Genomic DNA, 144,179 nt, shown 5'->3' on the forward strand with positions numbered 1-144,179 from the left:
ACGCCTGGACACTTCCCTTGTTGAGAGCCATTCCTGGCACAAGGTAACAATGCGGAAGCGATCGAACCGCGGTACTGACCGTCTGGGCATTGTTGAACTACAGACAACATGAGCCGTGTACCTCCTTCCTGGTGGAATGACTGGAACTGCTCGGGTGTTGGACCTCCTACGTCTAATAGGCGCTGCTCATGCATGGTTGTTTACATCTTTTGGCAGGTTTACTGACATCTCTGAACAGTCTAAGGACTGTGTCTATGAGACAACACCCACAGTCAACGTCTATCTTCAGGAGTTCTGGGAACTGGGGTGATGCAAAACGTTTTGTGATGTGTGTATATTAGATCCAGGTACCACATGTCCAATCTGAGCTAAATAGTATAATAAAGTGAATGCTTCTTGCGAATACAAATATTAATTAGTACAAAAGTCAGAAGTACTTGTTAACTATTTCAGCGGTAGTAACTTCCAGTAATTAAATTGGCAAAAGAACTCCTTGTCCAAGTTAATAGCGCTCCGCCATTAGTAATCATTTACCTATAATGACGTATTAATACTCCCCGCTGTTTAGCTCACGTCAAATCACTGGTACATTACTTGCTAATATGCGCCACTGTCTTTTACCTTAGCAGCAAAATGGAATTTCAGTATCGAGTAAAGTCAGTCCCAATATCTCATGTTGTTTATAAACCATACTGGTATTTGGTATAACTTTGCCTAATTAAGCTGGCGACCGTTTACTTCTAAGTAATTGCAGTTTACATTTTATTACCAATAGAACCTTGGTTAAATCCCAGTTTGTCTTGCTACTGCTGCCCTTCAGGAGAAATCTTTAGAGAAACAAAAATAATCCGATACCTTTCCATTACAATCACTGTCAAGTAAGTGTCCTTTCACACTATCCGTGTAACGCTAATTTAGCAGTATCGGTAGTGTTATACAGATCACGCAGCCTTGTATACTTCCAAAGTATTCAAAGTTAAAACCATCTCTGGAACGGCAGTAGTCTCGAAAGCCACAGCAACATTTGATAATGCTAAGAATTAAGTTCAGCTTGGTATGTCTGTGAAATTCTCCAGTTCTTCGTTAGAATTCCAAACGCCCACTCCACTTATCTCTGGGCACGGTATTTGAATATCCGTTTCTTGTAGGAGAGGTGAATTAAAGTGTGAGGTCTCATGACAAAATGAGACAGAGATAGTGCTTCATGCCCCAATAAAATCAAGAGCATAGAAGGTTGCAGTTCCTGGCAGAGGTTGTCTTTTTGTTCGGCTTGCTTGGTCATTCTCTAGCATTCCGTACTGGTTAGAGTTTTCGAATAAAGTGCTATCAGATTCTCCATCATGAAATAAAACTTCCATATAGTGCATCTGCAATCACGAACAGATCTACAGCTGAAGAACTGAGAACCACTGAAATCTCTTTTTAACTCTTTTCAAGTGCTTGTCATCTGAGGCAAGATGGAATTGCGGCAGATGCACCGCAAGGGTTTCTTGAGCTAAGTCACCACCGCAAGGGCTTCGTGAGCTAACCAGTGAGTGAGTCCACAACCTCCTGTTGCGTTTCTTAATGTATTCTCAAACGAAATAAACAAACACCACTCGTTTCTTCTGGCTAAGTCTGTGCTGTTTGGCTTCCGTTCTAGCACTGATGCGGCATTTTAGCTGCGATGCTGCCGAGTGTGCACCGAAGCGATTTCTGATGCCGTGATCTCCCTGCGTGTCCGATGTGCAGTGACCAATTTGCGTGCAAAGCGCTGGGCGAATTTATTCGTTTTTTCGCAAGGGTAGGCCGACAGTGTTTGCGACCTTTTGGCCGGTCGGCGATGACAGAACCGAAGTCTTTCTCAAACGATTTTACAGGAAGTGTTCGGTTAAAAAAATCATTTTCGCCTTACTTACAGCTTTACATGTCAGGTTCATGATGATGGGACCACCATTTCGGTAACGGTCATAGTTATTGCGATATTTAGTTGAGAGTAAGACATAGTTTACAACGAAAAATAGGGGGTGTTACGATTTTGCGTTTGGTGAATGTTACATAATATGTTGCTGCTTATGAAATTTACATACTGAATTTTGCTTTAGACTTGGGTGAAGGTCTCTATGTGTCACCAAAGTCGAGAAAATTGATCTGATGTTTTTTACAGGTGAGCCATAATGGACCGTGAAGTAGATGTCAGGTTGCGACAACGGCCGGTGATGTTCCTCTTCAAGACCAGCGATGACTCTGCCACATCGATTCACAGGAAGTTGCTCCCTGTTTATGAGGAGGATTGCAGCAGCATCCAGCGTTGTTTGCAGAGGTTTAAAGATGGTGATTTCTCTCCAGTGGACAATCCACGATGCGGTAGACCATCGACGGCAGTGAGTGATGTGAATAAGGAGACCAGTGATTAAATCATCCAGAATGACACGACAGCTTGCTGAAATGACTCGTTTGTCATTGGGTAGTGTGGTATCATTGGTACAGTCACTAGGGTACAGAAAAATCTTTGCACGTTGGGTGCCTAGATTATTACCAAGAGAAATGAAAACGATGATGAAGAACGTGTGCGAGGGTCTCATGAAGACCTTTACTGAAGGGTGGAAACAGTGTATTACAGTGTATTACCTAAGATGAAACATGGTTGTTTTAGTCCGAACCTGATAGCAAAAACCCAATCCACGGAGGGCGTCATCCGGATTCCCCTCGGAAGAAGAAACCAAGACTTTCACGAACAGCAGGCCGAAAAGTGATGGCCTCCTTCTTCTGGGATCTGTGCGGTGTCATTTTTATCGACTTTTTGGAACCTGGCTCCACAATTAACCGGGACTGTTACTGTTTGTCATTGGACAAGCTGCGACGTGCCATCAAGACCCACAGACCACAGGGTCAGCTCATCAGACTACACCATGACAATGCCAAACCCCATACAGCCCTTATGACGCAGGAGAAAATCAGGGAAAATGGGTTGGAATATTGTTCCTCATCCTCCCTACAGTCTGAAGGCCCACCTGCGCGGTAAAACATTTGATAGTGAGAAAGACCTTATTTCCTGTGGAGTGGAGTAAAAGTCAATCCCTAGAATTTTACTAAAGTGCATTTACATCACGGAAGAAATGTTGGGCCAGATGCGTCACAGCTGATGGAGGCTACATTGAGTAGGCTCAATGTATAGCTAAATGTCCCAAGTATGTTCACAAAAAATTTTATTCTCCTCCTGCAAAAAAATAAAAAAATTAGAGACGACTCTGCAAGACCTTTTGAGCGCCCTTTGTAAATGGCCTAAACAGTAATCAGATCCCATTGGCTGGCAGTCTATCTAACGGCTTCCAAAATTAACAAAAATTTGACTTCCAGTATTTAGTTGACCGAATTTAAAAATTCTAAATGCTGTCATAACTTAGTCATTGAGACGGATAATCTTAACTTACAAATTTAATGTAAAAAGTCGGGTACTGAAATTCCAAACGGTATGTATGTCTTGAGGCACGATCATTCACGGAGTGCAAATTACCCATAAAATGTTCAAATGTGTGTGAAGTCTTATGGGACTTAACTGCTAAGGTCATCAGTCCCTAAGCTTACACTCTACTTAACCTAAATTATACTAAGGGCAAAAACACACACCCATGCCCGAGGGAGGACTCGAGCCTCTGCCGGGACCAGCCGCACAGTCCATGACTGCCGCGCCCTACACCGCTCGGCTAATCCCGCACGGCAAATTACCCATACTTATTCATCTTGTATTCGAGAATGAGAGCACGTGATGACTTCAAAACAAAATCAGGCGTCTGAAGCTGTTTTGCAAATGAGAGTTCGATTTTTTAAAGAATCGGGGAGTTGGCCGGCCGAAGTGGCCGTGCGGTTAAAGGCGCTGCAGTCTGGAACCGCGAGACCGCTACGGTCGCAGGTTCGAATCCTGCCTCGGGCATGGATGTTTGTGATGTCCTTAGGTTAGTTAGGTTTAACTAGTTCTAAGTTCTAGGGGACTAATTACCTCAGCAGTTGAGCCATTTTCGGGGAGTTGGGAATGGGTAAAATAAAAAAAGGGCATGGTTAATTTTAGTATCTTCATGATAAGTGACTCAGTATAAAATCACATCAAGTGTCGCCCCATGAGTCTTCAGCACTCATCATAATTTCTAATTAACGCAATAAATCCTTCGCTTTTACTTGACGTCATTTTATAAAGCTGGTGTGAAGTTCATGAGCCATGGCATCACGTACATTACATTTTACACGTACGGTACTGCGTGCGGCAGATCCCGTTATCCCAACGCTGCGCGTACTGTACCAGCCGATTAGTATGTCACATTGTCTTAAATGCGTGTCCTCGCCCGCCACGGAGGTCGAATTATCCGACACAGATCTCCAACTCCGCGTGATAAGGAGACGTATCGCTGGTGAGATAGGACGCCATTGTTTACAAAACATCTACTCTTTCACAGCGGCATCCACTGATTGCGTTCTACCGCAGGCCCCTGAGCCATCCGATAAGACCCCATACTGGAAGGAGCTGAGTCAGCGGTTAAAGCACTGTAGTAGAGTTCGGGAAGAGTGACGTTCAAATCCAGGTCAGACTACCATGACGGTTTGCCGTAGTTTCCGTAAATCGCTTAAGAGGAAAGGTGGACTTGGAAAAGGCGATGTCGCTTTCGTGCCCATGCTTAACCATTGCGTGATTATGCCCTAATGGCCTTGCAGGCGACGGGTAGTTAAGTTCCAGTAGTTCCTGCTTCAAACTGACTGTCTACTGTAATCTATATATGGTTACATTTTTCTGTTATCTAATGTTATAATAATAAGTTTCGCAAGTATGTGTAGCATAGAGACAGTTTACTATAGGTACTGACGAAAGGAAGCGAGCAGAGAAAAACGAAACAACTAAATAGAGTAGGTGAAGTTAAAGCACCGCATTTTTCTGTCATTGTGGTCAATGAGGAGAAGATTTTCCTGCGATTTCAAATTGAAATGATGCGTAGATTGGGTTGTTAGCTATAACTCATCCAAATTCCACTTCTGTCAGATAATTAACTGGAAAGAAATTTCCAGTTTACAGAAAAAAAACATGGCGAGGTTTTATCCCACGCAATGGGATAAAGCCCTGCAGTGCGGGTATTCGTCCCGTCTTTCAATGACAGAGGCTAAGCTGTCTAGGTATCTAGTAAATTTTGTAAATAGTCGTTGCGATATGGAACAGAGCTGTGTCCGTCCCTGTGCCTTTTTACAGTTTCATTACAACATTTTCAGTACCAAAGACTGACTCCTTGTGTGTCAGTTTACTTGTAGGTTTCGGGAAGTGTTTTGTAAAACGCACCTTCAAAGCTAACTTCTTGGTATACTGAAATTATCGTAGTCACAACGAGTCGAAATGAGTTTCCGGCTTTTCCCTGCACTTTTCCTACAGCGAAGTAATTGAGTGATAGGAAAATCTACATCCTCCTTTACATCCCAGACTGTTCTTCTTCGGATACTTCATTGCCAAATAGTAAGCCCATATCTATATCTGAGCTACTGTCTTGAACTGAGAATTCTGAATCTGGACCTGGAGAATAATCTTTTGGCTGTTTGGCCTATTTTCTTCACCCCTCCCTTTGTTTTTGTTTTTTTGACATTACTCTAGTGATATCTAGCTTACATCGTTTTGTTTGTATAGCACGCTCCTTTCTTTCTTAGGCACGTCTTTCTTTCTCAATAATACACTTCAGTCAAGACATTAACATACATTCAACACACACACACACTTGCAAATCATAAAGGCGCAGCATGCTTTTTTTTCGTTTACTTGTCAGTTTCATTTAATAATTCAGTAGAGGTATTTTGATGTATGCACCGATGTTCTGCAAATGTAACAAATCAGGTCATCTGTTAGTGGCGTAGGGAACTGTTTACGTATATGTTTTCATTTTTCTTTCTGGGCAAAGTTGTAATTGCAAATATTATTATTTTTGTGATACATTCTCTCAGTAGCTAAGCAACCCAGGAACAGTAAACTGTATAAGCAAAATAAAAGTATGTTAACATTTTTTATGATGTTTGTAAGGGAACTGCACTGATTAGACAAAGACTATTTCACCAGCTGCGACATAGTCGCGTATTTGAACAGTGATCCAATACTGTCAAATGTTTTTTATTCCACTCTCTGATCATAATATTAAATCTTTTGACGATGACCGGTTTCTGTCAGTAATGACCATCGTCACCATGATGTAGAAAAGATCTGAGGATGGTCATTACTGTGTGAAACCGGTCATCGTCAGAGGAATTAATATTGTGATCAAAGACGGGAATAAAAGATATTTAAAGACTGTATTTATTTCAACGGCGTCGGGAGGTTAGCAGTGTGGCTGTGTATGCATGCTTGGAATGCAGCGGTACTAAACTGGAAGAACATTGCACCATGTAATTGCAATGGCGATATATTAAGGGGGGAAACAGAAATGTATTGCACAGTGCGACGAGATGTAAAGCCACAGTGGTAGCGCTAAAATACTCGACGTCCACGGGATGGTAGATTACACAACACTCCAGTTAACGAGAAGACCACACGGCATTCACATTCTTTTTTGTAATTATCGTATTTATGGCACGTGAAGTTCGTAACTTAAATGTCAACCACCAAAGCAGTCGATAGAAGCTCAGAAATTCTCTACAAAATCGACTCTGAAGTTTTCCGAGCCTCTATAATTTAGCAAAAGTTACTTAGGGAAATGGCAGCAAGAGAGGGGAAGAAAACCAATGTGCACTCCGTGTGCATACCGGGGGGAGTCATTCCAGATGTGGAAAGGGTCCTTCCGGATGCCATGAAGGGTACAGGGTGCACCCATCTGCAGGTGGTCGCTCATGTCGGCACCAATGATGTGTGTCGCTATGGATCGGAGGAAATCCTCTCTGGCTTCCGGCGGCTATCTGATTTGGTGAAGACTGCCAGTCTCGCTAGCGGGATGAAAGCAGAGCTCACCATCTGCAGCATCGTCGACAGGACTGACTGCGGACCTTTGGTACAGAGCCGAGTGGAGGGTCTGAATCAGAAGCTGAGACGGTTCTGCGACCGTGTGGGCTGCAGATTCCTCGACTTGCGCCATAGGGTGGTGGGGTTTCGGGTTCCGCTGGATAGGTCAGGAGTCCACTACACGCAACATGCGGCTACACGGGTAGCAGGGGTTGTGTGGCGTGGGCTGGGCGGTTTTTTAGGTTAGATGGCCTTGGGCAAGTACAGAAAGGGCAACAGCCTCAACGGGTGCGGGGCAAAGTCAGGACATGCGGGGACCAAGCAGCAATAGGTATTGTAATTGTCAACTGTCGAAGCTGCGTTGGTAAAGTACCGGAACTTCAAGCGCTGATAGATAGCACCGAAGCTGAAATCGTTATAGGTACAGAAAGCTGGCTTAAGCCAGAGATAAATTCTGCCGAAATTTTTATAAAGGCACAAACGGTGTTTAGAAAGGATAGACTGCATGCAACCGGTGGTGGAGTGTTCGTCGCTGTTAGTAGTAGTTTATCCTGTAGTGAAGTAGAAGTGGATAGTTCCTGTGAATTATTATGGGTGGAGGTTACACTAAACAACCGAACTAGGTTAATAATTGGCTCCTTTTACCGACCTCAGCAGCATTAGTGGCAGAACAACTGAGAGAAAATTTGGAATACATTTCACATAAATTTTCTCAGCATGTTATAGTCTTAGGTGGAGATTTCAATTTACCAGATATAGACTGGGACACTCAGATGTTTAGGACGGGTGGTAGGGACAGAGCATCGGGTGACATTATACTGAGTGCACTATCCGAAAATTACCTCGAGCAATTAAACAGAGAACCGACTCGTGGAGATAACATCTTGGACCTATTGATAACAAACAGACCCGAACTTTTTGACTCTGTATGTACAGAGCAGGGAATCAGTGATCATAAGGCCGTTGCAGCATCCCTGAATATGGAAGTTAGTAGGAATATAAAAAAAGGGAGGAAGGTTTATCTGTTTAGCAAGAGTAATAGAAGGCAGATTTCAGACTACCTAACAGATCAAAACGAAAATTTCTGTTCCGACACTGACAATGTTGACTGTTTATGGAAAAAGTTCAAGGCAATCGTAAAATGCGTTTTAGACAGGTACGTGCCGAGTAAAACTGTGAGGGACGGGAAAAACCCACCGTGGTACAACAACAAACTTAGGAAACTACTGCGAAAGCAAAGAGAGCTCCACTCCAAGTTTAAACGCAGCCAAAACCTCTCAGACAAACAGAAGCTAAACGATGTCAAAGTTAGCGCAAGGAGGGCTATGCGTGAAGCGTTCATTGAATTCGAAAGTGAAATTCTATGTACCGACTTGACAGAAAATCCTAGGAAGTTCTGGTCTTACGTTAAATCAGTAAGTGGCTCGAAACAGCATATCCAGACACTACGGGATGATGATGGCATTGAAACAGAGGATGACACGCGTAAAGCTGAAATACTAAACACCTTTTTCCAAAGCTGTTTCACAGAGGAAGACCGCACTGCAGTTCCTTCTCTAAATCCTCGCACAAACGAAAGAATGGCTGACATCGAAATAAGTGTCCAAGGAATAGAAAAGCAACTGGAATCACTCAATAGAGGAAAGTCCACTGGACCTGACGGGATACCAATTCGATTCTACACAGAGTACGCGAAAGAACTTGCCCCCCTTCTAACAGCCGTGTACCGCAAGTCTCTAGAGGAACGGAGGGTTCCAAATGATTGGAAAAGAGCACAGATAGTCCCAGTCTTCAAGAAGGGTCGTCGAGCAGATGCGCAAAACTATAGACCTATATCTCTTACGTCGATCTCTTGTAGAATTTTAGAACATGTTTTTTGCTCGCGTATCATGTCATTTCTGGAAACCCAGAATCTACTATGTAGGAATCAACATGGATTCCGGAAACAGCGATCGTGTGAGACGCAGCTCGCCTTATTTGTTCATGAGACCCAGAAAATATTAGATACAGGCTCCCAGGTAGATGCTATCTTTCTTGACTTCCGGAAAGCGTTCGATACAGTTCCGCACTGTCGCCTGATAAACAAAGTAAGAGCCTACGGAATATCAGACCAGCTGTGTGGCTGGATTGAAGAGTTTTTAGCAAACAGAACACAGAATGTTGTTATCAATGGAGAGACGTCTACAGACGTTAAAGTAACCTCTGGCGTGCCACAGGGGAGTGTTATGGGACCATTGCTTTTCACAATATATATAAATGACTTAGTAGATAGTGTCGGAAGTTCCATGCGGCTTTTCGCGGATGATGCTGTAGTATACAGAGAAGTTGAAGCATTAGAAAATTGTAGCGAAATGCAGGAAGATCTGCAGCGGATAGGCACTTGGTGCAGGGAGTGGCAACTGACCCTTAACATAGACAAATGTAATGTATTGCGAATACATAGAAAGAAGGATCCTTTATTGTATGATTATATGATAGCGGAACAAACACTGGTAGCAGTTACTTCTGTAAAATATCTGGGAGTATGCGTGCGGAACGATTTGAAGTGGGATGATCATATAAAATTAATTGTTGATAAGGCTGGTACCAGATTGAGATTCATTGGGAGAGTCCTTAGAAAATGTAGTCCATCAACAAAGGAGGTGGCTTACAAAGCACTCGTTCGGCCTATACTTGAGTATTGCTCATCAGTGTGGGATCCGTACCAGATCGGGTTGACGGAGGAAATAGAAAAGATCCAAAGAAGAGCGGCGCGTTTCGTCACAGGGTTATTTGGTAACCGTGATAGCGTTACGGAGATGTTTAACAAACTCAAGTGGCAGACTCTGCAAGAGAGGCGCTCTGCATCGCGGTGTAGCTTGCTCGCCAGGTTTCGAGAGGGTGCGTTTCTGGATGAGGTATCGAATATATTGCTTCCCCCTACTTATACCTCCCGAGGAGATCACGAATGTAAAATTAGAGAGATTAGAGCGCGCACGGAGGCTTTCAGACAGTCGTTCTTCCCGCGAACCATACGCGACTGGAACAGGAAAGGGAGGTAATGACAGTGGCACGTAAAGTGCCCTCCGCCACACACCGTTGGGTGGCTTGCGGAGTATCAATGTAGATGTAGATGTAGATGTAATCACTCGCGGGGGAGGCGTGGGGGAGGAAGGGAAGGTCTGTGATAGAATGCTTGGATGCCACGTGCTGGTCTGTGTTCGATACCCGGTGAGTGCAATTTTTTTAAAAGAAGTACATGTTCCACGATCATTTTCATTAAGCGTAAGATATGTAAGGATAAAAAAAACCGGTAGCGCTCGAGACGTAAATCTTGGTTCGAGTCGTATATCATTCATTACTTCGTTTTTTTCACTTTGGTTCAACTATCTACATCATTTAAATAGAAAATTAGTCAACATTAACATACGTAATTATCATTTAGTATGAAAAATGCACGGTGTCTTGTTTTTAATTAGATGTTCCATACAAAATCCCAGTTTTCATTGCAAATATAAATTTTGAATTTATGGCCTTTCATAAAAGACCGTTAAGAAACATCGTATAATGGAAGAAACATTATAAATTTTATTTTCAGAGCAAAAGTGAAAAATCAAAAACTGGTTACTTGGCTTTGAAGATCTCGGAGCCTCTATAATTCACTAAAAATTACTCTAATCACTCACTGGACAGTGTGGATCTGTGGTAGAATGCTTGCATGCCACGTGCGTGGTCTGGGTTCTATACCTAGTCAGTGCAAATTTTTAAACAAAGGTGCATAATGAAATGTTTCATATCACAGATGCTGTCTCACAAGAACCGGAGTATTAAGTATCGGAAAACAAGGAAAACAATTTTCATGGCTTCGACATCACCGTACGATTCCTGTAATTTTATCACGTTTTCTCTCCAATTCCTTGCTGTTTCCTATAAAAACGATAGTTAGATAAGCGTTAATTAGCGTATATTTCATGAATTTTATATTTAAATGACTTAGGTATTCTAACTGAACGAAAAAGAAACAAAAAGAATGATGACCGATTAGAGACTCGCACCCACCGATTACCAAGAGAGTATTGCCGATTTTTGTCCCCATCTTTACGTATTTTACACCTCACAGAAATGCTCGTAGAACATGCACCTTTGTTTAAAAAATTGCATCAGTCAGGAGTAGAATGCAGGCCGCAAAAATTGCAGGCAGCCATTCTACCACAGAGTCATGTGGCCAATCAGAAAAGTACGGTAACTTTTACTGAATCAAGGACGCTTGGAAATCTTCAAAGTCGTTTTTCTCGAGAATTTTTGTTGCATCTAACTGCTTTGAGAAATTCATACCTGAATTCCCAACTTCACGTGCCATAAATACCAAAAAAAAATTACAAAAATCCGACTGCCGTGTGGCCTCCTTGTAAGTTCGAACACTTATTGTAAAGCGCAGATTCTCAATGCGTGTTTCCTTTTTTCTCTCGACATAAATATAAGACAGTGTAATATGCCCGCTTTCTTTTTCTACAACCTGACACCATAACGCAGCAGTGAGTTTTGCGCCTAAACGCTCACAAAGTAGCCTCATAAAATATGTAACCATTGCGGAAAAACAGTAGATTTCATTGGCTGCAGGATATACGTTATATTAATATCAGTATTGCTTAATATATGATTAGTAGTGAAGTTTGCATGAATGATTGTGTGAACGATTGCTGTTATTATTACGATGTCATATTACTATGCGATTCTGCTCTACAGTATACATACTACATCATTAGGAATACCTCCGTTGAACTTCCAACAGCTGTTCGACTGTTTTCTGGGAATCGTTTTAAATGATTAATTGCTTCATTTTATGGTCATAACATGCTTTCCCCCTAATTGATTTCAGTATTTAAAAAAAAACAAAGGAAATGAAATTCAAATCCTTTCAAAGCCCGCTCAAACGCTCCATCTGAGTCATGTGATGTTTGTGACGTCACTAGCTAGCTCGCAGCTCCTACTGTCCTAAAGCTCATTGAAATTTTGACACAACTTTGCATTCAAATAGATGCGTGTTTCAAATACCTATTTTTAATGTATTAATCTATATGTACTAGATAACAGGAAACGTTGTTAGCAGAAACCTCGCTAAGTACTTGACCGATTTACTTCTTATTTTTACACGATACTCTAATGAACATTCAGACAGACAATAGGCTACATAATATATATTTTAACATATATATGATATACAAATATATACGTAACATATATAATAGTGAAACGTTAGCAAAAACCTCGTAAAGTTCTTGAACGATTTATTTCAAATATTAAACGATCATCTATTAAACATTCGAACGGACATAGGCTATATATATTTTTTAATCACTCTGTACAAGTTTTCTCTCAAAAACGACTGCGAGAAAGAAAATGCTGTACTGTGCTCTGCCGTAAATATTTACACCATTAGACAAATTAGTTCTCTCATATATATTCTTTCTCATTATACATATTTTTGAACATAAATTGTATACACAACAATGTGCTGTTTAATTTTCTTCCTCGCAGACGGTTTTCACAGAAAACTGGGAAGCTGTGTTTGTGGATTATTGGCTTATGATTAGAATACTACTAAGGAATCTAAATTTGCAAAAAGAATAAACATGACTCTAGGCCAGAGATAGGGCAGCGGAAGAGAAATGTACGGAGGTGCGGGAGGAAATGGACATTCAGAACAAAAAGTACGAGATGGACAGAGAGAGGGTGCAAGAGGAGATGGAGTGAGGGGGGGGGGGGGGAGTGAGGAAAATATGGATAGGTAGAGGGGAGGAGGTGATGGACATGGAGAGGGGCAAGGAAGAGGAGATTGACAAAGTGAGGGGGGAGTTCGCGGGGACCCTACACTATATTAGGCAGGTGTACCAGTTTATTTGCCCCTTCAGTGTATTTGATATTTGCAGAAGTCTTTCAGTGGGAAATGCCCTTTTTACTTGTTGTAATATGCTTCTTACATCCTCGTAGCTTCGACCGTCATGTGCTACACACCTCAACATAGAGTTTACTACAATGACTTCTTGTAGTACACCCACTGAGATTTGTATAACACCTTATTAACAAAATAAACATAATACCTACTGAAAAAAAGAACGATTTTGGTTAGTTACAAAAAATACAAGGTGTACAACTTTGCTTCGGCCGTTTGCCCATCGGTGGCGACGACGGTAAGTAGCGGTCGAAAGAAACAGATCGCGGACGTGAGGCAGTTAGCTTGGACCTCGGTCGATATAACCTCATTCAAACATTAGTCGATTTGTCTCTGCATCATAAAGTTGTTGTTGATTGAAAATGTCAGTTTACGAGCCTAATTCTCGTCATCTGAGGGAGGTGTTACTGTTTTGTTTCAATATGAAGAAAACAGTGGCTGAGTCTCATCGAATTCACTCAAGTGCGTATGGTAATGATGCTATTAGTGAAAGAAGTGTCGTGAGTGGTTTCAACGCTTCAAGAACGGTGATTTTAACGTCGTAGACCGGCATAATGGTGGAAGAGAGACTGTTTTCGAAGATGCAGAGATGGAGACATTGCTCAGTGAAGACTTGCGTCAAACTCAAGAAGAATTGGCACGATTAGTGGTAGTGACACAGCAAGCCATTTCAAAACGTCTCAAGGCTATTGGGCATGATTCAGAAAGAAGGAACTTGGGTCCCGTGTGAGCTGAAACCAAGAGACTTTGGACGGCGTTTGTGTGTTTGTGAACAGTTGCTTCAGAGGCAAAAACGGAAGGGATTGCTGCATCGCATTGTGACCGGGGACGAAAAATGGGTTCATTACGATAACCCTAAACGCAAAAAATCATGGGGATATCCCGGTCATGCTTCCACGTCGACGTCGACGTCACGGCTCCAAGATCGTGCTCTGCATTTGGTGGGGCCAGCTCTCCGTCGTGTACTATAAGGTGTTAAAATCAAGTGAAACAATCACGAGTGCTCGTTATCAAACGCAATTAATGCTTTTGAGCAGAGCATTAAAAGACAAACGGCCGCAATACAGCGAGAGGCACGATAAAGTGATTTTGCAGCACGACAACGCTCGACCCCACGTCGTAAAAAGAGGTTAAAACATACTGGGAAACGTTAAAATGGGAAGTCATACCCCATCCGCCGTATTCTCCAGACATTGCTCCCTGTGACTATCACCTGTTTAGATCGATGGCGCATGGCCTGGCTGGCGAACACTTCCGATCTCATAAAGAAGTCACAAATTGGATCGATTCGTGGATCGCTTCAAAAGATGAACAATTTTTTTGACGCGGGATTGGTACACTGCCCGAAAGATGGGGGAAAGTAGTGGCCAGCGATGGAAAATACTTTGAATGATACATGTGTAACCAATTCGTTTGATTGAAGCCTCAAATGTTGGGAAAAAACGGCGGAAGCAAAGTTGTATACCTTGTAATTACAAAACAAAGCAGGCTCTCTCCTAACTTGAAAATAAAAACAGCAATATTCTTTATCTCATGATGATGATCACCAGTCTTTAGTAGTTATTATGTCCTCCTAACACACCTGAGTTTTTCTACTCTGCGAGGTATGCTCTGGATCAGATCATCAAGTTTATCTTGGTGTATGAGGTCTCACTCCTCAGTGGCACCTTGTCAGGTGGATTGGACATTGTGTAATGACCACCTTCTACAGGTGCCGTGCATGCTCAGTTGCGTTCATGCCTGGGGACTGTGCCCGCCAATTCATTCGGCTGATGTTGTGTATTTGAAAATACCGAGACATTGCTAGACTACGGTTCGGTCTTGCACTGTCATCGACTAGGATTAATTTGTCACCGACATCAGATCTTTAGGACCTAACAATCGTTTGTAGGACCTCTTGGAAGTATCGGAGACCAGTCAATTTGCCGTAGATGGGAATTATAGGAGTCCACCGTACAATCATTATTATCGGCCAGAACATTACACTTCCACCTGCAAACGGATGGACTTCCTGAACGTATCGGCGTTCCTGGTGTCGTCTAGCGCTTTTCCAAACTCTAACAAGTATAGTGTACGCTCGCAAACAAATCCTGGTCTCGTCACCAAACATTACATTACTCCATTCTGCAATGATCCAATGTTGATGTGGAAGAGCCGCGGTTCGTCGATAGCGTCATGTCCATTGGTTCAGTGCAGAGCTTCTCATTAGTCTTCTGCAATGAAGACCACCCTGATGCAATCTTCTATGCACAGCTTGGTCTGCACAGCTTGGTCTGAGATACGAGTCCCTATAGCTTGGGAGAAGGAATTTCCAATATTTCTGGCAGTTGTGGTGGGCGCTTGCGAGCTGGCAGTTGGAGGAAAAGATCCTACATTGGTATTGTCATTACGAGGACTACCATTGCGAAGTTTATTGTTCACATTTCCCACCTCTCTGTACTTTCTGCACATCTTAGACACACCACTTTGAGTGACATATAGCCGATCGGCAAGATCTTGCTGTGTATGACATGCTGAAAGTAAAGCCACTATTCTGACTCTATCAAAGTACTCTGTGCCTCTACGTGGCACGTTACTCCAGTGCTGTACACAAACTGAATGAAGTCGTTGTTTACACGACTGGGAAACGGCCACAAAGCCTGCCAGTAGTAAACACTTTTCAGTATACGGTCTCTAATTTGATAATGCGTGAAGTGCCTAGGTCAGTGAGACCTCTAGTATCGTAGGCTAAATTGTACGATAGTATTCCAAACTTTTGTTGGGTAGTGTATTTTGCTTCCAAGATAGCAGATTTCCTTTGTACACGTCCCTTCACTCCATGACCCTGGTGCAACATCACTAATTAATTATTCAAAAAATGAAAAAAAAACAGTCTGTATTGCAAAAGGCTTTATTGCTAATGGTGCGTTTCACGCAGTTAACGCATTTTCAGATTATTTGCAAATAATAACAAAAACCTTTTTGTTACATTGAAACATGCTAACCTGTCTGGTACCGATAATCACCGAGATTAAGCTAATGATGAGTTACATTAATTACTGTATTTGCCTTAAAACAGCAAAAGCCGCGTTAGTGAGATAAAGGGGAAGCCTCAATATGATTAAAGCAAAATATGCAATCGCCACATTCGGAGCAGGAGGACGGCGTAGACTGGAAAAATTAGTGAAGTTATATTAAAAACGTTAAACATTTTTTCGAGCTCGGAATCAATATAAAATCCGCTTGAGCTAAGGTATAGTAATAAAACGAAAGTATACACTCAGCAAGCGGAAATGGTAGGGGTACAGAGATAGGAAAGTGATCACAAACATGTAATACGGCATGTGAACAGGCAATGCAGCGGATCCACGTAAACATCGGAGTGAGTGGGTCGCTAGGTAAACTAGGAGGGACTAGCGAGGTCTAAGAAAGCACCGAGTGGCGGCACCGGGTGCGGAGCGGAAGGGGAAATGGTTAAAATAGATATAAATAAAATATATATATAGATATAAATAAATAAAGAAATAAATATATAGATATAAATAAAAAACAAAAAATAGATATAAATAAAAAATCGTAAAAAATACAGAGGCTGAATTTTGCTTAACCATATAATACTTAAAAAGAATGGGGAATATATAAAAGTGGGATGTAAGAATATATGATAAGAATATTATAAAGTAAGCAAAATTGAAGCCTTTTGCTACAAAGACTGTTTTTTTTTTCATTTTTGAAGACTTCCTTCGCTTCTTCAGCTACTTGATCCCCAATATTAATGTTAAGTTTAGCACTAATCTCATTTCTGCTTTTCCTCACAACTTTCTTCCTTCTTTATTTTGTTTTAATCCATACTCTGAGCTCATTGGTCTGCCATATCACTCGTGTTATTCTTCGTCACATCTACATCTATACTCTGCAATACATATTACGGTGTTTAAGGGGGTTTAATCTGTGTTATCCCGCTCCAGTCAAGTACGGTTCGTGGGAAAAACGATTGTTGGTAAGTCATCGTGCGGGCTCGAATCTCCTTAATTGTATCTCCACGGTCTTTCCGCGAGATATACGTAGGAGGAAGTAATATATTGGTTGACTGTTCAAGGAAAGTACGCTCTCGGAACTTTGACAGTAGACCATACAGTGAGGAAGGACGCCTCTGTTGCAGCGTCCGCCGCTGGAGTTGGCTGAGAATCTCCGTGACGCTTTCGTGTTTACTGAATAAACCTGTAATGAAACACGCTGCTCTTCTTTGAATCTTCTCTATAAGTCCTATTTGGTACGGATCCCACGCTGAAGGGCAATATTGAAGTATTGGTCGAGAGAATGTTTTTTAAGCTACTTCCTTTGTTAATGGACTACCTTTTCTGAGGATTCTTCCAATGAATCTCAGTATGGCACCTGTCTTAACCGCAGTTAACTTTACGTGACCATTCCAGTCATCACTCTGTATGCACCCTCTGTAAGTAGGCTGTTTAGGTTTTTATGTTGGTAACGCCACGTAGCGCTCTGTATGAAAATCACTGACTGTGTTGTGTGCAGTCTGTGGCTGGTTGGCATTGTTGCAATATTCCCTATTGTAGTGTTGGGCAGTTGGATGTGAACAGCGCGTAGCGTTGCGCAGTTGGAGGTGAGCCGCCAGCAGTGGTGGATGTGGGGAGAGAAATGGCAGAGTTTTGAGAGCGGACGATCTGGACGTCTGTCCGTCAAAAGAAAGAAATTTGTAAGACTGGAGATATATATACATATATGTTTTTTTTAAATGGAACCACTTTAGTTTTGTTATCACATCTGAACATATAAACAAATACGTAATCAGTGCCGTTTGTTGCATTGTAAAATGTTAATTACATCCGGAGATATTGCAACCTAAAGTTGACGCTTGAGTACCACTCCTCCGCTGTTCGATCGTGTGTATCGGAGAGCACCGAATTACGTAGGGTTCCAAAGCGAACGGTGATGGACCTTAGGTACAGAAGAGACTGGAACAGCACATTACATCCACATGCTAACACCTTTTTATTGGCCTTTTTCACTGACGCACATGTACATTACCATGAGGGGTGAGGTACACGTACACACGTGGTTTCCGGTTTCAGTTACGGAGTGGAATAGAGTGTGTCCCGACATGTCAGGCCAACAGATGTTCAATGTGGTGGCCATCATGTACCGTGTGTACCGTGATGTGCCTACAACCCCAGAGGATATGAAACAACGTATTGTGGCAGCCTGCGGCGACATTATACCAGATGTACTGCGGCGTGTACGACATTCATTACGCCAGAGATTGCAGTTGTCTGCAGCAAATGATGGCCACCACATTGAACATCTATTGGCCTGACATGTCGGGACACACTCTATCCCACTCCGTAATTGAAAACGGAAACCACGTGTGTACGTGTAACTCATCCATCATGGTAATGTACATGTGCATCGGTGAAAAAGACCAGTAAAAAGGTGTTAGCATGTGGACGTAATGTGCTGTTCCAGTCTCTTCTGTACCTAAGGTCCATCACCGTTCCCTTTGGATCCCTACGTAATTCGGTGCTCTCCGATACACACGATCGAACAGCGGAGGAGTGGTACTCAAGCGTCAACTTTAGGTTACAATATCTCCGGATGTAATTAACATTTTACAATGCAACAAACGGCACTGATTACGTATTTGTTTATATGTTCAGATGTGCTAACAAAACTAACGGGTTTCCATTTTAAAAAACGTAGGTTTGTGTAAAAAAAACATACTTCCGTGCATTTTTGTATGGTTGGTATTAACCAATGACACTAGCCCCTCTCCTCACGTTCGGTCTGTGGAATCGATTCGTCAGTATTTGATGTGGTTTACGAAATATATCCAGTGGTAATGTTAGGTGACTCACCATGTGTATATACAGGGTGTTTCAAAAATGACCGGTATATTTGAAACGGCAATAAAAACTAATCGAGCAGCGATAGAAATACACCGTTTTTTGCAATATGCTTGGGACAACAGTACATTTTCAGGCGGACAAACTTTCGAAATTACAGTAGTTACATTTTTCAGCAACAGATGGCGCTGCTAGTGATGTGAAAGATATAGAAGACAACGCAGTCTGTGGGTGCGCCATTCTGTACGTTGTCTTTCTGCTGTAAGCGTGTGCTGTTCACAACGTGCAAGTGTGCTGTAGACAACATGGTTTATTCCTTAGAACAGAGCATTTTTCTAGTGTTGGAATTCCACCGCCTAGAACACAGTGTTGTTGCAACAAGACGAAGTTTTCAACGGAGGTTTAATGTAACCAAAGGACCGAAAAGCGATACAATAAAGGATCTGTTTGAAAAATTTCAACAGACTGGGAACGTGACGGATGAACGTGCTGGAAAGGTAGGGCGACCGCGTACGGCAACCACAAAGGGCAACGCGCAGCTAGTGCAGCAGGTGATCCAACAGCGGCCTCGGGTTTCCGTTCGCCATGTTGCAGCTGCGGTCCAAATGACGCCAACGTCCACGTATCGTCTCATGCACCAGAGTTTACACCTTTATCCATACAAAATTCAAACGCGGCAACCCCTCAGCGCCGCTACCATTGCTGCACGAGAGACATTCGCTAACGATATAGTGCACAGGATTGATGACGGCGATATGCATGTGGGCAGCATTTGGTTTACTGACGAAGCTTATTTTTACCTGGACGGCTTCGTCAATAAACAGAACTGGCGCATATGGGGAACCGAAAAGCCCCATGTTGCAGTCCCATCGTCCCTGCATCCTCAAAAAGTACTGGTCTGGGCCGCCATTTCTTCCAAAGGAATCATTGGCCCATTTTTCAGATCCGAAACGATTACTGCATCACGCTATCTGGACATTCTTCGTGAATTTGTGGCGGTACAAACTGCCTTAGACGACACTGCGAACACCTCGTGGTTTATGCAAGATGGTGCCCGGCCACATCGCACGGCCGACGTCTTTAATTTCGTGAATGAATATTTCGATGATCGTGTGATTGCTTTGGGCTATCCGAAACATACAGGAGGCGGCGTGGATTGGCCTCCCTATTCGCCAGACATGAACCCCTGTGACTTCTTTCTGTGGGGACACTTGAAAGATCAGGTGTACCGCCAGAATCCAGAAACAATTGAACAGCTGAAGCAGTACATCTCATCTGCATGTGGAGCCATTCCACCAGACACGTTGTCAAAGGTTTCGGGTAATTTCATTCAGAGACTACGCCATATTATTGCTACGCATGGTGGATATGTGGAAAATATCGTACTATAGAGTTTCCCAGACCGCAGCGCCATCTGTTGTTGAAAATTGTAACTACTGTAATTTCGAAAGTTTGTCTGCCTGAAAATGTAGTGTTGTCCCAAGCATATTGCAACAAACGGTGTATTTCTATCGCTGCTCGTTTGGTTTTTATTGCCATTTCAAATATACCGGTCATTTTTGAAACACCCTATATATATATATATATATATATATATATATATATATATATATATATATATATATATAGGGTGTCCCAGCTATCTTGTCCACCCAAAATATCTCTGGAACAATAACAGCTATTGGAAAACGACTTTCACCGGTATCAATGTACGGCTGGGGCCCATGAATGTACATATTTGGAAACATTCTAAAACGAAAGCATATGTGTTTTTTAACACAAACTTAGGTTTTTTTAAATGGACCGCCTATATTTTTTCTTCAGCAATCCATAGCATGACAAAGCACATACACAATGGCGTTGATTGCATCGCAATATTCCCATTACATCCCGAGATATTAAGACGCGAAGTTGACGCTTGAAACACCCGACATGCGCTGCTAGCGCACGTCCTGAGGCTCAGGCGTGAACCCCATGCTGCTCGTAATCGCGATGTGATTGACATGCGTAATCACACTTCCACACTTATCAAGAGGTCCGAGACGAATAATACGGTCTGCAGCCATCCTGCATTAACGTCGTACATTCCAGAAGGTATTTATCCCATAGGCTAGGGGTAATGCGGTTCTGTAACATATCTGTGTACCGCAACGTTAGTCACAAAGTTAACTTCGCTTATCGTTAATCCGTTACCAAAAAGGTAATGCCGTTCAACGTTAAAACTTTACTTTACCGTAGATCTAGCGCAAGTGACAGTTAATAATTCACTCGTAATAGTAAAATTCATGCTGATGGTTTTAGTGAAACGAGCAAGTGGACTAAAAGTTTTACCGTTGTTTAGGTAAAAATGTTTTGATTTGGGAAGTTCAGGTAGGACATAGAAGATGAATGTAAACATGTTTAACCAATTAGTTTTATTATCACATAATTATCATTGTTATGTTTATCTAATGCGGTAAATGACAAATTGTTGCAAACACATGTTTCTTAACATCACTGGATAAAATGGCCCTTTGTAGAAACTTCCACTGTGATACTAGCACTACATACTAAACATAGCGTTCACATCTCATGCTCAAAGTGATGCCCATTGGCTTGCATACATAGGGTCACTCTGCGAATGGAGGCTGTCCGTACTACTGTTTCCCCTTTGATGGCTGTACAAGCATCAATAATGCGTTGCTTCATGTCCTCTGGTGTTGTTGGTTCATGTTGGTAAACAGCATCCTTCACTGCTCCCCAAAGAAAATAATCCAGCGGTGTAAGGTCCGGAGATCGGGCACACCAACTAACTGGGCCACCTCGTCCAATCCACCTATCAGGGCGTGCGCTAGCAGCGCATGTCGGGTGTTTCAAGCGTCAACTTCGCGTCTCAGTATCTCGGGATGTATTGGGAATATTGCGATGCAATCAACACCATTGTGTATGTGCTTTGTTATGCTATGGATTGCTGAAGAAAAAATATAGGAGGTCCATTTAAAAAAACATAAGTTTGTGTTAAAAAACACATATGCTTTCGTTTTAGAATGCTTCCAAATATGTACATTCATGGGCCCCAGCCGTACATTGATACCGGTGAAAGTCGTTTTCCAATAGCTGTTATTGTTCCAGAGATGTTTTGGGTGGACAAGATAGCTGGGACACCCTGTATATATATATATATATATATATATATATATATATATATATATATATACTCCTGGAAATTGAAATAAGAACATCGTGAATTCATTGTCCCAGGAAGGGGAAACTTTATTGACACATTCCTGGGGTCAGATACATCACATGATCACACTGACAGAACCACAGGCACATAGACACAGGCAACAGAGCATGCACAATGTCGGCACTAGTACAGTGTATATCCACCTTTCGCAGCAATGCAGGCTGCTATTCTCCCATGGAGACGATCGTAGGGATGCTGGATATAGTCCTGTGGAACGGCTTGCCATGCCATTTCCACCTGGCGCCTCAGTTGGACCAGCGTTCGTGCTGGGCGTGCAGACCGCGTGAGACGACGCTTCATCCAGTCCCAAACATGCTCAATGGGGGACAGATCCGGAGATCTTGCTGGCCAGGGTAGTTGACTTACACCTTCTAGAGCACGTTGGGTGGCACGGGATACATGCGGACGTGCATTGTCCTGTTGGAACAGCAAGTTCCCTTGCCGGTCTAGGAATGGTAGAACGATGGGTTCGATGACGGTTTGGATGTACCGTGCACTATTCAGTGTCCCCTCGACGATCACCAGTGGTGTACGGCCAGTGTAGGAGATCGCTCCCCACACCATGATGCCGGGTGTTGGCCCTGTGTGCCTCGGTCGTATGCAGTCCTGATTGTGGCGCTCACCTGCAGGGCGCCAAACACGCATACGACCATCATTGGCACCAAGGCAGAAGCGACTCTCATCGCTGAAGACGACACGTCTCCATTCGTCCCTCCATTCACGCCTGTCGCGACACCACTGGAGGCGGGCTGCACGATGTTGGGGCGTGAGCGGAAGACGGCCTAACGGTGTGCGGGACCGTAGCCCAGCTTCATGGAGACGGTTGCGAATGGTCCTTGCCGATACCCCAGGAGCAACAGTGTCCCTAATTTGCTGGGAAGTGGCGGTGCGGTCCCCTACGGCACTGCGTAGGATCCTACGGTCTTGGCGTGCATCCGTGCGTCGCTGCGGTCCGGTCCCAGGTCGACGGGCACGTGCACCTTCCGCCGACCACTGGCGACAACATCGATATACTGTGGAGACCTCACGCCCCACGTGTTGAGCAATTCGGCGGTACGTCCACCCGGCCTCCCGCATGCCCACTATACGCCCTCGCTCAAAGTCCGTCAACTGCACATACGGTTCACGTCCACGCCAGTGTTAAAGACTGCGATGGAGCTCCGTATGCCACGGCAAACTGGCTGACACTGACGGCGGCGGTGCACAAATGCTGCGCAGCTAGCGCCATTCGACGGCCAACACCGCGGTTCCTGGTGTGTCCGCTGTGCCGTGCGTGTGATCATTGCTTGTACAGCCCTCTCGCAGTGCCCGGAGCAAGTATGGTGGGTCTGACACACCGGTGTCAATGTTTTCTTTTTTCCATTTCCAGGAGTGTATATATATATATATATATATATATATATATATATATATATAAACTTTCGAACACTATTAAGGTAAATACATTGTTTGTTCTTTATCAAAATCTTTCATTTGCTAACTATGCGTATCAGTAGTTAGTGCCTTCAGTAGTTAGAATCTTTTATTTAGCTTGCAGTATTGGCGCTCGCTGTATTGCAGTAGTTCGAGTAACGAAGATTGTTGTGAGGTAAGTGATTCATGAAAGGTATAGCTTATTGTTAGTCAGGGCCATTCTTTTGTAGGGATTATTGAAAGTCAGATTCCGTTGCGCTAAATATATTGTGTGTCAGTTTAGTGATGATCAGAATAAGTAAAGAGAGACATGTCTGAATACGTTCAGTTTTGCTGAGCTGTTTGAAAATCAAATAAAGTAAGAGATTTACCAGCGCAGTAATTCATAAATTTTTCCAAGGGGACGTTTCAACTCCTAAGTACTTTATGGAAGTAACTGCTTCAGTGACTGTTCAGCAAACTTAGATTTATACAATAAAAGGTCCTCCCGTCTGTTTACTCGCAATAGATTCCATTTGTTATGCTGATGGTCAGTTGACACTCCTTGCACGAAGCATTCATCCCCTGCAGGTCTTCCTACATTTCTCTACAATTTTCTAGCACTGCAACGTCGCTGTATACAACAACATAGTACTCGAAAACCCTCATGAAACTTGTGACGTTATCTACTGGGTGATTTGTAGCGAAAAGTAAAGATCCTATATCACCCCCTTGGGGCACCCCCGAAGTTACTTTTAAGTCTGGCGATTTCTGCTTGGCCAGAATGACATGCTGAATTCTGTTTGCTAGAAACACTTCGGTCCAATAACACAGTTGGTTTCATATTCCGCATGTTCCTATTTCTTTCACCACGCGGCAGTGAGGAACTGCATCGAACGCCATCTGGAAGTCAAGGAAAACGGTGTCTACCTGTTCGCCTGTATCTACTGCTTTCTTAGTCTCGTGCTCGAATAGAGCAAGCTCGGTTTCAAACGTTCGTTGTTTTCGGAACCCACGTTGATTCGTACAGGGGAGATTTTCGGTTTCTAGAAATATCATAATAGGCGAGCATGAAACACATTCCAAAAGCCGCGTGAGGTAGCCGCGCGGTCTAGGCGCCTTGTCACGGTGTGGTGATGATGTTTGGTTTGCGGGGCGCTCAAGTGCACGGTTGTCACCGCCCGTACAAATTCCCAACCTTTGCACAGTCCAATCTCGCCACTTTGATGAATGATGATGAAATGGTGAGGACAGCACAAACACCCAGTCATCTCGAGGCAGGTTAAAAACCCTGACCCCGCCGGGAATCGAACACGGGACCCCGTGCTCGGGAAGCGAGAACGCGACTGCGAGACCACGAGTTGCGGACACTTTGTCATGATGTGTGTGTTGTCCTTAGCGTAGGTTAGTTTATGTTAGATTAAGTAGTGAGTAAGCTTAGAGACCGATGACCTCAGCAGTTTGTTCCCATAAGACCTTAACACAAATTTCCAATTACATTCCAAAATCGTGCAACAGACGAACATCAGAGATATAGGCTAAAGTTTTGTGGGTCTGTTAGACGACCATTCGTGAAAACTGGAATGAGATGCGCCTTTGTTTCAATCATAGGGGCTCGCAGTGGTTAGCATACTGGACTCGTATTCTGTATGGCGACGGTTGAAGTCGTGTCCGGCCACCCTGATTTAGATATTCCGTGATTTTCCTAAATCGCTTCATGCAAATGCCGGGATGGTTCCTTTGGTAAAGCACGGTCGACTTCCTACCCCATCCTTCCCTAATCCGATGGGACCGATGACCTTGCTGTTCGGTCCCCTACCCCCAAATCAACCAGCCATTAGGGACTCCTCGCTCATCTAGCGATTTCACCTGCTTTTCTGTCCCTTGAGCATTTGTTTGGATATTGTCATTTTGCAGTTCGTGCGACGATTTAAAGCATGAACTACAGTGCAATCTTCCTGAGTGAAAAACTTTTGGAAAACGGCGTTTGGTATTTCGGCCTCTTCATTTTCATGCCGTGCTTCACTGCCATTATAGTCACAAAGTGTGTGGACAGCTGACTTCGATCCATTACCGATTTAACATACGACCCAAACTTCTCAGGGTTTTGTATGAAGTCGGAAGACAGAGTTCGCATTCGTCTAACGCTTCACTCATAATCTTTCTTACGCTAATTTTCACTGATAATGGCTGTATCATCGGCGAATCGTATCATTGATACTCCTTCACCATGAATTTTAATCTCATTCTAAAACTTTCTTTTATATCCGTTATTGCTTCTTCGGCGTGCAAATTGAACGGTAGGGAAGAAAGGATGCATCTCTCCGCTTTAACTACGATTTGTTATGGCACAATAACAGAAAACTACATGTCGGTTGGTGAAGATTTCCTGTAGATGATTTGTTTAGTGTTAATACTTTCGTGCTGCAAAAGTGTATCTTTTCAGTGCTACAGCTCAATGATGATCTATCAAAGTCTATCTATTTCATACAACATGCGTATAAAATATGAAATAATGAAATTGTAGTTGCAGTCTTCAGACACTATATTCCATATACGGAAAAACTGTCGTTATGTCAAAGCTGTAGGCGCAGTCATACCATCGTAAGCTTTCTGCGCTGTGAAGAGAAAAGTTGCAGGTGCACTTTCGCCTCCTTCGAAACTTCTTAAACCTTTTTTTTTTCCTAAAATATTCTGGACCTTTATTATTCATATAATAGAAGTATTATCTCAAAAGTCGATGTTAGTTGTTATAAATAGTGTATTTGCTGCAATTCTTGAGCCAGCGGCCAATGACTGGAAAGTTTCCCCAGTGGCCAGAAATCTTAACTTTATCGTCGGTCTATGTCTGGAAGTTTTCGCCATTATGAAAATTTCTGTCAAACATGTATACATATCTTTGGAATTATGGACCGGATCATGTGTGCATCTTACTGCTAAATATCTTTTTCAGTGACGGCGTGCAGATTCGAAAAAAACACCTTTTCCATTCGAATGAAATGAAGATATGAATCTCGATCCTGAAATGTATGTGATGAAGTACGTTATTTCAGAGGACTAGTAGTCAATCAAACATCTAGAATATGGATATTAAGCATGTGCAGACTGACATTAGATAAGAAAAATTCGGAGTAGGAGATAAAATACATGAAGAAGAAATAAAAACTTTGAGGTTCGCCGTTGACATTGTAATTCTGTCAGTGACAGCAAAGGACCTGGAAGAGCAGCTGAACGGGATGGACAGTGTCTTGAAAGGAGGATATAAGATCAACATAAACAAAAGCAAAACGAGGATGATGGAATGTAGTGGAATTAAATCGGGTGATGGTACGGGAATTGGATTAGGAAATGAGACACTTAAAGTAGTAAAGGAGTTTTGCTATTTAGGGAGCAAAGTAACTGATGACGGTCGAAGTAGAGAGGATATAAAATGTAGACTGGCAATGGCAAAGAAAGCGTTTCTGAAGAAGAGAAATTTGCTAACATCGAGTATAGATTGAAGTGTCTGGAAGTCGTTTCTGAAAGTATTTGTATGGAGTGTAGCCATGTATGGAAGTGAAACGTGGACGATAAATAGTTTAGACAATAAGAGAATAGAAGCTTTCGAAATGTGGTGATACAAAAAAATGACGAAGATTAGATGGGTAGATCATATAACTAATGAGGAGTTATTGAATAGAATTGGAGAGAAGAGAAATTTGTGGCACAACTTGACTAGAAGAAGGGATCGGCTGGTAGGGCATATTCTGAGGCATCAAGGGATCACCAATTTAGTATTGGAGGGCAGCGTGGAGAGTAAAAATCGTAGAGGGAGACCAAGAGATGAATACACTAAACAGATTCAGAAGGATGTAGGTTGCAGTAGGTACTAGGAGATGAAGAACCTTGAGCAGGATAGAGTAGCATGGAGAGCTGCATTAAACCAGTCTCTGGACTGAAGACCACGACAACTACTTTAAGTATACTCAGTTTAAATCCGAAAATTGGATGAAAGTACCACTGAATGGAAGAATAACTTGTACTAGTAACTTATGTAACTCAAAATTGTTGCACAACATTATGTAAAGTTATTCTACCAGCAATTTGCTGTTCAACATATCGACAAGACCAGTATCATCTTCGCGATTTTTTCCACTCTTCTTAAGCAATCTCTAACAGAGATGACGCAGTTATCTTGTACGTGTCCATTTTCGTAAAGAAACTGTGTGGTCTGTGAGCCAAATGCGAGGGTCAATCCAAAAGAAATGCATACAGTTTTTTTTTAATTCATCTGTTGTTCTACATGTTTGAAAGTTTTACAATGTGTAGATACATCCTTTAGGAACAATATTTTCATTTCTCCACATAATTTCCATCCCTCTCAACTGCCTTAAGCAATCTTGGAACCAGCGCCTGTATACCTGCACGGTAAAATGCTGGACCATTCTGTTGGAGCCACTGTCTGCCAGCGTGCACAAGGGGGTCATCATCTTTGAACCTTGTTCCACGAAGAGAGTTTCAGTTTCCCAGAGAGATGATAGTCACATGGAGCCAGGTCAGGACTGTAAGGCGGGTGTTTCAGTGTTGTCCATCCGAGTTTCGTGATCGCTTCCATAGTTTTTTGACTGACATGTGGCCGTGCATTGTCGTGCAACAGCAAAACCTCCCGCTTTTGCCGATGTGGTCGAACACGACTCAGTCGAGCTTGAAGTTTCTTCATTGTCGTCACATATGCATCAGAATTTATGGTGGTTCCGCTTGGCATGATGTCCACAAGCAAGAGTCCTTCGGAATCGAAAAACACCGTAGCCACAACTTTTCCAGCAGAAGGTGTGGTTTTGATTTTTGTGAATATGCATGATGCCACTCCATTGATTGCCTCTTCGCCTCTGGTGGAAAATGATGGAGCCATGTTTCATCACCTGTCACAATTCTTCCAAGAAATTCATCTCCACCATTCTCGTACTGTTCCAAAAGTTCGCTGCATACCGTTTTTCGTGTATCTTTGTGAGCCACTGTCAACATCCTGGGAACCCACCTGGCACAAACCTTTTTTTTAACGCCAACACTTCCAGTATTCTGCAAACACTTCCTTCCCCTATCTCAACGTAGCGTGACAATTCGTTCACAGTGATACGTCTGTCAGCAGTCACCAATTCGTTAACTCTCTGCGCATTGTCTGGAGTGTGTGCAGTACGAGGCCTGCCGGTGTAAGGACAATCCTCAATATTGGTTCAAATGGCTCTGAGCACTATGTGACTTAACTTCTGAGGTCATCAGTCGCCTATAACTTAGAACTAATTAAACCTAACTAACCTAAGGACATCAAACACATTCATGCCCCAGGCAGAATTGGAACCTGCGACCGTAGCGGTCGCTCGGGCCCAGACTCAATATTAGCGTGCCCGGTTTCATCACGTAACATGCTTTCCCACGGACTAACTGTACTGCGATCGACTGCAGCATCTCCATACACCTTTTTCAGTCTCTTGTGGATGTTCCCACTGTCTCGTTTTCGCAGCACAGGAATTCTATGACAGCACGTTGCTTCTGACGAACGTCAAGTGTAGCAGCCATCTTGAAGACATGCCGTGACGCCGCCACTCACGGGAGCAGGTTGAACTAAGTTTGAAAACAAGCGGGAAGGATGTATCTGCACACTGTAAAACTTTCACACATGCAGAATGATAACTGTATTTTTACAAAAATAGTGTGCATTTCTTTTGGAGTGACCCTCGTAAAATCGACAACGGCCGCTGAGGAAAGCTAATCGCGTTTACCATCTCGTCCCGTGTGACGGCGGCAATGTCTCCCTTGAGGTCGGGTGTCCCGTCCGCGTCCACGTCAGCGTTAGTTGCCTCGTCCCGTGTGAGGACGGCTTAATACTGTGTCCTCGACACAATCTGGCGAGTCAAAGCGTCTGCAAATCTCCAGGTCAGTACCTCAGGTTGCTGCAGGTCATAAAACGGGAGAGGGATCACCGTCCTGCTGCAGCACTGAAAAGAGGAATATTCCCACACGTCAGTTGCTGTGCAGTAAACGGACGCTCATGTCCACGCCGGCGTTCTCAGTAGAGCAACGGCCGCGCCTCGGCCTCGGGAGGCGTTGCCCTCCGACCGGTGTAAGCAGTTTACGAGCCGCACCTCCTATCGGTTCCTCGGGCTGACACAGCGGCGGCGGAAGCGCTTCCGGCGAACACAGCTCGAGCCGAGGGCGGAAATCGTAAAGCACGGCGCGCCTCGCCTTGCATATGGAGATCCGCGAGTACCCGACTGCCTTCTCAGCCGTACGAGTATCGGCGGACGGAAGGCCACCTGCCGTGCCAGCGAAGTACCAGGCTGGCAGGCAGCAGCAGCGCCTCGCTACGGTGGTCCAGTCAGCGGCGGTGTTTGTGACAGTTTACGGATCCAAAAAAAGAAATTTTTTGTTTAATAAAATTCCTCTCATTCTAAAAATATTCACGATGTTTCCGTAAGAGTGCGCTGAAATGTAAAGGACATAGAGAATGCTCCACTCAACAATTTGAGGTAGGAAACCTGGGGTCGGAGAAGCAGCTTAAGGAGATATGGAAGGAAACTTTGTAGTGTAACGACGAGTACGACTCAATGATTTTTGTTTGAAATTTGACCATGTGCAGACTTCGTCACCTACGTCGTTTACAAAACACATCAAAAAAATTATTTAAATTCCTTTTAAAGTTCTCTATAAAAGATTCTTGAACCAAACTGTAATTAAAACACCTTCAGTTGAGTCGTTTGTGCAAAATTACGTCACTCAGTCCAACTGGTTTGCGCAAACTTTTGAAATTTAGATGTCGTTTGTTTCTTCTTGGAAATTATATTCTTGCAAGTTATCTTATTTTTCCCGTATTAAAATCAGACTATGAAACCTTTAAGATTCAAAAATCGAAATCAAACCGTTGTGTTGGCAGAAGAGCAACACCGTGTTACAAGAGGCGGCCGAAAAGCACGCATTTTATCTCAGGCAGGCTGGCGTGAGGAGGGAAGAACTATACTGACGTGAGGCCTGGAACATGACAAGGAATGAGAATTCAGAAAGCGGACGTAATTAGTTTGATACTTAACTTTAATCCATTAATGATGAACGTCGCTCTTGACGGTACATGAGTTACAATATTATCTGTTCAGAATACATTCTGGAAGATAGTACTTATAGTAACTGAATATGGCGCCTTGCTAGGTCGTAGCAAATGACGTAGCTGAAGGCTATGCTAAACTGTCGTCTCTGCAAATGAGAGCGTATGTAGACAGTGAATCATCGCTAGCAAAGTCGGCTGTACAACTGGGGCGAGAGCTAGGGAGTCTCTAGACTAGACCTGCCGTGTGGCGGCGCTCGATCTGCAATCACTGATAGTGGCGACACGCGGGTCCGACGTATACTAACGGACCGCGGCCGATTTACAGGCTACCACCTAGCAAGTGTGGTGTCTGGCAGTGACACCACACAAACTCTTCTGAAAATTAATATCTTTGAAAAATTCAGTAATAATTCTTCCTCAATATAACTCTTCATAAATAATTCTCGAACACGTATTTAAGCTTTAGAGCATACACTGTTTTATTGTCTTCGTATATGCTACATACAGATGTGAACATCAGACTCGACAAAACAGAACTGAACAAAATAAAACATTAACTAAATATTCTGTGACGTCGTTACAATGGAAAATTACAATTTTTTATTTATTTGAATGTTGGAGGTTCGACGCAACAACCCGGTCACAGGATTTTCTGCTGCTCTTTGGCCGTTGACCCGCAACATCTAGTGGCCAGCAATGTTCTTTCCGGTTCCGGCAGTGAAGAAGCTGTTTCCGCGAGTTGCGCTGCTCTCTCCAAACGTGAAACATACAAAACAGAAATACAAAACTTTAAATATTTTACGAACATAACAAAATATTACAAATACATAAACAAAACACTAAATTAAACTTATATTTACCTGCAAACTGAACTGATCCTTGTGGATGGGTGACGCTTTAATTGCGCGTCCCATTACAACTTGTCTATTGCTTTGTCTAGCATTACGGGTTTCCAGCTTATTTACAATAACATGCGCACAAGTTTACACGATCCGTGCTGTTTATTTACATCTACATGCTTTTATTTCCTGCAAGGAAACAAGGATGACGAGTCTGATTACTAGGAAGTCGTTACGTTGGTATCGTTTACATTTCTTGTCCGTAAGGTGGCTCTGTTGTATCGTATTTACATTCTCCCATGAGAGAACGTGGTATGAATCAGCGACAGACCCATTTATTACCCAGTGCTGTTCAGAGACGTACTATACAATACGATGGAGCAGTACCGGTACAGTTTCGCAGAACTCACTGACATGTACCTTGTGCATGGGAAGTACGGTTGCAAAGCTATCGCTGCTGGAAGGCTGTACAGGGAACGATTTCCTAACAAACATCATCCGTCACCACGAGTGTCTATTTCTCTCTATCGACGAATGCAGGAGACTGGTTCATTGGAAAGAAGACACGAGGGTCTTGGAAACAGGAGCACCACACAAGGGATATTTGTCAGGGTGCGTCAGAATCTTGTTCGCCGATGTCATGCTTGCATTAAGGTTAATGCCCGTCAATTTCAGAATATTTGGTAAGATACATTAGAAATGTTCGTTCCTTGTGTCAGTGATGCTATTTTCAGTTAACTGTAACTCACGTAAATAAAGTATACAGCAATGTGATTTCATTCCTGTTATCTCCTTAAGCTGGCTTCTCCGACCCCAGATTCCGTACCTCAAATTATCCACTGGAGCATCGTCTATGTCCTGTTAAATGTTTGCACGCTCTTACAGAAACACCCTGTATATTTCATGTATAGTACATCATTTTCTGTAGAGAGAATTCAGTCGTATTGCTATGAAGATGGATTTATTAGTTCTTCATTTGCGACGCGTCTCGCTTGTATTCAAAAAATGTTCAAATGTGTGTGAAATCTAATGGGACTTTACTGCTAAGACCATCAGTCCCTAAGCTTACACACTACTTAACCTAAATTATCCTAAGCACAAACACACACACTCATGCCCGAGGTGCCAACCGCACAGTCCGTGACTGCAGCGCCTTAGACCGCTCAGCTAATTCCGCCCGGCTCGCTTGTATTGAACGAAAATTACAAAACCAGTAGAAACATAATGGCCATATACAAAAATTCTAAAACGACAAAACCACGTAAGAATTCTTTAATATTACAACATAAAACTTAAGAACTTACAAGTTGAAAATTGCGTTTAGTGAGGGGGGGAGGGAGGATTGAAACTAAAGAGTGTACCAGCTCCCATAGTATAAAATATAAAATGTAAAACTTACCGAACTAAGGGTAAATAATCATCTCACGAAACGAGGAGTCAAAAAATAAAATTACACCCAGGAAAAAATGGGCCAAGATCATGTATAACGCTAAAATACGGAACAATGCTGATGATCGCAATTTGTAACTAAAACAAGTACGACTCAGGTAGTATACAAGATTATTAGCAGTATCCATAAAAGAGAAACAGGCAAAAGTCTACCTTGCGAAGGTTTACAGTAATGTGGTAACACACCACAAGACTATAATCGTAATAAAACAGAATCCTCATATGGTGAGATCGTATGTGACTTTCTAAAGATACAGGTTCTGTCAATAGCATAAAAAAAATCATCTGGAGAAGAAAACAATACTGTTATAATATATAAACTATGACTTTATATAATAGGAGGAAGCGGCATGACGTAAGAACTAAGACACAGACATTATTGGACTTACCATATAGAGACGACGCCCCTTAAGTACAAAATAGGGCCTGTTTACATGCGCGACATATGCACAACCTTGCGTGCTATCACTAGTCTGACCAGACGAAAACTGAGGCATACAGTGTCGTAGCACCGGGAAGCTTGCCAGGCGCCGACGCTACGGTTTCTAACTAAAGAAGACCGTGTGTAAATATTCGGTAAGAACGCCCAGTGCCTGAACTGATAAAAAATCTTAGACTTATTTGAAGATGGGAATCACAGCATCGAAAAACGCCTGATTTTTCGACAATAACTGTACGTTTAAAGGCCTCGGAGATTAGGAGAAAAATGTTTCGAAATTTCGAATTTCTCAAGCAAATTTTCTTTTCGCCCTTTATTTTCTACGTGCTGGGTTATAAGTTGTCCAAAGTAGCGGACTGATGGCCTGAAAATTTTTAAGGCCTTTCTAAAGCAGGTGCGGCGCCTTAATGCCTAGCTGTCACACTACAGTCAAACACAAAACCTTGGCCACAATGTCTCGTTATTTAATTTTGGCTTGTGTAATATCCTTGAAGAACATATCGACTGTACTTTGAGTAGGTATTTACTGCATATCTATCTTTCTGCCGATATAAGGAGACCGAATTTACGCTTGCCAAAAACTGTTTTTGTTGACATGTCAGCTTTTCTGATTGGTGTCATGTACATCGTAATATGTTTTAATGATGGAGTAACAAGCAGATTAAAAACCACAAGCAGACTAGGCATCAAAGTAGGAGACAACGTAAAAAGTGGGCTGTGGCAACGTGTGGACAGGCAACGTGTCGCAGAAGCTCAAAAAGCTGCTGGAAGTACGACAAAGGAGGCCAGAATAACAAAGAAAGAAAATTAAAAAAGATGAATAGGACATTCAAAATCAACAAGATTATAGAGGTGGAATGTTTTGACATGTTATCATTGAGAAGAAAATGACATGCAAATCTTTAGCTTCAGTTTCATGTAATTAACATTTCTGCATACTTGGGTATAAAAGCGAAATTCAGGATGAGCTTGCCTGCACAGTGAACCACATTATTCGATTATGTATTAAATATTTTAAGCTCGTTTGTGTCATATGTTCTTAAATCATTAGGAGAAAAAATTGACTTCCAAAAACTATTTTTTTAAATACATAGAACAACAGTTGGTAAACATTCCTGGTTTACTTTTTCAACAAGTTAATAATTAAGAGAATAAAATTACTTAGACCTTTTATTTTCAATAGCGTGGGAGTATACTGCATGTAAAATATAAATTACACGTAATTCAATATCTTAGATAAAAATCAGTACTCACTCCACTATATTTTTCACAGTTTTTAAATGTTTTCACATAGAGTTCACAAAATACTAATTACCTGGTTGAAGTTCCGTTCCAATATCTATTAAAGTTTTTAAGTCATTAAATTTTAAAATACTGGTAAAAACTACAGGCCATGACGTCCAAGTCCCCTTAACACGTACTCACACCGGACGTGTTTCTCATCGCGAAGCACGCCAGACGAGGTTTCCATCGTGGGTGGTTCACGTTTCTAAACGATTCGCTACATCACACGGAACGTGATCCTCAGCGTGATCAGCGATAGCTGTGCTGTCCATAGGCAGTTTTCGGCTGCATCTGGCGCACTAATCGCACTGTTTGTTTCCGAAAATGGACACGCGTAAAATAGCTGTGTTAAATCAACTTGCCTGTGAGTCCGATTCAAAGAATCGATTTTATGTTACTCATCCGTAATCGATGTTTTTTTTAACAATCAGGAAGTTGCTTGAAAATCAATTTAAAGATCTCTCGGTGTGCGTCGACACCCATGTTTCCGCTGCTTTCCCCAAGTCAATGTTGTCATTAGACTCTTGTTCGAGTTGGTAGCCCTGTCAGAAGATATGCTTTGTGATGCTCTTATGTTTGCCTTGCACATCTTTGTTGTTTCCCTTTTAAACTTTTCTGTACTTCAAGTTGTTAGTTTGTCATTCTCGAAAGTTATTATGCTTGTAATTTTTTGTAGTAAGGGGCAGTTAGCAGGTGTGCAGTTCTACGGTTGCTAGAAATATTTTCTGGGTTTCATATGAGACAGTCACTGTTGGCAATTGTTTCCACGAGAATGGCCAAAGCTGAAAATTGGTTACTTGAGGCAACTAAAGACGTCAGAATAACAAAGAGAAACAAGGAAAGGAAGAGAGAAGAGGAAGAATACATAAAACAAGAAGATTATACAGCTGCAGCGTGTTAGGAACTATACAGGTCTGTCATAGATCGAATATACCGAGACTTAAATTTTCTGGCATGTTTATTTTATGCACAAAAAATCTATTTGAGCTAGAGGTTTGAAATTTTTTGGAATGTTTCAGGGTCCTGTTTGAAGGAAAGCAGACTACAGTCACTAAGCCACTATCAACAGAAAGGAAAATACACACTGATTAATTATAAAATAGTAATCTTAATTTTGAGTATCAGATGTACATATTTCTAGAATAAAAACTTGCTGAAGTGACATGACTATAGTATACTTTTTGATAGACATATTGTTAATGTGTACTTGAAGTTTCAAACATTTAAGTAAATTAGTTAGTCAATGCACACATTCCAAGTATTGACTGGCAAATGAAAATGTAATTTACTGGTCTTCCGAGGAAAACTGTAATAAAGTCGACGTGAAAAATAATGTTGTCAACTGTATATCATCATGGTCAACAAGAAACACTCCTATTGGCCTATAATTTTCATCCTGTTAAGAGTTCATGCTTTTTAGTTAGAACCGTATAAACTTAATGAAAGTTGTTAGTATTTTGTCGGGCGTTCACAGGCAAGTTAGTTTAACTCTGTTAACGACAAGTTAGTCTAACTCTGTTAGCGATCGTCGAAGAAGGCCGGAGAAAATCACAAAGAAGATTCTGGACTCATCGCTGGCTTGCTCAGGGAACCGCTAGTGGACGACCATTACATATGATGCACAACGATCAGAGATACGTAATAGTAGTACTAGTGGTTACTCGTCAAGCCAATTGAATCGAAGATAACACCGATATGAATCCGATGACGGGCACTATTTGAAACTGTTAGTTCGGACAGTTCGTTTTATTTGTACAATATAATGAAATTTTATTGAGTGTGATCCCAAATTCTTATGAAGACTTTCTGTCTTCAGTTGATCAAATATAAGAGCGGAATTAAGTGAATTGAATTATACCTGGTGCAGTTAAGAGGATTTTCTTATTGTCCAAACACGGTTCGGCAAGCTTGTGCCATCAACAGTCAGAAATGCTGATTTAGCTCTGAAAATACAACATGGTTTGCAGAATAATTACCGTGTCAAAAAATTAGGCCTAAAAATATTTTACATCTGTTTCAGCCATCACCTTAGACACTAGATGGTTAGGGATGGTGCAACCTAGTCGTTTACAAGTAAATGATGTTTTCCTAAGGCTTATGTAGCTTGTCATCTGTAATAACATGACGTTTTCGTGAAGGTTACCTATTCACCTGAAACAACATGGCGTTTTTTTCAAAGTGGTTGGCGAGATAACCAAATCACTTTTTTCAGCGCAATTTCGTTACCCGAAAATATTTCGCGAGTGTATTTTTTGCTTCTTGTCCTTGTCCTCACATGCACGTACCTGTCGTATGTGTAGACACGCAAAAAACCGATACATACTAGTTTGTAGGAAGAGCAAGGACACAGAGAGTGACTCTAAGTATCACAAGCTACTGTCGTGAAGTATTATCGTGCAGCGTTACAGATGACAAGCTACAGGATGGGGAAACGATAACAAATGTTGAAAATGACCACCATTCATGTCTTGGAACTTTTGGGCCCTGGTCAGCAAGTTGCTGAAGGGGGGCCGAAGCTGGACTCCTTCTTGAACACTACGAAGGTTGTCGCGATACACAGTAAACTTGAGGGCTTCCCACACAAAGTAATCGCACACTGACAGAACAGGTGACCTGGGTGGCCTGCTAGGTCCGCGCCCAGACTCACCTCTGCTAACAATTCTAAGGCGTGAAGATTAAGTAAATGTGCTCCATGGTTCGGCCAGCGGTAAGGGCAGTTGCTCCATCCTGTTGGAAGTAACTGCCCTTTCCTCCTCCGTTAATGCAGCCACAAGTGGTTTCAAAATGATGGCAGTGTAACGCACCGAAGTCAGCGTCTGATCAACCAAGATGGGACCAATAATATGGCGTGCGGACACTGCACACCAAACACCGAACTTCTGATTAAGCGGTGGTGTTTCGTGGAAGTTATGCGAATTCTCTGCTGCCCAGAACCTGTGATTTTGTGAGTAGACATAACAACTCAGGTGAAACCAGGCTTCATTAGACGTGTCCAAGCAATTCATTGTTACCTCAGAGAACAGCCACTCAGAAGACTGGAGGCGCTGAGGAGCATCTGCTGGTTTTAATGCATGAAAAATAGACACTCTGTAGGGCCACAAGTGCAGATCCGGGTGGAGTATTCGGCCGCGAGATCGATGTGATATGCCGGACTCTTGCGACAGGTGTCGGGTTGTTTTGGTAGAACTCTGAAGCATTTTCTGGTGAAGTGCAGCCATATTTTCTGGTGTGCAGGCACCTTTCGGAATGTTTTTTCACTTGTTCCAAACAGATCATGTGTGACGCCATTTTCGCAGTAAGCGTTGTTGTATGGCGACTTTGTCGCTACGTCACTTTCCACAGCGGACACGCGCTGCTCTTCTGTGAGTACCATCGTCCCCTTTCAACTTCTCCACTCGCACTGATACAGCCTGCGCTATACTCTGAACCAGTGTGGATCACATGGCGGGCGTACACATGGTGTGCGCGTCACGGGGTGCTGTTATGTGCATACATCCATGTCCAGTCGTATCCACTCGTCCGGGCCACTTTTATTGCTCCCCCCCCCCCCCCCCCCCCCTACCTGAGAAATGACAGTTTGAAGGATATCCTGCAAAGCCCAGCCTGCTAGAGTAGTGCTCGTCAAACTTCTTAGCTCAAGAGCCTATACCGACATTTCGGATTGGCACTTCGGACAACAAATGTACTCATCTCATTATTAATTGGTAACGTCCTTAAATTAGTATGTTGTGAACCTTCAACAGACTAGCTATACTAATGGATTGGTAACATAGCGGCAGGCCTTCAATAACTGACAGAAGTTCGCACTATTCGGAACACTTCGTGTCGACTGTTATATGTTTCAGATTACTGCCACACTCATCAACCCGAAAGTTGTGGAACCGTCATTGCCTGTCGAAGTATTCTGTTGACTGTATCAGCAAATGATTAATTAGTTAATAACAGTAATTCCACTTATACAGGGTGTTACAAAAAGGTACGGCCAAACTTTCAGGAAACATTCCTCACACACAAACAAAGAAAAGATGTTATGTGGACATGTGTCCGGAAACGCTTAATTTCCATATCAGAGCTCATTTTAGTTTTGTCCATCTACGCTCAATGGAGCACGTTATCATGATTTCATACGGGATACTCTACCTGTGCTGCTAGAACATGTGCCTTTACAAGTACGACACAACATGTGGTTCATGCGCGATGGAGCTCCTGCACATTTCAGTCGAAGTGTTCGTACGCTTAACAACAGATTCGGTGACCGATGGATTGGTAGAGGCGGACCAATTCCATGGCCTCCACCCACGCTCTCCTGACCTCAACCCTCTTGACTTTCATTTATGGGGGCATTTGAAAGTTCTTGTCTACGCAACCCAGGTACCAAATGTAGAGACTCTTCGTGCTCGTATTGTGGACGGCTGTGATACAATACGCCATTCTCCAGGGCTGCATCAGCGCATCTGGGATTCCATGCGACGGAGGGTGGATGCATGTATCCTCGCTAACGGAGGACATTTTGAACATTTCCTGTAACTACCTGTTTGAAGTCACGCTGGTACGTTCTGTTGCTGTGTGTTTCCATTCCATGATTAATGTGATTTGAAGAGAAGTAATAAAATGAGCTCTAACATGGAAAGTAAGCGCTTCCGGACACATGTCCACATAACATTTTTTTTTCTTTGTGTGTGATGAATGTTTCCTGAAAGTTTGGCCGTACCTTTTTGTAACACCCTGTATTGGCTCTGAGCACTATGGGACTCAACTGCTGAGGTTATTAGTCCCCTAGAACTTAGAACTAGTTAAACCTAACTAACCTAAGGACATCACAAACATCCATGCCCGAGGCAGGATTCGAACCTGCGACCGTAGCGGTCTTGCGGTTCCAGATTGCAGCGCCTTTAACCGCACGGCACCCTGTATTTAAAAGCCTTATAGAATAAGAGACACGGTCACAAATGTTTGCCAAATGCTTTGAATGTCATTGTTGTTCCTTCCACTCATTGCACAGTATTACAACATCCTTAGTTATTTTCGCATTTATTGCTAAAAATATGTATCGCATCTGAAGATCACAGCCTCTGTAAGGCACATTCACGAATCCATGTTACGTCCGTGTCGAACTTTATATCATTACTTCTGATCGGTTCGCGTCGCGCAAGCCTGAGGGTTGTCTGTAATGGAAGGCAAACAATAAAATAATACCACCTCTCACATTAGCTAACTTGCGTTTGTCACCCTATTTACCCCTCGCCCCTGAGGTAAGCCGCCAACTTGACGTAGCTCTCGACTGAACCCACCATCGTCAATTAAAATTGAGTGCGTTCTAAGGTAATATTGACACTTCAGGACAAGTTATTGCGAGGTCGCAAGTTCAATCTTTAGTAATGCTCATCTGAAAGTGTGGTGTTAGCAATTATGAGAGGCAAAGTATTAGCTGCTAATGATTCACCATGTGCATCAGGACGACAGAAAATGAGAGTCCGGGAAGTGCAGAGATCAACCCTCTTTGGGATGTACGAGGGTTGAATGAAAAGTAATGCCTCCGCCTTCATTAATTTGGTTTGGATGGGAATATTTTTATAAATCAAACGCAGAAATAATCCTTAGAATTTGATCTTTAATTACCAATATTCAGTCTTCCACATAATCCCCAGCCAGTTGGATACATTTCTGCCAGCGATGAACAAATTTTCTGAAGCCGTCACGGAAGAAGTCGACACACTGTTTCCACAACCACAGTCTCACAGTTCTCTCAACGTCTTCATGCGAAGCATAATGATGTCCCCGCAGATTGTCTTTCATTATCGGGAACAGATGGAAGTCAGATGGTGCTAAATCTGGACTGTATGGACGATGCCGTACGGTGGTGGGATTCAGTCTCTGAGGTTCTGCTGTGGTGGCACGTGAAGTGTGTGGTTTGGCATTGTCATGTTGCAGGAAAACATTTCCCTTTTCCGGCCGGACACTTGTTCGCTGTTGTTTCAGAGTTCGGAGCGTTGTGATGATACGAAGATCGTCCTGAATCAATCTGTCAACATTTTGCTTGTGAAACTCGGTGGTTTCTGTCATAGGACGTCCAACTCTTTGTCTGTCATGCAGGTCAGATATTCCCGCCTCAACATCTTCAAACTTACTCGACAACGACACACAGTAGTCACATCAACACAGTCACCATAAACTGCTGTCGGTCTCTGATGAATCTCCTTTGGGGTGACACCTGTCAAGAATTCAATGACTGCACGTTGCTTGAATCGCATTGACCGACCGTCTGCGCAGAGTTCCATAGTTCACACTGTAACAACACAACCGTTCAATGCTAAGGCTTCCCACCAACTGGAGCTGTAGAGAAAAGGCTACGGAACAAGCCAGTACCTGCCGCATACCATTGCTGCCAACTGTTCAAGAGTTACGAAGGTGGAGGCGTTGCTTTTAAGTCAACCCTCGTCTGTATTACATTTCACATAATTGACATAGTCGACATTGAAAAAATGTTCAAAACAAACCATTAACTTGCGCCATGAACACCAAATGAGTAACGGCACACCACAGTGATCACAAATGTTTGCACAACCAAGATCGAAGGCGAACGCCTTGGGAGTTACCAACTGTGCGCGACATTCAGCAACGTATCCACTCTTAAAAAATGCATACATGACGATATTAGTGTAACAGGATGACAACTGATGGAATGTGATGGGATGCTGCCGAATTCGTAACAGTGTGCCGTGGAGCTTATTGTGGAATTGGCTATCCTTTTAGGCATGTGAGACAAGGGGACAGAAACGTGCCGTGGCTCACGAAACTCAGGAGTTTAAAATCTTGAAAGAGGACAAGTGAGTTTAAAAAAATTTCGAGAGTTTTTTTATCGGTTAGAGAAGGGATCTATTGCCCTTGACCACGCCTGAGAGAAATGAAAGGGGTATAATCATAAAGTTTTACTATAAAATCGAAAAAATTACGTAATTAGGGTTTTGTTAATTTGTTGGTGGGCACCGAAATCGCCGCGCCACAAAACCGCAGCACGCCTCCAAGAGTAGACAAACAAAATGGTGCAGCTGTTGGACGGATTACGCCATTTTGTTTGTCTGCTCTAGCGGCTTGCTGCGGTGTTGTGGTGGGGCGGTTTCAATGTCCTCCATCAAAGTAACGAAACACTAATTACGGAATTTTTTATTTGATAATTAAAACTTTTTGGCTTTCCTCGTAACTAGGTGTGCATAGAAGAATTAAATTTAGTGCTTTTCCAAAACAACGCCCGTAAATTGTTGTTGTCCTTGGCATTGTTAATTGATTCAATGCTATTTACAGAAATTCTTTCGACGTATGAAAGTCTTCCAGCAGAGACTAGAAATCAGTATACTAAGATTCACATAACATTAGATTTGTAATCCTTATCCGTTATGCTCAGCAATTATTGTCTACGTTTACTGCTTCAGAACATTGTGAAGAGTTGTAAGTAGGCTGTTTAGGTTTTTATGTTGGTAACGCCACGTAGCGCTCTATATGAAAATCACTGTCCTGTGCTGTGCTGTGCTGTGTGAAGTCTGTGGCTGGTTTGCATTGTTGGAATATTCGCTATTGTAGTGTTGGGCAGCTGTATGTGAACAGCGCGTATCGTTGCACAGTTGGAGGTGAGCCGCCAGCAGTGGTGTATGTGTGGGGAGATGGCGGAGTTTTGAGAGCGGATGATCTGGACGTGTGTCCATCAGAAAGGGCAAATTTGTAAGACTGGATGTCATGAACTGATATATATATATATATATTATGGCTTTTGAACGCTATTAAGGTAAATACATTGTTTGTTCTCTATCAAAATCTTTCGTTTCCTAAGTATGCCTATCAGTAGTTAGTGCCTTCAGTAGTTAGAATCTTTTATTTAGCTGGCAGTATTGACGCTCACTATATTGCCGTAGTTCGAGTAACGAAGATTTTTGTGAGGTAAGTCATTCATGAAAGGTATAGGTTATTGTTAGTCAGGGCCATTCTTTTGTAGGGATTATTGAAAGTCAGATTGCGTTGCGCTAAAAATATTGTATGTCAGTTGAGTGATGATCAGAATAAGTAAAGAGAGAAATTTCTGAGTACGTTCAGTTTTGCTCAGCTGTTTGAAAATCAAATAACGTAAGAGGTTTTCAAGCACTGTCATTTACAAAAATTTTCTAATGGGAGATCTCAGAGTAATTGCAGTGACGATATATTAGCATTAGTTTCGTCTTACGAGGTCGCAAAAGGAGAATGATGTTTACGGCATTCGACGCCACACACATTGTCTACCATGCAGTCAGAATATTGGCTGCTAATGACAGCAGGGGGCGGGACTGGAGGTGTCCAATGGTGACCAAAGCATGAGGATACGGAGCGAAGTTGAACTGCTTAGTCGACGAGTAACTCACAACAGTGCTACAGTGCTAGTGGTGTTGATACAAGGCAGGGCAATAGTAATGATAAACAACGCTAACATTGCATTATATCTACAACAACAGGCTCCAAAGACGACATTTCGTCAGAAAGGAACCCAAGGAATTCCGCATAGTGAGAAATAAGTGGCAGATGAAACTGTGGCGTTTCTACAAGATGAGTCAGTGGAACGTGTAGAGTCGTATACACTCGACTGTGCAGACAATGTACATGAAGCCTATAATGATGACGATTCGTGCTTAACAAGTGAAATTACAAGAAGTGTCGAGCCATGTAGTTTATCATCCTTGTGGGAAAGAGAGATACCAATCCAGCGTCCAGTGAAACATCGTTGTTCAAGGAGCGGGTTGTAAATGTAGTGTTGGCAGAAGAGCCAACACTGTGTTACTAGAGGAGGCCGAAATGCACGCGTTTAAATACACGCAGACTGGCGTGAGGTCTGGAACAGGACAATGTCTTGAGAATTGCAATAAAGTACGAAAATCTTGTAATACTTAACTTTCATCCATAACCGGTGTACATCGCTCTTGTACAGATATAATCTCCATTTTTATATACACTGGTAATGGCGCCTTGCTAGGTCGTAGCAAATGACGTAGCTGAAGGCTATGCTAACTATCGTCTCGGCAAATGAGAGCGTAGTTGTCAGTGATCCCCTTCTGGCAAAGTCGTCTGTACAACTGGGGCGAGTGCTAGTACGTCTCTCTAGACCTGCCGTGTGGTGGCGCTCGGTCTGCAATCACTGATAGTGGCGACACGCGGGTCCGACGTATACTAATGGACCGCGGCTATCACCTAGCAAGTGTGGTGTCTGGCGGTGACACCACAGTAAACATAAACACTTACTTGTACGATCATCCCCAGCATAGTAAAAGATGCAATTATGAACAGATACCGAAAATGTCCGCAGCAGTGAAACTGAATAGTGCACAAGAAAGCTGCAGATATTGAAGGGAGGACAAGGCGCACTTGTTACAAATAACGGTGTTGGCGCGTTTCGAGGATGCTCGTTACAATTTAAAGGATGAGCATGATAATCACCTACTACGTTATGCAAATCAAATTGCGTGCGACATAGAATACAGTGATTTCAAGGGAAACAGTGGATGGTTGCATAACTTCTATGGATGCTGATGATGATGATGAGTCCCATACTTCTTTACAGAGCGTAGGGGAGCGACGCGGGAGACCCGCGCCGCCTTACTAGGCAAGGTCCTAGTGGAGGTGGTTTGCCATTGCCTTCCTCCTACCGTAATGGGGATGAATGATGATGAAGACGACACAACAACACCCACTCACCTCGAGGCAGGAAAAATCCCAGACCCCGCCGGGAATCGAACCCGGGACCCCGTGCTCGGGAAGCGAGAACGCTACCGCGAGACCACGAGCTGCGGACCTATGGATGCTAAGACAACGAAATTTCAAGAAATGCGTCAACTTGACGACGCACAGCAAACTGCGAGATCAGCCCGAAAATTTAAAGATTAGATAAGCAAACGTACGCCTTCGTTCCGTAAGGAAACTGTTTTCAACTCCGACCAGTCGGGATTTGAAGAGGAAATGCATATGAAAGGAACCCTGGAAATCAGAGGTACCAAGGCAGTTGTATCAATAGCAACTAATATCAGTGCCTTAACGCGTTCGTATACAATTATGCCGAGTCTTATTCTGGATGGTAAATTTTCTGGAAAGTTATTTATTGAGCTGCGAGATGTTGTAAGTGTTCTGCCCTCTACGATTCTTTCTCATGTGCGTGATCTTGCAAGGGCAGTAGGGAATATTTACGTCACAGCAAGGAAGAGTGGGAAAACGGGCATAAGAGAACTGTCATTATGATGTGAGCACTGCTTTTGATATTGAAATCATACTCCTTCAGAGCAAACTACCCCTCCTGAAAAAGTGTAACCTTGCAGGACATACCATCTGGGAACAGGAATTCAACCTTTGGATGTTTGTTTTTCCGCGCCTACAAAACATATTATCGCACTATCTGCAGATACGCTGCATGGGGGCTTACGTATTTATAATGCAAATATTTTTAATTTTTGTCGCTGTATATCCGGCTACGAAGTCTCGTAACCGGTGGGCCCTGACTAGTATTAGTACGCACTCTGACTGCATAGAATAACAACAAAGAATGAAAGGAAATTTCCGTTAACACAATTAATTAATTAAGTCCCCAGCAACTATGAAAGCTACGAAACAACAAGGCACAAGTGTAACTGTTCTGTGTGTGGAAGAGTGATTCAACGTACACATCTGGCACGGTTCTTTCTCAATAAGACAAGATATTTTAAATTCCATTTACAGTGAATTAATTAAATAAAACTGAAATACTATAGTTGCACATAAAAATCAGAGTTACACTCTAATACACGAACACAAGTCAGATGCTTTGTTGACTGAACCTGTGACCAAGAGACATAGTTAGTTAGGAAATTAAAAAAAATAAAAAAATGTTTTTTACCTTCATATATATTGACTAAAAATACACTCTGATCATTACAACATCTCCATTCGAACAACATATGGTCTAGCCCATCAAAACAACTGCACACGACATGGCCTCAAATAATACAGCTATCAACATCCTCTCAGCAAAGCACTAACCACCACAACTTCTGCACAAGCACTGCCAGTGGAGGCGGCGGAATAAAAGTCTTTGGCGCGATCTCTGGCGCTGTTACTCAGTGTAGCCACCTTTCAACGCCTTAAAGAATAGCCAGTTTCACGATAAGCTCCGCGAGCAATTGTTTCGCACTCGGCTGCATGCTATCACATTGCAGCCGTCCTCATCTCCCCGTTACACTAATATGATTCTATATGCTTTCTTTAAGAGTGGATACCCGGCTGAACTTCCTGCACGGTTTGTAACTGCGAAGGAGTTCGCTTCGATCTTGATGGTGCGTTGTGATTACTATGATGCGCTATTTTTCATTCGGTGCCCACGGCACAAGTTAGTGGTTTGTTTTGAACATTTGTTGAATGTCGACTATGGCATTTTGTGAAGTGTAATACGTACAGTACACCCCATAGAAGGCTGATCTCTGCATTTCCCGGACACTCATTTTCTGTCGCTACCCTGGTGTACATGGTGAATCATGAGCAACTAATATTTTTTCTCTCGTAATTGTTAAAATAACACTTCCAAATGAGGCTTACTTAAGACTGAACTTGCGACATCGCAGTAACTTGCCCTGAAGTGTCAATAACGGGAACTTAACAGTACAGAGAATAGGACAACGCTAGAAGTCAATTTATCAAGTGAAAAAAATGGTTCAAATGGCTCTGAGCACTAAGGGACTAAACAACTGAGGTCATCAGTCCCCTAGAACTTGGAACTACTTAAACCTAACTAAACTAAGGACATGAAACACATCAATGCCCGAGGCAGGATTCGAACCTGCGACCGTAGCAGTCGCGCGGTTCCGGACTGAAGCGCCTAAAACCTCTCAGCCACCGCGGCCGGCTGTTCATCAAGTGATTTTTATATATTCTTAGTGGCTGCATAAATAAAGTAAAGGTACGATCCCACAGTCACAGTATATCTTTCGAGAGTATGTGACTGTATTTCGAACACTTGTGGTTACCACTTCCAGTATATAGTAAAAAAAAGGAAAAAGTTAACTCTTTCATTCGCACCTCCAGGTACACATTTTAACTGACAGGTAATTACATGATATGGAGATTTTAGCACACACTTCGAGTTGATAGGTAATAGATAAGTTTCGTCTCTCGTCTTGGAAATCGAGCTATAAAAATTACTGTAGTAAGCAAATTTACGTGGCCTGTTCCTTAAATTTTTTCTCCTATCACTGGAGTTCATATTCTGTAGTCTCCTGTTTTAATATTTTGTTTCTTAAAGTAATTATTTTCACGTTTACGCTCGTTGTTGGAAATCTGTGAATGGTAGTTATTAGTACGAATATTTGAATTATGCATATGAAGCGGCACGGACCGCTCAGCCATTAATATGCATGACGGTAAACGGTCGTGAGCTCGTTAGCAATTAACAGCTCTATCCCGCGGCACATGTCTGATAGATTTGGTATTCAGGAACCGCGGGCAGCAGGCTCATCCCCTGTGGGACATCAGTTAGCGTTACCGTTAATGCCGGCCGTGCTGGATGCCGTCAGGTGGCGCTCAAGGCGAACAGATTGCGGATGTCTGGTTGCGGAAGCTTCCCGACCTCACTCACTGACAGTTACTTTTAGTTTTAAAACAGCTGAATGTCTAAATGAAAACCCTGTCTTCCCACCCTAGTACCGCACGTGCAATCAGCATACTCACGGGGTAGCTGTGAACGGTTACAAAATTCAGACTGAATTAATATTATCTTAGTAATGCACTACTATGTTCAAAACAGCATTACGTTTGATGAGAGCTTAGTCCTATTGATCGACGTTGTATAGTACGCTTCTACAGGTGTCCCAGAAGTAATGGTCAGTACGCAAAGATACGACAGGAACGATGATTCGAAACAAAAAAGTCTAGTAAACACGGGCTGTAAAATGCATACCTTAAGAGTTGCGATACTTGTTCATCTTGGATACCTTTCCGTATATTGAAAGGTGGTAGTATGGAACAAAACAAGAAAAAATGTCTAGTAAACATCGGCCTTAAATTGCATACATTAAGAGCTATGAGCAACTGTTCTTCTTCGATACTGAGATTCACATCTCATTTAGTGAACAGGTGCTCGTAGCTCTTAAGGTAAGCATTTTGAGTCCATGTTCACTAGATACTTATTCCCATTTTGTTCCATGCTACCTCCTGCCAAGATATGGAAAGCAAGGAAAAAAGCCGGCCGGGGTGGCCGAGCGGTTCTAGGCGCTACAGTAAGGAACCGCGCGACCGCTACGGTCGCAGGTTCCAATCCTGCCTCGGGCATGGGTGTGTGTATGTTCTTAGGTTAGTTAGGTTTAAGTAGTTCTAAGTTCTGGGGGACTGATCACCTCAGAAGTTAAGTCCCATAGTGCTCAGAGCCATTTAAACCATTTTGAACAAGGAACAAAGCAGTAGAAGAGATTTGTTTCACAATGTCGAAGATAAAGCTCTCGTAGCTCTTAAGATACGCATTTTAGAGCTCAGTTTACATGACATTTTCGCCTCGAATGATCGTTCCTGTCATATGCCTGAATACTGACCGTCCCTCTGGGGACACCTTGTGTGGCGTCTACTCCATATACGAAAACGTAAAACGTAGATAGACCATGTTAAGTTCTTTCAGTTGCTTCAGTCATTCCTAGTGTCATCTACCGTAGTCTTTGCAACAGTGTAAGCCCGAGATTTTTCCTTGATGTTTCCCACACACGGCGAGAGCTCTCAGGACCGATTTCTGCCAGATCTTACAAAGAAAGTGCATCTAATTATTCAATTAAAAACAAATCCATTCACAGATTCACACAGGAGGAGACATTACAAATATAATGACCGCTGTCACCATGGGTTCACATCCGTACTGGAACCTTCCAGAACCCCACTCTCTCTCTCTTCCTGCACGTCTCGCGCTGCCAAAGGTGGTTATTCAGGTTTTTAACAGGTGGCTATACTAATGTGACTGGACAGTGAATCAGCATTCCATGTTTTGAGTCGGTAGTAAAATATTTCAAGTATTATGACTCAATACACAACTTAAGCTCTTTATTTACTCGTATCATGTGAAACACGTTTTCTGTGGTGTCACCGCCAGACACCACACTTGCTAGGTGGTAGCCTTTAAATCGCCCGCGGTCCGTTAGTATACGTCGGACCCGCGTGTCGCCACTGTCAGTGATAGCAGACCGAGCGCCACCACACGGCAGGTCTAGAGAGACGTACTAGCACTCGCCCCAGTTGTACAGCCGACTTTGCTAGCGACGCTACACTGACAAATACGCTCTCATTTGCCGAGACGATAGTTAGCATAGCATTCAGCTACGTCATTTGCTACGACCTAGCAAGGCGCCATAGCATTTGATATTTACAATGGGAAGCATGTATCATCAAGAGCGATGTTCTACAATTATGGATTAAAGTTAAGTATTATATCAACTACGTACTTTATTTGCTACTATTAATTCCCTTAACTGTTCCAGACCTCACGCCAGTCAGCGTGTAATTAAACGCGTGCATTTCGGCCTCCTCTAGCAACACAGTGTTGGCTCTTCTGCAACACTACATTTTCCTCTTAGCTGTACTATTTATTCCAGTGAACAAATTATACTGCGATCAGTTTCGGAGTCGTAAGGTTTTATCTTCAGGAACCCGCAAAAAACACATACGCCAATCGAGAACCATCAGGTTGAAAGTCTCTCGAAGGAGTAGAAAAGATAAAACCATCCACAGATTTGGCATGTGTCAGTATCAAAATCATGTTCAGTAACTAGAGGCACCATTGATTGCACTTTAACCACAAATACTACGTAAAGTCGTTTCAGAGTAAGGTTTGCCGTCAGTGTGCTCGGTGGCGCTCCTGATTGGTGGCTAGCAGCTAGCAGCTAGCTAACTTGCATGTTAAAGCTCTCACGTGGTGTAATATTCGGCACGGCAGGTAGCAGACCAGCCAGACTGCATGAACGGCAACGCGTGCAAGCCTGCTGATATGCAGTACTTCAAAAAGGGTTTCAAAGAAATTTCGTTCTCTCACACCTCTTGGACCAGGCTGTTCCAGCTCGTGGGCTCCGCTGTGAGCCGCGGAGCGCTCCCTACTCCAGGGAGCCGCGTCGCTCGCTATGACCAGTCAAATGGGCCGGCACGCCGGCACGTGGCACGGCTGGCTGAGGCAGGAGGCAAGGCAAGGGTTTTGATGTGCCAGCTGCGTCTTACAAGATCGAAAACCTCACACTCATAGCTGCTAAGACGTGGTGACGTGCTACACCAGGAAATACGATCTTCAGGAAGTAAATAAGAAACAAATGTTTTACAAGAAATTGCATACTAAATTTATTGGGCCTCTGTAGTTTGAAATTTTCTTTTCATTGCAAGATCGGAAATATCAGGCGTCAAAGTGTTCGCAGCGTTAATGCGGAGGATGGCCTTCATTGTTGCATCCTGAAGAAGCGATCGTTCCTTACTTTATAACTGTTTTCATTGCTCAGAAAAGCTGCTCACATCAAAACGTAAATCCAAACATGCACATGATCTGAGCGGCATTGTTGTGAAGTTTGAGAAATGTTTTTTCTGTAATGAACACTACCATCGTGACAAATACAACGTGATGTAGTACCTCTCTTTCAACAAAGTTGAATTTTGCAAATCAATAATCTCCAATTGAAGCGACGATGACAAGTCATCGGTGGAAACTGAAAAAGGAGTCCTGAATACCTTAAGTTCCATTTCCAAACTAGTGAGGTCTCGCAATCGTGTTTCAAACGACGTGATGAGCTGCTTTAACTTTGCTTGGTAATCGCCGAAAGTAGTACCATCAGGTAGTTTTAAAGAAGCAAGATGATTGAAGAACATTAGATGTCCATTACTCATCTGCCTCTCAAATCTCAAATAAACGTAACTTTTCCATGAACACTTTGATCTCTGGTCGTGCATGTCAACGATTAGCTGCCCTTTGCCCTGCAATGACAGATTTAAATTATTCAGATGCATAGTTATGTCAGCTAGGAACGCCAGGTCTGATATCCATTTTATATCTTTCAGACAACGCATTTCTTCCCCTTTCATTTCGTGAAAATGGGTATTTCCTCACTAATGGCAAAGAAAACATCAAGAACTTTTCCCCGGCTCAGCCAAAGAACTGTACTGTGGTAAGATATATCCCCATACTCCGCTTCCGCATCTTTCAGGAATCCTTTGACGACGCACAAAATCCACACAGTTCACGACATCTTTCATTACGCCACCTAGCTGTACTGTTTCAGCACACAGTGCCTCTTGGTGCATTACAGAACACGAACTATGTTGCATGTTTTGATACCCTCCGTATTACGAATCCGTTTTTAAACATACGTCTACTGGTATGTCGTTCTTAAGCCTGGCTACCAGTTCTCTGCGTGCAACGCCTTCTACCTGACTGTATTTAATTCTGTATATTGTACCTCTTCGCAGAATTAAATACTTTATGACATACAAAACACTGCGGTCGACCATCCCTCTCAATGAATAGAAAGGTATCCTCCAATAGAGGTACAGAGCTCCCGCGGCTAGCCATAGCTGTCATTGAGCACGGATTATTACGGCTGCATGCGGTCAGGGGGTAGTGAGTTCGCTTTCCCCCTCCACGCGGGCTCCGAGCTGCCGCAGTGAGCGCTCCGGCTTCCTGGAGCTCGGTTGGAACAGCCTGTCTTAGACCATTCGTCAGCTTCATCAGGAATTGTATATACTACTTCGTTAACTGACATACTTATTGTGATAATCTGACATTAAGTAATTTACTGTACGAAAATTGTGTAGTTTGCAATGTAAAGTAGGGATCTCTATGAGTCTGCGTTTGGTGCATGTTACAGTGCGTTTAAAATAAGTTGTGACTTTTGACAGGTCAGTATGGAGCGAGAGGATGCAAGGGTAGTTGTAAGAGTGTGCTGGGTGCGCCAGCAGGTGACTGTAGTATAGTCCTAGGCCTACTAGCCGCCGAAGCAGTCAGGCTCGGTTGACTACGTGAATAGCAAGCCTGCCGCCGATCGGCGATCTTCCTAAACGATTTTAAAGAAACTATTCGGAAATAAATTCTCATTCTCGCACGTCTTATAGTTTAACATGTCAGCTTCATGATGAACCGCCTATCATTCCGTTAATGGTCGTGGTTACTGTGATATTTCGATAGTAAGTAAACTGTTGTTGTTGTGGTCTTCAGTCCTGAGACTGGTTTGATGCAGCTCTCCATGCTACTCTATCCTGTGCAAGCTTTTTCATCTCCCAGTACCTACTGCAACCTACATCCTTCTGAATCTGCTTAGTGTATTCATCTCTTGGTCTCCCTCTACGATTTTTACCCTCCACGCTGCCCTCCAATACTAAATTGGTGATCCCTTGATGCCTCAGAACATGTCCTACCAACCGATCCCTTCTTCTGGTCAAGTTGTGCCACAAACTTCTCTTCTCCCCAATCCTATTCAATACTTCCTCATTAGTTATGTGGTCTACCCATCTAATCTTCAGCATTCTTCTGTAGCACCACATTTCGAAAGCTTCTATTCTCTTCTTGTCCAAACTATTTATCGTCCATGTTTCACTTCCATACATGGCTACACTCCATACGAATACTTTCAGAAATGACTTCCTGACACTTAAATCTATACTGGATGTTAACAAATTTCTCTTCTTCAGAAACGCTTTCCTTGCCATTGCCAGCCTACATTTTATATCCTCTCTACTTCGACCATCATCAGTTATTTTGCTCCCCAAATAGCAAAACTCCTTTACTACTTTAAGTGCCTCATTTCCTAATCTAATTCCCTCAGCATCACCCGAATTAATTAGACTACATTCCATTATTCTTGTTTTGCTTTTGTTGCTGTTCATCTTATATCCTCCTTTCAAGACACTGTCCATTCCATTCAACTGCTCTTCCAAGTCCTTTGCTGTCTCTGACAGAATTACAATGTCATCGGCGAACCTCAAAGTTTTTATTTCTTCTCCATGAATTTTAATACCTACTCCGAATTTTTCTTTTGTTTCCTTTACTGCTTGCTCAATATACAGATTGAACAACATCGGGGAGAGGCTACAACCCTGTCTTACTCCCTTCCCAACCACTGCTTCCCTTTTATGTCCCTCGACTCTTATAACTGCCATCTGGTTTCTGTACAAATTGTAAATAGCCTTTCGCTCCCTGTATTTTACCCCTGCCACCTTTAGAATTTGAAAGAGAGTATTCCAGTCAACATTGTCAAAAGCTTTCTCTAAGTCTACAAATGCTAGAAACGTAGGTTTGCCTTTCCTTAATCTTTCTTCTAAGATAAGTCGTAAGGTCAGTATTGCCTCACGTGTTCCAGTGTTTCTACGGAATCCAAACTGATCTTCCCCGAGGTTGGCTTCTACTAGTTTTTCCATTCGTCTGTAAAGAATTCGTGTTAGTATTTTGCAGCTGTGACTTATTAAGCTGATAGTTCGGTAATTTTCACATCTGTCAACACCTGCTTTCTTTGGGATTGGAATTATTATATTCTTCTTGAAGTCTGAGGGTATTTTGCCTGTTTCATACATCTTGCTCACCAGATGGTAGAGTTTTGTCAGGACTGGCTCTCCCACGGCCGTCAGTAGTTCCAATGGAATATTGTCTACTCCGGGGGCCTTGTTTCGACTCAGGTCTTTCAGTGCTCTGTCAAACTCTTCACGCAGTATCATATCTCCCATTTAATCTTCATCTACATCCTCTTCTATTTCCATAATATTGTCCTCAAGTACATCGCCCTTGTATAGATCCTCTATATACTCCTTCCACCTTTCTGCTTTCCCTTGCAAGAAATTCTTAGTTTGCAGTGAAAAACAGGTATCGCTATGAATTTGTGTAGGGTGCGTGTTAGGTTACATGTTGCTGCGTATTAAATAAAAAATACATAATATATTGAATTATTCGTTAAAGTGGGGAGGATATCGCTGTCTGTTTCCAAACTTGCGAAAATGGAATGTATGTTAAGTGCTTCGTCACGAACTCATGCATCAGTGAAAAAACTAGAATGAATTATTCATAAATTCCTCTTATCTCATAATGCTAGATATCGAAACAAGATTTTGTCAAATAATAGATCACAAAGCCGAGAGTGTTTTGTCAAGTGATTAATATGCGAACCTTCCATATCTACCGCGATATTCAAGCGACTACAGATTTTTTCAATGAAATAATGTAATTGCTGAGGGCCATCGACAGCCGTTGAAACGCCCGACCTTCTGTAGATTTTGTAACAATATAAGAGAAGAAGTTACAAGCGTATTTTATACTGAGAACAGGCTGTTTCGTATACTATTGTGTTGACTTGCACTAAGTTCTTAGTTTAATAATACACTATTTCAGGTTTCTGTCGCAATTTCATCTGCATTAGAATGTTAGTGAGATACGTATTTCGATACTCTGCTGTGTTTTGACAAAAGAAGCAGATTTCAGCATGATGACAAGAGAAGTTACGTATTCCTCAAAACTCGCTACAGTCCTTCATGAATCAGTGTCTCCTCAACTACCTTCTTGGCATGGCTGACAACTCAAGACCACATCTGTCGTGTAACATTTGCAGTGACTGCTTTTGTCAGCACTTCAACTTCTGTGTGCGTAAACTTCTTATTGTGTTTGCCACATTACTTTTCACCTAGGCCCAAACACTCTGCCGGATTTAAATGAGTATGGTACGGAGGATGCCTGATTGAACTATTCCCTTTACAGTCAGACAATTCGTATATGCGGTAGCGTGAAGTTTCAGCTTGGAAAAACTGCAAGTTTCATTAACTTCGCGTTACGACTTTCCCTCATAGAATATTGTTTTGTACCCAGAACAAAATACTCACTTTTATCGACTGCATTGTTGGAGTTTTTGCACGTATTGAATTAGTCCTTAATGCGAGCAGGAAATCTATATCTGTCTCCAATCTGAAGGATATGAGTTGTACGTATATAGCGCACTCGTTCCACTTGCAAGTGTAGAGGATAAAGCCAGAGTGAAATATTCATAATATCCCTTGTATCTCATAAAAGCTTCGAGATACTGAAATGGTAGTCTGGCACATGATATCTCGGAAAGAACAATTTTGCCAAGATCATACAATGTAAACTTTCACGGCCGGTATTGTCTTCACTTAAAACTTCCCGGCTGATAGGCCGTGGTCGAAGTATAAAAATTTCCCCTGACGTTTCGTCTCCGACTGCGGGAGACATCCTCGGAGGTACAGCGGCGCTACCCGCCTTACCTCCGAGGATGTCTCCCGCAGTCGGAGACGAAACGTCAGGGGAAATTTTTATACTTCGACCACGGCCTATCAGCCCGGAAGTTTTAAGTGAAGAATTTTGTCAAGAGCTTAAAACACGAAATTCTTTATCTATCGTGCTACGCAAGTAATTAAAGAATTTTTCGGTGGCATAATGTAAGTTTTTAAATGTCATCAATAGCTGAAAGAAATTAGAAGTGCTGTGGATTATGCACTAAGTGAAGAAAACATAAGTCTATTTTTCTGCCGAGAATGGTATTTTCAGGAACTATTGACCTGTGTTCCCGTCAGCTGGTAGTTTAAATAACACTCTGTTTCGGGATACCATTGCAATATCAACTACTTTTGTAATATAGACCAGAAACCTTTCACTGAAATTCCACGAGGGAGGCAGGAGAAACATGTCCAGCTTCCTGACAAAGAGAAAGTGATTCAATAAAATATAACTTACATTTCATATCACAGATTCGGATTGTCCATAAAATTGCGATTCGATTGACGTAGGTCACGGCTTGACCTGATTACTATTACAAAAGGCCGTGGAGTTAATTGTTAAATAAAAAGTATAAACCGATTTTCTGTCGCAAATAGAGACCTCCGCAAGCTTGCCTAATCAGAGGATTGGCGTCTCGGGCGAGCGGGTAATTTTCCAAACGCCAGATTAATTATTCTTGATACTTCGTATGATGGCGAGGATCCTCAAAGGCTGGCCAAACCACTGCTTAGGCTCCAACCCATGAGCTGCGAGGCCTGTCTTCGCTGGCCTGACAAGTCATAGCTGCCACCCTGGTTAGACTGGCCAGGGGTTCCTCTTCCTTCTGGCGGATGCATAATATGGCATTAGCGCTAGTGAGGGTGTCCGGAGAGATGCTCTCGGCCTCAGTCGGCCACAGTTTTGGGTTGGGGTACACCGTTATCATCACTAGCGGGGGTGTTGCCGCTGTCTTCATGACTGTGTGCACACTTTCCGTAAACTGCACAGCGCGTATTAGTACAGTTTTGATCGCTAATACAGCCGCGAATACTTTGATTGTGATTTCATAGCGATGCAACCATTAGCATACCTGATCGGTAGACATGACACACTATGTGATCAAAAGTATCCGCACACCTGTCTGAAAATGACTTACAATTTCGTGGTGCCCACCGTCGGCAATGCTGGAATTTAATATGGTGTTGGACCACACTTATCCTTAATGACAGCTTCCACTCTCGCAGGCATTCGTTCAATCACCCGCTGGATGGTTTCTTGGGGAATGGCAGCCCATTCTTCACGGAGTGCTGCACGGAAGAGAGGTATCGATGTCGGTCGGTGAGCCTGGCACGACGTCGGCTTTCCAAAACATCCCAAAGGTTTTCTATAGGATTCAGGTCAGGACTCTGTGCAGGCCACTCCGTTACAGGGATGTTATTGTCGTGTAACCACTCCGCCAAAGGCCGTGCATTATGAACAGCTGCTCGATCGTGTAGAAAGATGCAATCGCCATCCCGAATTGCTCTTCAACAGAGGGACGCAAGAAGGTGCTTAAAACCTCAATGTAGGCCTGTCTGTGATAGTGCCACGCATAACAAAATGGGGTGCAAGCCCTTTCCACAAAAAAGACGACACACCATAACACTACCGCCTCCGAATTTTACTGTTGACACTACACACGCTGGCAGATGACGTTCACCGGGCATTCGCCATACCCACACCCTGCCATCGGATCGCCACATTGTGTACCGTGATTCGTCACACCAAGCAACGTTTTTCCACTGTTCAATAGTCCAGTGTTTACGCTCCTTACATCAAGCGAGGCGTCATTTGCCATTTACTGGCGTGATGTGTGGCTTGTGAGCAGCCGCTCGACCATGAAATCCAAGTTTTCTCACCTCCCGCCTAACTGTTCATAGTACGTGCAGTGTATCCTGATGGAGTTCGGAATTCCTGTGTGATGGTGTGGATAGATGTCTGCCTATTACACATTACGACCCTCTTCAACTGTCGGTGGTCTCTATCAGTCAAGAGACGAAGTCGACCTGTACGCTTTTGTGCTGAATGTGTCCCTTCATGTTTCCACTTCACTATCACATTGGAGGCAGTGGACCTAGGGATGTTTATGAGTATGGAAATCTCGCGTACAGATGTATGACACAAGTGACACCCAATCACCTGACCACGTCCGAAGTCAGTGAGTTCTGCAGAGCGCCCCATTCTGCTCTCTCACGATGTCTAATGATTATTGAGGTCGCTGATGTGGAGTACCTGGCAGTAGGTGGCAGCATAATGCATCTAATATGAAAAACGTGTGTTTTAGGAGTGTCCGGAAACTTTTGATCGCATAGTGTAAATCTAACCATACTTCGACTATGCTACCTGGGCTCTATTCACCCCAGTTCTCTTAGCTACTAACCATTGTAGTCTAACTCACACTGCATCTCTCTCTCTAGACAGGACCTGGACTAGTTATTCAGTTGCTCGTTTACGTCTCAGTTGCTTGTTTTTTTGTCTTCACCTGCAGCAAGACCTTTTCATACCAGGTTTGATTTAATTATGCGTGGAGTAATCATTTTCATATTGATGTATCTGTCTAGGAAGAAACGATTAATGAAAATTTGTACCAAGGCCGGGATTCGAACTCTGTTCTCCTGTCCACTAGGCAGATGAGCTAACCACTACTCCACCCAGGCTCAGTGGATTTGCACAGCTGTAAGGACTACCTCAGCATGTATCCCTCCTCAAACCAAATTCATATTAACACCTCAGCCCTCTTGGTATTCCTCTTAAACTTGAACAGCATTGAATGGGAAGTTGCATTGAGGATGGAGATGCGCTAGAACAGTCTGTGCAGTTGTGCAAAGCCAGTGTGCCAGGGTGACGCAGCGGCTAGCACATCTGCCTAGAAAGCAGGAGACTCAGGTTCGAATCCGGGCCTTGACGCAAATTTTTATTGTAAATCGAATTCCTTGCCCCCCCCCCTCCCCCATGAACCATGGACCTTACTGTTGGTGGGGAGGCTTGCGTGCCTCAGCGATACAGATGGCCGTAGAGTAGGTGCAACCACAATGGGGCCAGATAAACACCTTGTTCCTGAAGAGGCGCAGCAGCCTTTTCAGTAGTTGCAGGGGCAACAGTCTGAATGATTGACTGATGTGGTCTTGTAACATCAACCAAAACAGCTTTACTGTGCTGGTACTGCGAAAGGCTGAAATCAAGGGGAAACTACAGCCGTTATTTTTCCTGAGGGTATGCACATCTACTGTATGGTCATATGATGACGGAATCTTCTTGGATAAAATATTCTGAAGGTACAATTTGGATCTCCGGGCGGGGACTATTCAGGAGGACGTCGTTATCAGGAGAAACAAATCTGGCGTTCTACGGATCTGAGAGTGGAATGTCAGATACCTTAATCGGACAGATGGTTAGAAAACTTAAAAAGGCAAATGGATAGGCTAAAGTTAGATATAGTGGGATTTAGTGAAGTTCAGTGGCAGGAGGAACAGGACTTCCGATCAGGTAAATATAGGGTTATAACACAAAATCAAATAGGTGGAACAGAGGAGTAGGTTTAATAAAAATAGGAACGCGGATAAGCTACTATGAACAGCGTAGTGAACGCATTATTGTAGCCAACCCACCACCGTAGTACAAGTTTACTAGCTCCGCAGATGAGGAGAGAGATTAAAGAAATGTATGAGGAGATAAAATAAATTATTTAGATAGTTAAGGGAGCTGAAAATTTAATATAGGGACTGGAATTCGATACCAGGAGAAGGAAGAGAAGGAAAAGTGGTAGGTTAATACGGATTGGGGGAAAAGAATGAAAGAGGAAACCGCCTGGTAGAATTTTGTACAGAGCATAATTTAATCATAGCTAACACTTGGTTTAAGAATCACGAGAGGAGGCTGTATGCGTGGAAGAAACCAGGAGACACTGAAAGGTTTCAAAAATGGTTCAAATGGCTCTGAGCACTATGGGACTTAACATCTATGGTCATCAGTCCCCTAGAACTTAGAACTACTTAAACCTAACTAACCTAAGGACAGCACAAAACACCCAGCCATCACGAGGCAGAGGAAATCCCTGACCCCGCCGGGAATCGAACCCGGGAACCCGGGGAAAGGTTTCAGATTGATTATATAATGGTTAGACAGAGATTTACGAACCAGATTTTAAATTGTAAGACATTTCCAGGGGCAGCTGTGGACTCTGACCACAATTTATTGGTTATGAACTACAGATTAATCCTGAATAAACTGCAAAAGTAGGAATTAAAGGAGATGGGACCTAGATAAACTGAAAGAAATACTGGTTGTAGAGGCTTTTAGAGGGAGTATTAGGGAACAATTTACAAGAACAGGGGAAAGGAATACAATAGATGAAGAATGGGTAGCTTTGAGTGATGAAATAGTGAAGACAGCAGTGGATCAAGTAGGTAAACAGACGAGGGCTAGTAGAAATCCTTGGGTAACACAAGAGATATTGAACTTAATCGATGAAAGCAGAAAATATAAAAATGTAGTAAATGAAGTTGGCAAAAAGGAATAAAAAAGTCTCAGAAATGAAATTGACACAAAGTGCAAAATGGTTAAGTAGGAATGGCTAAAGGAAAAACATAAAGATGTAGAAGCATGTATCACTAGGGGTACGGTAGCTACTGCCTACAGGAAAATTACAGAGACCTTCGGAGAAAAGATATCCACCTGTACGAATATCAAGAGCTCAGATTGGAAACCAGTCCCAAGCAAAGAAGGCACAGCAAAAAGGTGGAAGGAGTATATAGAGGGCCTATACAAGAGAGATTTACTTCAGGGCAAATTATGGAAATAGAAGAGAACCTAGAGGAAGATGAGAAGGGAGATACGATACTGCGTGAAAAATTTGACAAAGCACTGAAAGACTTCAGTCGAAACAAGGTCCCTAGAATAGACAACATACCGTTAGGGTTGCTGATAGCCTTGAGAGAGCCAGCCGTGACAAAACCCTTCCACCTGGTGAGCAAGATGAATTAGACAGGCAAAATACACTCAGACTTTAAGAAGAAATAAGAATCCTAATTCCAGAGACAGCAGGTGCTGACAGGTATGAAAATTACCGGACTGTCAGTTGAATAAGTCACGGCTGCAAAATATTAACATGAATCCTTTACAGAAGAATGGGATAACTGATAGAAGCTGACCTCGGGGAAAATCATTTTGGATTCCGGAGAAATGTAAGAACACCCGAGGCAATACTGATACTACGACATCTCATAGAAGATAGGTTAACGAAAGGCAAACCTACGATTATAGCATTTGTAGACTAAGAGAAAGCTTTTGACAATGTTGACTGGAGTACTCTCTTTCAGATTCTAAAGGTGGCAGGGTAAAATACAGGGAGCGAAATGCCATTTATAATTTGTACAGAAACCAAATGACCGTAATAAGAATCGAGGCGCGCGAAAGATAAGCGATGGTTGAAAAGGGAGTGAGACAGGGTTGCAACATATCCCCGATGTTATTCAATCTGTATATTGAGCAAGCAGTAGAGGAAACAAAAGAAAAATTTGCAGTAGGAATTAAGATCGAGAGAGAAGAAATACAAATTTTGAGGTTTGCCGATGACATTGCGATTCATTCAGATACAGCAAAGGACTTGGAAGAGCTGTTGAAAGGAAGATATAAGACGATCAACAAAAGCAAAAGGAGGATAATGGACTATAGTCGAATTAAATCAGATGATGCTGAGGGATTTAGATTATGAAATGAGACACTTAAAGTAGTAAACGAGTTTTGCTATTTGGGGAGCAAAATAACTCGTGATGGTCGAAGTAGGGATGATATAAAATGTAGGCCGGTAATGGCAAGGAAAGCGTTTCTGAAGAAGAGAAATTTGTTAACATCGAGTAGAGATTTAAGTTTCAGGAGGTTTCTGTCAGAAAGTATTCGCATGGAGTATAGCCATGTATGGAAGTGAAACATGGACGACAACAGGTTAGACTAGAAGTGCTACAGAAGAATGGGTCGATCACGCAACTAATGAGGAGGTACTGAATAAAATTGTAGAGAAGAGAAATCTGTGGTACAACCTGACTAGAAGAAGGGATCGGTTGGTGGGGAACATTCTGAGGCATTAGGGTATCTCCGATTTAGTACTGGATAGTACTGGAGGGAAGCGTGGAGGGGGTGGGGGGTAAAAATCGTAGAGCGAGTCCAAGGGATTAATACAATAAGCAGATTCAGAGGGATGTAGGTTGCAGTAGTTACTCGGAGATGAAGAGGCTTGGACAGGATAGAGTAGCATGGAGTTGCATCAAACTAGTCTTTGGACTGAAGACCACAAAAACAGCACTTCCATCTGTATATATTCATCATAAATGTTTGAGATTTGAAAAGGTCTCTGGGTCCATATAGTTTCACTCGTTTTCATTATGTAACAGGCTACTTCGCATTTCAGTGCGTTTTTGGAATAATATATTAAGTTTTTACGAGATTTTTTTGTCTTCTGGTCTGCAGAATTCTCCTGTTGCCTCTTATAAATGTTCTGTTCAGCTATCAGAAGCCTTTGCTTAAGTGAACGGAGTCCTTTGCCAGCCACGGTCAGTACAAAGGCAAGCTAGCAGGTGAGACCAAGTATCCAGGTAATTGGGTATTAAGGGACTGACTGCTTCACTAGTCTATCAATCCTATCACCGGATTCAATTAGCAAACATGACAGCATCTACAGTATGGCAGTGAGATTAATCTTTGTAAAATATGCTTTGTTTTGACTCAAGGATTAAATTTTAACATGGAAACAAAAGACGTGAGGAATTTCCCTGAACTCTTTACCCATGAGGCTTCTCTGACGGAGAAAAAGAGAAGTCTGGATAAAGAAAATCGCCACTTCTATAGCCGTTTCGGTTGAATTCTGTACCCCGCGCAATTTTAATAATGAATAGCTGGGACTGAAAATTGTCAAAGAACTTTATTTTCCTCCAAAATTGTAACGAGAAGTGGCGATTCGTTTCCCCCTGACTTCTTACTTTTTCTCAGAGAAGTGTCACTTGTCACTAGTTTTGGATAATTCCTAACTTCTTTTCATGCCATGTTAAAATTTGTTTCGGGTGTATGACCTAACAGGCACGAAACGCAAATTCGTAGATACTCCTATTTTGCCGGCCGCGGTGGTCTAGTGGTTCTAGGCGCGCAGTCCGGAACCGCGGGACTGCTACGGTCGCAGGTTCGAATCCTGCCTCGGGCATGGATGTGTGTGATGTTCTTAGGTTAGTTAGGTTTAAGTAGTTCTAAGTTCTAGGGGACTGATGACCACAGAAGTTAAGTCCCATAGTGCTCAGAGCCATTTGAACCATACCCCTATTTTTCATTGCAAAGTATTCAATTTCCGTACAGTAACTTGGTCAGTTAACGAAATGATGGACAGTTCTTTATGAGCCTGAGATGTGAAGTACAAAGAACCTGATGGGACAAATAGCACAGGAGCCTTCAAGGAGATCATGCGAAATTCCCTGCAAGGTAGGTGGCTACCATCGACGGCTCCGTGTTTGGGAGCCGTCTTGCGAGCCATCAAGTAAACTTACAGGGAATCCATGTGAGACGGGCTTAAGTCTATACAGAGCGCTGCTTACGGTGTATCTTCGTTTCCTGTGCAGCAGGAGCATCCAGTCTTACAGATTTTTGTTCGTAGTTCAGTCATAATGCGGCTTCGTTGCAACGAAAAATGAAAAAGGATCTAATGTGCTATGTAACTTGTAGGCTCATAAAGAGATTGTGTTTTTGACATAGTAGTCCATAAATCAGCTTCACCGTAAAACGGTGATGGTTATCGAGAAGTGCGCAGGGAATCGAGACCGTGAGAAAGTTGATAGGACTTTTCTAGTGCTTGTCACGAGAGGTATGTAGGAGCCTTTCTGTGAAGTGTGGAACGTAGGCGAGAGGTACCGACGGAAGTATGGCGGTGAGGACGTGCTGTGAGTCATGCCTGGATAGTCAGTTGGTAAGAGCATTGCCCACGGGAGGTACGTTTCTGTATTCGAGTACCGGTGCGGCGCACAGTTTAATATGCCAGGACGTTTCAACATATTTTATTACATAAAATGAAGAAAGGCAAAGCTCCGTTAATAGTATTTGTAGAATCAAAGAACACTTAACAGTTTTGATTCTTTGAAGTTCTGAAGGTGGGAATAAAATTGGAGCCATGGTTGGTTTATCTACAACAGAAACCAGATAATAGTTATAAGAGCCGAAGGGCATGAAAAGGAAGCCGTAATTAGGGAGTGAGACTAAGTTGTGGACTATTCCCGATGTCATTCAGTAACTACGTTGAGCAAGCTATGAAGAAAACCAAGGAAAACATTGGAGAGCTTAAAATTTATCGATGACATTTTATTCCGTCAGGGACGGCAAAGAACTTGGAGGAGCAAGAATGAATAGTGTCTTGAAAAGATGTTATAAGAAGAAGATCAGCAAAAGTAAAACAAGGCTAATGGAATAAACTCCAGTTAAATCACGTAATACTGTAATAAGATATTATGTACTGTAATAAGATACTATGAGCTGTAGATGAATTTTGCAAAATAAGTGACGTTGACCGAAGCAGAGATTGGAAACAGCAAGAAAAGCGCGTCTGAAAATGAAAAATTTATTAACATCGAATATTAATTTAAATATTTGAAAATATTTCACGGCTGAATTTGTATGGAGTATAGCCTTGTACGGAAGTGAAACGAGGATGTCGAACAGTTCAGTCAAGAAGAAAAATAGAAGCTCTTGAAATGTGGTGGTACAGAAGAACGTTGAAAATCAAATTGGGGGAGGGGGGGGGGGGGATGGTTCAAATGGCTCTGAGCACTATGACACTTAATTTCTGAGGTCATCACTCCCCTAGAACTTAGAACTACTTAAACCTAACTAACCTAAGGACACCACACACATTCATGCCCGAGGCAGGATTCGAACCTGCGACCATAGCGGTCGCGCGGTTCCAGACCGTAGCGCCTAGAACCGCTCGGCGACCCCGGACGGCTGGAGGGGGGGGGGGGGGGTGAGGGGAGGGGAAGAAATTTGTGGCACCACTTGAATAAAAGAAGGGATAAGTTGATAGAACAATTCCTGAGACATCAAGAAATTGTTAATTTGGTAACTGAACGAGGGACGCCGGCCGGTGTGGCCGTGCGGTTCTAGGCGCTTCAGCCTGGAACCGCGTGACCGCTACTGTCGCAGGTTCGAAACCTGCCTCGGGTATGGATGTGTGTGATGTCCTTAGATTAGTTAGGTTTAATTAGTTCTAAGTTCTAGGGGACTGATGACCTCAGAAGTTAAGTCGCATAGTGCTCAGAGCCATTTGAACCATTTTTGAGCGAGGGACGGGAATTATAACTGAAGATGAAGACCGAATCTGGAGTACAGTAAGCATGTTCAAGTGGATGGAGTTTCCTGTAGTTATAGAAGGCTGATGAGGCTTGCACAGGATAGACTAGATTGGAGAACTGCATTATATCATCGTCGGACTGGAAACCGCAACAGTAGGTGTTAATAAGACTGACTTTACTTAAATATTTGTATTCTTTTTTATTATATATGGCACATGCACTGTGCTCATCAGGCTGCTAACTTTTGAGAATTTCTGATAAGATGTAAGGAAGATCCTAAATACCCTAATCTTCCTAGGTAGCATAAGTGTGTTTATAATCAAATAAATAAAAGAGAGCCGTGTAAGTAGTTCTGAAAATATGGTAGGTCTATGGAGGCCGGCTGTTGCGTTGACGAATGAATGGAAGAAACAAGCAAAAACGCGAAAGCAATCGGATAGGGCTCCCCCAAGAAATGAAAACACACAGTTGGGTTCCAGTAAGGTGATAAAAAATGTTTCTTTGGACTTTTCTTGATATATATAATTTTAGACTTTTATCTCATTTCTAACCCTTCGATAATGCTCTCTGGTACCTTCTCGAGTGTGATTTTCCTCGAAGGCGGATTTTAAGACGACGGTAACGGGAAGCAAGTGTTGAGAAGGACGAGGACGTTGCATGGTTGATAGTGGAGGCCTCGCTGACTACTTCGAGAGCTGCTCGGCGTCTTGTTGACCCCTCACCTTCCATACAACAGTTTCCCTCTTACGCCTGTTTTCCGATCTCATTAGTGAAATAATTTGTTCGTCTTGTTCACGACCGTGACGAAAACTGTCGGTGAACAAGCCCAAGCTGTATTTGGATGAAGGTATTAGAGCACAATTAAAGCTGAAGAGATCCGCAGGAAAAGAATTCGACTTCCTCGTTGTCATGTTATTTTCCACTTCGTTTTAGTTGTTATAGTGCCGCCTTTTCGATCACATGGGAAGTTGTGATCAAGTTTTAATTATCATCTCGAAAAATTATTTAAATCTGGAGATGGTGTTGGAGCATGGAACCACAGTATAGGAGAGAGACTGATTGAGCTCACTTTTCATACACACCGTTTCTTATAACATGTTTCGATGTAGTATCACACAGATAGAAAACCATTAGTAAACGATCATTTTACAGGAAACAATGACCCACAGTTACAAATCAGCAAAACTAATTTAAATTTCTGTAACTCGTGACTCTTATTCCATGCATTAGACTGATGTAAGAGTTGCTACCAGACTTGGAAATATATTAAACGATAAATACGATAACGATCCCCTGAGATTAAATTTTAAAAGTTGTGTGAAGTCACTTAACCAAAAACCGAGACAAGGTAACTCATACTGAAGTTTTTACCTTCAAGTTATTTAATCTTGACAGTTCTCAAGTCTGCTTAAGGTAAAAGAATTAATAATGGCCAGTGGGCAATTTTGCCAGATTAAAAGTAAAACCCCTAATCGCAAACATTATCTCCTGCTCTGCGCAGTCACATAGATTTTTAGAAAAAATAAACAGACAACATATGACATCTAGAAAACTTTCAACCTTTTCTTAAATACAAATATACCAATTATTACTTTTAACCAGAGCAGGACGACGCGGAGGGCAATTAATCCTGATCTGCAATTTTAGGCTAACAGGTATTCAGACAATGCTCAACGGGCAATATTTAAGAGGGACGCCACAACCAAAGCCTAAATACATATAATCGAAAATCAAAGGCTGTAAGAGGCGGTTCCTTCCCTTATTTGTCACTCCGTTTGGATCCCTGGCGGGCCGGCCGGAGGGACCGAGTGGTTCTAGGCGCTTCAGGCTGGAACGGCGCGACCGCTACGGTCGCAGGTTCGAATCTTGCTTCGGGCATGGATGTGTGTGATGTCTTTAGGTTAGTTAGGTTTAAGTAGTTCTAAGTTCTAGGGGACTAATGACCTCGGGTGTTAAGTCCCATAGTGCTCAGAGGCATTTGAACCATTTTTTGATCCCTGGTGGCACGGGCTTTCCATCCAGTCCTTTGGCATCCGCCTCAAAGCTCCTTCAAAATATCGAATATAACATCTCAGATAGCACCTGAAAGAGACCAGCGTTGACCACAAGCAACACACCATATAATGGCACAGGCACTTCCAAGAACAAATAACGAGCCTCAAAACCAAGGTAGTCATCACAGCGCACAGTAACGTCAAAATGCAACATCTACATCTACATTTATATCTACATGGGTACTTTGCAAATCACATTTAAGTTGCTGGCAGAGAGATTAGCAAACGAGGATCCTATCAACCAAACAAGCACATTTACCCTCGAAATGAGGCCACAGAATGGATATTCGCAGAGTTTGCATTAAATGAGAGGAGAAAACAGATCAACAACCAGTTGGCGCCGTACTGAAGGTGAATGCAAGAGAGAAATCGTGGCGACGGGGCCACACAAACACAGTACCAGACCAACACTGCACAATCCAGATGCAACAACGACACCGGATTTCCTCTCCGGCGGGATGTATTACATGCAATTTATTTTCGTTCACGGTCTTCTAGTGCTGCAACTATGCGCCATCATGCGACGTGCGGGAGGTAACCTTCTCTTCGCACGGGCTCTACAGGAAAACAGACTGCCAATTCGCCGCGCCGGACGTCATCGCCACAGCAACAAGTTCCGCCTCTTGGCACACGCGGCCACCACACTCCTGCAGTGCTTTCCAAGCACCGCGCTCGGCCAGATGAACTTCTCTTAGCCAGAGAGAGGTCGCAAACACAGTCGGAAGAAAGTATGGCCGACCTAGGCGGCTAGTGCCAACCTAGGCTCACAATGCCATACACAGCATAGTGTTAAGTCTTCTCTACATATCACAAGGTAGTGCGACACATTCTGTACATCGATGGATGACTTGGCGGCGGATACCTTGGTTGAAGAAGTCTGCTCTGCGACTGTCAGGAGACGTCCTTTCTTAAATATTAGGCCATCCTCCTGGAAATGAATGCCTCACAATGGTTTCTTCATCTTAGGAAAGCGGAAGAAGCAACTGGGTAACATGTCAGAGGAATACTGGTTGGAGGATGGTAAAATTTGATAGTCCAATGAATGACTGTGTCATGTGGAGATGTGCAGAGGCTTTGTCGTGGATCAAAAACATCCACTTGGATAGCTTCCCACAACGCTTTGTTTAGACAGCTTCCAGTAAGTTCGTCAGCGGAGTTCGGTAGTATACATCTCTGTGGTTTGTACCTAAAGAGGGTCATCTGTTAGCACTACGCCACGGCAGTCCCAAAAGAGCACTCGGCATCACTTCACACGATGATTAATGTGACCACCGCTTATGTTCGACATCAACGTGAAATACCCACTCACAGATGGCAAAACTAGCAATGGAGGGCATATAAAGCGTGTCGAGGGAGATGTGGAAAACACCATCCACGACGAGCAGTTCGGACATTTCACCACCCACCAGCGAATGAGGCTGGAGACGCGAGAGTGCATTGGGGTAGTGCTGCTCGATGACTCCAGGGCCTTTGACTACGCGAAGTATGGAGGCCTCGTGTGCAAACTATTTGTGCACGGGGTACCGACGTCACACGGGTCCTGGTACGCTCCTACTTCGCCAGGTGGAACTCCACATCAGCACTGATGTTGATAGATCGACGAAGCGGCCGATACATGCGGGAGTGCCGCAGGGCTCGGTGTTCGGCCCCGTGTTGTATTCCCTCTGCACTGCCGACGCTCCGCGAGTGGCGTGCGTGAAGTTGGCACTCTATGCCGACGACACATCTTGTGTGTAGCATGTAAACGGCAGAAAGGAATAGACTCCTTCAACTTGACTGCACCACTGTCGGAGCGTGGTCAACTAAACGGTGACTGAAGCACTGTCCGCCAAGAATCAGGTGGTGGTATTCATGTAGACGCTGCTACTTCCTCATTTGCCATCGGTAACCATCATGGAAGGCCCGATTCTATGGAGCAAGACCGACTGCTACAGCTCGCGCAGCATACGTGGCCGACGTCCAGTGACCAGTTTTCGTCGAAAGCGCTGAGCGAGTTCATTTGATTGTTCGAACGGAGAGGCCAGTCACCGATGACGGAATCGAGATGCGTTCCCTGCAGTCTCCCTCAAATGACTGTACAGAAACTATTCGGTAAAAAAAATTCATTTTTGCCTTACTTATAGCTTTATATATCAGGTTGACGATGATGTGCCTATCATTTCGTTAATGGTCATAGCTATTGCGATATTTACGTGAAAGTAAGACACTGCGTGAAATTCGGAAAAGTGTGCAATGAAAAGTAGCGGTCGCCATGATTTTGCTTTTGCTGCATATTTCATAATGTGTTGTTGTGTATCAAATTTAGCTAATATATTGCATTTTTTTAGGCTTGGGTAGAGGTATCTATCTGTCACCAGTCTCGAGAAAACTGATCTGATGCAATTCATTCACTTGCGATCACGCCGCGCCAACGATAAAGCCAGAGTGGAACATCCACAACGTTCCTCATATTTTATAAACGGTTTCATTAATCGAAATGAGACTTTCGCGAATGATTGCAAAGAGGAGAGTGTTTTACCATATCGTTGTTATGTAAAACTCCATTATCTATCGTGTTATTCCAATAACTACAGACTTTTTCGGTGAAAGAATGTAATTTTTAAGGGCCATCGATTGCTGGTGAAATGAGAAATCCTCTAGGTTTTGCAACAACGTATGTGAAGACATTACAAGTTTTTTTGTACCAAGGATGTGCTTTTCCACACGCTACTGACACTACTTTTCTTCGGTTCCTCACTTAATAAATCACTGTTTCAGAATTCTCTCGCAGCTGTGTCTGCACAACGTGTTAGTGAGGTGAACCGGCCGCGGTGGCCGAGCGGTTCTAGGCGCTTCAGTCCGGAACCGCGTGACTGCTACGGTCGCAGGTTCGACTCCTGCCTCGGCTTGGATGTGTGTGATGTCCTTAGGTTAGTTAGGTTTAAGTAGTTCTAAGTTCTAGGGAACTGATGACCTCCGATGTTAAGTCCCGTAGTGCTCAGAGCCATTTGAAGCATTTTTTGTTAGTGAAGTGAGATAGTGTAAACTCCGCTATGTTTTGGTAAAAGAAGCGAATTTTAACATGAAAAGAGAAATGTATAGGTTCTATTGCGAATTCGCCACTCATCGTGCTTCTATAAAAGTTTCAAATGGTTAACAAGCCAGGTGAAACTAGTTCGCTGCATTCTCGGCGGAATTCTTTTTAGATACTAACGAAAGTAAAGGTGACAGTAGACTTTTTTGAATGGTCACCTTGCAAGTGTGGGCGTGGAGGGGTCCCACTTAATATTTACAAAAAAATGTGAGCCTAGGCACTCTCCCCTCCAGGGCGCGGCATTTCCCCTGCAGCGCTACGAGCGACCTCTACCACTGCCGCTTTCGCAGCCGACTGCGGATCTAGCGGCCACGGCTTTTTGCGCGCACTATACCTCAGGTTTACCCTGGGCAACGGTTGACATGGTTACCGCACGTGAGAGACGTCAAGAGCAAAGCAATTGGGCGACGACGCGCACTGACCCTTTTCTCAACCCGTCATCGTCGCTGCGTCCACGGCATCACACTGTAGTTAACACTAATCAGACCAGTGTTAAGAGTACGCAACAGTGGCGGGGGGCAACGCGGCTGACACACACACACACACACACACACACACACACACACACACACACACATGAGAACGTTACAGAACGTTACAGAGGATGCAGAACAGAGCGCTGAAGCTTGCCCTGCAGCTTCCAGGCACATACAGTACTGAACTGGTGCACCAAGGCACCAGCATCCCAATATACAGGAAGAGATTCAAGCAGACGGCGCGTCAGTTCTACGAGAAGGCGGAACTTCCAGCAACAGGCTCTTCCAAGACTTGGGCCACCCAAATACACCGCAGGCCGACCAGGCGTTGGCCTGACCTGTGGCGGGAGTAAACAGCTCCTGCAGCAGACTGAGGATGTCACAGAGGCCAGCCACACCAGATGAAAATCCACACAAAACCAACATCAACCAGAAGTACTGTAGTAATAGCGCATCAAGCGCTCAACCTGCGCCCCAGCCCACGAAAGGTTTGTCATGTTTGCGACTGTGACGCGGAAAGCAGTGCATTCGTTGTCGTAATGTGGATTTACCTGACGTGCAAAACAGTATGATCATTGGCTTTCGCAGCAAAAGCGAAAGCATTTCCGAAACCGCTGAACTGTTCCCTTGCCGCCGTGGTTAAAGTATACCGTGCATGGCAAAATGCCACTATCCAAAACCGGCACTGAAGGAACTGAGGGGCACCAAGGGCCACAGATGACACCTGAATGAAATTACTATGAAATCCGAACCTTTAGCTGCTTACAAGCGTTGATAAATATCAACGGGGACAGTTGAAAATGAGTCCCCCGACCGGGACTCGAACTCGGGATCTCCTCCTTACATGGCAGACGCTCTATCCGACTGAGCCACCGACGACACAGAGGATAGGGCGACTGCAGGGACTTATCTCTGGCACGCTCGCCGTGAGACCCACATTTCCAACTTTCTGTCCACACACTACATTTGTGTAGTGCCCCTGCCCACTATACTCAATTACTCGAGGCAGTCAGTGTACCGATTCCCGTAACAGTTCCGTCAATGTGAGTGCATCTGCACTGAGGAAGATCATTGGCCGGCTCGGACATGTCTGAAAGAACAGATACCATCTTCATATAGATGACAGCGGTGGACGACGGCTGCGGAGATGTTTACAGGCGAATAGACGTGCAACTCACCGCCCAGGTAAAGGGGCATGCAACAGTGTCTCCTGAACGACCATTTAGTGAATGCCGCTGCGTGTGGGGTTCCGCAGTAAGCACGTTATTCACGTACGCATGCTGACTACTTTCACTGGCGACGAAGGTCGGACGACACCAGACAACGTGTCAATCGACTGGTTCCTTACCCCTGATATTCAGACCAACCCCCGAACGCGACGTAACGCAATGGTGTGGCTCTTCTCTTGCAACCCGGCATCGGTAGTCCATCCGAAGAAACGTAAGGTAGGTGGGGGTAACGCACCGCGTGGGGTAAAAACCCGCACCGAGTTTTTGAACTGAATGCAACCGATTCGGGAGTTGAGCACCAGGTGTAAATTATTGTTCCATGAAAGTAAGCTAGATTTGACTACATCAACGGCAAAAAAGGAAGAAAACAGAAAAAAACTGCAAGTTGGTTATCCTTCAGAGTCAGATTCAGACTTCGTACATCATGACAGTAGCTCAGATATATATATGGACTTAATATTAGGCGAAGACGTACACGCAGAATAAGCTGAACAGGAGCCTGTGACGTCAAGGAAGAATCAGAGGACCTAAAAAAGGGCAGTATTTACTAGGTACCTAGAGAGTTTAGCCTCAGTAATTGAGATTTTTCAGTTTACCCCACTAATCCTTTCGTGGAGAAAGAAGAATTATTTTTGTACAAGTATTTTTAAGCATTATGTTCAAATTTACGAGACATTTCAGTTCAGTATTATGTTGGGTAACTTGGCTACAATACACACCAAAGCTACAAAGGTTCAAGTGTTTCTATTATGATGTCATCAGTTTTTATCCAGGTTTATCTCAACTGAGGCAGAGACCAGCACTGTGGGGCCTTTATCCCATTTTTTGGGTTAAAACACCGCAAATTATGTTTTACCTAAATTGCAAATTTCTATATAATTAATAATGATATAGAGCTGGAGTGTGGACAGGTTATAGGTGACAACCCAAACTATGATTTTAATTTTAAATCGGGGGAAAATCTACCCATTATTGACCATAACCCTTAGAAAAACTGAAAATTGCGGGTCTTTATCCTATGGAGTTGGTTTCTCTGTGAACTACTGTAGGAACAGCTAAGGGAAACTTCCCATCCCACTCTCCTCAGATTTTGTGGTAAGATTGCCCAGTGGCTAGCCCATCAAAAACTGAACATAGACCAAACATGAAAACAGGAAGAGGGTCTACTGAGCTGTGAAAAAAGAAGCAACAGTCCAACCCCAACATGTGCAACATCGAGCGAATTGCAAAAGCCACGGCTTTTTGGTTGAGTGGTTATGGTGTTGGACTGCGAAGGGGGAGATCCCTTTCTAAACCTAGCTCGTGCCCGTTTTTTTTCCTTTCTTTTTTTCACATAATTATGAACTGCTCGTCCGGTCATTTCACGTGTCTTTTCTTATTCTGCTGTCTCGGCAATTGCCATACTATACATTGGTTGTAGAATAGGAGTCATGTGGTAAGAATATGTTACCGCCCCAAATAAACGTTATAAACAATGAGGGCAGGTGAGAGGCTGCATAGACCTCTTACAGAAATGAAAACAACAAATAAGTGTCTGTGAACTATGTTGCAACAAAGGATTGCAAGACGCCAAACTTCCAATACTGGACGTGAGAGTCATAACGTTTGGTATTGTGTAGAACAAAATGAGGTACGTACGTCTGGAGGTCCCTTCCTTACACCTCGCTTCTGCAAACGGACGTTACACCACGACACGGGCACGAAGGAGATTTGAACAACAATCTCCCCTTTGCAGTCCAACACCGTGACCAAACAATCACGACGCCATGGCTGTTCGACTTTGCTCGATGTTGCACATCTTAAGCTTGGACTGTTAACTGTTTCTATTTTGCTTCTTTTTTCACAGTTCAGTATACCTTCTTCCTGTTTTCATGCTTGTTAATAATGTGAGACTTTTCTTTTCTGTGCGGTTTCTTCTGTTAGTTTCGCGGTAATCAAACGTTACAATACCAGATTAGAAACGATATTTGGTATCGGTACCCATATATGACATTGTATCGATCCGCAGATAATATCGGGACAAAGGAACTGACATTACGCAAGATTGCGTATGTGTTTTTGAATTTTTTAACACAAGAGGAGCTACTTGGATTACAAGGCTTAGTAAGGAAATAATTCCATGTTTTCGTAAATCTGGTTAAGATCAATGTCAGATACAAAAGTAAGCGGTTAAGGAAGATTATTTCATGAGAAAACAAGATATAGGTGTTGATATATATTTTATTCCATCGATACGTTCTTTTGTTGCAACATGTTATTGAAAGATTTTCTTTAAGCTACACTACTCATCCCAATTAGCTTTCCTTTAATACAAAAGCTTCCTTTTAGAAAACAAGACTAAAATGGCAGTTATTGTGTTTTTACATGAACCAGCTTCATGTATAAAATTAGTATGGGAACAAGTTTTTAAAGGTAATTAGAACATACTTAATTCTCCTGGTGTATATTCATGAAATTTGGGAGTTTAATATGGACTACGCATGGTATGTACCGTTAACTATCACACTTGTATTTTTCCTGGATATTACATACAGTATATACTGTAGACATCGTAATTCTCCTTAAATAGTATTAAAAGGTTGTTATTTTGCCCCAGAACCATTCGATACTTCCGATACGCTAATATTTGGTGCGGTACTACGAAATTACACTAATATTTTCTTTAAATACCATGTTTGTCCAAATGAGAGCAGGTAGCGTCTCTGGTCAGGCAGCGTACGTCTACGACCCCAGAGATGCCGCGGGGCTAATTTGAATGCGTTCTCTGGAGCAGCGACGTAACTGAAATGTCATCGAGATACAGAACATCAAACATTTTAAATTGGTTTATGTTCGTTCTAACTCTCGTACATGTGCTAAATGTCAGTCAAATATAAACGAAATATTATTGTGTCAGAATATATGACATGATAGTGTAATAGATAAGACTTACTTTTCTGAAGTGATAATACACTACCAAACTTAATTTGTTTTTCCATAGATCAATGTATAACATGAAAAATAAAACGAAATTTTTCATATTTCACTACGAAACAGTCGTTGAAACTAGGAGAGTTCTCAGACTTTAATGCAACAAATACTTGTATTTATTAAACAAACTTACCGAAGTAATAGGACATTTTTAAGCTGTTCCTTAAGCCATTTTATTTAAGAACGAACGAAACACATAAAATCCCTCTTTAAAAACTTACTAATAATAATATCACTGACAATGCGAAGTGAATGCATTGTTTCAGCTAAACAAACAAATAAATATCAGACAGTAACTTAATCCCAAATGATCTCCAGTAGTCTTTGCATGGTTATTAACGATCATTTTTCTGTTCCACACTGAGTGTTCATTTGCTTTTGCAGTCCTCTACGATCATCTTTAACATTTCTTCGTTTTTCTCTCATACGAACTTGAGCAGTGCAAAAATATCTTTCTTCTTTGCATCTGTAATCCCAAGACGTGACGTCTTACGCATTTCAATTTTCTGTACTGGTAATGTGTATCCTCTTTCTCTTATGTCACAAGGAATGAATGTCCCTGTTTAAGAAGACGAAACTGAAAATGAGTTCCTGTTGTAGTGCAAAATGACTTATTTTTGTGTTCCGGATTTTGGCTTTCTTTTGTGTTTCTTTTCGTAATATTGTTATAAAACTGATGTCCAGTCCTCAATAATGACCCATCCTTCTACCACTTCTAAGGGTGCTACATACTTTATACACCACTGAAACACGGTAATTTATTGGCGCACATTCTCAGTGTTTTGAGTGTGTCCTAGAATTTTTCCGTATTGGCCGAAGTCACAGTCACATTGACTGTATGAGTGCCCCGTAACCGGAAACACGAATTGTGTCTTTACAATTTTTGATTCTGAAAGCCAAGTAAAAAATTTTGATACACTTTTATTTTTTTTTTCAATCCGATGGAATTCTAGTGGTCTGAACATTGTTTGGTTCGGGGAGTTTGCTACTTTATGAACTCATATAAAAGGGAACAAACAGAATATGCATCTATTTTTGCCGCAGCCTGTAGAAAACAATCGTATTTACTTGACTGGTCATTGTGACTGAACATTAAATACATAGACCCACAGTAACCTCTTGTACAAATGTGCAGTAATGAGGCACATTTTAGGCAGAGCCAAGTACTGCGTGTAATCAAACACGAGCACTAAGGTGTCCGTGTTTTCAAATATGGCTGATCTCAAATACTTTTCCTTCAGTTTATTGTACAGCACAGTTCTTCATACACTTCTTTACGAGGATCATTTGCATTGACACTCAATATAACTTCACATTCCTAGCAGAAATCACAGGTGTCTGGTCTTGGCCTTTGAAATGAATACGGACTATTCTCTTCAAACAGCTTACGATAAGTACTAAATTTGACCAGGGGTATCGTTATATTTTCATGGAGAAAATAATTTTGAAGATATTTCAATAATTTTGCAACGCTAAGGTCAGGGCTGTCAAAATATGTTCTTTGAGATTTGCCTTGCAGTAATGTGATGGTTTGGAAGGAAGCTGGTCCCCGTAGATCGGACGTTTTCCCATACTTCCGTTGTTAATTCATGCGGTCTGTTGCTGTGTTTTCCTCGATTACCTTCTACTATAACAGCATCAGCGTTCAAAGTCCTTTGTTTTTTAAACGACCGTCTGTAGCTTGGAATAATCTCTGGAACAGGGATTTGCAGACTATATTACTACTCCTGTTGCATTTTAGATGACAAATACATGAAGAGCTACGGTTCCACCAGACTTATTTTCATTAGATGTTTCTAGATTTTTTAAAATTTTATTTTCAGTTAAACTTTATATCAATGTATCTTGCGTCTTCTTTTCACCTACAGCCCCAAACTCTTTCATGGATCTTTTTTTTATCTCCTGGCTTTATTTTTACAAAGCATTCCTTTGCGCAAAATTCCTCACTGGCTAGAAACTTCTTAGAACTGATTTTCTTGCCAGTTTTCGGAGAAATGTAATATTGTTAAGAATTTTTCATCTTTGCAACCTCTTTCTTCCGCACACTGTTCTCAATTTTATGTTCACTTTGCGGCGTCACAGCCAGTTTTAGCGAACTTTCTCCTGTATCTCGAGAAATAGTTACTAAATGACAGCGTTTATAACGATTAAGTGAAACAATATTTAAATGGTCTTATTTCGAGTATCTTTGTAAAGCAGCGATACATGGCTCTTGTAACTAGTACGGATATAAAAATTTTGCGAAGGTAAAACTGTCTGAATATAATAAAAGCACATAAACGAGTGTCAAAAGCTCTCCTGTTATCTTGCTCTCTTGTGCTCTTGCTCTCTTGCCATTAGGTCTTGAATGGAGTCTGGTCTTTATACTGAGCTGTAATAATAAGTCAGTCTGATTTTCGTGTGTAGACTGAATGTTCATAACAAAATAAACAGCGCATTACGACTACGTTATTTGAAGTTCCTCCTTCATTTTAGATACAAAGAGGAAAATAGATTTCATTAATTAAAAGTGAGGAAATCAAATACGGAAGCCTTTCGTTTGGTTCGCGATTATTTCAAAAGCCATTTTGTGTGTAGTTACTATTTGCATAATACATTCTTTAGAACCTGCAGTCATTTATTGTTCTCGAAGTCCGATAATTTTTCTGAGCGCAAGTATTACAAAAGCAAACTACATTTCTTTTCATAGTCAGTAAAATAACAAACGAATTGTTTTCGAGCTAACTGTGGTCCGTAGCTATTTTCCATTTCAAAAGTAAATTAAAGTTACCAATATTATTATCATTCTTGAATTTTACAAAAGTAATTGAGATTAAACAGAAGGGTATCAGGCCCCTGTTTTCTTCTAAAGTTACCGCCAAACATAAAATTTCCAGAAAAATTTTACGTAGAAGTTCATGCTCTTGAGTATCAGATAAAAAATATAAAGCAAATCTCAATTATAGGTGGTAATGCTATAACTTCCAATACCGTGGTTATCATACTCGCTTCCCCTGCCAGATGTATCATCACGATCACATCCCATATTATTTTTACAGTTTCTAATAGCTTCCAGTGTATCGCTGTCGATTGTGAATTCCATGTTAAGCATACACCATCTGTAATAACGATGCTTCAGTGCAGGACGCTCGAAACACAGTTCCGAGTAATTTGGAATTTGTTTGTCTAATTGTCTGCAGCAGTCTATGGATCAACGACTTGGTACAGCATGGCAGTTAAATCTTTCAGGAGGGCGTTTTGTCCTTCGGAGAGTAATAACATTTTGTCAACAGAAACAACTTTTAGAACCGATTCATTATTTGCAGGAAACGGAGAAACGACTCAATAGACTGCAAGTTGTTATTGCTGGGAACCCCTCCCAAATGTACACTCTGACTCTAACTACGTAAAGACAAAAATTATTAACTTATCTTGCCCTTCAGTTATTAACACGAAAAGACTATTCTTGTGAGCGTATAAGACGGTATTATTCTGTATAACGAGATTCATACTAACAAAATATCCTATGTCAAGGGGAGCATGACACTGCAGCGGAAGAATCGTCACTTAAAGTAACCAAAAAGATGGCAGAAATTAAAAAAAATAGATCTTTTGACCCAAACAATGAGTACCGTCCCAGCGCACATAATCGAAATTTCGACAGCGCAGATTTTGATGGCAGAAGCACAGACGGAGGTAGCAGAAACCGCAAATTATCGGAAGCACAGAAAGGGGTAACAGAAACTGTCCAAAAATTATCAGATACAAAAAACAGTTTTAAAGTAGCACTTTGATACACATAGATGTCAACTGCCCGAAGAATTTTCTAAATTTTGCTTCTGAGATGGATAAGCAAGTTGGTGAAATAACTGACACAACATTTAATGAATGGGAAGAAAAGGCTAACGAACAACCTGTGTTATATAAAGTAAGAACTGAAAGTAAATTTAAAGATGCATTGACTAACATCTTGATGGAAGTTGAGTCTGAACAAGAGGCCTGTAAAGACAGAACTTACAGGCTTAAGGGAAAATGTACGTCCAGCTTTCGCTGAATCGCGCAATGCCGTTTCAGAACTATCGCAGTCTGTCGTGGAAGCACGTATGGTGTATATTCCTCTTGTGACAGTTTTGCCTATCTGAGTAAGAGAGTATCCGGTATCAGGATCTGTCCAAGTACCTACTCTGCCAGTTACCAATTGCAGTATGCTGGGAACACTTGGCGCCAGGTCAAAGTCTCTTGAGACTAAGAAAGGTATTCATTCAGAACATGATCCTAGTGGTTGATAATTTCGTAGTAGATTGTATTTTAGGAATTGTCATTCTGCTTGAGAGGATCAATGATTGACCTCTCTTAAGGAAAGTGTTATATAAAAAGTTCATAGGATGTACTAGTGGATTTGTTGCAAACGGACCCTAGTCGTGGCAGATATAGCCAAGGTGTTAAGGTGACAATCCCCTTTAATGAGTATGATAATCACCACACTCTGCAGTCTGAGTTGTGTTCTACACAACCTATTGTGAACCACATAATTAGTAAAGTTAATGAATCTGATTGTTTAAATGTTAACTAGCAATTTGAACTCAATTTCACTCTGCTGAAGCATATAATTGTATATGAGAAGAAATCTGGAATAACTAATGGTTATGTATTCAGATTGACGTATTTCCCCATAATTCTCCAAACGGTGGGTAAAGATAAAATAACGTCTTAAGTTACATGGTTGTTGGTGAATTTCATTGACACTGACAGTTACTTAACCAGCCGATGTCCATTGTCCATGACGGAGACTTTGTACTGTTGTTCGTAGTGGACGACTAGAGGCATAACGCTTACCGTAACTTACTGTCTACGTCGACGCAGATGTCCCAGTTGCCTTTAAACAGGCAGTGCGCAACTCTCTTGCATTCTCCTTTGTAAGTAGGATCTGTCGGCTGCTGCTGGCTCCTACAAGGCGAAACGTCAGTGTTTTGTATCCCTCGATTGTGATTGAACATTTGAATGACAACGCTGAGGTGTTCCCCCATTCGGCAGACAAATTTCGATACAGTGAAAAATTCGTGGCGTTAACTGACAATCTGTGCACGGTACAAGCTTCTAGGCATGTTGACAGGCAGAACAGTTTCACAACTCTCATTGACCCAATCACGGTTGGAGGCACAGCACGCTACATTGAACTGCAGTGAGAATAAAGGTTTCCCTTTACAGTAGTTGCACAGGAGGTTGTAAAGGGTCGGCAAAGTAAAGCTGGCTAGGAAAATATTTCGTGGGGCTTGAGAGCGGCATCCCAACTTACATCGAACGCCTTAGCCACGTTGCCCATCGTAAGGTGCATGAGATACACTACTGAGGGAAAAAATGTAGCACCCTCTAGGACAAGGTCATTTTATTGACAACTGAGGTGACAGGTAGTACATCATTATAGGAGTATATGACAACGAATTCAGACCAAATGGAACACACATGTCACAGTAAAGGGTTCCCAAACAGTCGCGTCAATAAACAGAGTACCCTCCTCTGGAGGCCCTACTGGAATGTACCCTCGCACGCAAACGATCATAAAAGTGCCGAATGGCATCCTGCGATAGACTGCCCCAAACGTCGTGCGCCTTTGTTGCAATTCGGCAATAGTTCTTAAGGCCCTGGGGAACGATTAGATTTCCACTCCATCATGTCCCATACGTGTTCGATTGGCGAGAGGTCTGTCGACCTTGCTGGCCAGGGCTGTTGTTGTACACCACGAAGAGCACTTTTCGTCACAGCAGTCTTTTGTGTATGTGCATTGTCCTGCTGAAAAAAAAAATCATCTTCCTGTCGAAGAAATGGCAGTAGCACAGGGATAGCAACCTGTGCAATGTAGTGATGTATTAGACACTTGTTACTTCACCCTACGGAAACACCAACTGTGGCCTGTGGCTGCGAATTCCAACTGACGCCCCCCCCCCTCCCACACACACACACACACACACACACACACACACACACACACACACACACACACACACACCATGAAGTCTGGAATGGGACCTGCGTGTCGTGGGTGAAAACACTCTGGGACAGCAGGTCACCAAGCCCGCGGCATACAGGTGTACGTATATGAGTCATGTCCATTATAATTATCCGGGCTGTTATGCCGTGGTCGGTTGATGAATTCTGTGTCAATTCCCAACGTTTCGTCTCCGGCTGCGGGAGACATCTTTAAGGGGGTCCGTAGCTCGAAGGAAGGTCCAACACACCCACTGGCTCGCTACTGACTGCTGCTAAATTCCGTGTCCGCGCGCTCCCGCGCCGCGGCGTGACGTCACGTGCTTCGAAAACGTCAGTGCAATCGGCCGCTGTCCGTCGCCGTCGATCGCCGTTGCCATTACCCAGTGTCGACGGGTGGTACACATCTTTAACACCGGCATCCATATACCGCTTAATTTCACGCCCTCCTCCTTTCTATTGAAATTATTAGGGTGTTTAGCGATTTCGATTGCCTCTCTGTAGAGCCTTTCGTAATATCCGCTTGTGGCCGCTAGTACTTGCGTGTCCTCGAAACGAATTTTGTGGTTCCCTGTCTGGAAGGGATGCTGCGCAACAGCTGATCGTTCCGTTTCTCCTCTTCTACAATTGCTCTTGTGTTCTTCCAAACGTTTACAAACAGTTCTTTTAGTGGTAACCACATAAACAACTCCACAGCTGCATGGGATCTTATACACTCCAGCTTTTTCCAATGGTTTGCGAGCGTTCTTGGCAGGCTTAAAGTATTCCTGTATCTTCCTGGTGGGCTTGTAAATTACGGCAATATTTCGCTTCGTCTTGACGACCAATTGCACTGACGTTTTCAAAACACGTGACGTCACGCCGCGGCGCGGGAGCGCGCGGACACGGAATTTAGCGGCAGTCATTAGCGAGCCAGTGGGTGTGTTGGACCCTCCATCGAGCTACGTACCTCCTTCAAGATGTCTCCTGCAGTCGGAGACACAGAATTTATCAACCGACGACGGCATAACAGCCCGGATAGTTATTATGGATATGATATTTCCGGCCGTGAAACTCTACATTTTAGTAACGTACATGAATCGCATACACACAGAACCTGCTGTCGTCACTGAAGACAACAGAGCGTCCTGTCAGTTCTTTCACGATACCAGAATAGCCGTGCTTGGAGATGTAATGGTGTCAGCGGTATCCTGGCCAGAGACACACGTGACCTTCATCCGACTACAACCAGACGGTTGCCATTGGTTATTTGACACAGAACGTGGAATATGGGTCTGGATTTCGTCCCTGGATGATGGTCGGTCGGCCACCACTGCTCGCACAGTGAGTCGATCTTGGCGTGCGTCTGTACTACGCGGACGTCCAGAACCAGGCCTGTAGACGTAGGAATGATCCACAGATCATTACTGAAACAGCGACTCACCACTGATACAACATGGTGCTCGACATGTGCACAAATCCGTTGATACTGCGTACATACAGTCCCTCTAGTGCCTCTAATGGCTGAAGAAGTTCAATATGGATACGTACTCGTCGATGGGTCGTGGTTGTAACCTAGAATGAATGGTGCAAACACTGTTCATCTCTAAACCCAGCACTGTTACTGCCTGTAGAGTCAAACGCGAGGGTGCACATGAGAGTCTCTAAACTGCCATCTGATCGCTGATGACTGTGACAAATGAATTAGTAATACTACAGTCCCTCAGTATGCACTTATTGTGCCTCGGTGCCACTGAACATTGTTCTTGAGGTTGTTGCCTTTTTTCCCGCTACGTTTTCTCTGAGCAAGTTTAACTTCGCTCACGCTGTGTGTAGTGATTTCCTGTTATTAAAAGGGTGTTGAGAATGGGGTTTCCAATATAAAAAAAACTGAGGAGGACATAAGGGCTTAAAAAAGCCGTCCAGATTATGCTCTCTTCAACGGTTAGCGTAGCTCAGTTGGTAGAGCACTTGCCCGCGAAAGGCAAAGGTCCCGAGTTCGAGTCTCAGTCCAGCACACAGTTTTAATCTGCCAGGAAGTTTCATATCAGCGCACACTGCGCTGCAGAAGTGAAAATCTCATTCTGTTTTCATTCTATTGGTAGGCGACGAACGTTTCAAATGCATATTTCTTCAGTCATTGTGTATGTCGTCAGTGAATCGAAACGTATATTATGGAGACGGGTTACTGTCGTCTCAATGGCGAAGGCGTTAAGTAAGTACAAAGAAATAGCGTAGCCCCTACACGGACAGCTTCGATCATCGGCAGGATCTCTGTGAACTGAAATTAGATTCTTCATGTAACAGACCACGTACGTGCGTGGTCCCACATCTTCCCAATTCACCAGTAAATATCGAGGAAGAAACAAAATTATACAACGTTTTACAAATGTCAAGACGACTTGGTAGTTTCACGATTTACGTTTAACTGCTGGAACTCTTTAATTTAGTCCCTCTAGTGCTTCTAAGAAGGTCTGCGTCTCAGACTAGTACGGTATCACAATTTTGTTTCAGTTGCCAAGTACGAGGGCCGATACCCTGAATATACCAGTCGGCACTGAGCTCTTCGATCCCCAGAGCACTGTGCGATAAAAACTTTCCATTTCGGCAGCTGAACGACCCTCACCACAGCCCCAGCCACCAACGTCGTAAGGGCAATACTTATTACCTCCACTGACCTCTGAATGGGGCCTTTTCCTCTCTGTTACAGCTATTAATCTCCAGTAACTGCCTTTACTCTCTTTTCGTCACGAGATAAGAAGATATTTATGGACGAGAACAAATTGGCGGTAGCGTAAGAAGCACTTGTTATTGAGCGAAAGTTCGGTGCGAAGTGGGTGCGGATGACAACAGCGAGTTGCGAGTCGCCGGAGAACTCGCAAATGTCGCCACAGGCGCCACATTAATGATCCTGGGAAGATTTATGGCGAATGCTGGATCCCAAGGCCATAGCCGCCTTCTCTGGGAAGTCTCATCTCAACTTCTGTGCCAGAGAGAATTTGCCAACACTAAAAATGTCTTATTGGATGTCCCATTCTACTGACAGAGCCACTCAACCGCCACTATTTCTGAAAAATTGCAGGTTAGTCTGTGCACACAGTGAGACGAAGGTTACGGGGCTTTGTGGGAGGTAGAGCTTTTTTTACCAAAGAAAATAAAAACAGGAGTCCTACTGTCGACCGACGTAGAGAAGCGAAAATCACTGATGTACATTTTCAGAAAAGTCATCGTAGAACGAATAGAAGATCGTTTTTTCGTATTTTAGACTAGATACGTCTTCAACCGCCATCAGGACTTCTATAAACCCTCGCTCCAGTTTAGTGAAAGGCTCGTCGCTTCCGCTATGGAGGTCGAGTTGCCACTGTTGTTACGGTAGGTCGTGTTTGTGAGTTCGTGAATCGGCTTCTGGTGCAGTGCACAGCTATGACAGTTGTTCCCTGCCACTATTACACAGCTATGCCCCCGGGACAGGTAACAGGATAGGAGAACGAGGGTTCTACAACACTCCACCAAATTAGTAACAAAGTCACACAAATCAGTTAAAAGGTTTACTTATCTTTGTGACGTGTTGAATAATGAAGTCTGCAACACTGCTTGTAATATAACACAAATAAAAGGCCCTCAGTGGCTGAGTGCAAATAATCGTAGGTCAGCTTCACAGTACACAGCAAATACAATTTACAACAACTCTGTTAACTTCCAAGAGTTCACTAAACGACGTTCGCTGTCTAAGTCAGCCCTGGACGATGATCTCTAACCAAGTGGGTGAGAGCTGCTCTTCTATCTTCCGAGTAGGTTTCTCCCCGTTGTCGTTCGCCCATTGGCGGATTGTACTCAGCCGGCAGTTGACCAAGGCGAAGTCAATATCTTCATCCTCAGCACCGCCTGTAACGCTGGTGGAACAAACGTAAGTGGGGCGAGTCTCTATGGCTCTGGCACTAGCTAGCATCTTTGCGCCCGTACAGTTTTTGCCCTTGTTAGGGCGACACAGCAAGGACGACACATATGGTGCTGAAAGCATGGAAGATGGATTGTTGACATCAAAAGTACAGGCAGAACACATGCGTTCACTGTATCCAAACATCTTGGACTTGGTTAACACAGCTAGTCCTGTACCACAAAACTCAGCTATAAGGGGCGATCAAAAAATTTCCATTCGAAGGCTGTACAGTCCAGAATCGGTACGCCAATCAGCCAGAATCACCATGAGTACTGAGACAATCATCCCAGCGACGGACCAGGTTGAAGATACCTCGTGTCGTACTGCGTGAAGAATTCCATAACTGTCTCCTGCACATCCTCTTCCAGCAAGAATCGTCTATCCTTAAAGCCTTTTTTAAGGGGCCGAAGATGTAATGTTCACATGGGGTGAGATCAGGACTATGGGGCAGTTGTGTCTCCCGCTGGAGTAACCCAGTTGAGGCTGACCTCCCAGATAGACCGGCGTCTTGTACCGAATCGTGACGAGCACAGAACTTGGCGCACCATTCCACAACGGTGGTGGTCGACAGACATGCTGCCCCATACACATTCTTTATTCTCTGATGTTTGTCCTTCGGCGGGCAAGACAAGAAAAACAGCACGTTGGTCCTGTTCAGAGGCATTTGATAATAATGTCACCGTAGTTCACGTTTCCACATTTACCTCACGCACGCCAGAAGGACACCTTGCCTACAGGTCGGTGTGCTTATATACCCGCATCGGAATCGTACTATGTTGCATGTGCGCTGCAACAACACCCTCAAATGGAAAATTTTTGTCGCGCCTTATGTATTGCAAAACTGCGTTGCTTGATATGGTGGACTCTACTGTGCTGTCTGTACTTTTGATGTCGGCGAACTGTCCCCACACATCACAATATTTGTTGACCTAATGATGCTACAAGATGTAAACTCGTCTGAAATGATGAATATTTTTAATATAAATCATGTATCCTCAAAATTGTCAAGTACCGGTAATACCTCTCTCTCTCTCTCTCTCTCTCTCTCTCTCTCTCTCTCTCTCTCTCACACACACACACACACACACACACACACACATACAGGGCATTCTTGGTGGTCCTTCACAGCACTCACTAATCATCCGACATAGCACACGTCTCTAATGGACCCTGTTAAGAATGATAACATATATTACATGGTAACATTATCAGTCCACTCTGGTTGCCGTTGTTGTCATCACAATCCATTGCAAATCTAACATATTACACACCGCTGATGGTATGTACACACATCAAAAAAGTTTTGCATCACCTCGGTTCCGAGAGTTCCGGAACCTGTACAGAAATTTGGAATAGAGATCAACATAAACCGTTTCCGCCCCTTCTATTGCTCATGAAAAACACACATTGCATGTTGTTCCACCATACAGCGATACCTTCAGAGGAGGTGGTCCACACATCGGTACCTGTATTCGTCGTGGCATACTATCCACATGTTCATCAAGTCCAGATTGTCCCACTGCTCAACGGCGATTCGGCGTAGATCCCTCAGAGTGTTTGGTGGGTCACGTCCTCCATAAACAGCCCTTTTCACTCCATGGCAGGCATGTTCGATAGGGTTCATGTCTGGAGAACATGCTCGCCGCTCTAGTCGAGCGATGTCGTTATCCTGAAGAAAGTCATTCACGATGGGGGCGCGAATTGTCGACCATGAAGACGATTGCCTCGCCAGTATGCTGCCGATATGGTTTCACTACCGGTCGGAGGATGGCATTCACGTATCGTACAGCCGTTACTGCGCCTTCCATGACCACCAGCGGCGTACGTCGGCCCCACATAATGCCACCTCAAAACAGCAGGGAACCTCCACCTTGCTGCACTCGCTGGACAGTGTGTCTAAGGCGTTCAGCCTGACCGGGTTGCCTCCAAACACGTCTCCGACGATTGTCTAGGTGAAGGCATATGCGACACTCACCGGTGAAGAGAACGTGATGCCAATCCTGAGCGGTGCATTCGGCATGTTGTTAGACCCATCTGTATCGCGCTGCGTGGTGTCGTGGGTGCAAAGATAGACCTCCCCACAGACGTCGGGAGTGAAGTTGTGCATCATGCAGCCTATTGCGCACAGTTTGAGTCTTAACATGACGCCCTGTGGCTGCACCAAAAGCATTATTCATTATTCAACATGGAGACGTTGGTGCAAGGGTTCCTCCGAGCCATAATCAGTAGGTAGCGGTCATCCACTGCAGCAGTAGCCCTCGGACGGCTTGAGCGAAACATGTCATTGACAGTTCCTGTCTCTCTGTATCTCCTCCATGTCCGAACAACATCGCTTAGTTTCACTCCGAGACGCCTGGACACTTCCCATCTTGAGAGCCCTTCCTGGCACAAAGTAACAACAGACGCGATCGAACCGCAGTATTGACCGTCTAGGGCCGGCCGCGGTGGCCGAGCAGTTCTAGGCGCTTCAGTCCGGAACCGAGCGACTGCTACGTTCGCAGGTTCGAATCCTGCCTCGGAAATGGATGTGTTGTGATGTCCTTAGGTTAGTTAGGTTTAAGTAGTTCTAAGTTCTAGGGGACTGCTGACCTCAGAAGTTAAGTCCCATAGTGCTCAGAGCCATTTGAACCATTTTTTTGACCGTCTAGGCATGGTTGAACTACAGACAACACAAACCGTGTACCTCCTTCCTGGTGGAATGACGAACTGACCGGCTGTTGGACCCCCTCCGTCTAATAGGCGCAGCTCAGGCAAGGTTGTTTACATCTTTGGGCGAGTTTAGTGACATCTCTGAACAGTGAAAGGAACTGTGTCTATGATACAATGTCCACAGTCAACGTCTATCTGCAGGAGTTCTAGCAACCAGGGTGAGGCAAACCTTTTTTTGATGTGTGTATGTGTACGGCAATAAATGAACTTAGGACTGTTCCTTCTAGGCTTTTTTTGTTAGTGTGTTATGACACCAGTGTTATTTATTTTTTTGTTATGCCTTCTCTCTTATAGTCAAAGCTGAAGTCTGACACCAGACACCTCCTTTGGTTTAGGTAAGCATTCCCCACCTGTGTCAACTGTAGTTTATGAGTCAGTGCCATTCTCACATCGAGTAGCCTTGTTTCCAGATATTAGATCTGTGTCACCTTTCCACTTTCGTCTTCACTGGAATTCTCCTACGTGTAATTAGTTTTGTCTTCGCTCATTTTTTACTGTTTCATTCTACGTCAGACAGGGGGCCAAATGCTGTACACAATTCTTAACACTACTCTCGTTTTTTCCTTTGTACTTTTATTTCTATTCTAAACAATTCTTTCACTCCATTTCTTCTTAGAAATGCTAACTAAGCAGTACATGTGATTAGCGGACATTCCCTTCATTTCCTGTCATGTTGTTGTGGTTGTGGTTGTGGTGTTCAGTCCGAAAACTACTTAGTATGCAACAGAGCAGTTTTCTGACTTCGTAGGATTTCACGGCGTAATAATTCTCGATTGTCCCCTCGGTTTTGCTGCCAGATTCTGAAAGCAACATGGTTCTATATATCGGCGATCCATCTGTTCTTCGGTGAGGCCAGCCCGACAGTTTTAAAATGCAGGGTGTAACAAAAATAATTATCCGATTTTTAAAAAATCATAACTATTATGTTATTTGATGTATGCGCGTGAACAACGTACTGTTGGAAAAAGCAAACTCTCGAGCTTTACATGGTTCCCGCTAGGTAGCAGCAGTGTGCGCCCCACTTCAGTTATAGTAAAAGTGGTGTCGGGACTATAAAAGACGTTTTGTGTTCTACCTTTTCCGTAGTGCGGATCAGTAATTACTGTTAACCGTCACTTTCGTACAAGGTATGGTGTGGATCCTCCTACAGCACAGAGCATTAGACGATGGCATGAACAGTTCCGAGAAAGAGGTTGTCTGTGTAAAGGAAGTGCAGGAATTTTTAAATCAAAGGCTTACTGAACGATTAATCGGTCGCACAGGACCAAATGATACAGCCTTACGTTACTGATCTCCGAGGTCACCGGACCTGACTGTATGTGATTATTTCTTGTCGGTGTTTACAAAAGACTGTTTATGTGCCTCCGTTACCAACAATAGTGAATGAACTGAGACATCGCATAGCAGCAACTGTTGGAGCTGTAACTCAAGACATGTTCGCTCCAGTGTGGGAACAATTTGAATACCGTATTCACGTATGCTGTGCGTCTCAAGGGGGCATATTGAACAGCTATGAAGACGTATGAAAAAAAAAAAAACTTTTGGAGTTTCCCGTTCATCAAAAAACAAAATTCATTGTATATGTTTATTAGTTTCAGAAACATAGACGTGCGGACGATTCTGATACACACGGTATTCTTTGAGTGCGATATGTCGTTGCTGCCGGTGTTTCTACTAAGGGCTACGCCACCAGTCCTATCTCGGAGGGCAGAAGCTGTGGAGGGCGGCGCAAGCTCCGTCTTTCGGTACGGAGGCATATAATTATAGGACGAAGATCTGCGGTCTTGGCTTCAGTCTTCAGCGGGACTCAGCAGCAACATCGTTCTCCTGAAGACAGCGGACAGATAGATGGACGAATATAGAATGATGTTGATTTTAGGATCCGACAGCGAACCCGAAGAGGGTATCTAGTACTTTGTAGCAGCTCATCAACAGAGGAAAGTCCACTGGACCTGACGGGATACCAATTCGATTCTACACAGAGTACGCGAAAGAACTTGCCCCCCTTCTAACAGCCGTGTACCGCAAGTCTCTAGAGGAACGGAAGGTTCCAAATGATTGGAAAAGAGCACAGGTAGTCCCAGTCTTCAAGAAGGGTCGTCGAGCAGATGCGCTAAACTATAGACCTATATCTCTGACGTCGATCTGTTGTAGAATTTTAGAACACGTTTTTTGCTCGCGTATCATGTCGTTTCTGGAAACCCAGAATATACTCTGTAGGAATCAACATGGATTCCGGAAACAGCGATCGTGTGAGACCCAACTCGCTTTATTTGTTCATGAGACCCAGAAAATATTAGATACAGGCTCCCAGGTAGATGCCATTTTCCTTGACTTCCGGAAAGCGTTCGATACAGTTCCACACTGTCGCCTGATAAACAAAGTAAGAGCCTACGGAATATCAGACCAGCTGTGTGGCTGGATTGAAGAGTTTTTAGCAAACAGAACACAGCATGTTGTTCTCAATGGAAAGACGTCTACAGACGTTAAAATAACCTCTGGCGTGCTACAGGGGAGTGTTATGGGACCATTGCGTTTCACAATATCCATGCGGCTTTTCGCGGATGATGCTGTAGTATACAGAGAAGTTGCAGCATTAGAAAATTGCAGCGAAATGCAGGAAGATCTGCAGCGGATAGGCACTTGGTGCAGGGAGTGGCAACTGACCCTTAACATAGACAAATGTTGTGTATTGCGAATACATAGAAAGATGGATCTTTTATTGTACGATTATGTGATAGCGGAACAAACACTGGTAGCAGTTACTTCTGTAAAATATCTGGGAGTATGCGTCCGGAACGATTCGAAGTGAATGAGCATATAAAATTAATTGCTGTAAGGCGGGTGGCAGGTTGAGATTCATTGGGAGAGTGATTGGAAAATGTGGTCCACCAACAAAGGAGGTGGCTTACAAACCACTCGTTCGATCTATACTTGAGTATTGCTCATCAGTGTGGGATCCGTACCAGGTCGGGTTGACAGAGGAGATAGAGAAGATCCAAAGAAGAGCGGCGCATTTCGTCACAGGGTTATTTGGTAAGCGTGATAGCGTTACGGAGATGTTTAGCAAACACAAGTGGCAGACTCTACAAGAGAGGCGCTCTGCATCGCGGTGTAGCTTGCTGTCCAGGTTTCGAGAGGGTGCGTTTCTGGATGAGGTATCGAATATATTGCTTCCCCCTACTTATACATCCCGAGGAGATCACGAGTTTAAAATTAGAGAGATTCGAGCGCGCACGGAGGCTTTCCGGCCGTCGTTCTTCCCGCGAACCATACGCGAGTGGGACAGGAAAGGAGGTAATGACAGTGGCACGTAAAGTGCCCTCCGTCACACACCGTCGGGTGGCTTGCAGAGTATAAATGTAGATGTAAATGTAGTATCTCCTGTGCAATTCTCTTCATTTCTGAATAACTACAGCAGCCTATAAGGGGTGTCAAAAAGAAAAGAACCAGTAGCTGAAAAATGAAAACCGCTGAGGGGATGTAGTGCCACTGCCTGCCGAAGCAGGTGAGGCCCCAAACTCGCCGCTAGTGGGTCATGGGCGCACACACTTCACGACAAAGCACGGGCACACTTCGGTCGTTGTTCAGTTGTAAGTCAAGCTGAAAGCGGAAGATCTAGGCTTCAAAATAAGAGCAGTGGGGGTTGTAATGCGTTTTCTCTCAGCGCAAGGAGTCCGGGGAACCGAAATTCATCAAACAATGAATGGCACAAATGTACAGAGAGCACTGCTTGTCAGTTGTAATTTCGACATTCAAGTCCGACCTGTAGGGCAATGGGCTGCCTCCGTAAACTACCCGATCTTCAATGATGAGTGCATCCACCTGCTGAACAATAGTATTGGTAATGCAGTGTGGCGTCATCGGCCAATGACGTACGTCTTTTCTTGAATCGCTTGTGCCATGCCAGACCCTTGAAATGGACATGCTGCACTCTTTTAGGGACGACACCTCCTACCGTAGGCAATAGCATTAGGATCCCTTCAGTGGTTTTCATTTCTATATGAATGCCACTTACACATGCATTTGAATCTGCCTGCTGTTGTCAGCCGGTGGTGTCCCTCTACAATTTTCACTCTCCATGTCTACACCTGCATCTACATCAACACTCAGTAAGCTATGCGTCGGTGTGTGACGGACGGTACTTCTGGTACCAGTAACTAATCCTCCCTTCGCCATTCCACTCGCGACTGGCGCCTTGGAATAATGATTGTAAGTAATGGCTCTGAGCACACTGCTGAGGTCATCAGTCCCCTAGAACTTAGAACTAATTAAACCTAACTAACCTAAGGACATCACACACATCCATGCCCGAGGCAGGATTCGAACCTGCGACCGTAGCGCTCTCTCGGCTCCAGACTGTAGCGCCTAGAACCGCACGGCCACTCCGGCCGGCGATTGTAAGTAAGCCTCTGTATTAGATCTGATTTATCGAATTTATTCATCCTGGCCATTTTGCGAGATTTTTGTGGAAAAATTAATATGTTATCGAAAAGTACTCTCCCGAAATTTCATTAGTAAACCTCTCCGTGATGCACAAAGCCTCTCTTATAGTGTCTGCCACTGGAGCTTTGTAAGCATCTTTGTAACGTTCTCGTGCCGACCAAACGATTCCGTGACGAAAATCGCAGCTCTTCATTGGATCTTCTCTTTCTCTTCTACCAGTCGCATGTGGTAATGTAATTGACGATTGCTTGATGCCTCAGACTCTGTCATGTCAGTTGATTCTTTTATTTTAGTTAAGTCATACAATAAATTTCTTTTCTCTTTAACTGTATCTCATCATTACTTCTTCCTTCTAGCCATCTAATCTTCAGCATTATTCTGTAGTACCACATCTAATAAATTTCACTTCTTGTTTGGAAGATATTGAAGTGTGATGCTACAAAATAATGCAATCGCGTATGTAAGTTGTTCAGAACGCTAGTGGCAGCGCTTACACAAGTACAAAGAAGTAAAGAAACGGCTGCCTCTTGATAAAAAACGGGGTTAATCCTTCCAGGACTTTAAATGTTAATTAAAAGTCAGCCTAAGTGGTAACCGCACTCCATTCTGTCAGTTCGTTTTTTGTCAGGGACCTGTTCTCAATACCTTGTGACAAGGAAGGTAAACTTAACTCTTGTCAGAAAAGTGTCTCAGAAGTTGCTTTCGGCAAAACAACTATAAAGTATCGATAGAAGAATTGTGGGGTTATAATGCAGGCTACAGCTGCAGTGAATTGTTCCACCTGTTGTCCTGAACAGTCTTGATGGTCGTGGAGGTCGGGCACTCTGCCGTCAGGGACAGTAGCGGGCTGATGTATGAGCGGCCAATTTCAAATGCCAGCTCAGTGCCAACAACAGTTACAGGAGACAAGGACCTTCTTGTAATAACAAGGCTAACTGACTTTATGCGCTACTGCTTGTGGTCTTTGACGCATGTGCATCTGCATCTGTACTCGTCAAACCATCGTACAATGTGTGACGAAGGGTAAGAAGTTTGTTTTATTAGTCTGGTAAAAAAAGCAATAAAAACGTTTGTTTCTCCTTTGAGGAATATACACCTGGTCCAACGATCCTCCAGCTTTGATTCAAATGGCTCTGAGCAGTATGGGACTTAAATGCTGTGGTCATCAGCCCCCTAGAACTTAGAACTACTTAAACCTAACGAACCTGAGGACATCAGACACATCCATGCCCGAGGCAGGATTCGAACCTGCGACCGTAGCGGTCTCGCGGTTCCTCCAGCTTTACCATCCCCTCAGAAAAATAGGTCCTGTCGAACTCTACAAAACTCTAGTTGATTGCGACTATCGTTTCCTCATTTGATCAAAATTTCTTCCCAGCAAGTCGAAGTTTCAAGTTAGGGAACAGGAAAAAGTGACGCGGGACTAAGTTTGACCAACAGAGTAAATGAGGAACCAATTCAAAGCCCAATTCAATCATTTTCGCCATTGTTATCGCTGATGTGTGGGATGGTGCATTATCCTGGTGAAAAAGTACTTTTTGCGAACCAACCCTGGTCTTTTTTCAGCTATCGCAAGTTTAAAAAACGAGCCAACAATGAAACATAATAGGGTCCAGTTATGATTCTGCCGTTTTCCAAGTAATTTTTGAGAAGTATTCCTTGGGAATCCCAAAAAACAGTGACCATCACCTTATTAACTGACAAAATGGTCTTTGCCTCCTTCGGCGAACGTGAAACAGCCTTTGTCCGTTGTTTTGCTGCACTTTGACTCTGATGTGGAAGGATGGATCCAGGTTTCATCAAGTCACAAGTCGCCTCGAAAAGTATTGCGGATTGCGGTTAAACATCGTCAGACATTGTGTTTAAATACTGTGCCAGATGTGCATTTGATCGACTGTGAGCAATCGCGATACCAACCTCGCAGACAGCTTCTTCATAGCCAATTCTCCGTGCAGGATGTTGTACACTCGCTCAGTTGAGATGTCTGCGGTCTTAGATATCTCACGAATTTTCATTCGACGGTCTTGCATTTGTATATCATGGATTTTATCTGTGGTTTTCTTTATGGTGACCTCAACTCTACGGCCAGAGCGCGCTTCGTCTACGGTGTTCGTCTAACCATGTTTAAATTCATCAAACCAAAAGTAAATGGTCTTCAATGACGGTACAGTATCTGCATGCACATATCCAGTTCCGGTTTGATTTGTGCAGCAGTCCTAGCCTTCAAATGAAACTGTCTGATAACGGCATGAAATTCGATTTTCTCCTTTTTCAATCGCTGTCGAAAAATCGACCAGTTCAGACGGCTGTCAACAGTGAACCTACCCTCAATGGAGCACGTTATCATCATTTCATACGGGATACTCAACCTGTGCTGCTAGAACATGTGCCTTTACAAGTACGACACAACATGTGGTTCATGCACGATGGAGCTTCTGCACATTTCAGTCGAAGTGTTCGTACGCTTCTCAACAACAGATTCGGTGACCGATGGATTGGTAGAGGCGGACCAATTCCATGGCCTCCACGCTCTCCTGACCTCAACCCTCTTGACTTTCATTTATGGGGGCATTTGAAAGCTCTTGTCTACGCGACCCCGGTACCAAATGTAGAGACTCTTCGTGGTCGTATTGTGGACGGCTGTGATACAATACGCCATTCTCCAGGGCTGCATCAGCGCATCAGGGATTCCATGCGACGGAGGGTGGATGCATGTATCGTCGCTAACGGAGGACATTTTGGACATTTCCTGTAACAAAGTATTTAAAGTCACGCTGGTACGTTCTGTTGCTGTGTGTTTCCATTCCATGATTAACGTGATTTGAAGAGAAGTAATAAAATGAGCTCTAACATGGAAAGTAAACGTTTCCGGACACATGTCCACATAACATATTTTCTTTCTTTGTGTGTGAGGAATGTTTCGTGAAAGTTTGGACGTACCTTTTTGTAACACCCTATATATATATATATATATATATATATATATATATATATATATATATATTCCGAGATTTTATGTTTCTGAACCGTATTCTGCCAATGAATTGTTTTCTTACCACTAATAATTGTTTAAGCGCGTAAAAACACTGCTCATGCAGTGAACGCAGTTGGATTAAATTAACAGTCCGGAAAAAAACGGTTCACTACACTCAACTGTGTAAACCTGGTCAAATTCACTTACATTACTGTGAAAGCTTCTTTTATGCACTTAACAATAGTGTTCTACAGCTGCGTAGTGTACTAAGAACGATTCTTTCATGTGATACAGCTCTATTTTGGAATAGGTTGGTTGGTTGGGGACCAGACTGCAACGGTCATCGGTCCCTTTGGAATAGGCCTACGCATTCTAATGTGCTTACTGAATTACTATTGTTCTCTGAAGAGCATTTGTCGTTTCATGGTAAGCCAGATGTTTTCCTCTTATATGCAATTTAGGACAATGAAACAGCGCGGTGTCCATTAGAGCGCAAGCCAGCGACTTTGAGTTTCGCGTGATCGTTTGGAGCGGTTTCTTGCGATGGATGTGGAAATATTTATGCGATATGTTTCTATTAGAACATAGCAAGACTCATCTAGAACGTTCCGGAAATGAAGGTAGCTCACGCTACACCCTGTTAGATCACGTTCGTTGACAGTAGTTCCAATGACGAATATTGCCTACTTCTACAGACAAGTAGCGTTATTAGTGGCCACACAGTAGCCTCGAACACTTCTTCGGCAAACGAAAAGGAATATAATACAATACGCTAATTTAAATTAGCGTCTGACAATTGTTAACCATTATTTGAAATTTACAAAGAATAAAATTTTGCCGAGTGTGTTCTGTTGTGCAACCGTATTGTGTTGCCAGTTGAGGTTTATGAAGAGGTTTGTAAGTAGTGAGGTGGGAACAGAGAGGGTGGCATTTTAGTACCCTATATGTCAGTATTTTCGAGATGGAACTCTCACCATGGGTACCATTCTTAGTGGGACCACGTACACATGTAGTAGTTTGTCGATCGGCAGATTTGCTTTATTTTATTATAGCTTATTAGTAATGCCCAGAGTTTGTTAACATGTAAACGGTCTTTCCTTATCAGATATGCATTGTTTACAGTTACTATAATCTCGAATATTCCGGCTATAGATATCTATCTTTAATTTTGTATTTTTCGTCATATACACTCCTGGAAATGGAAAAAAGAACACATTGACACCGGTGTGTCAGACCCACCATACTTGCTCCGGACACTGCGAGAGGGCTGTACAAGCAATGATCACACGCACGGCACAGCGGACACACCAGGAACCGCGGTGTTGGCCGTCGAATGGCGCTAGCTGCGCAAGCATTTGTGCACCGCCGCCGTCAGTGTCAGCCAGTTTGCCGTGGCATACGGAGCTCCATCGCAGTCTTTAACACTGGTAGCATGCCGCGACAGCGTGGACGTGAACCGTATGTGCAGTTGACGGACTTTGAGAGAGGGCGTATAGTGGGCATGCGGGAGGGCGGGTGGACGTACCGCCGAATTGCTCAACACGTGGGGCGTGAGGTCTCCACAGTACATCGATGTTGTCGCCAGTGGTCGGCGGAAGGTGCACGTGCCCGTCGACCTGGGACCGGATCGCAGCGACGCACGGATGCACGCCAAGACCGTAGGATCCTACGCAGTGCCGTAGGGGACCGCACCGCCACTTCCCAGCAAATTAGGGACACTGTTGCTCCTGGGGTATTGGCGAGGACCATTCGCAACCGTCTCCATGAAGCTGGGCTACGGTCCCGCACACCGTTAGGCCGTCTTCCGCTCACGCCCCAACATCGTGCAGCCCGCCTCCAGTGGTGTCGCGACAGGCGTGAATGGAGGGACGAATGGAGACGTGTCGTCTTCAGCGATGAGAGTCGCTTCTGCCTTGGTGCCAATGATGGTCGTATGCGTGTTTGGCGCCGTGCAGGTGAGCGCCACAATCAGGACTGCATACGACCGAGGCACACAGGGCCAACACCCGGCATCATGGTGTGGGGAGCGATCTCCTACACTGGCCGTACACCACTGGTGATCGTCGAGGGGACACTGAATAGTGCACGGTACATCCAAACCGTCATCGAACCCATCGTTCTACCATTCCTAGACCGGCAAGGGAACTTGCTGTTCCAACAGGACAATGCACGTCCGCATGTATCCCGTGCCACCCAACGTGCTCTAGAAGGTGTAAGTCAACTACCCTGGCCAGCAAGATCTCCGGATCTGTCCCCCATTGAGCATGTTTGGGACTGGATGAAGCGTCGTCTCACGCGGTCTGCACGTCCAGCACGAACGCTGGTCCAACTGAGGCGCCAGGTGGAAATGGCATGGCAAGCCGTTCCACAGGACTACATCCAGCATCTCTACGATCGTCTCCATGGGAGAATAGCAGCCTGCATTGCTGCGAAAGGTGGATATACACTGTACTAGTGCCGACATTGTGCATGCTCTGTTGCCTGTGTCTATGTGCCTGTGGTTCTGTCAGTGTGATCATGTGATGTATCTGACCCCAGGAATGTGTCAATAAAGTTTCCCCTTCCTGGGACAATGAATTCACGGTGTTCTTATTTCAATTTCCAGGAGTGTAGATATTGTATCGTAGATTATTTTTCAAGGAAGATATCATTCTTTTTACACTTGTGTTTAACGTCTCTTTATGACACAACGAACAATGGGCGTCCCTTCAGGAAAAACGCTTAAATGTTGCTTAAGAATGCATTTGTAAAAGTTAACAATAAACTGCTGGTTCATCTGATTATTCCCATTGTTGCCTCACTTGCTGTTGTTAATTCCTACCACGTGTGGGTGTAGAAATAAAAATAAAGATAGTTCGTAGGCAACAGTTGTAAGACGGATATATAACAATTTTGCACATCTTCAACGAACGAGATTTCTTAAAGAGAAACACACAATTTTTATATTTATCATTTTTTAATTTTAGTTCGATTCTCCTTTAAAGTATTTCATTGCTCTAGTTCATCCCGTAATTCTGTTTACATATGTTTTATATCATTTTTAGGTCATTTTATCGATATTTTCCGGTTATTTTAGTGGTAGTTTTACAGGTATTTTAAATCATACATAATTGAGCCCTAAAGTTACAGGTATTTTTTATATTCGTAAACTGAATGAATTCTCACTAGGGGCAACTGCCCCCCCCCCCCCCTGCGGGCGCCACTGCTACTGGTGGTAAGTCTTACATCGTTGGCGTCTTCTTAGACAGTACCTGTCTCAGGATTTTTTTGAATTTACAACATCCTATGTGAATACGTGAGCAATTACATCGGTCAGTCCATCCGCACCGTTTCCGACCTCTGTGCAAAACATCAACGGCATATCAAAAATCGTGAGCTGGGGAAATCCTCAGCTGCTGAGCACAGCCTCACAAACAGACATAAAATATTGTTTGACGGGATAAAAGTTTTTTCTCAGGCTCCCATATATTGGGACTCTATAATTAAATAGCCTGTAGAAATAAGAATGCCTAAGAAATCCTGCAACCGTGACGGCGGCTATAATCTTAGCGGTGCATGGAAGAGAGCTTTCGATGCATGAAGAGCCGTAGATATTCGCCGCAATGTTTACGCTACTGCGGGAACTGTGACGCCACCAGCGCAGACGTTGAGACCATCTGCAACAGCATGACGTAACTACCAACCAATCAGCCCCGTCTTTCGGCTCTTTAAGGCCAACACAACTGCGATTATGAAAATCAATGGCTCCTGACGATGATGATGGTGGAAATCGTCGACAACTCGCGGTTTTACAGTGTATAGACGCGGCAAGAAGTCCGAGAATGTTTTATTTTTCTATAAAATCCCCATTAAAATTGAGGCATTTATCATACAATGGCACAAGTTTTTTAGTAGTGTCTCGGTAGAAATCTACCGCCTGCGATTGCAACCACCAGTTTGTAACGGCATGCAATTCGGCGTCAGTATCAAAGCATTGTGTAGTGAGACATGTCCTCATTACTGGGAAGAGGTGGAAGTCGGCTCCTTTTCACCGGTTATTGCATATTTTCACTAAAAACTCATGGCGATGCACATTTTCGCGCCATGTTTACAGTACTTCGAAAATTTTGACGAGCGGTCTCTAGCTCGACCTAGTTTATATGTCTCACAGATTGACCACGACCTAGAACTGCGTGCAGTCGCTAACCCGGAGGCCACAGCCTAGCGACATCATTACAGAAGAGGAACAGGAAGACAGAGTCAATGCTCCTGCGTCTGCGCCCCCGGTAATCACCTCCGATGTCGTACCGTACGCGTCGGCAACAATTAAACGAAACTACGCAAGCTTTTAGTCGCGCGTTAATTGTTTCAATTTAACTTTCTATTTACTTGTACACAGTTGAATGTGTTTACGACATGTAATGTGTGACGTGTTGTGCACCATGCCGCCCGAAAAAAGAAACGTCGTTTCATGGATAGCTCACCATCCTGCAACATTTACATATGACGGAATTGTTTTATATTGTCGAGTTCGCGAGATAAACGTTTCGTGCCAAAAAAAAGTTTCAAACAGACCAGCCTGTCAAGACGTCATCATATCGCAGGAATGCTGAAGAAAGAACCACGACAACAACTTCTGACAACAGCAACGACAATTTACGTAAATGTTCTGCAAGAAAGACGCAATGAAATCAAGAACAGCACTATCTGGGTTTCCGTTGACGAAACTACGGACACTTGTGGTCGTTACATTGCAAATTTGATTGTTGTTGCTTTAAAAGAAGAGCCTTCTTCTTCCTGTTTAGCGGTCTGCAGAGAACTTGAAAAAGTTAATCATTCTACGATCGCCAGATTCGTGAATGAGGGTATAAGAAAAATATTTCCAGAATGTTCTGCAGATGAAAGGGTATTTGTGTTTATCAGATGCTGCTCTCTATATGATCAAGCAGGAAAAGGCCTCCGAGAATTTTATCCCAATTTGATTCATGTGACGTGCTTTGCTCATGGAGTACATCGCCTTGCTGAAATACGTCCGACGTATGTGAATGTAAATAAACTGATTTCATCCACAAAGAAAGTGTTTCTATAGACTCCTGCTCGCATCAAGACCTACAAAGAAAAACTACCAAATGTACCTTTATCTCCCGAACCAGTGGTAACTCGTTGGGGTACGTGGGTCGAAGCTGTGTTGTTTCAGAATGAGCATTTCGAGGCCATTAGAGGGGTAGAAAACGCCTTCGACAGTTGAAGAGGCTTTGGCAGTTTCCCAGTGCAAGAAAGCTTTCAATGATTCCGGTATTACAAAAGACATTTCTGTGATTAGCACTTATTTTTCCCATATACCTGCATGTATTGAAAAGCAAGAAACTCAAGTTTAGGTGTGGAATGAATCTATTCACTTAATGAATAAAATTATTCTAGTGAACTCCTTATTGCCGGAGGTACTCGCCAGAAAACTTAAAGAAAAGTTAGAAAACATTGTAAACAATAACCCAGGCTTTGAACCCTTGTGCCAAATTTATGGTTTTATTAATGGAACGGTTGAACTTTTACTAGAAACAATTAGTGCCAACATAGCACCCAAATTCAAATACTCCTTAGCTCCCTCAGTTGGTGTAGAACGGTCCTTTCCTACTTATAAAAATGTTTTGAGTGATCGAAGACACAATCTTACTACCGAACATTTGGAACAGTATCTGGTCGTTTATGTTTACAATAGTAGAAAAATGTAAAATAAATTGTAAATGGTGCTTTGGTCCAATAGTATTAATTAAATGTTAGTGATGTTCAAAAAATTCATTATTGTTTGTTGTTTTTTGAATAAAATGTTACGGAGTTTTAGAGTGTGCCTCTGTGCGTGCGATATATCTCGAAGTTGGACATGTACGTATCGATTGTTTCGCTGCAACTCACTCGCTTCGCATCCGCGTGAGACCGTCAACAATAACAAAGAAGAAACAATTCTTGAAACACGGTATGCGTACCCATTTTGCAGATTTTTGGAAAATAATCCCAGAAAGGCCACCTTCCTAACCTCTACCAGAAAGTATTCATAAAATATCAGCGTTCTAAACGTACCGATTTTTCGCGCGGCCGGCGCTCTTCCTCGCAATTGATATGCACAGGTTCGACTCTGAGATATAATGAACGCAGTAACTACCATGTTCTTGTAATTATTTGACCTTGCATATTCCGACACTTTTCATCCATTTTTAAGCATTTTTCATGCATGTTTTCATGCATATTTTAAGGTTTTTATGATGCATATAACCCGATTTGTAGTTATGATCAAACACCTCCCATCTGAAACCCCGTAGAAGCTCTCGGGTACGATTGGCAGTGTATGGACGTGCGTTGTCGTGAAAAACAAAACTTTTGCGCCAAGTTCCTATGCTTCTTTTGTATCGCCCACCGTAACTGTTACAGTGTCTGACAACAAGGGTCAGAGTTAACAGTTGTGCCACGTTCAAGGAAATCAACGAGAGTCTTAAAACAAAGTACCTATGATCTTTCTTGCTGACAGCGTTTGCAAACTCTTCCTTGGCTTCTTGGGAGAAATTGTGTGTCCGCATTCCATCGACTGCCTTTTTGTTTCACAATTGACATGCTTCACCCACGTCCCATCCTCAGTTACAATACGATCGACAGCTTTGTTAGGATTTTTCTCACAACCTTCGAGGAAGGTCAGTGCTGAAACCACTAACTTTTTGGTGGTCTTCCGTTAAGATTTTGGGAATCCACCTAGAACAAAATTTTTGGTATCTGAGCTTCTCCATCACGTCATGCACCAGATTCCGTGAGATTTGTGGAAACGATGATTTTCACGTATTTTGTCGATTTTCATCACCAGTTCGTCAGCCAGAATGCTAAGCCTATCAAAGTGGTCCTCATCATCAACACTGACGCCGCCATTTTTAAAATCAATACAGCATGGCCTCCCTCGACTTTCACTCGTTACTCCTTTTCTGTAACCGTCACAAAGGTCGCGATAAACATCAGTTGGCTTGCAGTTTTTTGCCAACCTAATCACAGAATGCACCTCGCAAGTGGGGGTAGGGGGTTTTTCTGTTGCGGCGCACATGTTAAAACGTTACAGAAAGCAAAGGAGCAGAGACAGAGTCGGCGCTCTACCACCGATGGAGGCATACTGAGTGGAGGAACGAAGACAGCGGCTGTAGCACCGGCCACTGCTGCGATAAACCAAAACGTCTGTTACTTTCTGGATAGCCTTCGTATCAGTTATCGACAAAATAGCGTGTAACAAGAGTTACGGAGATGCTTAAGGATCTCAAGTGGTGGACGCTACGAAAGAAGCATTCCGCATTACGGAGAGGTTTACTGTTGATATTACAAGAATGTAAATAGCGGAAAGATGGCAAAACATTGCTGCCTATCGCATACGTATCTTGAAATTGCTATGAAAAAAATACAAGCAAGAATTAACACGGAGATTTATCGACAGTTATATTTCCAACGCGCCATTCGCGAACTGGAAAGGGACGGGACGAGATGATAATGGTGCCAGAGGTACCCACCGCCACCCACAATGAGTTAGCTTGCGGAGCGTATATGTAGATGTTATGATGACGACGAACGAGTCGTCCCCAATGTTGACTGGCGGCCAGTGTTAAATAGAAACACACAAATCACAGCAGGTTTGTCAGTAACGTAGATACGGTGCTGGTTGCATGGTCGTTGCAGATCCATCTGCAACGACTAAAATAATTAGAAGTCGTTGGTAAAAATAATATATATTGTGCAGGATTCTTCTTGGCTGCATACATACACTCTGTCGCAGAAGTATTCGGACAGCACGTAACGGCGCATAATTTTGCAGTTTGCCGCATGAACAAATACAAAAATTGCACTTTGTAATGTATTTGGGACTCTGGGTACGATGTCGCAACGTGAAACACGCGTCAAACACGAAGAATTGTTGTTGGACATGTGTCTGTTACGTGATATTTCCTGAAAACGGCATGGGAAGGTGCAACAAAAGTATTCGGACAAAGGCGGACAACGTGAGAGAATAGTTCATTCCGAGACGCACAGAGGGTGAAGCGACTGGAGTGTGTCCGACATTTCCGCGAGACGATAGCGATGATCAGTAAACAACGTATCGCGAGTCTGTACAGGTCGACGATGGGATGCACACGCGAAGGGGAAAACCTGCAGGGAAATTGCCGCATTAATGAACATGAAGAAAAGTACAGTTCACGACATTATTAAACGGTTGGAGAAAGAAGACCAATTGGAATTCCGTTGCAGTACAAGACGGCCACGGACATTTTCACAGAGAGATGAACGTGTGATTGTGCGAAAGGTACAACAGAATCCGAAAATATCTGCCACACGAATTGCAAGTGAGGTGGAGGGAGACATTGGTATAAAAGTTCATCCCGAAACCGTGCGGAGAGTACTACGACGATCGCAGTACCATGGTCGAGTGGCACGGCGAAAGCAGTGAACCAGAAGAACCAGAAGAAACGTATCCAGTTTGCGAGGGAATACGCCGAATACGATCAGGCTTGGTGAAACCGGGTGATATTTTGCGACAAATGTAAATTTACATCATGGCAAAGCGACGGAAAGGCAAACGTGTGGCGAAAGACCAATGAAGAGCTGAATCCCAGGAACCTCAAACCAACAGTAAAGTTTGGAGGTGGGAGCATCATGGTGTGGGGATACATGTCCGACAATGGTGTGGGTGATTTAGTGTTCATTGATGATACGATGAACAAGGAAGCGTGTTTGAATATACTGCGAGGACGTTTGAAGCAGAAATTGCTCGAAAGTATTGTACCCCCCTCCCCAATCACCAGACCTTAACCCAATCGAACATTTGTGGGATAAATTGAAACGGACCCTCCGCGCGGACATCATCTATACGAAGAAGACCTTGGAAGAGAAACTGCCCCAAGAATGGGCAAATATAGGCCCAGATTTCACGAAAAAAAAAAACCGTGGAAAGTATGCCTAGTAGATTGGAGGAGGTACCGAAAATGAAAGGTGGACCCACAAGGTATTGACATTTTCGTCGTACAACTTATGAACATTTAATGGACAGTGTCCGAATACTTTTGTAGCAGCAGGGTGTGCAGGATGTTTCATTTTTGTTGTTAATTTTTCTGTTATCTATGTTTTAGGAACGAAATAATACAATAATTCTTTTGTAATTAATGTTGTTACGGATATATATTGCTAATAAATATGTATGGGTTTCATAGTGTTTCTCGAGTGCTCAAGTGAAACTTCCCACTGTCCGAATACTTTTGCGACTGAGTGTATAATTATAAACAGATGGCTATTGAGGCCTCATTTAGGCCAGACGTTACTAAGCGCCTTGTTAGAGGTTGCTTCGTATCTACTGAAGGCTATGCTACTTTACTACTTGACGTCCCGAGCGATAGTGGACGAAAGATCGCTAGAAACTTGGTACAAGCCGCGGACAGGAGCTGGTCGCGACTAGCGGGTCCAACGATACTAACACGGACCGCGGTCGATAACTGCAACCCCTAACAAGTGTGGTATCGGACGTTGATACCACAGTAGACAGTGGCGCTGTTTAGGGAACGAGAGAAATACTAAGCCGGGACAGGTGCTAGGGATCAGAACCCTGCTTGCGAAAGCGAGAGCGCGCCGTTCTGTCGCCACACCGCAGACGGACCGCGTGTGCGCGCAGCTGTCGCGCTCGGCATAGCGGCTGTCGGTGCGCAGGTGGGCTCGCGCCACGGCCGCCAGCTGATTTCGCCGTGCCTTGCAGCGCAGCTGACGTCATCGGCGGCTCGAATTACGAGGCGACACAGAGCGGCGAGAGGGGCAGGGAAGGGAAGGGGCAGCGAGCAGTCTGCAGGCGCTGATGACAAAACGCCGCGGGTGGCCTGGCCGACCTCACACCTCGGCACAGCTTTGCTCTACTGCTTTATTGCACTACGGCTGAACATGGGTCTCTTTCCTGACCTCGCTTCTCATGGCCCTACACCTCTCTCTCTCTCTCTTTACTTCTTTCTCTCTCTCTCTCTTTCTTTCTGTCTCTCTCTCTCCCTCCCTCCCCCCCTCTCTCTCTCTCTCTCTCTCTCTCTCTCTCTCACACACACACACACACACACACACACGCAAAAGGAAGCGCATGCTAATCGTGAAGTTTCTTAAAAACGCGGTGTAGAGCATTCCTTCATTTTGTACCTGCAGTGCTAGTCTGACCTACTTCGTCTAGCTTTACAGTTCATACGCTTTCCTCGCATCCTGTTCGAGTGGGGATGAACCTCAAAGCATCACAACAAAATCTGTCGTACATGTTGGTTGCTCTCCTGATCCACCGAAAGTTTTCTAGCTCAAGGCCTTTTTCAGCCTTGCCACGTTATAACCTGTCGTTTGAAATTGCGTCTCTAACAAACGTGGCGAATTGTAGAAACGAGGATATTAACGCCAATTCACATCACGTACTTCAGAATATTCCACACCGCATTTCAAATGGTGACATCCATATTGGCTGTCGCGAGACTTCACATCACCGCACCGACAAGATTTCTCGGTAAGAATGTTTTGATGGTTAACGTAATTATCCGTTATTGATAACTTGACACCCAAGCTATTTTCTCCCGATACAGAAAAGCGCTTGTAAGGAAGAGAAATTTGTTAACATCGAATGTAGATTTAAGTGTTGGGAACTCTTCACTGAAAGTATTTGTATGGAGTGTATCCATGTATGGAAGCGAAAAAAAAATGGCTCTGAGCACTATGGGACTTAACTTCTGAGGTCATCAGTCCCCTAGAACTTAGAACTACTTAAACCTAACTAACCTAAGGACATCACACATCCATGCCCGAGGCAGGATTCGAACCTGCGACCGTAGCGGTCGCGCGGTTCCAGACTAGCGCCTAGAACCGCTCGGTCACTCTGGCCGGCATGGAAGTGAAACGTGGATGTAAAATAGACTAGAAGAGAATAGAAGCTTTTGAAATGTGGTGTACAGAACATGTCGGCCTTAATAACGGAGATTGGGGTTAGGGAGTGGTAAATACACATTTGAGAGAGTTCAGCAGTTTAGGTAGCAACTTGACTATAAAAGAGGGGATCGGTTGGTAGGACACATTGTGAGACGTCAAGGCTCTGGACGGAAATGTGGGGCGGTGAAAATCGTAGAGAGAGACCAAGAGATGTATACAGTAAGCAGAGTCAGAACGATGTAGGTTGCTGTAGATTCGGAGATTATGAGCCTTGGAGAAGATAGAGTAGAAAGGAGAGCAGCATCAAACCAGTCTTCCAGCTGAAGACAACAACAACAACACAGCCAGACGCTTACACCATACTTCGTTTTTCGTCGGGAGTTTCGTGGTCGATATCAGTTGTTATTCTAAATCTTTCTTATTCGTTACTTTTGCTGTTTGTTATAAATTGTTTCATTTCGTTATTTCTTTTGTTAAAATTTATGTTTTATAAAGAATGACTAAAGATTAATTCAGTTAGTGAGACAACAGTCTCAATTATGCTACATGAGTGTCCTAAATTACTTGCCCTTAACTGTATTTATGAAATGGTTTTTTACACATACCGGTACCACATTTAATATTGTACAATGAAATGGATTGCAATATAGCTGCAACTTTTAGTGAAAAAAGTGCTGTGGTAGAATCCAATTATTTAGTATGTGGAATTTATTTGTATGTTGTCGGGTATCTGTAATGCTTGATAAAGAAGTAGATCGAAACCTTCAGACAATGCAACATTGGCAAAATTATCTTTGTGAAGCATACATCAAATAATGTATTACATTTGTCTATTTAAATATGTGTTTTTGGTAGGCGTATTTATTATTAAGTAACTGTCTGCATTCTGTGTGAAACAGTTTTGCTAGCATCAGTGGTCAATGTTTATGTGCTTTCACTAGTTAATTGCAGTGAAAATAACATACTAGAACTATTAAAAGCCAAATACAAGATTTTAAAATTAAGACCAAGCTTGTATACTAAGCTATTGCTATGCAATCTCTCACTTATGAGTCAGAAGCATGGACTATTTACAGAAAGCACATACGATGCCTGAAAAATCTATCAGCACTGGCTGGGAAGGATCCTAAGGGCAAAATGACAAGAACGGTGCACTAACATTAGTGTTCTAGAAGTAGCAAACGCTGCTAGCATTGAAGTTATGATCATAAAGCATCAACTGTGTTTGATGACCCACGTTGTTCATATGGCTGACTGCCGTCTATCAATACAAATTAGGTATTCCCAGCTAAAGTATGGCCAGAAAAACTAGGAAGGCCGCAGAAACCACACAAAGATGTAATAAAGGACAACCTGAGACGATGTCAAATTGAAACCTGTAACTGGGAAACTGTTACACCTAATCGCCCAGTATTGCTTCGCAGTGTCTGGGAAGGAATTCAGCACTTCTAACAACGGAGGCGGAAAACAGAAACTGACAAGCGCAATGATAGGAAACACCAGGAACTCCTGAAGATAAGCAACGCTACGCAACCGTTCTCCAACAGAACAAACATGTGTCAACAATATAGAAGAATCTGCAACTCCAGGATTGGACTCTACAGTCACTTACGATCCCATAGAAACTGAATCTCGAAGAAGACAATCATACAAGACAGCAAGTAATATCCCATCATCACGATTTACACACTCCACGCTGCCCTTCAATACTAAATTGTTGATCCCTTGATGCCTCAGAACATGTCCTCCCAGCTGATCCCGTCTTCTTGTCAAGTTGTGCCACAAATTTCTCATCTCCCCAATTATGTTCAGTACCTCCTCATTAGATTCATGATCTACTCATCTAATCTTCAGCATTCTTCTGTAGCACCAGATTTGGAAAGCTTCTATTCTCTTCTTGTCTAAACTATTTGTCTTCCATGTTTCACTTCCATACGTGGCTACACTCCATACAAATACTTCCAAAAAACACTTCCTGACACTTAAATCTATACTCAGTGTTAACAAACTTCTCTTCTTCAGAAACGCTTTCCTTACCACTGCCAGTCTACATTTTACACCCTCTCTACTTCGACCATCATCAGTTATTTTGCTCCCCAAATAGCAAAACTCATCTTCTACTTTAAGTGTCTCATTTCCTAATCTAATTCCCTCAGCATCACCTGATTTAATTCGACTACATTTCATTATCTTCGTTTTGCTTTTGTTGATGTTCATCTTATACCCTCCTTTCAAGACACTGCCCATTCCGTTCAACTGCTCTTCCAGGCCCTTTGCTGGCTCTGACAGAATTACAATGTCAACGGCTAACCTCCAAGTTTTTATTTCTTTTCTATTTATTTTAATTCCTACTCCAAATTTTTCTTATGTTCCCTTTACTGCTTGCTCAATATATAGATTGAATAACATTGGGGATAGGCTACAACCCTGTCTCACTCCCTTCCCAACCACTGCTTCCCTTTCATGCCCCTCGAGTCTTATAACCGCCATCTGGTTTCTGTACGAATTGTAAATAGTCTTTCGCTCTCTGTATTTGACTCCTGCTACCATCAGAATTTTGAAAGACAGTATTCCAGTCAACATTGTTAAGGGTATACGGAATGAGTTTTTCGATGAAAAAATCGATTTTTGGGTAAATACATTTTCGAAAAATTTAGACTCTCCCGTTTAATACCATGTATAAAATATTTGGATGACGTGAATAGAACTATTTTAAATATTTTTTTAAAATAATTTCGACACACGATGTTCCGCACCTTGTATATGAGACGCGAAATATACCTGATATAGACAGCCTTGCCAGAGATATAATTGAGCACAAGAGAGTTAGCTTTTCTGTTGGCTACACTGCTAGACAGTTGACAATAGATTCTGCACCATTTGTATTGTTTCCTTTGTGAGTACATCCATGTTGTTGTTGTGAAAGTCGTATGTGGAGAAGTCATTGAGTTTTCTTTCCTTCACCATGTCAAGACCTAGTCTGAAGGTATTTGGAAAGCGTGTACATTGGCGCAAGAAAGTAGTTGTTCCTTAAGACCTTCTAATATATCTGAATTAAAAGATATGTGGAATTATTTTGTATTAATGGATGTAAATTTTAAAATACTTGTTAAAATGTTTAACTAAAACATTTACAAAAAATAAAATATCTGAAAAACTATACATTATTTTTTCAAAATTAATAATTCAGGATAAAAGCAGAACATATCTCTGCGTTCTGTGAAAAAATCAAGAGTATCGTCCAAATAACAAATGAGAAAATGTTCCTAACTTTTAGCTCAATTTAACATTGTAAGCATAGGGCGTTCCGTATACCCTTAAAAGCTTTCTGTAAGCCTACAAATGCCAGAAACGCAGGTTTGCCTTTCCTTAATCTATCTTGTAAGATAAGTCGTAGGGTCAGTATTGCCTCACGCGTTCCAACATTTCTGCGGAATCCAAACTGATCTTCCCCAAGGTCGGCTTCTACCGGTTTTTCCATTCGTCTGTAAAGAATTCGTCTTACTATTCTGCATCCGTGAATTACTAAACTGATAGTTATGACTACAACAAATGAAAAAAGTGCTGCTTCGATTTTCTAAAATATATGTAAAATCAAATTCCTCTTGCTGGAGCTTCTTTTATAGTGTATAAAATTGCCCTTCTCTACCACGTAACGACAATTTTGGGACCCACACTCTTTTCTTTGCGTCGTTTTGCACTTTTGTCTTTCTTCCGTAATGTACAAGTTACCCCTGCAAGCCGCAAACCGTTTGAGTCCGATAAATGTCTTTTTTGTACAAATGTAGACTCCAGCATCCACGTATACAGCGTACCATGTTGTGTGCGTGCACCTCGTGCGTGAAAACAATTGAGAATCAATTTACGAAGACCGCAGTACGCGTGCAAAACCATTTGAGGACAGCTATGCGAGTCTAAATCACGTGACTTGAATTGATTTGATGTGACGTAACGTGATGTGACGGACAATGTGAAAACACCCTGACGTGATGGCCAGCGTGAATTAGTCTTTATGCAGATACTTTAACATGGCAGTTTGTGTAAGATACCGGTAGAAGTCGGGCCTGAACTACCGCGTTTACGACACTGCCAGACTGAAGTAAGTACTCTTGACATCGAAGCGAATGGAAGCGAACACAAGTGGGTGCAATTTCGCATACTGTTCGCCAGTGTTCACTATCATCAGCTTGTTTCTGTGAACAAGCGTTTACAGTACGAAGAGATAACAAACATATCCTGAGAACGCTGAGTTGTTGCTTTTTGGCGCTAATATCGGCAGACAAGATACAACGCTATTTCGTTAGAACCACGATGCAAAACTTTGATATTCAAAGAGGATTATTTTGGACGGCGAGTGCACTGTTTTTCACAAAATGGCGTAGGAAAGGAAGAATTTAGGTGTCTCAGTTTATACGTAAACGCGAAATGCGTGGAGGTAATACGCTTAGAACTGAATTTCAGCACCAGCTTTCCTTGACAACAATAAAAAACAATGCGCGTTTGTCGGTTGATGATTTCCGCTGGTTTCTCGTTTAGTGAGGAGGAAATATATTAGGTCTACAACTTTGCTTCCGCCGTTTTGCAAAAGACGGCAGCAGCGGCAAATGTGGTTCTGGTCATAGGTGTAATACAATACCATAAAATATTAGTCGATTTGTGATTGCATCATAAGGTTATTCTCGATTAAGTACGTCTACTTAAGTACCAATTTCTCGCCATTTACGGGAAGTTTTAATTTTCTGCTTTAACATGAAGAAATCTGTAGCTGTGGCTCTTAAAATGGTGGGTAAGACCAACGGTGAGGTAACTAATAGTGGAAGAACGTGCAGAGAATGTTTTCAACGCCTTAAGAACGGTGATTTTGATGTCGAAGACCGGCATGGCGGTGGAAGACAGAACGTTTTCGTAGCTACTGAAACAGACAAAGACAGTCACTGGACATCATTATCGAAAGCAATTGATGCATTAGAGCCCAGCACTGAAACACAAACAGCCACAATACAGCGATAGACATGTAAAGGTAATTTTGCAGCAGGTCAGTGCTCGACCCCATGTCGCAAAACCCGTCAAAATATACATGGAAGCGTTGAAATGAGAAGTCCTATCCCTTCCGCCGTATTCTCCATAATTTGCTCCCTCTGACTACCACCTTTTTCGATCAGTGGCATACAGTCTGGCTGACCAGCACTTCCGATCATAAGAACAAGTGCGAAATTGAATCGATTCATGGATCCCCACAAAAGGCGCCGTGTTCTTCCGCCACGAGATTCGTATGCTATCCGAAAGATGAGAGAATTTATTGGCAAGCGATGGGCAATACTATGAATTATAATATTTGTATAAGTTTTTCACAATAAACTCCCGAACTTCGAGAAAAAACGGAGGAAGCAAAGCTGTTGACATAGTAGAAGCAGAATGCTGATTACCGACAACCAACATAACCTGCAAGACAAGATAGCATTTACGCTCCTGTTATTAGCAACCGTAGAGATGTACGTTTTTGACTGCTTCGCAATTCAGTGGCTGCTATATGCGAGATAGTTTCCGATGTCTGCAGTGATATATGCGAAGCACTTCAAGGATTTTGCGAGGAGCGTTCAATAAGTAAGGCAATGCATTTTTTTCTAAGCCGGTTTCGGTAAAAAAAAAAAATTCAAAATTTGCTATGGGGCATCATGAAATTTACCTCTTCGGCCCCTATAGTTTCATCAAGTTCTGTTAGGTGGCGGCGCTATACGTAGCCTTCCAAACTGCCGTCTGTAACGGAGATACGTTCGAAGCAGAGAGCTGTCATTGAATTTAGTTTGATGGGAAATCAGAGCATCGCAGGTAGTCACAGACGTTTGCAGAATGTCTATGCAGGCCTGGCAGTGACCAAAAGCACGGTGAATCGTTGGGCGAGGCTGTGTCATCGTTGCAAATCTGTCCTATCTTCCGCCAGCAGGCTGGCCGCACGTAGCTGTGACGCCTGCAGTGTTGGAACGTGCGGACACTCTCATTCGCGGTGATCGACGTTACATAAACACTTCGCTGCGCATTTGGACTGGGACTCTGAAGGCGTTATTCTGTTTAGTGTACTTCCTCATGCTCGAACGGTCAATTGAGAATTTATTATGCTACCCTCGCTGTTTCGTCCCCTCCCCAAATCAACCAATCAACAACCTAATTTTCATTTTTTTTCGGAAAATTTTAACTTCTAGAATTGGCTGGTTGGGGGCATCGTCAAAAACAAGATTTTCATGTATGAGGGACATTCAAAACAAAATGAGTCGGAAATCAACAGAAACTTGTCCATGTATCGCCTATCACTGCTGAGCCACTCGTCCCACTGCAGCACAAGGCGGGGACTGTCCGTCCCATAAAATTCCTACAACTGCATTGTGAACCAGTTCTGAACGTATTGTTTGCCGTCCTCGTCCGAGGTGAATCGTTGGCCTATCAGAGCCTTCTTTAATTCTCCGAAAGTGATATAATCACAGGGAGACAGGTCCGGAATGCATGGAGAGTGACAGAGGACCTCCGTCTTCAATGTCTTCAAGACTTCGTTGACTGCCTCTGTGTATGGTTTAATTAGCCTGGTCGTTTCGATTTGATCGTTTTGCGAAGACTGGTCAATGTGAGTATCGAAGCGCATTCACTGTTGTCCCTTTCCGCAGGGAGTCGATAGGAAGGGGGTCATTTTGGTCAAGGAAGAAGGTGATCATAATTTTCCTTTTGATTTTTTTGGGTTGCGGCGATCCTGCATGGTTCCACTACAGACTTAGTCATTTTGACTCATGGTCGAAGTGGTGACTCCATGTCTCGTCTCGAGCGACGACTCGTGACTGAAACTCATTCCATGCGTTGGCATATCAAAGCAGATGTTGAAGAGGGAGTCCCATTACTGTGCTGGTTGAATACTGTGCGGCATCCACTCGTCGCACACTTAGTGAAATTTCTATCTGCCGTTATGACGGCGTCAACAGTTCCGACGCTTTCACCGATCTCCGTGACAATGGCTGCAACCTTAAGTCGGCGGTCTTGAATAATGCGGGCTTCCACCTGTTGGACAATGGTGTCGGTAATGCTACATGGCGTTCCAAACGGTGCATTACAGGCCAGCGATATCCGTCCTTCCCTCAACGCTTGCACAACGCCTTGACCCTTGCAACGGACATGCAGTGTTCTCTGTATACTTGTGCCATTCTTCCTCTGTCAGGAAACGCACACAACCATTAGCTCTTCTTTTGAAATCTCCATTCCATTGTTTTCATCACGACTGAGTGCAGTGGACTGTCGACGCATGCGCATGCTCATTCTGTCACTTGGACGTGTGCCTGTGTCCCTCTTAGTATGAGACCTCACATTCTTCTGCAGGCAATGACATTACGATTGTGTCAGCGGTTGCTTTTTATTTTACACCCTCTAGCTCGTTTCTTTTTGAATGCACCTTACAGACGTCCAGCACAGCTTGCGGACTGGAGGGCATGGTAAAAGCGTACTGGGGTAGGACTTACCTGTCACTTTGGCCGCTGCATGTAATATGTCAGCGCAGCCGATATTGGAATCCGATGGCTGTCTGGTCAGCCTGTGGTAGATCCGATACGAGCCGCCGATTCTAGAGTTCCAGCCGTGACAGCGCGCAGATTTCCCATCGACAAAGGCGCCAGCGGCTCTGATCTTGATTAGCTCTAACTTTTCATACAGGCGGGCCACGGCTAGGGACGGGAATCGTCTGTATCCTCAGAACAGTCACGTTGGCATCCCCTCGTGTCCCGCCGTATGACAGAATCAAGGTCACAGAAACAAAACATGCACTTTAAAATGCGCGGTTCGTGCAACTTGAAACGCTTAAATTGAAGCGGCAAGTCGGCTGGAATCAGACATCCTCGACTTTGAATTTTCCTATGATTATCGTTATTGCAATTACGTTGTTCGTTAGCTTCCTAAAAGCGAATATTGTTCCACTGCATAGTTTCGGTTGGTTCAGATTGCATAACATGATTATCACCGAACCGACCTTGAGCTGCAAATCCAGTGAATTCTGGAATTCGGCTGGATAATTGACGACTTCATCTGGATCTGTTGTGGAATCGATCGACTTAAATGAATGCAACTGGCCAGTGATCTGGCTTTCAATTTTTATGTTCACATCGTCTACATCCTTATTTTTTGGTGCCAGAATGGGTCGTTCGCTCAAGCAAACGTGATTTTTGTAATTATCAGCATTATTAGGAAACACTTTCGTGATTAGTTCTTCTTTCGAAATTGTGAATTGACAGAGATTAAGGGGAACCGAAAAGAAGCCAGTGGATGTGTGAACCGGAATTTTTCCATTGCCAGTGTCTAATAACTGCTTGGAGAACACTTCCGTAGATTCGTCATTTTGTAACTTGGCTCTCATATTCATTGTTAACTTGAGAGTTTTCACGTATCTCCACAAAATCGATGACTTCAAACGTTTATTTCATCAGCAGCTGTTGATCTTGGAATGACATCTTTCATCCCACACACTATCCATACCCTCCTCTATCGTCTCTCTGTATTTGATGGACGCCGATCGATATTTCGACGGCTCACTGCTGGCATTATTTGTAAAGAAATAAACGATGAACTGAAATCAATTAAATGTTTGCAAAATGGCAAATTACTACGAATTGACATCAATTCAATCTCTGCAACACACCAAATATATGATTACCACCGATGACACACTGAAATCTCTCAGTTGCATTCCTTTTTCGCAAAATGTCACTATTCGATGCGGAATTTGTAGCTGTTAAGAAGACATGCGACAACAGAACTGTCAAACTGAACGTCACATTTCTTCCATTGAGATTTTCATACAAAAATATCATCCAAATTTCCGACTTTTTTTTATAGAATTCCCAAAAATTTTCTTTCATACAAACCTTGTCGTGACAATTACGAAAAGAAAAAATCAGCCAGGTTGGTCGAACTGTTCTCATGTTCTGATCTTTAATAGGTGCGGCAGTTCATTTTTATCCAAACAGATGTTCCACTCGCCACAGCACGTGTACAGCGACCTGGTATCGGCATTGGGAGGCAAAGCGATGAACCCTGCCCCAGGCATCAGATGCGCACAATCGATATCCAGCCGTAGGCGATCATTGAGCTACGTGGTTGGGTCAGGCCAACGCCCATTAGAGGCAAAAACTGTGTACATACTGTGCGTGAATAACCCAGCAGTACAAAATTATATTAATCGGGCATATACATCCGTTCCAAAGGACAGTCCGCTGCGGGGAGTAGATTCATTAGAGCCGGCTTTTCAATATATTGCTTCCAGTGACGTCAGTCTTAAAATAAGTACAGCTTTAAGACAATTGAAATCCTTCATGCTTCCCATTATATCGTCGTCGTCATGTTCATGGTGGACCATGCTGCCAGTTCTCAATTTCATCCCCCCATCTGTTACACAGTCGTCCAACGTCTCTACGGCGAGTAGAGTAGTCTTTTTTGCAGTTCTTTTCTCTTCCATGCGCAAGAGATGCTCGCATCACTTCCAGTTATGTTCTTGCATCTTTTCATACATAGAAAAAATTTCTAATTATTGTCACGTTGTCGTATTGTATTTCGTTTCTTAAGGGTATGTCCAGCAGTCTCAGTAACTCTCTTCACCTTTCTCTTCGAAGCCCAATTCTCACAATCATGTAGCAACATACGCGCTCTCATCACATGGTGAAAGTAAAATTCTGTGTGCTTTCTTGTTTCACCTGTAAGCGTTTTGTTCGAAGTGCCCGACGTCAGTTGCAATTTATTCAAGTTACTCCTCAGCTCTTCATCTTCCTCTTGGGAAATCAAGCGACGAACTTGATAACCTGCCATATTATTTTATTGCCGATTACGATCTTTGAGACGACAATATATTTCCCCTTAAATCTACCAGCTTTGACTGGCTAACGGACATGTCCACATCTTAATTTAAAACTGAGTTGTAGAGCTAATGTATTGCCAGTTTTAAGAAGTCTCGTTGTTGCCTGAAATTTAGTTTAAAACAGTGTTTACAATAGTAAATTATTCTATTTTGCTTTGTCAGTCCTTAATAGCTGCTTCAACACAAACACTTAAAAGGTTTGGTGACGGCAGCTTGTCTCAGCCCCTGGCTCATGACTGGATCTGATAATCTTCTCCCTATGAAATCTTATTATGATTTCTATTGTATGATGTGGGTAGACCTTCCATATTACCCAAATCATGTGCCTCGAAACGCTTTCAAAATCTTTCGTGTAGTCAAGAAACAAAAAACGGGATTTCTAATTTGAACTCTGATCTCTTTCTTGGTCAGTTGTCTCCAGTTCCTACCAAATCGTCCTTTCCTGAAACCAAGCTGTTCTTCTGTCAAAATCATCTCGCTAATTGTTTTTATGCGCCCTGTAATAATGTTGGCATAGATTGTTCACAGACTTACACTATGTGATCAAAAGCATCCGGACGCCTGGTTGAAAATGACTTACAAGTTCGTGGCGCCCTGCATCGGTAATGCTGGAATTCAGTATGGTACTGGCCCACTCTTTGCCTTGATGACAGCTTCCACTCTCGCAGACATACGTTCAGTCAGGTGCTGGAAGGTTTCTTGGGGAATGGCAGCACATTCTTCAGGAAGTGCTGCACTGAGGAGAGGTATCACTGTCGGTCGCTAGGGCCTGGCACGAATCGTCGTTCCAAAACATCCGAGAGGTGTCCTATAGGATTCAGGACAGGACTCTGAGCAGGCCAGTCTATTACAGGACTGTTATTGTCGTGTAACTACTCCGCCACAGGCCGTGCATTATGAATAGCTGCTCGACCGTGTTCAAAGATGCAGTCGCCATCCCCCAACTGCTCTTCAACAGTGGGAAGCAAGAAGGTGCTTAAAATATCAATGTAGGCCTGTGTTGTGATAGTCACGCAAAACAACAAGGGGTGGAAGCCTCCTCCATGAAAAACACGACCACACCACATCATTGCCTCCGAATTTCACTGTTGGCACTACACACGCTGGCGGATGACGTTCACCGGGCATTCGCCATACCCTGCCATCGGATCGCCACATTGTGTACCGTGATTCGTCACTCCACACAACATTTTACCGCTGTTCAATCGTCCAGTGTTTACACTCTTTACACCAAGCGAGGCGTCGTTTGGCATTTACCGGCGTGATGTGTGGCTTATGAGCAGCCGCTCGACCATGAATTCCGAGTTTTCTCACCTCCCGCCTAACTGTCATAGTACTTGCAGTGTATCTTTATGCCGTGCGATTCTAGGCACTTCAGTCGGAAACCGCGTGACTGCTACGGTCGCAGGTTCGAATCCTGCCAAGGCATGGATGCGTGTGATGTCCTTAGGTTAGTTAGGTTTTAGTAGTTCTAAGTTCTAGGGGACTGATGACCTCAGATGTTGAGTCCCATAGTGTTCAGAGCCATTTGAACCATTTTGTATCTTTATGCAGTTTGGAATTCCTGTGTGATGGTCTGGATAGATGTCTGCCTATTACACATTACGACCCTCTTCAACTGTCGATGGTCTCTGTCAATCAACAGACGAGGTCGGCCTGTATGCTTTTGTGCTTTACGTGTCCCTTCACGTTTCCACTACGCTATCACATCGGAAACAGTGTACCTAGGGTTGTTTAGAAATGTGGAAATTTCGCGTACAGACGTATGACACAAATGACACCCAATCACTCCGTGAGTTCCGCGGAGTGCCCCATTCTGCTCTCTCACGATGCCTAATGACTACCGAGGTCGCTGATACGGAGTACCTGGCAGTCGGTGGCAGCAAAATGCACCTAATATGTAAAACGTTGTTTTTGGGGGTGTACGGATACTTTTGATCACATAGTGTATGTCCTCTTAACATTCTTTTGTGTAATATCAAAATCGGTCCGTAATTCTTTACAACGTCGTTTTCTCGCAAGTTCCATTCGACGGCCCAGGGGACAGTGCGTGATGTTCTACATCACGCCTCATTTTATAGTTCGGATTTTCTCAGTATCTGGGACTGGGACATGGGATGTTCCCAATCGGCAATGCTCGGAAGGGGGTTTCCAGTTTTGGCATTTGCCTTACAGAGAAAGAAAACCATCCGAAAGCTTATCTCGCTGGAGGTTCGAGTCCTCACTCGGACATGGGTGTGAGTGTTGTCCTTAGCGTTAAGTTAGTTTACGTAGTGTTTCAGTGTAGGTATCGATGACCTCAGCAGTTTGGTCCCTTAGAAATTCACACACACACACACACACACACACACACACACACACATCCGAAAACCTAGGTAGAGAACGTGGGGTTTTGATATTTTGTTCGGACGACATGTTCTCAGGCAAAACATGTAGACGTAGTGTGTCAAAATGTAAAGTTGATTGTAAATATTTTTATTTTCATCAACCCCCCCACCTTTCTCTCTCTCTCTCTCTCTCTCTCTTTCTCTCTCTCTCTCTCTCTCTCTCTGTGTGTGTGTGTGTGTGTGTGTGTGTGTGTGTGTGTGTTCGTGCGTGTTTTCGTTGAGTGGAAGGTACTTAGCTTTTTAATACATTTTATTGTCTACAATAAAGAACATGGCAGTCAGCGTGTTGTGTGTGGCGAACGACGCTCACTGTGGTAAAATCATTTTATCCTCCTATATACGACTCACCAATGGCACACAGTATAAAACATTGTATAAAGTGACACATGTACATCGCAGGAAAATATATCTATTCAACGTTGCAGTCCAGCCATGAAACGAATTTTTTCATTTGTAAACTAATCTTTAGTTTAAATTCAACATAATCTGTAGGTCCTTTATTCAACCGGATTAGTGGAAACGTTTCAAATATGGTGGAACAGTACAAGATTCCGTCCATTAGCCAACAAAATGTGAACTGGTGGTTATGTCGAACATTTTTATTTAAACGGATGCTCCACCCGCCATAGCACGTGCACAGCGACCTGGTATCGACACTGAAGGAAGGATGACCCTTGGGATTTTTCCACCTTACGAAAAATCTGGAAACCATATGTTGGGGAACAATGACACCTCGGCTCAAGAAGATTGCACAATACAGTCAGCATTGTTGTTATCGTTCTCATTGAGCTCAACTGCCACAGCGAGAGGTAATCGGCATGACAGGAAGCAAAATAACCGTAATTGTGACAAATATTGAGATCCGTCAAAGGGATATGTGTTTAGGGTATTACGAGATGGCAGGTTCTGTAGCGGAAGGTCGGCTAGTATCGGACAACAGCTGTTTCTTAACTCTCATGCTAGAGGCTGTACATGTCGTGCCAGAGCAATGTACGTAAATTGAGGAAGAACACGACCACTCACGCAATTTTGAATTAAAACGAAAGTGCATTTAATAGTGCAACGTGTTACATAGCCCTAGTGAGTTTTTCAGTGCATGAACGTAGCTTGGGAGTGTTGCGTTTTATTTGCAATTAACATTACATTTTTATTTTATCTTTAGATACAACTGATATTATTCACTATGTTGTAGGCAGTGTTGTAGTAGTTGGCTTCGCGTTGTAACGGAAAAGAAATTTCTGGTTCTACCGGGCAAAACAGAGAGCAGTAAAAAAAATTTACGGTTTTTTCTTTAAAAACCAGAAGTGGAAAAGTCAAGAAATAAATAGAATGATAATAACGTGAAAGAACTTGTCTAAAAAGTCAAGCATCCCGAAATCACAATCACGGAAGTGAGTAAGAAGCATTTAGTTGCAAGAAGTACGTTAGGTAATAAACTGAAAGTTTTAAGGAAAAACAAAGCCTGTTTTAGGAAATAGTAATACTTTTGAAAGAACATTCAGTGATGAACAGTAGATAGTATTGTACGGCGATGTTAAACATTTAGTCAGCCCACTTATGTCTATGAGTAAAGAAGAGTTCTTGAATCAGCGTACAAATACGCAGACCAACTGAAAATAAAGCATCGGTCCAATAAGAAAAAGTGAAAGTGGGTAAAGACTTTTCAGATTTTTATGCAAAAACTTGAAGACGCAAGGCTGAGGTTAGCTGAATCTATGAGTTTGCAGCGAGCAACAGATTTCAGAAAGGAACGAGTTGACAGATGACAAACAGAGTAAGCTGTTGGACAGGATCAAGTCTGTAACCGATATGATTCTTCAGTTTCTCGCAGCGTATTTATTCATCGAAGAATTCCACGGGTGTACTATCGGTTCATAGTGTCCAACGGGCACAGTGTTTCGACGTTCAGACACGTCCCGGACAGTCATTGCACCTGAGTATGGCGACATGTCTGATCGCCCAAATATTATGCCCGTTGAACACTATGAAACGCCCGTGGACTGTTCGATCACGTTTATAACCATTTATAATCCAATGCAACAAAAATTACCTTTTTACGCATTACAGTTTCGTGTCTTGTGCAACCCTCCAAAAACAAAGTTGGAAAAACATAAAAAAACAATAAACGTATGTTCTTAAGACATCTAGTTTTATAATACTTTGATTAACGTCTCATAGTATTGCTTCCCCTCCTTCCCCCCCACCCCCCACCCCTTTCCTCCTCAACCATGTACTTTGTCGTAGGTAGGGAGACTAGCGTGCCTCAGCGATACAGATAGTCGTACCGTAGGTGCAACCACACCGGAGGAGTAATTGGTGAGAGACCAGACAAACGCGTGGGTCCTGAAGAGGGGCAGCAGCCTTTTCAGTAGTTGTGGGGCAACAGTCTGGATGATTGACTGATCTGGCCCTGTAACACTAACCAAAACGGCCTTGCTGTTGTGGTACTGCGAACGGCTGAAAGCATGGGGAAACTACAGCCTTAATTTTTCACGAGGGCATGCAACTATACTGTATCGTTAAATGATGGTGACATCTTCTTGTGTAAAGTATTCCGGAGGTAAAGTAGTCCCCCGTTAAGATCTCCGGGCGGGAGGACGTCGTTATCAGGAGAAAGAGAACTGGCGTTCTACGGATCGGAGTGTAGAATGTCAGATCCCTATATCGGGCAGGTAGGTTGGAAAATTTCAAAAGTAGATTGGATGGGTTAAAGTGGGAGTTAGTGGGGTTCGGTGGCGGGAGGAACAGGACTTCTGGTTAGGTGAATACAGGGTTATAAAAAGAAATCGAATAGGGATAATGCAGGAGTAGGTTTAATAATGAATAAGAAAACGGGAACCCGGATAAGCTACTATGAACAGCATAGTGAACACATTTCTGTAGCCAAGATAGACACAAAGCCCACACCGACCACAGTAGTACAAATTTCTGTGCCAACTAGCTCAGCGGATGATGAAGAGATTGAAGAAATGTATGATGAAATAAAAGAAATCATTCAGATAATTAAAAGAGATGAAAATTTAATAGTCATGGAGGACTGAAATTCGATAGTAGGAAAAGGAAGAGAAGGAAAAAAGTAGGTGAATGAGGACTGGGGGAAAGGAATGAAAGACGAAGCCACCTTATAGAATTTTGTACAGAGAATAATTTAATCATCGCTAACACTTGGTTTAAGAATCATGAAAGAAGATTATATAGGTGGAAGAGACCTGGAGACACTGGAAGGTTTCGGATTGATATATAACGTTAAGACAGAACTTTCGGAACCAGATTTTAAATTTTAAGATATTTCCAGGGCCGATGTGGACTGTGACCACAATTTATTGGTTATGAACTGTAGATTAAAACTGAACAATTTGCGAAAAGGTAGGAATTTAAGGAGATGGGACAATAATAAACAGAAAGTATCAGAGATTGTTGAGAGTGTCAGATGGAGCATTAAGGAACGATTGACAACAGCGTGGGAAAGGTATACAATAGAAGAAGAATGGATAGCTTTGAGAGATTAAATAGTGAAGGCAGTAGAGGATCAAGTAGGTAAAAAGACGAAGTCTAGTAAAAATCCTTGGGTAATACAAGAGATACTGAATTTAATTGATGAAACGAGAAAATATAAAAACGCAATAAATGAAGCAAGCGAAAGGGAATACAAACGTCAAAAAAAAAAAAAAAAAAAAGAGTGACAGGAAATGCAAAATGGCTAAGTTGGAACGCCTAGAGAACAAGTGTAAGGATTTAAAACCATATATCACTAGGGGAAAGATAGTTACACCTACAGGAAAATTAAAGAGACATTTGGAGGAAAGAGAGCCACCGATATGAATAGCAAGAGGTGAGATGGAAAACCAGTCGTAAGTAAAGAAGGGAAGGCTGATAGGTGGAAAGAGTATATACGGGGTATATTCAAGGGAGATTTACTTGAGGGCAGTATTATAGAAATGGAACAGGACGTACATGAAGAGGAGATGGGAGATAAGATACTGCGTGAAGAATTTGACAGAGCACTGACGAACAGAATAATATTTCTTTAGAACTATGAATAGCCTTGGGAGAACCAGCCGTGACATAGCTCTTCCATCTGGTGAGCAAAACGTATGAGACAGACGAAATAACTCTAGACTTCAATAAGAATACAATAATTCCAGTTCCAAAGAAAGCAGATGCTGACAGGTGTGAATATTACCGAACTATCAGTTTAATAAGTCATGGTTGCAAAATAATAATACTAATTTTCTACAGAAGAATGGAAAAACTGGTAGAAGCCGACGGCGGGGAAGACCAGTTTGAATTCCAGAAGGAAAGGCAAACCTACGTTTATAACATTCGTAGACTTAGAGAAAATTTTTAACAATGTGACGGGAATACTCTGTTTGAAATGAAGAAGGTAATAGGGGTGAAATACAGGGAGCTAAAGGCTATTTACAAATTGTGCAGGAGGCAGTTATAAGAGTCGACGGGCAGTGGTCAAGAAGGGAGTGAGACGGGATTGTAGCCTATCCCCGATGTTTTTCCATCTGTACATTGAGCAAGCAGTAAAGGAAACAAAAGAAAAATTTGGAGTAGCAATAGAAGACCAGAGAGAAGAAATAAAAACTTTGAGGTTTGCTGATGACAATACAATTCTGTAAGAGTCAGCAACGGATTTGGAAGTGCAGTTGAACGGAACGAACATCAACAAAAGCAAAAGTAGGATAATGGAAAGTAGTCGATTTAAATCAGATGATGGCGAGGAAATGAGATTAGAAAATCAGACATTTAAAGTAGTAGATGAGTTTTGCTATTTGAGTAGCAAAATAAGAGATGATGGCCGAAGTAGAGAGGATATAAAATGTAGACTCGTAATAGCAATAAAAACATTTCTGAAGAAGAGAAATTTGTTAACACCGAGTATACGTTTAAGTAAAAGGAAGTCTTTTTTGAAAGTATTTGTATGGAGCGTGGCCATGTATGGAAGTGAAACATAGGGGATAAACAGTTTCGATAAGAGGATGTAAGTAGGCTGTTTAGGTTCTTTTTATGTAAGTAGGCTGTTTAGGTTTTTTTATTGGTAACGCCACCTCTGTATAAAAATCACTGGCTGTGCTGTTGTGCAGTTTGTGGCTAGTTTGCATTGTTGTCTGCCACTGTAGTGTTAGGCAGCTGGCTGTGAACAGCGCGTAGCGTTGCGCAGTTGGAGGTGAGCCGCCAGCATTGGTGGATGTGGGGAGAGAGATGGCGGAGTTTTGAAATTTGTCATGAACTGATATATATATTATGACTATTAAGGTAAATACATTGTTTGTTCTCTATTAAAATCTTTCATTTGCTAACTATGCCTATCAGTAGTTAGTGCCTTCAGTAGTTTGAACCTTTTATTTAGCTGGCAGTAGTGGCGCTCGCTGTATTGCAGTAGCTTGAGTAGCGAAGATTTTTGTGAGGTAAGTGATTTGTGAAAGGTATAGTTTAATGTTAGTCGGGGCCATTCTTTTGTAGGGATTATTGAAAGTCAGATTGCGTTGCGCTAACAAAATATTGTGTGTCAGTTTAAGCACAGTCTTGTACAATTGTTCAAAAGGGGACGTTTCAAGGAGAATAGAAGTTTTTCAAATGTGGTGCTACAAAAGAACGCTGAAGATTAGATGGGTAGATCACGTAACTAATGAGGAGGTACTGAACAGAATTGGGAAGCAAAGAATTTGTGGCACAACATGAGTAGAAAATATTTTGAGACATCATGGGGTCACGGATCACCAGTTTCGCACAGGCGGGAAGTGTGGGGAGTACAAATCGTATAGGGAGACCAAAAGAGGAATATAGTAAGCGGATTCAGAAAGAAGTAGGTAGCAGTAGTAACTTGGAGAGAAGAGACTTGCACAAGATAGAGTAGTATGGAGAGCTGCATCAAACCAATCTCCGGATTGAAGACCATAACAACAACATTGGCATTGCTTAGTGTGAAGAACTTTCAGTAAAATCTTCAGAAAAACTTTGGAAAAGTTTACGTGCTCAATACCTTCCCCTACTGCGCGCCCTGGCGAGTAATCCATGCACAGAGAACCCGCGCGGGGTAGCAGCGTGGTCTGGCGCGGCTTGCCACGGTTCGCCCGTCGGAGGTTCGAGTCCTCCCTCGGGCATGTGTGTGTGTGTTGTACTTAGCGTAAGTTAAAGTCAGATTAAGTAATATGTAAGCCTAGGGACCGATGACCTCAGCAGAATTTGCCACAAATTTCCAGTTTTTTCCATTCACAGAGACGCACTGTTTCCTTGATAAAGGAGCTTTCATGTAAAAGAAATAAAACTGTGCACAGATTACAACTTCCTTCCGGACTGAAGCTCGAAATATTCCTGCAGCCCAGGTTCCTGACCATGTTCGACACATACTTTTATGTGGTCAGAAACTTACGTTTTTTCTCAACAGAGTTTAAAGTTCACTGTGGAAAACGATCTTATCATTCCGTTGCATTTGTTATGTCGTTGGTTCTTGCGCTTATTTTGATGTTATAAAAAATTAGGAAGATATAATGAAATCGGTCAAAGTGCTTAATATTTAAATTATGAAAAGGTAGCGGTATACAAGATTGTTCGGAATGTACCTTGAAAATTCAGGTGATGTGTCTAGAACACCTTAAGTAGGAATCAGCTTACCATGAACCCTTGCATCACGACCGAGACGTGATGTAAGAAGGACCATCATTACCATTTGAGGGATGAGATTTGGAGGTGTGTGTTTTCGTCTCACCAGTGATTCAGCGTCATTTTATGTTTGTCAGTATGCACTGGACGGATATCTAAACCATTTGTTCTTCTGTTGTACTTGTATGAATTTTCGAAGAAAAAGCAGATGCAGCAATTCACTTGTCACATATCCAGTTCCACAGAACATTATCTAGATTTTCAATGAGAATCGTTTGCACATTCTTACAGAAGTAATTGAATTCATATCGAAAATTTATTTTTCTGTTAGAATCTGAGTAAAATTTAGTTTGCAGTTACTGATACGGAGCAGGCAGGTAGCTTGGAGTGATAATGTGGCAGACGATGAATAAGCACTATTGTTAACCAGAATACTTGCACACATAATTTTATTAATCGAAATTAGTTTGGTCTTCTGCAAAATAAAGTTTCTCAGCATAGAATTTGTTATAACAAAGCTTTCCTTGAAAACAGATTTCAGTATTTCCTCAGTTCATCAGATAGATGATTGTGTAATAATTAATAAGCAATGAAGGCCTTGGAATGACTTGTTGAAGTAATCAAATAACTATTACGTGAGCATAATTACAGAAATATAATTCCGTTTATACTTGAGTAAAACAGACGGATGTCTGAAATAATTAGGTTCACAGGCACTGACATAAGCATTAATCTAGGCAACATGATAATACGTTGTTTCTTAACAATCCATTGGAGCTTTGAAATAGTAATAGCAATCTTTACATTAGTCAGGATAACAAATGATGCACACCTATAAGAGAGAGAAAAAGCCACTAAAAAGAGCATTTAATTGGATAAAACACCAATTAAGAAAACTATATTTTGCTACAAAAGAACACAGGAGGTGCCAACTACGCTTGGTTAGACAATAAAAGGATTAATACGCTATACATACTCTGAAAATATTTAAAATGTTGCAGCCAAATATGAATAAAAAAGTAGTTGTAAAATGCCGCTAAACTATGTTCTGTTTTAGCACTCTCTGAATTTTCACAAGAACTTAAAGAAAAACAACCAGTAATGATTCACAGTTGTTAAGTATGTATGAGAATTGTGTATATATCCTAAATTCCTTGCCCCCCTCTCTCTTTGCCCGTCCTCTCATCTCCCCTCTCTCTCCATACATCTCCTTCTCCCCCTTTCTCTCTGTACATAACCTTCTCCCTCCTCTCTCTCTCTGTCCATTTCCGCCTGAATATCCTGTAGAGCCCCATGTAAAAATTTGAAGTAAATCCGTAAAAAAAATATTTTCGAGATTTTGATGTCAATGTTTCTCCTTTATATATTACATGTATACAGTGAAGAGCCAAAAAAACCTGGTACACTTGCATAATCTTGCATAATGTCGTGTAGGGCCCCCGCGAGCTGGCAGAAGTGCCGCAGCACTACCTGGCATGGACTCGACTGGAGTCTTAAGTAGTGCTGGAGGGAACTGACGCCATGAATCCTGCAGGACTGTCCATAAATCCGTAAGAGTACGAGGCGGTGGAGATCTCTGCTGAGCACTAGGTTGTAAGGTATCCCACATGTGCTCAAGCGAAAGTGTTTAAACTCAGAAGAGTGTTCCTGGAGCGACACTGTGGCAATTTTGGACGTGTGGGGTGTCGCGTTGTCCTGCTAGAATTGCCCAAGTCCGTCGGAATGCACAATGTACATGCCTGGATGCAGGTGATCAGAGAGGATGCTTACGTACGTGTCACCTATCACAGTCGTATCTCGACGTAGCAGGGGTCCCATATCACTCCAACTGCACACGACCCACACCATTACAGAGTCTCCACCAGCTTCAACAGTCTCCTGCTGACATGCAAGGTCAATGGATCCATGCAGTTGTCTGCATTCCCGGACACGTCCATCTGCTCGATACAATTTGAAACGAGACTCGTCCAACCAAGCAACATGTTTCCAGTCTTCAACAGACCAATGCCTCTGTTGACGGGCCCAGGTGAGGCGTAAAGCTTTCTGTCGTGCAGTCATCAGTACACGAGTGGACCTTCGGCTCCGAATACCCATATCGACGATGTTTCGTTGAACGATTAGCACGCTGACACTTGTTAATGGCCCAGCATTGAAATCTGCGGCAATTTGCGGAAGGGATGCACTTCTGTCACGTTCAACGATTCTCTTGAGTCGTCGTTGGTCCCGTTGTAACCTCCCCCTCATTTATCGACCTTAATGACAGTAAAAAATTAAACCGCATGCACCTAATGGAAATTTGGGAAAAGCAATCGTCACCGAAGTTAATTTGCCGGTAAAGAGGGAGGAAAGGGTTACATCTTTCTGAAAGGAAAAATGCTAATGAAACTGGTGGAAATTAATTTTGAAAAGGGGTAAAGTTAATAAAGAAAGTAAATGTGCGGCCGTTACGTTAACAATTAACTAGCGGTAATTAGATATTTGAGATTTGGGGGAAATTACGGTCGCCAGTCCTAAGGACAATTACTATAGCAACTGAAAAAGAAAGGTTATTACACATACAATTAGCACTAGAAGCGTGGCAACTGAAGGTTGACAAGTGTAGTGTGAAAACTGAAAGTTTGTCAGAAGTAATAAATTTCGCTACACTCTGACTTAATTTAGCAAAAGAATTAATAAAACCGGAAAATCGAAAGTTAATTTAGTGACTGAAGTTAATAGTGAGCTTTCTTTCTGAAGCACATCGAAATTCAGTAAAATACGGTTAGTCTTGGACTACCTCAACAATCATTTCAAAAGCTATTTGAATCTACGCAATTTAGAAATAAGAGATTTAACTTTGAACTTGAATTAAATGATTCTGAACAATTAACAGTAGTAAAATTTAGTATGTACCAAGCTGAGCTGCAGTCACAGGTAAGCAAAATACGGTAACAAAACTCGCACTCTTAATTTGTGCTTGTGTAATCTAAATATTGTAGCCAGCTATGAATACCTTAACTGAACTTTGAAATTAAAGCAGTGAAATCGAATGATGCTGGCGTTTGAATTTCAACGACACTCGGGTTCATTCCGGAAAAGGAAGGGACCCTGCTTGGTAATGCAATTGGGACATTGAGCAACAAACGTTCATGCTAAGTTGCTGTAATTTTGTGATGCAACAATTTTAAAAGTTTGAAAAGCTGAGGTCTGCCATACAGTTCTAAAACTTTACGTGCTTCCAGTCTTCCTTGTTGGTTGATTGAAGGTTTGAAGCCGTCGATCGAGGAGGTGGCGACAGTCACTCATTGTCGGCCGTCGCTGTTGCAGAAGCTAGATGTTGGCGCGCCTTCTTCTCGACACGGTCACCAGACGAAACGGGCCCTTGATGTGCGCCAGCTAATGCTTCCCGTCCGCGACACCATGTCAGAAACTATCATCGCAAGTCGAGCGCAATTACATGCTCCCAAGCCCCGAAAGCGCGGCAACTCACGGGAGCTTCCCACAACACACCTGCTCCACTGCACCACCCCAGCCAGACTCTCTCTGCTCTCGCTCCACGCGGCCTAGTTCACCCTACCAAAGATCCTAAACACTTTCGCTCTCCACACGACCTATCGATGTATTCGTTCGATAGCATAGTTTTCCCTATGCCAGACCCAGCGTATAAATACAAATAATATTCACAAAACAAACCAATTATAAATCGACATAAATGCCTATATATACAAATAGCAAAACAATTACAATATACAAAGACACAGAAATGTTATATCTTCAGGTAACAAAATAAGAAAAAAAAATAGTACAATAGATGGAAATAGGAGGATATGCATTTCCGGCGTTACACCGTTCTTGCAGGATCTTTTTCCGGCCACATCGATATCGGAGATTTGATGCTTTGCCGGATTCCTGATATTCGCGGAACACTCGTGAAGTGGTAGTACGGGAAAATCTCCACTTCATAGCCATCCCGGAGATGCTGTGTTCCATCTTTCGTGCGCCGACTATAACACCACATTCAAACTCACTTAAATCTTGATAACCGGCAGTTGTAGCAGCAGTGTATTTATACATCAAACACATTACAAAAATATACAGGGTGTTTCACATTTCATGTTGCACACTCCTAGAGGTTGTAGAGGGGACTTAATAGACCAAGTTTTATACAGGAACCCATATTCGGAAACTTCATCCACAGACGCTACAGAACGTCAAAGATGCAGACACCGACGCATATAAATGTTTGCATATACAGGATAATTCAGTGATGATGTTACAAACTTTATAGGATGATGGAGAAAGATAAATGTATCAATTTGAGGTAAGGTTCCCCGTACCAGAAACGAACGAGTCTAATGTTATAAGCGGAAACCGTTCTGATACCTCTTGACAACTCCGCCAGTGGAATACATATACTAGTATTGTGGTTGCTAATATTTTAGAGTAGCACTCTTTCAGAGATGGTAGTAGGGATCAAAAAAAGAAAAATGTCTAGTACTCATGACTAAAAAGCATATCTTAAGAGCTATGAGAACTTGTTCAATAGAGGAAATGTGTTTCACTTTAGCGATAGTAAATAAGTGCTCGTAGCGCCTCAAGTAGGCATTGCAGAGTCCATGTTTACCGGACATTACATCGTGTCGAACTTCCATTTGCCCGACGTAGAACAGCATCTCGACGTGGCATGGACACCACAAGTCGTTGGAAGCCTCATGCGGAAATATTAAGCCAAGCCTTCCGCAATTTCGATAGTGATGCCGATGCAGGATTTTTGTGCACGAACTGACCTCTCCATTATGTCCAATAAATAGTCGATGGGATTCGTGTCGAGCGATATGGGTGGCAAAATCATTCGCTCCAACTGTCCAGAATGTTCTTCAAACCGATCACTTACAATTGTGGCCCGTTGACATGACATTGCTGTTTAAGAAAATGAAGGCCATGATAGGCTGCAAATGTTCTGCAACCAGTCGAATATAACCATTTCCAGTCGATGATCGGTTCATTTGGAACAGACCGTGTGAACGCAGCCCCACACCATCTTACCAACTGAAATCTGGACTCATCTGACCAGACCACGGTTTTCCATTCGTCTAGGGTCCAACCGATATGGTTACGAGCCCAGGGGAGCGCTGCAGGCAATGTCGTGGTATTAACGAAGGCACTGGCGTCAGTCGTCCGCTGCCATAGACTATCAACGCCAAATTTCGTCGCACTGTCCTAAGGGATGCGTTCGTCGTACGTTTCCACTGATTTCTGCGGTTGCTTAATGCAGTGTTGCTTGTCTGTTACCACTGACAACCCTACGCAGGCGCCGTTGCTGCCTGTCGCTAAGTGAAGGCCGTCGGCTACTGAGTTGACCATGGAGAGAGGCAACGCCTGAAACTTGCTATTCTAGGCACACTCTTTACACCGTGGATTTTTCTAGGCGCTCAGTCCGGAGCCGCGCGACTGCTACGGTCGCAGGTTCGAATCCTGCCTCGGGCATGGATGTGTGTCATGTCCTTAGGATACAGGTTTAAGTAGTTCTACGTTCTAGGGGACTGATGACCATAGATGTTAAGTCCCATAGTGCTCAAAGCCCTTTGAACCATTTGAACCACCGTGGATTTCGGGATCCATGCGTCCAGCTCCAATTACCGTTCCGCATTCAAAGTCTGTTAATTCTCTACATGTGGCCATAATCACGTCGGAAACCTTGCAACATGAAACACCTGAGCACAAATGAAAGCTCCACCAATGGATACTTTGTGTACACAATACTACCACTGTCTGTATATGTGCATATCGCTATTGCTTCTGCCACTTCACTGTGTGATTTGACAAGGAGAGCACATAGCAATCGGATTTTTGTATTCTTTTCAATATTTATGGTACGAGAAGATCAAAACTCGGGTATCAACCACACAAAACAGTTCCATGCTACTTTCAAAAATTCTGGTGAAAGTCGGCAAAAAAAGTGTGTCGACAGTTTTTGGTCTTCATAAATACCAAGAGCTTTGTTTTAGATTTTGATTGATACTGTAGCCGACAGAATGTGCCGGTCCTCGTGTTGGAACGTGATCACGGGGACCATAATGTTTCGATAGCCAAAACCTTGTAAAGCGCTTTGTTGTTCAAAAGAACCCGCACGTTCATAAATGTTGTTGTTATGCCGACGCAGCGTCTCCGTCAGCAGCTAGTTTATCGCTTTTATTCAGCCGTGTCAGGTGCAGCAGTTCCCCGCAGATTCCGCCCCCACGTCCCCAGCCGTGCCTTCCACCGCCGCCACATTAATTAGTTGTCGCGTCGCGCAGCGTGCAGAAGACAGCTTCTCCGCTCTGTATGTGCGAGCGCGCCAGCTATTCCATTGACGTGCGGACGCGTTTGCACGACATTCACCCCTTTGTCTGACAGTGTGTTAATTGAAACCGGTTATCCGCGAAAACGCTTCCGGTCAGCCAGTTCCCATGAGCGGCCATTAAAATTACAATAACGTGTTATTGTTGTCTTCAGTCCTGAGACTGGTTTGATGCAGCTCTCCATGCTACTCTATCCTGTGCAAGCTTCTTCATCTCCCAGTACTTACTGCAACCTACATCCTTCTGAATCTGCTTAGTGTATTCATTTCCTGGTCTCCCTCTACGATTTTTACCCTCCACGCTGACCTCCAATGCTAAATTTGTGATCCCTTGATGCCTCAGGACATGTCCTTCCAACCTGTCCCTTCTTCTTATCAAGTTGTGCCACAAACTCCTCTTCTCCCCAATTCTATTCAGTACCTCCTCATTAGTTACGTGATCTACCCATCTAATATTCAGCACTCTTCTGTAGCACCACATTTCGAAAGCTTCTATTCTCTTCTTGTGTAAACTATTTATCGCCCATGTTTCGCTTCCATACATGGCTACACTCCATACAAATACTTTCAGAAACGACTTCCTGACACTTAAATCTGTACTCGATGTTAACAAATTTCTCTTCTTCAAAAGTGCTTTCCTTGCCATTGCCAGTCTACATTTTATATCCTCTCTACTTCGACCATCATCAGTTATTTTGCTCCACAAATAGCAAAACTCATTTACTACTTTAAGTGTCTCATTTCCTAATCTAATTTCTTCAGAATCACCCGACTTAATTCGACTACATTCCTTTATCCTCGTTTTGCTTTTGTTGATGTTCATCTTATATCCTCCCTTCAAGACACTGTCCATTCCGTTCAACTGCTCTTCCAAGTCCTTTGCTGTCTCTGACAGAATTACAATGTCATCGGCGAACCTTAAGTTTTTATTTCTTCTCCATGGATTTTAATACCTACTCCAAATTTTTCTTTTGTTTCCTTTACTGCTTGCTCAATATACAGATTGAATAACATCGGGGAGAGGTTACAACCCTGTCTCAGTCCCTTCCGAACCATTGCTTCCCTTTCATGCCCCTCGACTCTTATAACTGCCATCTGGTTTCTGTACTAATTGTAAATAGCCTTTGGCTCCGTGCATTTTACCCCTGCCACCTTTATAATTTGAAAGAGAGTATTCCAGTCAAAATTGTCAATAGCTTTCTCTGTGTCTACAAATGCTAGAAACGTAGGTTTGCCTTTCCTTAATCTTTCTTCTAAAATAAGTCGTAAGGTCAGTATTGCCTCACGTGTTCCAACATGTCTACGGAATCCAAACTGATCTTCCCCGAGGTCGGCTTCGACCAGTGTTTCCATTCGTCTCTAAAGAATTCGCGTTAGTATTTTGCAGCTGTGACTTATTAAACTGATAGTTCGGTAATTTTCACATTTGTCAACACCTGCTTTCTTTGAGATTGGAATTATTATATTCTTCTTGAAATCTGAGGGTATTTCGCCTGTCTCATACATCCTGCTCACCAAATGGTAGAGTTTTATCAGGAGTGGCTCTCACAAAGCCGTCAGTAGTTCTAATGGAATGTTGTCTACTCCCGGGGCCTTGTTTCGACTCAAGCTTGCATATGCAAATGATTAGCATTTTACGCCCCCCACCCCCCTCCCCCCGAATAAAGAAGGTACGGCCAACTCAATTTATATTCTACGTCGAATACAGCAGGGCTGTTCTGCTCATTTCAACTGTAAGGCCTGACTGGAAATTAAGGAAAAAAGGTCCTATTAATATGTGACCGGAAATGTATCGTTGCCACGGCAGACGGCGCTGACGAATAACTGCGACCCGTGTGTTCCTTGTGTATTTGTGTATTGCAAGCTGTGTGGCTGACGCAGTATACTGTAAGCAGCAGAATGGTCCGGTATTCATGTCGGGAACAAGCCGAGATGGCGTTTGTGTACGGTCAAGCAGACGCAAACAGTGGAGAGGCAACACGGCTATACCAAAACAGGTACCCGCACAGATACCAACCACATCACACGACATTTGAAGGAGAGAGCAGACAGCACGTTTACCAGATGTGAAAGACCGGGTTGTGCAGGATATTAAGACGAACCCTAATACAAGCTCCATGCAAGGGGCCTGTCAACATGGGGTATTCCAAAGTACGATTGTGTGTGTCCTGCATGACAACCGCTACCATGGAGACCACTTTGAAAATCTGTTATGATATGGATGTGATGCAGCTCTATACTCTGTCCCGGAACGATCTGTTGTCGTTGCACGCACCCCTCCATTTCTGGGCACATGTTCATAGGTCTGCCGGGTTTGTTAATTTTCACCATGTATAATGTGACATGAAACTTTTTAAAAATCTGTCAGTTTGATACAGTTACGTTATTTTAATTGTGAATACATTCAGGTACATAAAAGGTCGAAATTCCTTTACACTGACTATTAAACAAACATGTGAAGGAAAATATGTGGATAAAAATCCAATGTCAAGATCGAATTTTTTTTTACTCATTACCGGTTCGGCTCATACCGAGCTGTATTCAGGTCTAAAGTATTGTTCAGTGTGACAATCGTTCGCATTGTTGTATTTTTCAGAGCTGAGTCACCCAAGTTGAATAAAAAATATCCTAAAGTGAAAATCTTGGTTATGTAAACTGCCAACAGTAAAGAAAAATTGCAATCTTTACGTAGGAATTCTATCCACACATGTTTTAAATCAACAAATCTTATTTCAACCCCTTCTCCCCCCCCATCCCCCCCGTCCCCAAATTAACAATGTCGAAGAATAACTGGCGAAGAAGGCAGAAATCACAATATATAAAAATGGTGGGACTATTCCAGTTAACACTTTTCGTCCGTTTGCACCCACGCACAATTAGCGGAACCACGTAGCACGTTGCTGACACTTTAGTCAGAGGAACTGCCTGTAACACTTTTTATGGCCGAGCGGTGCTAGACGCTACAGTCTGGAACCGCACAACCGCTACGGTCGCAGGTTCGAATCCTGCCTCGGGCATGGATGTGTGTGATGTGCTTAGGTTAGTTAGGTTTAAGTAGTTCTAAGTTCTAGGGGACTGATGACCTCAGAAGTTGAGTCCCATAGTGCTCAGAGCCCATTTGAACCATTTTTTGTAACACTTTTTACTGCTTGTTTCACATCTTCCTCAGACCTTGAAGCACTTGGCTTCTTCCTTTTTTATGTACGGACCGTCTGAAAACAAACAAATGTTTTCTCTAGAATTGCGCAGTGAAATCTCAATTAACTAATACTTTGACTGAGCGGAAATAAACCCACCCGTACCGGACAAAAGAGCCACATGAGCAGACATTTCGAAAGACGCAGCAAATCAGACCGTTGTGGAAAAAGACAGCAATATTTGCTGAGAAAAACAATGCATAACCTGTGTCCTTATACAAGTAACAATAAGAGTTTAAAATTTCACGTTATTGCGAATGGTACAGATTAATTTGTTACATTGTATTCTTTAAAAAAATGTTTCAAATGGCTCTGGGCAGTATGGGACTTAACATCTGAGGTCATCAGTCCCCTAGAACTTAGAACTACTTCAACCTAATTAACCTAACGACATCACACACATCCATGCCCGAGGCAGGATTCTAACTTGCGACGGTAGTGGTCGCGCGGTTCCAAACTGAAGTGCCTAGAACCGCTCGGCCATACCGGCCGGCTATTGACACTTGGGAACGTTCCCTTGCGAGTATCACCTGATCGCACAGCTGCAATATGGACAGCAAGATCCTTCATTTGAACTAATTAAAGAAAAAGAATGCTGTAAGTTTTATACAACAGGTTGTTATTTGTCTCTCATTTCTATGAAATAATAAAAGAGACAGGAAATTCTGATGTGTTAACGCAGGTGAGTATGCTCCCCATCTGAGATGTCGTACAAGCTATATTTCAAGAGAATAGCACAAGACCGCATATTGCGCATGCTAACCTGTTCTATTTCGATACAGAAGTTTTTCGACTGTGGCCACCCTGGCCAGCTTATTCTCCAGATCCTTCCCCTTCTGGAAACTTTTGGTCACGGGTTGGCAGGCACGCCACCGCTCACCAGCGACTATGATTGTTAACATAGAGTGGAAGCATCATGGAGTGACGCAGTCGTGTCTGTCATCCTATCTCAGTTTGAGTCAATAGCTAGTTGAATTAGAGTCGTTGTTGTTGCCAGAGTCGGCAGCTCTTTGTACATACGTTCTTCCTACTATACTGTACAGTAAAACGAAGTTATTTCTTATCTTTCCTAGTGTTTCAGCTTTCACTGCCAGCCGTGTGCCGGCCGTTGTGGCCGAGCGGTTCTAGGCGCTTCAGTCCGGAACCGCGCTGCTGCAGCGGTCGCAGGTTCGAATCCTGCCTCGGGCATGGACGTGTGTGATGTCCTTAGGTTAGTTAGGTTTAAGTAGTTCTAAGTCTAGGAGACTGATGACCTCAGATGTTAAGTCCCATAGTGCTCAGAGCCACCAGCCAGTCGTGTAGTTACATCAAACTAATTGCACCGACGTGTACTATAGTGGCACTGACAGCTGGTTTCTATTGCAAGTATCCCAATTCAGACGTGGAAAGCTGAAGTCTGTCTGCAGGAATTCTATTAAGGCCTACCTCTCAGACATGGCGGTAACCGTTACTTTTTATCATTACCTATAAAATGCACGAAAGTGAAAACTGAACGAGAAATGAGAAGAAAGGGGACTGCCGATTAGCACGCAGAAAACTGAATACGAGGGTTGGAACATTAATAGTCGCAACTATTTATTTACAGCTGGTACAAAATAGATACATGTTTCAAAGTTTTCCTGACCTTCAAAGTAGTAACCAGCCTTGTGTATAACCCGTTGCCAGCAATGTGGAAGTCGTAGGATACTCTTAGCAGTGCCAGTTGTGTTGAGAGTTCGAGCGGCGCTGTCTCTTGCCCGACGAATTTGTAGCAGTTCTGATGCGAATGCCGTGAAGAGTTTCCTTCAGTTTAGCAATCGAGTTGAAATCAGGAGGGCTTAAGTCAGGGGAGTGCAGTAGGTGGTATAGCACTTAGCAGCCCCATCAGTCAAACAAATCAGTAACAGCTTGCACTGTACGTGCTTGAGCATTGTTCTGCAAAATGATGGTCAGGTCCTGCAGAAAGTGTCATCACTTCTGTCTTTATGCTATTCATTCTTGGAACACAACCGACAACCAGCTTAGAGACACTTTCTGCAGGACCTGACCATCATTTTGCAGGACAATGCTCAAACACGTACAGTGCAGATACTGATTTGTTTGATTGATGGGGCTGCTAAGTGCTATACTACCTACTCTACTCCCCTGACTTAAGCCCTCGTGAGTTCAACTCGATTTCTAAACTGAAGGGGCCCGCATCTCGTGGTCGTGCGGTAGCGTTCTCGCTTCCCACGCCCGGGTTCCCGGGTTCGATTCCCGGCGGGGTCAGGGATTTTCTCTGCCTCGTGATGGCTGGGTGTTGTGTGATGTCCTTAGGTTAGTTAGGTTTAAGTAGTTCTAAGTTCTAGGGGACTGATGACCTAAGATGTTAAGTCCCATAGTGCTCAGAGCCATTTTTTTCTAGACTGAAGGAAATGCATCACGGCATTCGCTTCTGAACTGCTACAAATTCGTCGGGCAATAGACAGCCCGCTCGAACTGTCAACACAACTGGCACTGCTAACAGTATCATACGACTTCCACATTGCTGGCAACGGTCTGGTGACTACTTTGAAGGTCAGTAACACTTTCAAACACGTATGTATTTTTTACGAGCTGTATATAAATAGTTGCCACTATTAAAGTTCCAACCCCCGTATTTAGCACTAGGAGAAAGAAATGTAGAAAATTTACATATTGATAACAATCAAGTGATGTAACGTTTCCAGATACTTCTTTATATCTATCATCCTACGACAGAAACTTTGTATCTCTAAACATACAACTTAGTCTTCTGCTGTGTTTTCTGCCTGTACGTTTTGGTTAATCTCAGGAGCTACTGTTGAGATTTTGATACAGTTATTACGAAAAGATTGACTCACGGCAAAGGTTTTTGTACGCAGAAGACTGCCGTTAGGACACCTGACTGCCGCACCAAGCCAGCGCGAGCTACCTATGCAGTGTTCGGGGCAGGGGGAGGGGAAGCAAAAACAATAGATTTCTTGATATAGAGTAAATTTTTAAGGAGTGCAAAGAAAAACGAGGAAAAGTGTCACACAGAAACAGAAGCCCGTGCCTGACTGTGCACTGGAGTCGGTCAGCTGACAAGTGGATATAGCTCGTGCTGAACTACACTCCTGGAAATTGAAATAAGAACACCGTGAATTCATTGTCCCAGGAAGGGGAAACTTTATTGACACATTCCTGGGGTCAGATACATCACATGATCACACTGACAGAACCACAGGCACATAGACACAGGCAACAGAGCATGCACAATGTCGGCACTAGTACAGTGTATATCCACCTTTCGCAGCAATGCAGGCTGCTATTCTCCCATGGAGACGATCGTAGAGATGCTGGATGTAGTCCTGTGGAACGGCTTGCCATGCCATTTCCACCTGGCGCCTCAGTTGGACCAGCGTTCGTGCTGGACGTGCAGACCGCGTGAGACGACGCTTCATCCAGTCCCAAACATGCTCAATGGGGGACAGATCCGGAGATCTTGCTGGCCAGGGTAGTTGACTTACACCTTCTAGAGCACGTTGGGTGGCACGGGATACATGCGGACGTGCATTGTCCTGTTGGAACAGCAAGTTCCCTTGCCGGTCTAGGAATGGTAGAACGATGGGTTCGATGACGGTTTGGATGTACCGTGCACTATTCAGTGTCCCCTCGACGATCACCGGTGGTGTACGGCCAGTGTAGGAGATCGCTCCCCACACCATGATGCCGGGTGTTGGCCCTGTGTGCCTCGGTCGTATGCAGTCCTGATTGTGGCGCTCACCTGCACGGCGCCAAACACGCATACGACCATCATTGGCACCAAGGCAGAAGCGACTCTCATCGCTGAAGACGACACGTCTCCACTCGTCCCTCCATTCACGCCTGTCGCGACACCACTGGAGGCGGGCTGCACGATGTTGGGGCGTGAGCGGAAGACGGCCTAACGGTGTGCGGGACCGTAGCCCAGCTTCATGGAGACGGTTGCGAATGGTCCTCGCCGATACCCCAGGAGCAACAGCGTCCCTAATTTGCTGGGAAGTGGCGGTGCGGTCCCCTACGGCACTGCGTAGGATCCTACGGTCTTGGCGTGCATCCGTGCGTCGCTGCGGTCCGGTCCCAGGTCGACGGGCACGTGCACCTTCCGCCGACCACTGGCGACAACATCGATGTACTGTGGAGACCTCACGCCCCACGTGTTGAGCAATTCGGCGGTACGTCCACCCGGCCTCCCGCATGCCCACTATACGCCCTCGCTCAAAGTCCGTCAACTGCACATACGGTTCACGTCCACGCTGTCGCGGCATGCTACCAGTGTTAAAGACTGCGATGGAGCTCCGTATGCCACGGCAAACTGGCTGACACTGACGGCGGCGGTGCACAAATGCTGCGCAGCTAGCGCCATTCGACGGCCAACACCGCGTTTCCTGGTGTGTCCGCTGTGCCTGTGCGTGTGATCATTGCTTGTACAGCCCTCTAGCAGTGTCCGGAGCAAGTGTGGTGGGTCTGACACACCGGTGTCAATGTGTTCTTTTTTCCATTTCCAGGAGTGTATTTTGCAGTCAAGAGGACCACCCCGTAGTGTTCTTGCAGTTTGAGGCTAGCAACTGGCCTTAGATCATGCTGAACACCATTGTGATCAAGCAAATCATATCATAGAGTTGCTGCAGTTGCAGGTCGGCAAGTGGCCGCAGCTCGCATTAAAGTCCTATGGGGTCAAGTGGACACTGGCCTTAGGTCACACTGAACTCCATTGCAGTCAGACAGAGCAAGCCGTAGTTACGGTTAAGTTACACGCTGGCAAGTCGCCGTAGACCGTGCTGAACTCAGTTGTTGTCAAGCGGACCCTGCCGTAGTGTTGCTGCAGTTGAATGCCATCAGTTGGCTGTAGACGCGCTCTGAATTCCATTGCACTGAAGTGGACCCCAAGGTGTAGCGTCTATGCAGCTGAAGGTCAGGAACTGGCCATAGCTCGCGATGAACTCCACTGTAGACAAGTGGACTATTCCAAAGTGCCGCTATAGTCAGATACAGGCCAGTGGCTGTAGCCTGCGATGAGCTCCGTTCCAGTCAAGATGTAGTGTTGCTGCAGTTACAGGCTGTCGACTGGTCATCGTTCAGTGTGAACTCTGTTGTGGTCCAGTGGACCACCCTGTACTGTCGCCGCAGTGAGAGTCAAGTGGGACTCGCTGTAGTGTTGCTGCAGTTTGCGGCAAGCAACTGGCCATAGCCTGCGCTGAACTCTGAAGCACTCGAATGGCCACACCGTAGAATCGCTGCAGCTGGAGGCCGGCAAGTGACCGTTGCTCAAGCGGAACTGGAACTGCAGTCAGTTGGACTGAGTGGCAGGGTAGCTCATAGCTCCTGACATTCTCATGCGGTGCCATTAGATATGGGAATAAACTCGTGGTTCCTGCGTACTTTTCTGGCATGCGCTGCTTGAATCATTTAACTGAAGTTGTAGGTATGGTATACAGTAACTTATCATTGTCCTGTGAATCGTAATAATAGCTCTATGCAGTGGCCCTTAGATAAAATTACGTCTACGCCAGTCAAGTCATCCTGCTGTAGATACTTATTGCTGCGGATCGTTAGTCATCTATAAATCCATTGTTGAAAGTACTGCTACATGTGTTGCAGAGGCATATCAGCTAAATAAGAATCAAATAGCGCGGCTACTGAGATTCAAATTGGACTTATGGAGAATAAGGATAAAGGAAAGATGATTAGGACGTGACGTCCCTTCGATGACGATGTCCTTACTGACAAAGTACAAGCTCAGACAGGGAAAGAACAGGACAGGAAATCAGCCTTTCCGTTACAAGGGAACAGTTCCAGCATTTGTCTTAAGCTGTTTAGAGAAGTCACGGGAAAGCTAAATTATGAAGAGTGGACAGGGACTCGAACAGCCATCCTCCAGAAAACGAGTCCAGTCTGTTTAACCACTGCGCCACCTCGTTGCGTATTTGGAGAAGAAGTTATAGCATTTGAAGGACGGACCGTGCGAAGCATAGTACTGTAAGAGTTATTGTGGGAGTCAGCAAGACGATAACAGATGCAACAGAAACAAAATCGCTATTGTTACTAAGCTTTGTGAATAAGACAGATGGTGACAGACGGTCAAAACTAATTTTTAAACATTGCATGGGGGCTTAATTATATAAATGAAAATAATTTTTATTTTTTGTAGCTGTAAGTCCGATTACGAAGTCTCGTAAACGGTTGGCCCTGACTAGTTTTAGTACGCAATCTGACTGCATAGAATAACAACAAAGAATGAAAGAAAATTTCCGTTAACACAATTAATTAATTAAGTCCCCAGAAACTATAAAACGTACGAAACCAAAGCACAAATGTAACTGTTCTGTGTGTGGAAGTGTGATTCAACGTACACATCTGGCACGGTTCTCCTTCAATAAGACAAGAAATTTTAAATACCATTTATACTGAAGTAATTAAAAAAAAATAGAAATACTATAATTGCATAAGGAAACCAGAATTACACTCTAATACAAGAACACAAGCCAGATGCTTTGTTGACTGAACCTGTAATGACGCATTATTTAAGACATTGAAATAATAAAAAGAAAAGGGAATTTTTTTACCTTCATTTATATTGACGAAAAGCACTCTGATCATTACAATATCTCCATTCGAACAACATCTACTGTCTAGCCCATCAAACAACTGCATAAAACATGGAACAAGCACTCCCTACTACAACATCTCAACACCGACTCACTACTACCACATCTCGATAAGCACTGACTACTACGACTTCTCGACAAGAACTGCCAGTGGAGGCGGCGGAATAAAACTCTTTGGCGCAGTCTCTGGCGCTGTGGCTCAGTGTAGCCACCTTTCATATGCCCCTCCTCCACAGGCCAGAATTTGATGGTATTTTTGCCAGCATTGGTGGTGAAAATACCACCAAATTCTTCCAAAGAAGAAAAAAATTACAGACAAAAATAAAAGATAATATTAATAATTAAATATCACATAACTAGATGAAATTTTGGCTTTGCACTGACTTTTCAATAACCTAATATATAAAATACAGTAAGCAATACAAATTCTTTCATACATGTGACTTTACATAATAGTTTACACAATACACAAAAAATCAGTTTAACAAATGTTCACATAAAATGCTTTCAATGGTTTTAAAAAAACAAGTAGTTGATAGTTCCATCAGTGGCACCCAGCAATGTTGAACAGGTGCAGACACCAACAAGTGACATCTTTCAGCGGAAGCAGTTCCCTTAGTGACACCTAGTAATGTTGAACAGGTGCAGACACCAACAAGTGACATCATTCAGCAGAAACAGTTCCATTAGTGGCACCCAGCAATGTTGAGTAGGTGCAGACACCAATAAGTGACTTCATTTCAGTAGGAGTAGTTCCCTCTGTGGCACCCAGTAATGTTGAACAGGTGCAGACACCAACAAGTGACATCATTTCAGTAGAAGCAGTCCATCAGTGGCACCCAGCAATGTTGAACAGGTGCAGACACCAACAAGTGACATCATTTCAGTAGAAGCAGTTCCATTAGTGACACCCAGTAATGTTGACAGGTGCAGACAGCAACAAGTGACATCTCATCACTGGTTGAGCAGTTCCAACAGTGGCACCCAGTAATGTTGAGCAGGTGCAGACAGCAACAAGTGACATCATTTCAGTAGAAGCAGTCCATCAGTGGCACCCAGTAATGTTGAGCAGGTGCAGACACCAACAAGTGACATTTTCAGTATAAGCAGTTCCATTAGTGACACCCAGTAATGTTGAACAGGTGCAGACACCAACAAGTGACATCTTTTCAGTAGAAGCAGTCCATCAGTGGCAACAAGTGACATCATTCAGCAGAAACAGTTCCATTAGTGGCACCCAGCAATGTTGAGTAGGTGCAGACACCAATAAGTGACTTCATTTCAGTAGAAGCAGTTCCATCTGTGGCACCCAGTAATGTTGAACAGGTGCAGACAGCAAGAAGTAACATCATTTCAGTAGAAGCAGTTCCAATAATGGCACCCAGCAATGTTGAGCAGGTGCAGACAGCAACAAGTGACATTATGTCAGTAGAAACAGTTTCATCAGTGGCACCCAGCAATGTTGAGCAGGTGCAGACAGCAAGAAGTAACATCATTTCAGTAGAAGCAGTTCCAAAAGTGGCACCTAGCAATGTTGAGCAGGTGCAGACAGCAACAAGTGACATTATAGTAGTAGAAACAGTTTGATCAGTGGCACCCAGCAATGTTGATCAGGTGCAGACATAATATTCACTATCACTAATCACACTGTTCATCAGAGTTTATCAGCAGAAATTAAACATGTCCTAGTGGCACCAATCATGTAGAAAAAGTGCAAGTAACAGTCCATAATATTCACTATCACTAATCACACAGTTCATCAGCAGAAATTAAACATTTCTAAGTGTCACACATCAATGTTGAACAGGTGCAGGTGTGAACAACAATTTGAATGCACACACAATTGCTTTTACAAAATTATTATCAATGCTCTTACACTAAACATACAAATTATAAGAAACACACAAATGATATCAGATAATTGTCATATTACTATTACAAATACACAAATATCAGTAAACCTATAATATTTATGGGTGTCAGTGCAAGCCACAACAAACAAGTAAAATAATATTTAGGAGATAGGTCGGTACCAATTATCTGGGATTAGGAAGGGAAAACACACAAAACACACTCACTCATCTTTCGTCCACATTAGTGCTACTGTGCAATTGAATAGTGTTAACTGTGTAAATGCAATTCTGTCAAAATTTGATGTTCATCATGTGTATCAAGTAGTAGTGGCAGCAATGTATAACAGTCAATAATAGTTAGTCAACGTCATAGTCATCATGTCAAGACCAATGTTTGCCAAGCCAAATCAAATGTACGGTTGCTGAACAACTGTCAGTGTGCCAAGATATGCAATTACTTCCTGTCTCCAAAAAAAAAGTATATACTGCTTATTGATTTAACAAAGTGTATGTGTGGACAATCTTCTTTCCACTTGAGTGTTCTAGTCTGCCATCTTCATCCTCCTTGTTCCATATAAACCAACAAAAAAAAAAAAAAAAAAAAAAAACATGCTCCTCACTTACTTTACCTCTTATCCACCAAAACTCCAATAATCATCAGCATCACATAATCTTAATACCTCAATAATACCTCTTACGTCGATACATATAAATCTTATCATCAATATCATTTACCTTACCTCTTGTCCACCAAATCTCCAATAATCATCAACTTCACATAATCTCAATACCTCAATAATACCTCTTCAATACGTCGATACATATAAACCTTATTACCAATATCATTTCACTTCCATAACAACTCTTTTCTCTAGTCAGTCTCCTCGAACAGGTACAGATAAAATCCTAGTGCAAGCTTCAATTCATCATCCCATGCAGTCCGAAGACACAGTGTCCACACACAACCTCTGTGTAATCCATCTGACCCAAATCTTCTACTCATTATGAATTATAAAATACATTTTGGTTACCTTGTCCATCATTAAACAAAAGAAATGCATACATGACCTCTAACAGCCTTTAGTTCGAATAACTCTCAGTAAGTAAGTACGAGTACGTAGTATGAAAGATCACATAAGACTTTGAGTGAATAAATCGTAATATTTCACAGTGTGTACACCACTTCAAAAATTATGGCAAAACATAAGCAATTTCTTGTGTCAAGTGTCACTTGCTATTTCAATTGCTCACGAAGAATGCAGTGTAATAGCTGTCAATGGTCTAAACCTAGTGTTGGTATGTCATGTCGTTAGCTTCCTTCCTATTAGAATAAATTTATACAGCTTCCATAAAACCTCCAGCTCATGTGACTTCTATGAAGTTTCTTGTACTAATGTCGTTCGTCGAAATATAGCAGTTCATTTTCTTATCTTTAAAATATAAGGCACTGAGCGTAAGCAAAACATGCAACAGCGAGTAAATATACCAGTAGAGAACAGAATGTCAACAAGTGGATGCAGCACAATTCCTACAACGAGGCTCTGCCAAGCAAGCAATCTATAATTAATACCATAGTGTGACCTAAACTCCATGTTCGTACCCAGTATATCAGCATTTCCATATACCAAATTAAAGAGTAGTTATGACAACAAAACAGAAATGTGTAAATATGCAATCCATACGCAAAGCAGCAAATATGTATCTTACGTAATAAACAGGACATTCGCATCATATCAGCATAAGCAAATAAATGTTCATATGAAATCTTAATAAGTAAACATGAAGGCGCAAGCAGATACATCACAAAGTATAACTTACATACATAACCATAGTCAGCACAATTAATCAAGTGACAATTATAATTTAAATAAATAAGCACAGCAGGCACATAATAGAAAAATATGACATCAGTGAAAAAGCAGTGCAGCCAAGCGATGCATAATATACATAAGTAACAACTCTGTTCATTAAGCAATCATTGTCAAAATCAGTAAATGTACACAAGCACGTCGCTTCACAAGTAAATTCATAGAACATGAAATTTAGCACAAAGTATGAATCACGTAATCGCGAGCAGCAAATTACGTCTAAAGTACGTACCAAGCGGAAATATGTTACCTGAAAAATAAACTCAATTAATAGTTACCTTTTTAGTTTATTAGTTTCTTCTTCGAAATTACATTCTTCCTGAAATTTTCTCGATAGCAAGTCGTCTTAACGTCGGACACGCACAGAATTTACCTGAAGTTCTTAAATATTTTATAGAACCGTATCCTGAAAAATACTGAACGTTAATAACATAATTTATCAAGTCACTATAGCTTTATACTGAATTTAATCAGAGAAATTAAACTGTGTATTTGTTTACGGCTGTCAGTGCATTTGCACTGAGCGCTCGATCAGCTGTAGGCGCGTGACGTAGCAAGTAATTGTTTGCAGTCAACGACTGCCTTGTGCGGCGCGCAGACTTGACTGTTGCTTTGAGTATGTGCCGCCGCCGGAACACGGCGCGGTATCCTTGCATTCTCCGTGTGTTTACGTATAACTGTTGATGTCTCAAAAGTATGTCATTCCACAA

This window comes from Schistocerca piceifrons, chromosome 2, assembly GCF_021461385.2.
Source record: "Schistocerca piceifrons isolate TAMUIC-IGC-003096 chromosome 2, iqSchPice1.1, whole genome shotgun sequence".
Classification (NCBI taxonomy): Eukaryota; Metazoa; Arthropoda; class Insecta; order Orthoptera; family Acrididae; genus Schistocerca; species Schistocerca piceifrons.